A 144,179-nucleotide genomic window follows, 5' to 3' on the forward strand; every position below is an offset into this window, starting at 1 on the left:
TGCTTTTTAAATGTCTTTGGGGTTTTCTCAGGGGAAAAAAAACTAATACGATTCTATAAACTCCATTTTTAGCTTCCTCACAATGTAATCGGAACAAAGGGGATAACTGCAATTAGTGCTGAACGTATAACACAGGAAAAGCCTTTCGGCGCTCCAATAGCCTTAACACGAACTGTTCCATCAACAAACTGACGGAGCCCTCGGCAAACCGCATAGCGCGCTCCAAGAATTCAACTGCTTTTAGTGCATCTGGCACAAACCATCTGTTGTATTCTAAACTAAGTAACCGTATCATCTAAACAGCGCTGCATTAAATCGGCTATTCCACGCTAGGAAGGAATTGGCGCTTGCAGAGGGCTTCACAGCGGAAAAGAGCGCACTCAGTTCAGCCGCTAAGACTGCTGTAGAAGACGTGGCTCCTTTTCCCTGAGGCGCTTTTAATGATATAGCTGATTATTCCTGAGTCCACAACTGTCAGATGTACTCTCTCCAATCCAAGCAACGGCTGCACTGGCACATAAGCAAGGCGGGCCATATGACCTCGGGAATGACACAAAAACATTAACAGGTGCATGAAAAGGCGCAGAAAGAAAAATAACGACTGCGTGAAGGTTTCAGGTCGAAGATGAAGTCTTTCTCTGCGTGCTGAAGTCGGTCACGTTATCCTGGTTTCCTAATTGTTATTGCGGCTACAGGGGCGGATATAACTGGTGTTTTTTAACAGGGAAAGGGAAGGACAGACAGCTTCTCCAGAATCCAACAATCGTTTTGCTTTGGCTTTGATGGGATCCTCACCGTTTTCTCTGCGTTTAAATCGAGCTGGCGGTTTCTCATCCTCGATCAAGAAAGTTTCACAGAACTGCTTTTTGTAAACCGTCTGCTTTTCTTTTATCTCACAGAAACGCGTTTTAGCTCATGGTAAGCGATTCCCCTCACTTGGAATGTTGTTAAATTTGTGCGAAAAAAACTTTCCAAGACGCAAACCAGGTAAGAACAAAGTGTACAGAAATGGATCTGATGATTGCAGTCGTCTTTAAGGGTATGCTGTTCATACCTTTTTAGAATGAATTATAATTTACTATGAGATAAACGTCTCTTTCTATATAACATTTAAGTAATCCAGTCAGGATTATATTCTATTTTTTTCGTCTAATCCAAATCGTAAATATGTGGCATTCTTCATGGCTGTAAATGCATTGTCTCTGTGTTTCGTGCACTGATATGCACGAACAGTCACGTTAAGAATAAGAGTATTGCACAACACAGCGCAAGTGTGTGAAATCACCTTTAAATGCAAAGAAAAACAGAAATGTAACAATAACATGTGGCATTACATATACGATTGTATTATACAATATGCTACAGTCTGAAACAAAATACTTTGAAACAAATAATAGTACACTGTATAAATGCCAAGTGTTAACACACTCACAGGTAACATTTCTACTGTTATCCGTTTTGATTTAGTATATATATATAATGTGAAATTGGTCCACGTACCTAAATGAAATTAATCATTTGCATTAATCGCTTCCCGATTCATCAGTTTCAGTTCTTAGTTTTTCTCAAGATAGTTACACATTTTCGCTAATTGCACCCACTGTAAAAACAAAATACACGCCTAAATATTACTTTGCATCCACAGAATCTACACTGTTTTAGTTCTACTTCCAGTTGTATACAAGGCTCTTCGTTGTTTTTTAAAAATTCAAATAATTTGATTATTTCAGCGTACTTGCAGAATTATTTTCCTCGTGCTTATTATGTAAAATTTGCTTAACTTTTCAGCACCCACGAATAAAGGCGTCTGCTACTAAAATAAATAATAAACATTAGTTTCAGTTTATTGGAAAACAAAATTTTCCTGCTTAGATGCTCAGTTGTGACATATGTGCTGCAGGTCAGTGGTGTTCTGAAATTTTAAACTATATAAAGTCTCCATGATTTGCAGCTGTTAAATTTCATTTAGTCATGTAAAGGATTACAGGAAGAGTTGAAATCAGACCCAGGAACATGCTCTGGACATGTTATTCTAGTAGTAGTGTAGAGAGAAGAGGCAGGAGGTGGGAGCAGTAAGAGCAGAGTTGTTGGGGGAGCAGCAGGCTAGCACTAGTTTTCAATGCATGTGGTTGCAGGAGCCAGTGAAAGGACTGGATTAGCCTTAGAAAAGCACATAAATTGAAAAAAAACCCAACAAGAAGTGGCCAAGAACTACGTGTAAGGATACTCTGAAGAGGAGATATGGATCCTATGCAGACACAGGAGTAGGTGGGAGGCACGGCAACAAACAATCCGAAACAAGGAGCGAGTTCGTAGTCAGAGGGAGAAAGGAAGGTTGAAAACCAGGTCAAACACAGGTGGCAAACAATCCAAGTCGTGAGGCGATATCGTGGTTGAAGGGAGGAAGGTAGGTAGAAATCCGGCAAAGACACCGGTGGCAAACAATCCGAGTAGCAAGGCGAAATCCGAAGACCGAAGGCGAAAAGGGTAGTGGATAATCCAGGTAGTCACAGAGTATAGAAATTACTAGGTAGAGCTCTCAAGGAGTTTACTCAATACCGAGCAGCAAGACCCGGGTTGGAGAGGCTTAAATACTGCAGCCTGCTGCACGGTAGGGCATCTGATGTTGAGTAAACACGTGCGGCGGCGCTTGTAATTATCGCCCTGCTGCCGGTACTGATTAGTTCTCTTGGGGACTGGTCTGGGCAGGTTGGTGGTCGTGACAGTACCCCCGGGTGGCTCCCGACGCCCGAGACGGTCACTGGGGGAAGTCATGGTGAAAGGCGTCGATGAGTGCCGGGTCCAGAATATCTCTCTCCGGGACCCAGGATCTCTCTTCCAAGCCATACCCCTCCCAATCCACAAGATACTGGAGGGTATTATGGTGCCATCTTGAATCAAGGAGCTTGTGGACTGTATACGCTGGACGCCCCTGAATAGTACGCGGAGATGGTGGGCGAGCTTTAGGGGCCACAAGGGGCGAGCAGTGGAACGGTTTCAAAGGATAGACGTGGAAGGATGGGTGGATTCTGAAAGTGGGGGGAAGTGCTAGTCGATAGGTGACCGGGGTGATCCGTGAGAGGATCCGGAAAGGACCTATATATTTAGGGCCTAGCTTCTTGGAGGACAGGCGTAGAGGTAGGTTCTTGGTGGGCAGCCAGATGAACTGACCTTTGCGGAAACGAGGGGCTGGTCTTCGATGTCTGTTGGCGAAAGTGGCCTGGCACTAGGTTGACTTGATGAGAGATGTCCTAGCTACTTTCCAGATACTCCGTAATTTAGAAATGTATTGTCTCGGAGAAGAGATTGTCGTAACCAGAGGGGTGTCGGGAATGAGGGAGGGTTGGTAACCTAAGGAACAAAGGAAGGGAGAGAGTCCTGTGGAGGAGGATGTGAGGGAGTTATGTGCATACTCTACCCAGGGAAGTAGTGACGACCAGTCATCTTGTGAAGATGAGGTGAACGCTCTGAGAAATGAAAGGAGGCTTTGATTAGTTCTTTCCACCTGCCCGTTGGCTTCAGGGTGATATCCCGAAATTAACAAACAGCATTGCCATCTCCTGGGCTGTGGGTAATGCTGGGAGGGGAACAAAGTGGGCCGATTTGGAGAAGCGATTGGAGACCACCATGATTACTGTATGGCCTTGACTGTTGGGGAGATCCGTGTTGAAATCCACTGCTATGTGAGACCAAGGGCGGTAGGAGACCGGGAGTGGGTGAAGGAGACCCGTTTTCCTGGCTCGTGGGGTCTTGGTTCTGGCACAGATGGGACATGCTCGAATATAGTCAGCAACATCAGCTCTCATGGTAGGCCACCAGAAGTCCCTGTTCAGGAGGTCCAGTGTATGTCTGACCCCAGGATGGCCCGCGAACCGGGAGTCATGACCCCACTGCAACACTGCTGAACGTAAATTATCCACAACAGATAATTTGTCCACGGGACAACGGAGAGGGATGGCATTTTTGTCCAGTGTCTGCCTGACTTGATCTTCAATAGAGCAATGAACCACTGCCACAACACAGTTGGTCAAAATTATCGGTTCAGGTCATGGAGTCGGGAAAGTGCGTTCGCCCTCCCATTTTTAGATACAGGCGCATAGGTAATTACGAAATTGAAGCGTGAGAAGAACAGGGACCAGCGAGCCTGACGCGAGTTGAGGCGTTTGGCCGATTGGATGTAGGCCAGGTTCTTGTGGTCCATGATTATAACAAAGGGATGTTGAGCCCCCTCCAGCCAATGTCTCCATTCCTCGAGGGCCAGCTTGATCGCGAGGAGCTTGCGATTACCCACGTCGTAATTCACCTTGGCAGGAGAGAGCTTCTTGGAGAAGAAAACACATGGATCCAGAACATGTCCTTCTTCATGGCGCTGGGAGAGGACTGCACTAAACCCATAGGCAGAGGCGTCAATTTCCACCAAAAAAGGCCGGGAGGGATCCAGGTGACGAAGAACTGGAGCTGTGCTGAAGAGGTGCTTTAGGCGTAGGAATGCCTTGTCCGCCTCAGAGGTCCACTTACCTTGGCTAAGTCAGTTAAGAGTCAAAGCAGTGATGGGCACAACAACGGAGCTAAAGTTCCTAATGCAACACCTGTAAAAATTAGCAAAACCGAAGAAATGTTGGATCTGTTTTAGATTGCGCAGGACTGTCCAGTCGTTAATAGCTGGTACCTTAGACAAGTCCATCTCCATCCCCAGGGGAAGTAGCTGAGGAAGTGTATTTTAGAGACATGAAACGCACACTTCTCAAGCTTAGCGTAGAGCCTATTGTCAATCAATCTGGACAACACCTCCTGGACATGATGGACATGATCCTGGGGGTCGGTGAAAAAAATCAGAATGTCATCCAGATATACCAAAACAAAGTTACCAATAATGTCCCTAAAAATGTCATTCATAAAGGACTGGAAGACAGCCGGAGCATTAACAAGGCCAAAGGGCATGACTTGATATTCGTAATGCCCGTGCGTGGTCATAAAGGCCATCTTCCACTCGTCCCCTTTCCGTATCCTGATTAGGTTATAAGCCCCCCGTAGATCTAATTTTGAAAAGATGGAGGTTCCCTGTAAGGACTCCAAAGCAGCAGGAATTAGTAATAAGAAGGATGGCGCAATAAGCCATCCTTCTTTCCAATGAAAAAGAAACCGGCACAGGCTGGAGAAGAAGAGGGGCGAATAAAGCCTGAGTCTAGAGCTTCCTTAATGTAGTCCTGCAAGGCCCAATTCTCCGTTTGGGTTAGAGGGTAAATGCATTTATTGCCAGGAACCCTTGGGGGGGAGTGTTCCTGGCAATAAATCTATCACGCAGTCACAACTCCGGTGAGGGGGGAGCGAGAGAGCCTGCTGTTCATCAAAGGCCTGCTTCAGGTGAACATATTGTGGTGGGATGGAAGATAGAGCTTCCACGGGGAGTATAGCAGCAGAGACCTTAACTGGGAGGCGACAACAACCGGTACGGCAGGCATGGCTCCAAGCAATGATCTCATTCTTGGCCAGGAGATGTTGAGGTCATGTTTTTTGAGCCAGGGAAGGCCCAGGATTAGTGGGTAGGCAGGCGAGTCCAGGAGCAGAAATTAAATATCCTCTGTGTGCGTGGCCCCAACCTTGAGAGAGAGGGGGATGGTTTGCAGGGTAATCTGAGCAGGGGTGAGCAGAGAACCATCTAGTGCTTGAATGTTGAGCGGGGGTGACACGGAAACCACAGGGATATTCCAACGTTTGGCAAAAGAGGCATCTATGAATGTTCCTTCCGCACCTGAGTCAATGAAAACCGACAGGGGAAGGTGAGTATCAGACCACGAAAGCTCAGCCGGAAACAGAGAGCCAGAAGAGGCTGGAGAAAAGACAGCGCTACTGACCTTAGCTCTAGGCGGCGGGAGAGCTTGAGGTGCAAACGGTGGTCTCGAAGGACAAGTAGCCAGCAAATGGTTCGATGAAGCGCAGTACAGGCATCGTCCCTCTCAGTGGCGCCTTTCCTTTTCTTGAGAGGAAAGAGGAGCATGCGGCAGAGCTTGCAGTGCAGCGAGCGATCCCTTGGGAGGGCCATGTCTGCTTCCAGGGTGTCTCTCTGCTCTCCGAATTCTAATACGGGTGTCTAATTCGAGAACCTGAGAGAATTGCCGCATCAAGGGACTGGGAGTGGATTCGTGTGAACACCAGGTGATCCTTCAACTCCTCTGACAGTCCCTTACAGAAGAGACAAACAAGAGCCTCCGGGTTCCAGGCAGACTCCGTGGCGAGGGATTGAAATTCTTCCACGTAGTCCTGTACTGGTCTGTCGCCCTGTTGAAGCGCTGAGAGCCGAAGGAGAACCAATCTGCTCCTGCGATGTAGGAAAATGCTCAGGATACAAATGAAAGGAGAGAAAGCACTGAGCAATAAAGCCTCTGCAACCAGTAGGATTACCGTCATATTTCTCAGGGAGAACAAACGGTAAGGTTGGGGGAGTGGTGGGCGGGTTCGTGGGGGGCGGGGCAGAGGATTGTGAGGAAGACACTGCAGGAGACGGTGTGGGGCATAGGTGCCCCGGAGGAGATGAAAGCCAGGCGACCTGATTAGTGAGATGCTGAACGAACAGCTGTAGCTGGAAGAGAGCTTGGGAGTGCTGCTGGAGAAGGGAGCGAAGAGCTTTCATGTCCGCGGGATCCATTTTTCAGGCTCGGTGTTCTATAAGGATACTCTGAAGAAGAGATATGGATCCTGTCCAGACACAGGAGTAGGTGGGAGGCACGGCAACAAACAATCCGAAACAAGGAACGAGTTCGTAGTCAGAGGGAGAAAGGAAGGTCAAAAACCAGATCAAACACAGGTGGCAAGCAATCCAAGTCGTGAGGCGATATCGTGGTCGAAGGGAGGAAGGTAGGTAGAAATCTGGCAAAGACACCGGTGGCAAACAATCCGAGTAGCAAGGCGAAATCCGAAGCCCAAAGGCGAAAAGGGTAGTCGATAATCCAGCAAGTCACAGGGTATAGAAATCGCTAGGTAGAGCTCTCAAGGAGTTTACTCAATACCGAGCAGCAAGACCCGGGTTGGAGAGGCTTAAATACTGCAGTCTGCCGCACGGTAGGGCATCTGATGTTGAGTTAACACGTGCGGCGGCGCGTGTAATTATCGCCCTGCTGCTGGTACTGATTAGTTCTCTTGGGGGCTGGTCTGGGCAGGTTGGTGGTCATGACACTATGGATGAGTTGGGTTTTGTCCATGCTAGAGGAGGTTCCAATTGTCTAGGTGAGGCTTGGAGTAGCTGCAGTATGGAACACTTGGTCAGGAAGGGGAGAAACCTACAAACACTCCTCATTCATAAGAGGAAGAGACTGAGCGAGCAAGAGAAGTCATGTTTCAGAAAAAGAAAAGGTAAGGGTAAAGAGTGAGGCCTGGGTTTCTGGCAGGGGCAAAGGGGGAGAGGGTGGTGGAATGAAGAGAAATAGTGAGAGACTCACAAAGGGGGGCATAGGGGAAGGAAGGAAACAGAGGTCGGGGTTCCAGAGGCTAAGCTTAATATGGTGAGAGTGCATCCAGGCAGAGATACTGAACAAGAGGAGATGCGACTATCAAAGGGTGGAAGAGAGGGGGAGATTCGAGCACTGGCAGTACAAAAGGGATATTAAAAGCCATGGGTGATGAGATGAGAGGACTTAGGGTGTGTGTGGAGACTGGAGAGCAGGACCCAGGACTGAGCCCAGAGGGACACCAGCACAGTTAGTAACAGGCAGAGACCGCGTCTCACCAGGAGATTCTGTAGGTGTTATCAGTGGGAGTAAGAGGAGGTCCAGGCGAGAGGAGCACCAGAAATTCTAAAGTCAACAAGTGTGGACAAGAAAACCGAGTGCTCAGTGTCAAAGGCAGCAGAGAGATCAAAAAGCAGTAAGACAGAAGAGGAGGCAGCTTGAGCAGAAAGAAGAGTATCTGTAATAAAGAAGAGGGCAGCCTCAGCTGGGTGTGTTGCAACATAGACTGGAGAGGGTTAAGGACTGTGCACCATGTGCTCAAGGGTTTTGGAGAGGAAGGGAAGAAGGGAGATGGGAAGGGACAATGAAACACATGCAGGTTATTGACGAGCGGCGTAATGGCAGCTTGTTTAAAAGCAGATTGAAAGCCTGAGAACAATGCTGAGAAGGAGGTCAGGGACAGGAGCCTAGAAGAGATGAGTGGAGAGAGGGTAAGTGCAAGTGGTAGTTTGATGCTCCAGGAGCAAGGAGGAGATCTGAGTCACAGAGGGAAGCGAATGAGGAAAAGGAGAGGGGTGAGTATGCTGAGTTTGTGAGGTCATGGGTGAGCAAAGTGATAAAGTGTTGAAGGGGGGGGGGGTTGAGGAGCAAAGACAAGGTGGAAAATTCTGTGACACTGTGTGATCAACTTTGTAACTGTCAATGCTTTCTGACCATGCATGATATCAGGATCTGAAATATAGTTTTGTTAAAAAAAAACTCTTTTCCATTAGAGTCACAGTGTATAGTTGCATTATTATATATTCTTTTATAGAGATCATTATGGTATTTGTAAATATGGACTGTGATTTTATCCTTTAGGGTAATGTGTGTTTCTGACATTTCAATGCACGTGGGTGAAAACACACTGCATATTTAAAAAATGTAACAAAAGCACATTTAAAAGATTTAATGCACACTAGAGCTCAGGGGTACAAAATGGCTATCTGATCTCTCCTTTCATCTTGCTTGCACCTGCAGGTCCTAATTAGCGCCATCCCATGTGGCCAATTTATTATCCAAACTATGCCTTGCAGCTTTCCTTGGCAACTGGACTAGTCCTGGGGGGGTCAAACTGATGGGGGAAGACAGAAATGTTGTCCCCGATGTACGCGCCAGAAATGAATGAGACCCTTCGTGGACACGAGCTCATGATGTTCCTCTATTCCCCGGGTTACCAAGCAAATTCCAGCTGTGACACAAGCTCCATGCTCCTTTGCACCAGGAACGGCACTGGGGAGGTGCTCCAGCTGCCAACGTTCTCCACTGCAGCCAAAGCCAGAGTTATCATCACGTTCATCCTGTGCATCGTGTCTGCCATCTGCAATCTGGCCGTGCTGTGGACCGCCAGCACCAACACCAAGAGAAAATCTCACGTGCGGATCCTCATCATCAACCTGACTGTGGCTGACCTCCTGGTCACCTTCATCGTCATGCCAGTGGACGCCGTCTGGAATATCACAGTCCAGTGGCTGGCGGGGGACGTGTCTTGCAGGCTGCTGATGTTTCTGAAGCTTCTGGCCATGTACTCGTGTGCTTTCGTGACTGTGGTCATCAGCCTGGATCGGCAGTCCGCCATCCTGAACCCTCTGGCAATCAACAAGGCGAAGAAGAAAAACAAGATCATGCTCTCCGTGGCCTGGGCCATGAGTGCATTCCTATCCGTCCCGCAGGTGAGGAACAGACCCCCCAGTGATGGTTTTGTATTGCATTATCCGTCGTTGTCGCCATGTCTGTGCTTTGTACGGGAAAACACCAACCAAAACTGACTGAAGACAATCTACACCTAAAACTAAATCAGAGACCAGATTTTCACCGAGATTCTGAGCACACACACAAGACTAAAATAATTTTGGAAAAGCTAAATAGAAAAATATTCTCTCCAAGAATACAGCGCAGCATGATAAACTTGATAGAATCCTAGAACAAAAGCAAAGAATTATGTTAAAGTACTTAAGGATAAGTAGGAAATAACATCTGCTTATGAGATTAATGCAACAACAAACAGCCTCAGGTGATGACGGACACATAAAATGCAACAGAAACCAACGGGTAATAATGTCTTGAAAGGGGTAGGAAAATAGTTCTTTTAAAGCTTAAGTAAAAGATAACACTGGGAGTTTATCTTGCCCTCAAGTATTCAAATGTTATTAAGCTTTGTGTTTCCATATTAGAATTAATGGCACTAAAATGATACTGTGTCCTACTGTTTCGCTTAAGTTTCAGAAAAAATTATCTACAGTAGGTAAAGCTGTTCATTGATTGTATCCCATGGCACATGTACTTAGTTGAAAATAATGTCATTTATAATATTAAGAAATGTAGCTAGGAGCTTCAGAAACAATACTCATAAAAATGATTTCTCAATCATACATTTCTGCATTTCTAGAAATTCAGAACAACTGCACTACACCAATAGGTAATTCAAATGCCTGTATTTGTTGATCTCTATGATTCCTTGAAGTCACTGACAATTTAAGTTAAAATAAGCTGCTTCACTGCAGCGTGACAGCCTACATCTGCAGCAGATGATAACCAAAAATTGAACAGCATTAATTTAGACCGCGATTGTCCTTTTTTTGACCTAACTGACAATTACAGGAAGCAGCAAAAATATATTGTTTGAATAATACAATTTTAAGCCTCTTACTGCAAATTCCCATAGAAATAAGCCTAGCATTGGAATTAGATGCATAACTATGCAAGTGATATTGTAACTTGGGTTGAAACCAGTGTGTGGTCACTGTCCCTTGTTATCTACTGTATATGACTTTCAGTAAATGTCAAGGAGAAGGAGAAATATAAAAGGGTTTTCAAAGTAAAATCTGCTTAGTTTCTGTAGAAGTTTAAAGGGTGTAAACACAGCAAGAGCCACTGCAGGAGGTAAAAAAAAAATAAGTTTGATTTTTTTCAGCATTTAAGTTTAGCTCACCTTCACAGTTCTGTGAAGGTTTAACATGAAGGCTGCAATTTCCGTGGCACCATTGTACTACACAGGCACCAATAAGAAAAAAACAACATAAAAAGTATTTTTTAAAATCCTGAAGGGTGTTCTAAAATGAAATCTGAGACTAATTTAGTCCGTAACTGTATAGGGTGAACAAATCTGGAGAGCCCAGGATGCCTTGCAGCTCATATATGGTAGTTTGCAATAAAGGCTAAGAGCAGCTTCAGTTGGGTATTCTTCGAGCTGATCTGTGGATTTGTGGTTATTGCCAGACAGTGGCACACATATGGTGGCCAGGGGCTTTACATCAATGAATCCAATTTATTGTCAAACCCTCAGAAAACGTATATGAAAACATTGCAGTGTCCTTGAAAACATCCTATACCTTATTATAGAACTCAGTACAGAACTGCAGTGTGGCAAGCTATCATCAACATGACATTGAGGATGCATTCAAAATCATTCGCAGAGCACAGGATTCAAAATACAAGAATCTAACTTGGCTGTCAGCTCAGATATCATCTTAGTAGGTAAAGTCTGCCAGTCACTTTCATTCTGATTAGCAGGTGTGTTAATTATTCACTTGCATTCTCCTAATTCCCCAAAGTCAGACACTGTATAGCGGATGGTTTTGTAACCTCACTTACAGAGAATGGATAGCGATGTGGACAATGCACATTCTGCGGTATCATACACAAGTTAGTATGTAAGATGGAAACTGGGGTTATTTTTGTTTTAGGGGAAATACAACTAATCTAAATATTTTAAGTGAAATCTTATTTTAAGTTTAAACCATCAGGAGTATCTCTTTGACTTTCATTTCAAGTTGCTCGCAATCCCTACCCCCCCAGTCAAACAGGAATGTATTCCATCAGTGTGCTGAAGAGTGCGTCGAAGGCCTCGTTCAGACTCCCTGTGCTGTCAAGTGTGAAATGCTTCAAAGCAGGTAAAAAAGAACAAGTCTCGGGTCCACCTGCTGTTTGAACCAAGCTGCTTTAACCAGAAGAAAATCTTATACGCGCTGGCCGGGGAAACCAGATTGACTTTGACAGCGAACAGAAGTTTTAAAATCGCCATGAATGAAAAATCAGTTAATTGCTCCAGAGAAAGGATTCTTCAACAAGACTGAACAATCATTTAAAAATAATCACAGGTGTATTCATGAATATACTAGTACCTTACGTTGACATCATTGAGCGAGAGCTGCCTTGCTACTCCTGTATTTAAGTTATTTATGTTCGCAATCGACAGACCTACAGTAGATGGAATGTAAAACACTGGCAAAGGGTTAAAAAATAATCAATAATAATGTAGGTCTTCATAATTTAAAATGGAAAATATTTAATTCAGTTTTTTTTCTCCTGTTCTCTCTGTACCTCGGCACACATTTCAGATACATAAAATCTTTTTTTATAAAAATCCTTAAATGCATGTGTATAGCAACTCTATTTCAGAAGGAACTGTACAATATGCAGTCTAAAGCACATGTAATTCACAGACACATTTTCACATTAAACATTTTATGTTTAATTATGGACAGTAGCAGAAAGAGTTTGAAAACACAAATGTTCCTACCATTAGCTTAGCTCATGAGTCACATTGTGCAGAACCCCAAGAGAAAATACAGTATGTATTTAATGTCAAGCTATAAATGTTAAGGCAGCATGCAAGTGAAAAGTTACAATGATTATTACCTGTTTTCTTTCATGAAAAGGCACTGAGGCTGAAGCACATAAATGTAACTCATTTTCTAGGTAGGGTAGGTAAACACTCACTCCCTTTACAATGTCTCTTTATAACAGGTTCACCACCAAGCAACTTAATCAACACTACAAGAATCTATTAATAATACTGGGATAATGTTGGAATTGTTGTAGTCCAAAAAAATATAACTACTTTTAATGGCCTGTTCTGCCCTGATGTTGTTACAGCTCTAAACAAACCCAGCTAAATTAGAATCTCATCTGCTATAAAGTACACAGTGTATTCATTTAAATACACTGGGGCCAAAGAGTGACCTCTGTAAACATCATCTGACCTTTTCATCAGCATGGCACAATTTTACCTTGTTTACTGATTTACCCCCATTTAATGAAGAGAAAAACGGCGAGTTTCTAGCTACACGAGTCAGTCTCAGGGGATGCCAGGAGCAGACGGGGGTCCCCTACTGCGATTCACCGTGTGGTTGTTGTGTTGCCCTTCTTACCTGCAGATGTTCATATTCCACAACGTTACCATCACCGTTCCTCAAAACTTCACCCAGTGCACCACCAGGGGGAGCTTTAGCAAGCACTGGCAGGAGACGGTCTACAACATGTTCACGTTCGTGTGTCTGTTCCTCTTGCCTCTGGCAATTATGATATTCTGCTACACCAGAATTCTCATGGAAATCTCCAAACGAATGACGAAGGGCAACAGTGAGTAACGTAGAAGCACCCTTCTTAAACTCATTTAAACACCGACAGCTGGTGAAGTGACTAAAAGCAATAATTATGTTTGATAAGATCCGCATGAGTGTTAACATCATTAACACAAAACATTTACCTTAAACGGTGTAGAAATTAAAACGTCTATTAAAAAAAAAGTTTGGAGAAAATAAACTCCGCCTATTTTACTAGTTTTAAATTTTGTATTGTCTTTCGGTAAACCAGCAAATTTCCAATCCTTTGGTTTATTTACTACGCAGTTTTATAAACATTACATCTCCTCTACATTTTTGTCTACAGTATCTTCCAAGGAAGTGCACCTGCGTCGCTCCAAAAACAACATACCGAAGGCACGCATGAAAACTTTGAAAATGAGCATAGTAATCGTGTCTTCCTTCATCGTCTGCTGGACACCTTATTACCTGTTGGGGTTGTGGTATTGGTTCTCCCCAGACGTACTAGAGGAGACCATCTCTCATTCCTTAACGCACATCCTCTTCATTTTCGGGCTCTTCAATGCGTGCCTGGACCCTATAACCTACGGGCTGTTCACCATTCACTTTCGGAAAGGACTGAAGCGTTACTGCCGCAGCGCCACCGTGCTGGTCGAGTCGGAGAACAACACCACCCTGACCGCCTCCTTCAGGTGCTCCTTGTCCTCCTTCCGCATGAAGAGACGGACCCCTCTCGGGCAAGATGCGCCCTCAGCCAACAAGGAGCCGGAGAGGAAGACCTCCTCCCCCTTTAATAATTACCTCACCGTTTACCACGACAGCAAAAGCGCCAGAAACCAAATCGACCCAGTAAATATGATATAATAATAAAAATTTGTCAAACAGACAACGACGGGTAGAGAAAGCTTTAAGAAGAGACGTTTGCCGTCAACCATCTGTGCAATCTTAATGTTCCTTTTGTTGTTATTCAGAATAACCCGCAGAATCTTTTTTTTTTTGAGGCTGTATTTTCTGTAGTGCAAGAATAAATATGTCCCAGATACTGTATTTCTGCCAGGGTGCAATTTAAACTCATCACGAAACCTGGAATTCGTTGTAATAACCAGAGATTGCTCTTGATGTTTTGCTTTTGAAAAGGCAAGGAAATTAACTCGAAAGGAACAAGTAAAGGTTTATTCCATGCTGAAAAGAGAAGAAAAGAAACACAACATTTCGGCTGATGTTAGGCAAAATAAGAAGTTCTTACAGCTGTATGAACTGTATGTTGAACTATTCTTCAAATCCAAATAAAAACAAAGGAGAAATTAAGGGAAAAATTAAAAGTGTGTTGCAGATGATTTCTGTATATGCTAGTGTATTCCCATGTACATGAAAATCATAACTAAAAAGGTGACTGCCTATAAAAAAAATAGTCAGGGGCTTAATCCATGAATAGCTTTTCATAGTGTATTTTTAAGACTGGCTCATGCCTTCAGGTACTTGTCATTTCAGTTCAGCAGTCTTGTTCTGCAGAGTGTAAGGGTTTTTTTGTGCACTGTGATGGTGCTTAAATGAATAAGGTGTACTGTAAGTGGTTCTTCTGAATCTGTGTCAATGGAACAAGAATTCCTTCACTTTTCACTGGAATTCAGGGCATTTTGCTAATCTCATTTGTTCATCCTTATTTAATATCACTCTTTCCTCAGAACTTTCAAATTGATTCACAGGGCCTTGTACAGAAATGCATGCCAGTCAATGGTTTTCTAAATTAAAAATTACTTAGTGAGAACTGTAAAAAATGTCATGTAAAAAATGTCATATGCCTGAGATATTTATCAACTTATTTTTTGCAAGTTCTTGACTATTAAATTAGGGTCTATTTAATCAAAATGCTTAAAGAAATACCTTTTTTTAGTGTCGTATAAGTGTTCAATATTATTTGAACTGATTTGTGGGACGTTCTGAAGTTCTATGCTGCAATTACAACTAACGTCTCAGGGAAACTACTGTACGTAGCTCAAATACAGGTGATCAGGCACCTTTTTGTAATCTGGCTGGAGACAACACAACTGTAAATTGTTATTAACGTGTAATCCATTGGGATCTGTATTCTCATGTGAAGTTCATCGTCTTAAATGTAAAGAGAAACAACACCGAACAAAAACGTTTGCTACATTTTTAAAACGATTTCCACCTGAAAATGAATGCAATTAGATCAATTGTAATTGACAATTATAAATTGTTAGTGACTTGGAACATAAAGCAGTATAGCTCAAAAACATTTGCATCAAAAAACAAAACTGTCTCAGATAGCACACTTTTCATTTTACAAAAGCTTCTGTTATGAGAACTTTTTCAAACTGTACATTCACCCTCTCTGTAACTGACCACAGTGGATGTAGAGTTTGACAATGTGAGAATGGACAACAGCTTACTGAGTGGAAAAGACCAGGGTATGTGTAGTGCCTCATGAAGTGAAATGTTGGGTTCAGATGTATATAAAAATCTCATGCTCAATCTGTCCCGTGTTTAAACTTGTACATTTCTGAATCAGAATCTGAATCCTGAAAAAAATTAGACTACCTTTCAGGTTTTGGCTTGTGAAATTACAATTACAGTCATTGTTCATTGTTCAAGTAAATGAAATACAATTGCCTCGGTCCTCTTATGCGCTGATGACTTGAATAGACTCTCTAATGCAGTCTGGGCTTGTATGTTTCTAAAGAAGATTGAAAAGCAGTTTTTTTATTTTATTCTGTATACCGAATATTAATAGGTGCTCCATGCAGAAGCGAAGTGCATTCAAAACTGATCATGATAAGGGTTCTGGGAGAGGGGAACAAGTTCACCAGCCATGTTGTTGAAGCTGTTACTGTAGCTTCTTTTAAGAAATAGCTGGATGAGATCCTCAGATCAATTAGCTACTACAGTACATACAGTACCAAACAGACTAGATAGACCAACTGGTCTCCTGTCATTTGAGGCAATCATATCAAGGGACAGAGATGGATGTAAGAAACATGTACATGTACACTGTTAACAATGCAATCATTATGTGAGAGATTTAAAACCATATTACGAAATGTATTTAACATCAAAATCAACAAGTATTGGTGTTGTGATAAATGGATAAATGTACCGTGATCAAGTATTTTGTGGTATTGAATATATCAAAAAGCAGACTTGTACTATACTACACGACCCAGGCATTGTTTCTACACACTTCTCAACTGGGAGAGGATTATCTTCAATGTTTTGCATGGTTGTTGGTGTGTCATGTGCTGTAACAGTCAAATCTGTGATAAAGAAACTACCGTCAATACTCAAAAGAAAAAAGTGACAATTGTATGATTTTTCTTAGAGAACTCAATCTCTGTCTGAATTAATATTAAAATCTATAGAGAAAATTAAACTTGTATCTTTTAAAAACAAATGTATTCCTTTTGATTTGTAGGCATGTGTATGTCTTTAATATAATAGTGAAAGTGATGGATTTAAAAGTCAGGATATTGTAAAGTCCTGAGAATATTTTACATGCTGTTACTTATGTCCAAGAATGAATGCTCTTTTGAAATACTACAAAAGACTGCCTGTAGTCAATTTACAATACACAGTACAAGCACATTTCATTCATGCAACTTTTCAGAGGTAATACATTAACATTAAGTCTTGGAATTCTTGAAAATAAAACAATTTCAACCCACACACAATCCAGAATCATATTAACAGATGTGTTTCCTTTGAGAGCTGTGAGGTGGCAGAATCCTTTTTTTTTTACTTTACCCAAGTGAAATGACTTACTGATGTACGTCACCAATAAAGAAATGCAGACATGCTTTTGGTTACATGAAGAGACCCAAATACATCTCTCGCTGTCATTCATTCGTTCCCAGCTGATACAAGCCATGTAGTTTGCTTCAACCTCATTAATCTTTTCACATCTTCACAAGGCTGTCTCATTTTTTTCTATGTGACAGATTGATATGGCAATGTGACCCGTCAGCTGCAAATGAGTGCCGACAGGAGAGGTTTCTACCCTGATTTTATTTCATTTCTTTTTATTCTCTTTTCAGCTTTCTCATGAATAAACACACACAAAGTTGAAAGGAAATGTCCACATAGAAAAGCAGTGCCATTGATCTCCATAATCATTTGCGCCTGTGTTGCATTTATGTCTCTTTGTAAGACTAAAATGTTCAAGTTCTCACACCTGCGGAAATTTCGTAGAAGGGTCTCTTAGCAACAATGTGAGACCAAGGAAAATCAAAACTATTATTTCTACACCACATCTTCAACAATCCAATGCTATAATCCGGTTAAGTGTGGCATAGAAATGTATTGGAAATCTACATGAAAATGTACAACTGCCTTAACTGAAAATGTATCTGGACAATTTGTATCAATCCTGTTAGCAGGCATGGATCAGGCAACAGTGCTTACTGTGAGAAACTTGTACCGACACAGATTTGCGGTACTAAACCTCCACCTCCACCCAACTGGGACGGTGTGGTGGCTCTGTGTGTGGCTAAGGATCTGCACCTGTGGTTGGAAGTTTGCTGGCTTCTACATCAATCATAAGATGTCTACATAACTGAGCTACCTGTATATCAGTGTTTTCTAAAAGCAGGTACTGTAGCTGTGATTGGCCTTCTACACAAAACCAATTCTTTGGGATTCTTAAACAAGCATTCTTTGTGTCTGCAGGCCCCTAGTCTTATCAACAGCAGTTACATTTAATGTTGCAGCTGGTGTTTTGCTGAACATAGTGTACAGAGAGAGACTTTAGCCCTTCAATATTATCCCACTTACTGAGAATTCTGATAAGACATGGGAAAGAAGATTCCTTGGGGTGCACCTGCACCTGCAACAGCTCCTCTTTGGCACCTCTACAGTAGCTTGGATCAGGGTCAATCAGACCGGCCCCAGACCAGAAGGTTCTGAAGGCAACTGTTGAATCAGTTTTCTCAGCACTTCACCTGCTTAATGAATCCAAATTAAACTGTTTGACTTGTTTAAGTTAGTCATGTTGAAAAATCATTTATAACAATGATCTGAATACCAGTCTCTCCTCAAGGGCCGGAAGTCCCTGAATTAAGTGCTGACTGATCAGAAGAACTGAACTGGGGCTCTCATGCACCAGGAATAGAGATTGTGCCTTTAGAGAAAGGGGATTTGGGGTAGAAGCCATGAGAGCATAATCCACGAAGGCAGGTTTTTTCCTTTACTCTTTAGCTCTTGCATCCATGTTTTCTGTCTGTGACCTTCGCATCACAGGTCCAATAAAACATTGTATTCCCACAAAGTTCTCAGCTATAACTCTATCCACCACTTACCATCAAAACAAAATCTTTAGACGATGTCAAGGACTAGGCAAATGTTTTAAACTCTCTCTGCGTGATGGAAATGGAAGTGAGGTTTTTTATCAGGCAAAAAAGAAAAAATGACAGAGCGGACAAAATATCACCTATTTCTTTAAAAAGATGTCTATGCAAGAAGGCAATACCAACAAGAAACAGCTTTGTTTAACAATCTGCTGCATTTAAAACAAGAGATGAAAGATAGCCAGTTCAGACAGAATTCACTACAGTGGATTTAGGAAGAAATTTAAAAAACCAAGCTGGATCCCACCTGTGTGTTATGACATTTGCCCTTCACAATGCTTATTTTAGGTGACGGTATAAAATCAATGCGATAGCACAGATGAAAGGTTAAGGATCTTTTTTATAATTTCACACTTGCAAAATTTTACTGCATCACCACACAGTATTTTCCAAATGAGTCTAACTGAATCAAGAAAAAAGTTCAGTTCCTCAAAATACGTACCGTAAGTCGTTTTACTGTTTAAACAGACTTTTATGTGTCACGATCGCTAACCCTTCTCTAAAGGGCGCTCCAGCCCTTCCTTGTTTTCTCCCATTGTCTGCACCTGTTCCCTATTCCCACTCTCCCTTAAAAGCCAGACGCAGACTTCACTTTGCGTTCCTCATTGAACTCTGCTTCGTGAGAGCTCGGGGTCTTGCTGCGTCTGGCTCCGTTATGGCTTTAGCCTTCTGTTCCTGATTCCCTGCCCCGCCGGTCCCGACCCGGCTCATGCTTTTAACCCTTGGATGGATCTCCTGGCCTTGGACTCTACTCTTCCGTTTGGATTCCCCGTTTGGACTTTGGCTTAGTTTGTTCGCCCGGACTCACTTCCCCAGGACACCTGCTCACCTCGGACACGCCCCCATGTATCCAGACCCTTTCCTGCATGACTTTCTCCCTAGTGTATCTTCACAATTCCGGATCGCGTCGTCTGCATAGGGCCCGGAAAGAACTGCTTTGTGACAGTATGAAGAATAAACAGAAGCACATGTAATAAATCTCTCACACAAGAAAAGAATGCATGAATATAAAATCTCCCATGAAAAGATTCCAATGCAACTGCCCTATCCCACCCCTCCAAGCCCACCTCAGAGCTGCTGTCTGCTCCCTTCCAGGTCAGAAACCCACTTCAATGATACATTACAGGAAAGCACTGACTTCAGACAGGAGTTGGTGGTATTTTTACTGGAGCTTCATTTTGAATGCATGGTATAAGGTACTGGTTCACACACAGAGTCAAGATGTCAAAACAGTGTCAGCATGTAAAAACAGGTTCTGTTCCACATTGAATATACATACATGCATAAAAATTAGAACCAGTACTGTAACAGGCTGCACTGAGAGATACCCACTAAAGGCTCTGTTGCTTCTTTCATATATGGAGCTAAACAGCTCCTTCCTCCCATTGACTTCTTACATTGACTTCACCATCTAAGAATCCAGATATACATCTTCCATAACTCATGATTACTACATCACAGGCAGTACTGATGGGCATGAAGGGTTTGGAGCTGACACAGGGCTGGAAGCTAGACAGAGACCCCCCAGGCTGTGTTAAGGTCTGTGTGGAGCAGAATGCATAACATCTCCCAGTACTTTTTGCCAATCTACAAGACTCAGTATACGGATATGAAACCCATATTAAAAAAAACAGATCTTTTTAGTCCTTTTGTACAAGAGTGGCTGGCTGTAAATTGCTTTCCCCCCGATGAGACACCTAAAACAAACCATGGAAAATTAATTAAATTCCCCATTCATTCAATAGGCTTAACAAACCAACTTTGCATATCTGACCGTTGCAGTGGTATGGTCGAAGAAAACCCATTTACGATTTGTTGTCTACTTCATGCGCTTATTAATGTTTTCAATTGTTTTCGATGCAAATTAATGCGACAAGATTTGATTAAATGACTAAAGGTTTCCTCAGATTCACGCATTCATTCATGCGTTTCAGAGATAGAAAAAGAAAGTAGGGCTGTGTGACTCACGGAATTCAGTTTACATGACCCATGTTCTACATACCCACTGTTTTCCATGGCTGGTAACGGTTTACTAATGAATAAAGACAACAAAGCTAAAAAAATGAAACATACATCAGAACTTTCACAACAGAAAAAAGATATACTAATGTTATCACCTCCTGATCATAGGAGGTGCCAGCCTCTAGATGAGATTTTAAATATCCGAAAGAACAATTTCTCACTTCAGTACGTAATCCAATGTGTGGTGGGACTGCTGGTGCTCCAGCTGTGAATGAGTTGGCTCTCCTCCTGTGTATAAAACGCTTTGGGATCCTTTGGGATAAGAAGTGTTATATAAGTGCAATTTATTATAACTATTACTCTAACATAAGGGTTCAGAGGCAGTGACATTCTTCATAATTCAGTAACCCATTTTGCAGCATGAATAAGATACTGCTTGCTTCATTTATCAGACAGAGCGTCTTACAAAATAAATCATTGAAAGTGAAAAATTGAATATTGCAAACATGAAATTGAAGGGGAAGAAAAGTGTCAGTGATGGCAGAAGCACTAGAAGCTCTTCTCTTCTTCTTATACTTGGGAACAATTATATATAAATGTATAGTCAATATCAAGGTCAGGACGTGGCTGGAATACTTGAATACATTCTGATTTGCTTGGGTAAGTTTTTGTATGTCAACAATGACCTCCTCTTCTTTCAGTAAGCCTGGTGAAGACAAATATATTACTTTTAGAAATCTGTAACTGAAATTTAAAATAAAACATCTGAAACGGCACAGCAGATGCCAAATGTATAGAGACACCATCTGCAGAAATAAATATAAGCCAAATCTCTGCAGGGAAGTAAACTGTCCTTACTCAATCTGTACACATTTCTGTATTTTAATCCACCACAGGTGTTGTCTGTGTGCAACTTTTCTTCAAATACTACCAACATATTTTCAAGAAATGTGAAATATCTTTTCCAGCATATGATGTTTCTTGGCAGGATTGATTCTATGATCTTGTGAACCTCATTTGCATTCCATCACTCTTGATTTCTCAAGCTAAATGACTTGAACACAGGTCAGATGATTTCACTGGTTCTAGTGTCAAGTCCAGTGACTCTTTCAGACTATCAAAGCGAAGAAGGGAATGTCCATCACTGACAGAGTTTAGGACAGAAGTCAGTGATAATTTATTCTATTCTGAGTTGGAAATGAGAAACAAAAACATAGAACACAGAATTTATTGTGGTTGTTTTGACTGAAAGAATTTTAGCTCAGAAGCTCTAAGGAATTTAAATTACAGAACATGAAAATTTGGGGGTATTTTGGGGGAAATTAGGGGAAAAATACAGTTTTGACTGATAAAAAAATTAAAGCAGTCTAGTATAAAACAATTAGTGTAATTAAAATGAATACGTTTTATTAAGAAATCATCCCTTAAGGTATGAATTTTGATTTTCATGTGTAATAGATGTAGGATCGTTGCATTTTTTCTGTTAATGTTACAGACATGTGAAATGTGTTAAATCTAGTTTAAACTACATGCTCTTTAATATAAAGCACTGAGAGAATCCTAAAGACATTACACCAAGGCTCTTCAGGCTGAACTGATACAACAATTTTTTTTTTAATCCAGAGGTTTATAAAGCAATTCAGCAAATACAGCTGGGATGTCCAGTCCTGCTCCTGCAAGGCCAGTACTGTATGTCTTCTAGTTTTCTTTCCAGCTCCGTTCTCAACAAGCTAAACCAGCAGGTTGCCGTCTTAATAGAACTACTTTAACAGCCTATCCCAGCTTTTCGGATGCAGGTGAAAACCTGCAGACGCATTGGGCCCGCAGGACCAGGACTGGACACCTCTGATAATGTTTCCATTTTCTCAGAGATTTTTTGCATCTCCAGGGATGTATGCATCGTTCATAAAAACACACATCTGTCCTTCTTTGGAATTATTTTTCCCTTCCATTTTGTTCAAGATACTTTGTGTGACATTTGTTACATTGTACACATAATGTCACGAGAGCTGATTCTGACTCCTGTGGAATGCGAAGTTAAAGACCCTAATAAACTAATTTATTTGCAGCAAAGACTATGTACTATTCTCACTATGCCTAGTCATGATATTGTATATATTTTTTTTTTAAATAAAAAGTGTTAAATTCTGTTCACATCTTCTGTGATCATAATCTCTATCAACACACCTGAAGAAGGCTCCACAGCCGAAATGTTGTGTTTCTTTTCTTTTCTTTTCAGCCTGGAATAAACCCGTTACCTGTTCCTTTGCATCTCTATCAACTCTGCCTTCATGTTTGGTTTGGCAGTGAATGAGAGCACCTCTATGAACATGTCCACGCTGCTTCTGCATAAAACATGACCTCATGCACAGACTGAAGTCTGCAATCTAGCTGGGAAAATAGCAGCATGAACGCAGTCAGTGTGTTCAATTGTAGTCATCCTTCCACAAAAAAAATATTGTATCCTTAGAAAGAGTTCAAAGAAGAGCAAGATCATTTAGAGATTAGTTAAAGACAGTATATCACTTAGTCAAGTACAAGGGAGTTTAAAAGGAAATGTGTATAAAATTCAAAGTGTATCGACTAGGTCAACCCAGGAGAGTACTTCAAACTCAGTGTGGAAACAGGGACATGGGGCCACAACTAGAAACGAAAAGTGTATTTCATTTAGAACAGAGGATATGAAACACTTCTTCCATATCCAGCTGTGAGTGTCTGAAACAGGCTCCCCAATTGCTGGCTGGGTTCCTTTAAGAAATGACTTGATGAAATTTAAGATTCACCCTGCTACTAAACTTAATAAAAAAGCACCACTGGGCTGAACTGGTTCTTCTCTTCTTATTTACATCCTTCCTTGTAATTCTATATTCAACACCAGTCTTTTTTTCTCAGTGCAGTTTTGTCAAAAGTAACTCTGCCGACATAATTTAAATGCATAACTCCACTCCAAGGGCAGCGCATCGCTAAACAAATGAATATTAACAGGGTGTATCGTACTCTTTGTGAACGGCAGATGACATGCAACATGAGCAGAATGGCTCTTTGAACTTTTGAAATGCAAATCTCTGGTCTCAGCGCAGTGCTGGAGACAACAGGACTGACTGAGAATGTTCATCAACATTAAGGTCATTTAGAGTGGCAGAGTTTGAAGACACCACTGACAGTGACCTACCCAAGTGCAGAAAACAGAAAACACAAGGAGCTAAACGGGTCAGTGAGAAAGCAACAGAAAAAGGCTACAAATGGAAGGAGGCCATTTGGCCCATTTAAGGAAGTCAGTGTATCAGCTACAGAGACATGGCTGGGTAACGTGTCCTCCCATAACCCCTGGCAGAAACAGTATGACCCCTGCTGTCAGTTTCAAAGGCATTTCCCCTTAGTTTTCTTTTGGGCTCTTTAACTTTGTCAATGTCTTGAGAAACTGGAACACTTCAAACGGGTGCCCCAGTGGAGTCGGGTCAGGAGATGGAAAGGGATTCGAGCGGACAGCTAACCAAAACGAGAGGCAAGGTCGAGGCCGAGTGTGATAGCAGGGAGTTAGAAACCGGTAAGGACAAAACCAAGGAAAGGGCTGTCTTCAGGAGAAGGCAGTCGAAGAGCAGCTCGGTGAGGAAACCTCAATAGTGGGTGAGGGGCAAGAGGAGAGTGAGGGTTGAAATAAGGACGAGTGCGGTGGTAATTGGTGCGTGGGTGTTTACAAAGGGTAGTGCTCGTGAGAATGCGGGAGCGCTTGTGTGATTGTGTGTGATCTGTGACACCCCTCATAGTCCAGTCTGTTTAAGACTGCAACTCCTATTTTAAGAGTACGATATTTCTTTAAGCCCTGTCATGTTTTTGGCAACACTTTCTGGACCGATTCAAGAGCAGCAATTTCTTTTTATAGTGTGGTGACCAAAACTGCATTCAATATTCTAAATGAAATCCTGAATGGTTTTACTGTTCTTAACACACTGTTCAACAGTAACATAACATGTCTTGATTTAAATTCTACACTTTTAACTGTAGAAGTTTAATCCTTTAATCCTAACATTTTCTATTGCATTCCTAAAGATGTCAATATTATAAAGATATGACACATGACACTATGAAAAAGTTTCTCCAAGCTCAGTGTTTTCCATCTTACATTTAGAGTTTACATTTCTGCTTCCTGCATACTACACCCTACTGGTCTACAGTAGACATCATCAGCTGGGCATTTCCCCACTTTTGAATTATGTCTAAATCTTTTTGGAATTTCCTTTCCACCTTCTGATCTTTTATGAGGAGCTTTTCCAAAAGCAATCTGAAACTCTTCAGATGCCATGTCCTACTTTCCATTTACATTCATTTCTACAGCACAAGGTGGAGGAAATCCACTTCTTCAAGATATGGAGCTTCATATTCCTACAGCTATTAACATCAGGAGGCTGAGAGAAAATAGTAAGTGATCTCCTGGCACAGCCTGAGAAACAGAGAATGAGCCTCTCAAATCAAAATGTCACTCTCCTCAACGTGTGTAAATGTGTGAGTTTACAAATTGCTCCTGCTCTGGCAGGATGGTAATTCATCTGCCATGCCAATAACGCTCTCTGAATATGAATCTGAAATAGACAGGAAATGAGCCAGAGAATGTGACTGCTGGTAGATGGGATTTCAACCAAAACATACCCTCCACTATTGGGACCGACAGCTGACACGTAGCAGGATCTGACTTTATTTCTGTCAAACCTTTCACACCCCAGTGACCGGAGAGGAAGATATGGGTCTAGTCTAGAAAAAACAGACCTCAGAAATGTATGAAAGACTAATTAAGCAGCAATTCTAAAATCCATAAGAAGGCAGACTGAAAAAATATTCCAGTTTCATTTCTCCAGCGTCATGGTTCATATTACAGTACATCTGAGCATCTGACTTTTTCCAGCTCTCTCTTTTCACATACACACGCCACACAATAACATACATACTGTAATATTGTAACGCATTTGGCCACCATTGCAGGTTGTGCGAGCCGGCTTACCAGCACGATGACGTCACCGCCCTTCCCTGTGAATAGCAGGGACCGCAGCCGTTGGGCTGATGGGAGATTTCCCTTTAACTCAACTGGTTGGGTCCCTGTTGAGTGACGCCAGAGGCTTGGGTTTGAGTCCCCAGTGGTGGGGGGCCAACCTGAGGTCATGAACCCACATGAACCCAAGAACATAAATAGCTCTCAGTGAGGGATTTCTAAACAAGCATAGATGTAAATAGATACTTCACTGATTTTTTTAACTTCATTTTTAAAAACAATGAACACTAGATGAGCACCAGAGTCACAAGTCTCACTTTAAAGATATGCAATTATGAATTAGCCAAAAACTGCGGATGTCTGAATGGTTGAAGTTTACCTTTCAGCGGCAATGTTTAATGTCATCCGTCTGCATCTACTGTATGCCCACAATGACTTCAGTATCTCCTGCTTCCCTGACTCATAATTAAAATCTTCTCGTATTTGTCTGAGTTAAATTACACTTCAGAGATTGTGAATTTGCATTTATTTTTTTTAACCAGAGAAAGCCATTCCTACAGCAATGTTTGTCTAACACCTCTTCCCCCACAAACCAAAAATAATCAAAACAGATGGAATCTCTGTGTTGGGCTTGAAAAAACATCTCTGGCCTGGCTGAATCAAGGAGCTCTTTAGGAAGACCTGGCACTCTGCTATGAGAAAAAACACAGATGCTTTCAGTGGCAAGGAAAATGATGCTGGTCAGCAACTTCAAAATAAACCATAAACAATAAACAAGGAAGGATAAAGCAAAGGAACAACAATTATTAGTAGTAGTAGTATTATTACTGTAAGTGTGACAATCATTAGCAGAAACTTTTCCAGTACAGTGTTTTAAAGCCCTTAATAACCAAATACCAACTGCGCAAAAAGCATGACCTCTTGATTCTGACCATTATATAGTATGCAGGGGTACCTGCTTCTTCTGGTAGTGAATCTATACTGTATTTGTACTGCAGAGCTAAGAAAATTGATTGATATGACTAAACAATGTGACCTATATGATACTGTGAATCATAGTGAAAAACATTGTAACTTCAAGAGTAATATAATAAAAATTACATCATGATGGATAAGTGGAGGGAATCTTAAAAAATATACATACAGTATCTGGCCTCCCAGTGTAGTAATAATGTCTGGAGCCCTTGTATGCCCAGATAGCACATGTTTCCCATTGTATTCATGAGTTAGTTTTATATTTCGTGAGAACAGATAATATATATTATGTAGTTAATTAAGTAAATGTCAGGATAAGTAATTTATGTAGCAATTATGTAGCAAACACAATAATATGTGGTAAGTATGCCTTTTACAATGTATGAAAAGCTGCACAGGTTGCGAGGGTCCTGACAATGGAAGTGCCTGGAACCCTGCCCTTTTCACGGAAAATATGAAAGAGGACAACAATTTGGTATGAAAACCAAAACCCTGAAATAAATTGGACACTGAGTGAGGGAGCAGAACCGGTTTATCTGTAACGTTAATCCGAGAGGTGAAGGCATCACACATGAATCAATAAAGCAAAAATGCCAGCGATGACTCATCCATTATTACTATCATGAAAATTGCCCACTTGAGGAACGTACAAATGGCAAAATGAAAAAAAAATCTGAGTGTGTGGGAGGCCTCTTACTATCCCAAAAGCTCTGTTTTAAAAGCAATCAATATGAACCAGGTTTAAAATCGGATGAGGTTTAATTTTATTCCTTTCAATAAGTTTAAGTGTAAGTATAGGGCTGGGAAAATTCAGAACAAATTTACTGATAAAGTTCCTCTACAGTCCCCTGTAAAGGTCCTCTTATTTCTACATCAAAAAGGATTCCTTGCCTGATATCTTATCACTGATGTGACTTGGCTCTTCTTGCTGTAAGACAGGACATGAATGAATTCTGTCAAGTTTCAGCTGGCAGTATCACCACAGATAGAAGAATACAACCTCTTCATTAAAATGTCAGACCATAGCTTTCAATTTGATTACTTCCAGCCATTCTGATTTGAAAACTGTTAAGTGAAGTATATACATGCATAGTTACTTTTAAAAAGAACTGCCTTTACAATTTACTGTACTAGTGTTAGAGATTACTCTCTTAAAATGAACAGGACTTTAGGTGGAAATAATTTTTAGAAAATAGTCACAGTGATTTATACACCACATTTACTGTGACTAAGTAGTATCACCAGTATCTCTTAAAACCATTTTTTCCAAAAATAAATAGGATGTAACTAATTTACTGTTGTGCAGATGTGTTAGATATTGTATTATTTTATTTTTCTCTCCGTTTTTCCTTCTTTATGCAGAAATAATTCAATTATGATCTTCTATTGAAATTTAAGACTTTTTGTACAGTAGCACAGAAAGAAGCCTTTAAGATTAATGGATATGTACAGGGGAACAATGGCTATTAATAGTCAAAGTCAGCTGATATACTTTATGTCATGAATGGCACTTTGTATTGGTTGCTGATGTATACTACTTTACTTTGAGCTGCTGCGATCAGGTCTTTGAAGATTGTGAACAATGTAAATTAAAGACAATTGCTAAATGGCAAGTTTGACTTTAATGAAGGAAACTTTATGAACAGTCAAAGTTGTTCTAATAATAGAAATATCTAGTTGTGCTCTGAGTAAATTATTAATGCTCATAACAGACATATAACTCCTCATTGTGTCTAAGAGTTTTGTGGAACAGTATTTTTGCAAGCAATTAGATCAACTGTGACAATGCCAGCACTCTTGACACCATACAATCGACACTGCTAATGAGTCAGTTTTGTTTTTCAAATTTGAAGTGGCCTGCCCTTGTCTTTCAGACCCCCTCCGGGATCCTAGATCTGACATCGGTCCCCTCTTAGGCAAGACTGCATGGTCATCTTCCATCTCAGTAGTTTTTTTAATTAGTTCTACTGACAGCCAACACTAGTGCTTTCATACTCAATTTCTAAAACTGAAAGGCATAACTCTTAATCTGTCCTTTTAATAACCAGGCACTGGAAATTTCAACTCAATTAATTCCATGTTGCCCATTTGCAAATTTGACTACAACTCAATGACAAAAAATTAGAGCATTAAACTTTGTTTAGACCTCAACGCCAACTTTTTAATCTTCCTTTTACAAAACACTGACAACTGTTCTATTTCACATTATTTTTTCCATCTCTAACCAGCTGATCCTGTTTGGCCAGGGACACCACTCCATAACTGAGACTTGTGCCCTTGAACCAGCAGCAGCCAGAATGTTTTCTCTCTTGTCACACTCTGATCTGTCTGCGCATGTTAGGATGTGGGGAATATGTAATCTGGACTCCGCTGTCTTTATTGATCATGTGAGGAAAATACGTTACTACACTGACAAGTGATGTCCAGGTACATTAAGTCCTAATGCCTCCCATCTGCCTTGTTTCAGCAGGCAGGTTCAAGCAAACAGCTGTGTTCACAGCCCTCAGTACAGTACAGACCTAAGCTGTAATTTTCTCAATTACTTCTATGCTATATAGGGGAATTCAAAAGGTTGCTGTGCTGCTCAGAAAAATGTTTAAAATGAGTTTTAATTTGTTACAATAAAGGCCATTTCCCAGAGAACATCCAAGGAAACACACAAAGTGCATCCTAATGTTTTGCTTCAAGCACTTTCAGGGATTATTTTGTAATACAAGTACAGTCCCACTTACTAGTTTCTAGTTTTACCGTAAATGGGTGTTTTTAAAAGTGATCATTGAATTTGTCTTAGACCCCGTTGCCTTATCACTCTGCAACTCACAACTGGCAACTCACTGAAGCTAAGCAGGTGTAAGCCTGGTCAGTACCTGGATGGGAGACCTCCTGGGAAAAACTAAGGTTGCTGCTGGAAGAGGTGTTAGTGGGGCCAGCAGGGGACGCTCACCCTACGGTCAATGTGGGTCCTAATGCCACAGTATAGTGATAAGGACATTATACTGTAAACAGGTGCCGCCCTTCGGGTGAGATGTAAAACCGAGGTCCTGACTCTCTGTGGTCATTAAAAATGCCAGGGCGTTTCTCGAAAAGAGTAGGGGTGGAACCCCGGTGTCCTGGCCAAATTACCCATTTCCTTAACCAATCATGATCTCCTAATAATCCCCATCTATGAATTTGGCTTCATTACTCTGTGTGGTGAGCGTTCTGATGCACTATAGCTGCTGTTGCATCATCCAGGTGGATGCTGCACATTAGTGGTGGTGGAGTGGATCCCCATTACCTGTAAAACGCTTTGAGTGGAGTGTCCGATAAAGCGCTATATACTGTAAGTGTAAGCAATTATTATTATTATTATTATTTTTACAAAGATTTCCACTCTAGGGATAGTCTTGCCACCTTTCAGTTTTTCCAAAAGGTCACATACAACAGATGTCTGTCTCCATGTAAAAACTAAATTATTTCACGCAATAGATCAAATTCTAAACCGAACTGGCCTTCTAAGACCGTTTCTAATGAAACCACCCTTCCAGAGCTCTCACTCTCCTTCTTTGCAGCCTGGAGTCTAGGTGCAGCCTGAAGCCCTGCTTCTCCTACGTGATCTTGCAAACCTCCTTATCAGTCCAGAGGAGTGGCTAATTCCAGGCAGAGACTATCACCGCAGCTCGTTCTCCTCAAGTGGAATTTCACTTCCTCCGAGTGCTGATTACTCATTCAGAGCTGCTACTGTATGTCTAATTTTTAGAGGTTCTCCCAATTAACAGATGGCCGCCAACAATAACCGAACAGAAGTGTTTTTGCATGAGAATTCCATTGAAATAAAACAGCGGAGTAGACTACCCCTATAATCACATATGCACTTAATCATTTTTTCTGCAATAAACCCATCTAAGCTCTATTTCATTTACACGGGATTTGTAAAAACCATAACATAAGGCCGGATCCTAAACTCAGCTCTAGCCATAATCCTTTCTAATGTTTCTTAAAATCCAAAGAAATGCCATGACCTTGGCTTTGGTGAATGTTAAGTATTATTAGGAATACATACATACCTGCTGTTCTTTGGAATAATAGTCACAAAAGCGATTCTGAATAAAACATATGAAAGGTTACACACTAGAGGAGCCCCTTTGACCCATTTAGCCCGTTTGGTAGCTAGTTTCATTTGACCTGGGCTGTTTTATGAAGGAAGCCAGGCTATTGGCTGCAACAACATGGCTGGGTAGCTTGTTTTACACTCCCACCTCCCTTTCAGTAAAGAAGTGCTTCCTTTTTCTCAGCTTTAAGAGCGCTTCCCTGTAGTTTCCATTTGCGTCCTCTGGTTTGTGTTTCATTGTTCGTGCTGACGAACTCCAGGCTGCCTTTGTCAGTGCCCCTGAGGAATGTTTTTCGAGTGTGATAGGTACTGTAGCTGCTGTGAAAGTGCTCTGCTGGCGGCTGTTCGAAAGAAGCATGACAAGTGAGAAACCTCTTTACTTCACCCACAGCTATCTGCGCTGCTCTTAAGGGGTTTTGAGCCTCAGCCTCTGAGGGGATTTGAAATGTCAGAAAGCGGCTTTATAGAGTGGAAGCAGAGCAGGTTCAGGTGAAAACCTGCAAGGACTGTGGACACACCAACCTTTCTGCCACAACACATTGTGTCTCAACTGCTGTTTGTCTACCTCTCATTGTACTGCATCAATAACAAAACAAATGGTCACGTTGGAACTACTATGCTTTCTGGATCTCCTATGTACAGTATATGGCAGGTTATATAGCACTTACTTTTTTAATCAAAAAAGAGCAAATACCTATAATTTATTGTCTCTCATTGTAGTGCTTATGGAATGGAAGAATGTTCTGTGTTTGAGTCTGAATAAAAACACTTTTTAATTAACAGGTATTTTTTTTTTATTCAACTGATTGAATCTGATTTAATCACTGCATCTGGGCCTGTTGCATCTGTGAGAGCATATACTGTAGAATGAGTTCCATAATTTAATATTGGAGACTTCTAGTGGGAAACTAAAAGAAAGGACAGAATAGTAAACCTTCTAAACAACTTCAAATGGGAAGACCGCCAGATCACAACAGATCTGACAGATTAAGACAGACTACCATCACTGTTACTGTACAGTACATGCTTTTAATGGCAGCAAACCTTCTTTTAATGTTTTTAAAAGAAAAATTATTGAAAATATTTTTTTTTTCATTTAATTTTGTATTGGATTATCAGACATTGTGAGCCTTCCATGCATATTTTATCAAGTGCATTTGCTATATCAGATTGATATGCTTTTCATTACTTTAGAACTATCTGAAAGTAACAGATGGTTTTTGCTGAGATAAACATTTCTAGAACTTGAAAAAATGCAGAACTAATCTTCTTTCCCCTGCTTTCTCTCTGTCAGTTATTTGGTTAATCTATTTTTTTCTCAAAATTATTTGTAATGTTTGCTGTCAATCATTGGGTATTTTATTTTTTACGATTTTAGAATCTTCTGATGGCAGGTACTTTTCACATTTCAAGTTGAAATGTCAATGTTTATCTACAGATGAAGAGTCTGATTACTACCAGGCACTGTTATGTTAAACGTCTGGGTCTGCTTTTGTAGTCATTGCTGTATAAATGATCAACAATTTAGGTCAGGCAGGTTCGTCTATAAACCCTATATCAATTACAATTAAGTTATTCAAGTAGGTAGCTGCGTCGGCATGTGCAGGCAGCAATGGAACAAGTAAAGGTTTATTCCCTGCTGAAAAGAGAAGAATAGAAACACAACGTTTTGGCTGGGGAGCCTTCTTTGGGTGTGATGACGTTACGCATAGTTTGAGTTGTGGAGGCCTGTCACACACTGGTATGGCTGCTCTTCACTTTGAGCACCTGGTGTGAAGCTGGAGCAGAGGGAGCCCATGGTCGGAGTGTGTGTCTGAGCTACTGGATGCAAGTGTCCTTGAGCCATACAGCAGCCTCTGCTAGCCTTGCTCAAGGCAGCCTTGCATCACTGCTCTCAGTCTCCACTCCAAGAGCGATACAAGCAGGTAGAGGCCAAGAGAAAAAACATAGCAATTAAGAAAATCAGGGATGTCATTGCTATATTTTAGCTCTCCATAAATGTCAGAGTCCTTAGCCTGTGGAGATTATGAATTAGAGGAGCAGTGAAATAGGTGAGGGGAATTTGTAACTATGAGCAAGGAAAGCTGGGTCGGTTACTAATTAGTATGAACCTGCAGTGAATTGTGATATTTAACTTAATCTCTCTTTCTCAAGGGGTCCAGGAGGCATTCAGCTGCACTTTATAAATCTGTCTGTGTCTTGTGTTTTAATGATACTGCTCCATTTCTGCATCTCACTTGTGGGTGAGAGGGCTTGTCTGCTGCAAAAGGCAAGGCAAATCAATTAACCAAATGGCAACTTCAAATCCTGTGAGTGCTGTTTTGTAAGCATCACCTCTCCTTAACCATTTCATTGAAACATCTGCTAATGTCGCAGGTCTGATTCTTTAGAGAGAAATATTATTGTAATGTTACTAAATAATTACAGTTTGTATTTCACACTTGTTTTGTTGACGAAAATGTCGCTAACGAGACACTGAAAGAAAACCACTTTGTGCTTTTCTCGCGTCTTTAGAACCACTTTATTCATTAAAATCATATGTAGAAAATAAACATTGGATGTGCAATCTTTGAGATGCATAGCATATTTATTGATCAGCAAAGTGGCCTGAAAAGTCACACAGAAAGGTCGTGAGCCGGCCATAATATCCACAAAAAAGTTATGGGGTCAATCATATTGATTGGATTTACTTGATTCCATTTTATTGTTACATCAGCTCAACTGGCATCATGTGCTGTATTTCTATATCTAGCTCTATTTATCCATTACAGGGGGTGCCCCCCAGGGAATGGGGTGACCCTGTAGGTGTTACAGACACAGGAGCGAAGGGCCTGGTCAATTCACTTGGAGAGGCAGGCAGAGTGCAGGCACTGGAGTGGACGGGGATGAGCCACCGAACTCCAGAGCTGTGCTTAATCCAAAGATAAGATCATTTATTGGCCATATACAATTTCTGGTGTTAGGAATTTGTCTTTTTACATACCCAACTTGCTCTCCATGAGAAACACAGATAGGGAGAGAGAAGCGTGGGGTCAGAGCACAGGGTCAGATTTATATGGTGCCCCTGGAACAGTTGGGGTTAAGGGCCTTACTCAGGAGCCCAACAGAGGAGGATTTCCCTGCCGGCCGTGGAATTTGAACTGGCAGCCTTCCAGCCACAGGCGCAGATCCTTAGCCACAGAGCCAGTGCTCCGGGCATCGCAGACCAGGGAGATCCAACCTTTCAGGCAGGCAGGGAACTCCAAAGCCGGAGGTGCTCACCCTTAGAGGTGGTCTCCTCTAAAGACCAGGCCAGGCAGCGGGAGTGGCAGTGGTCTCCTGGAAGGCAGTCCTCCAGGGAAGCGCCAGGAAGAGGACGGAACCAATTACCCTGGGGCCTTCTGGACCGGGCAGAGAGAGACATCTGCTGAGGCTGGGTCCCCCCCCCAGCTGCAGGAATCCTCTGGACAGCACAGCTGCGGGCTGAGGAGCCTGAGGGAACCGAAACCAGGAACGAGAAGGGCTCCGCTGGGACGCTGGGTGGTGGCTCAGAAGTGAAGAGACATTAACAGAGCGGGGTCACTGAGGAGATGCTGAGCAGGGTACAAAGACCCTCAGAGCTCTCATGGAAGCCAGGACCTTTGCATCAGCCGTCTCCAAGGCGATCAGGGCGGAGCGGAGGCCTGGCCACCAGGCACTGACACTGAGACATGTCCCTCTGGAGAAAGGCAGGGCAGGGTAAGTACCTACTGTTGAGGAACTAACTAAAGTTCAGTTCAGGGGCTAGGAATGTATGCCTTCTGGTGGGAATGAAAATATTTTTTCTCTACATCGGGCCAATTCCATTGTCATTACACTGAGTTGTGCTGAGTTATGACAAAAGTCTGGTTTCTAAAGCAAATGGAGGTTGTATCTCCTGTAACATTATAATAATCAGTATTTCCCGACTTGCACGTCATCAGTGCAGTACCAACATATTTAGTTTCCAAACTTTCCAATTCAGGGAATAACAAAGCAAAACATCTCTCAGTCCATCAGTAGGTTGCAGCGACAATGGGAACTCTCACAGAAACACACTCAGTTCACTCTCCCTTTTTTGTTTTGTCTGTAAGTGCCTCTTTCAAATATAATTAATTTAATGATAATGAGAAACAGAAAATACTGATTAACTCATTCATGCATTTGGCGGAAACTCAATCGCTCCCGCAGAAACACTTCATTAAAGGTATTTGTCGGGTACTTCTGTGTTCTTGTGAAAAGCACTGCAGTGTATTCCTCCAAGTGGTGTGCTGTAGTCTTGAGCATGCTTCATTAAATGTGCAGCACCGTGCACAGTTCTTGATATACGCTGAGGGCAATAGTACCTGAACACCCTTATCTGTTGTATGCAGGGCACTTGTGGATTGTTTGACTCAAGGAGTACAGCCTGAACCTTCTCTTCATGTTTGTAGTCCAGGGAGATCATGCGCCATTCAACCTGCATTAAAGGCTTTAGAGTCCTGATTTAAACTGCCTTCCTGCGTGCTGTATATAAACTAATATATAATCCATTTAATGCAACCTCTTTGTATCTAAACAGGATGAAAAATCTTATGGTGTACATAAATGAGGTTCAAATCACAGTAAGAGCTTTTTGTACTGTACTTAAACTTGTGAAAGCTGAAGTCTTCATCCAGCAGACTCAAAATGATGTTCATGTCGTTTGGATGTAATGTGTGCGGTGCTAACACCCAAGCTTTCAGGATTGAATCGTACAGTATTCAGATTGTTGTATAAATAAAACAAACAATACATTCCAGAACAAATACATTACCAACTTTTTTAAATGTTTTACGGCACAATTTTGTAGGCAAATTATAAGATGGTTAAATTGCAAACCTGTCTGAAGTAAACAACAGTAAAGATCTTAAGGTGATGAAAGGAATGGTGCAGCAATTTCTGGCTGTATATTCGTTTCAGTCCACAGCTACTCAAATACATTTATGCCTTCTGGGTATTTTGCTATCACCCTTACACAGTTTTCCAATAGGGTATATGGAGCCTAAACCATTCAAATCTTAAATTAAGATGATTATGTAACTGAGAGGAAAACGCCTCCAAGACATACTGATCATAAAACCACCCCCCAGAAAAAATTGAAACCTCTTACACAGTCTTTCAATTTGTCATAAAGTACAAGAAGTGCAGGAGCTGTGATAGCTCAGACGGCAAGGGCATCTAGCTCCTGGGTTCAATCAAGCGCTGTAGCTTGCTCTTATTCCTTCCAGATGGCTCCCAGGTCCACTCAGCCTGCTTTCCAAATGAGTACCGGGGGTTAACCCTTCTGGGGGTAATAGGCCAGGTGAAGCATGATGCTGACTGCATTTCTTCCATGTCCAGTGTCGGATGGTCAAGAAAAATGGTGGCCCTTGCCCCCCATTCCTCCATGGGCCTGAAAAGGTATTGGCCTACAAGAAGCACAAAACAGACATGTTCATTCTGAAAAATCTGTGCAAAAATAATTCCTTCAAAACCACAGAGAATATTATTTTTAAACCAGTAAACTCAGTAAAAGTCTGTGCATTTGTAAATGTTTAAGAGAGCAAGCCAGGAAATTAATGTATTAACACAGCTATATCATACTTATCTTACTTTGAGGTCCATAGTGGAGGTTGAGGAGTCTGATAAAAGATCGATCACGAATTGATTGATGATTACAGAATCATCTGGGGGTGGAGTGGTGGCTAAGGATCTGCACCTGTGGCTGGAATGTTGCTGGTTCAAATCCCACGGCTGACAGAGGAATCCTACTCTGTTGGGCTCCTGAGCAAGGCCCTTAACCCCAACTGCTCCAGGGGCACTGTATAAATAGCTGACCCAGTGCTCTGACCCCAAGCTTCTCTCCCTGTCTGTGTGTCTCATGGAGAGCAAGCTAGGGTAGGTGAAAAGACAAATTCCTAATACAAGAAATTGTATAGGGCTAATAAAGAGATCTTATGATGAGTCACAGACAGTTATCCCCATCAGCACAATTAAATCTAACTCTTTAATTCCTTAACTCCTTAACTCCTTAGTTCCAAGGTTAAAGGTAAGACAACAACCTACACTGAAATCTTTTGTCTTGACCTGTCTTGGCATTTTACAATGTCTCTCTGTGTTTCACAGGGCTGTGCAGTCATGCTAGAAATGTGTTGTGTTCTTTGCTTTACCCAAAGGTGTGGTATTCCAATGCAAGCTACCCTGCCAAGCTGTGGAAGGAGATACCCTCGCTTTTTTCAAGAAATGTATTAATGAGACCTTTCAATTGAGTAGCTAATAAATACAAAACAAGCTAGACAGACTGAAAGTTGTCCTCTTGCTCGTAGACGTTGTTATGGTTTTATGTTCATATGTAAGGCTGTTCACAGGGAACTTTTGTGGCCTTGAAGCCCAGGAGTCTGTTAAGTGTGCATTAACACTTTCTTCATACCTGCTGGCATGACTGTTTTAGAAGCCCAGGTGACATACCTGGTAAGTGATGTGGGTTTGCCTTCAGCAGGCTGAAGTTTTTAATTAAATTCACTTACTGTATACTTATTCGTTTATTACATTTATACACGTTGTCATTTTGGATCTTCTATAGAAAAATAACACGAGTAATTTATGTACTGTACCTGTTTCAGCAAAGTGACCAACATGTTTCAAATATCTGTCAGATATTTTATTTTAAAAAACTAAAAATAAAGCTCTTTCACCACCCGTTTCACATAATTCTGCACTTTTCTGAGGGGCTTCAAGTCTTAGTGTACAGGATTATCAGCATTTGATGAAAGATGGATGTCTGGCAAAATATTTTCTTCTGCTGAGGCTGGCTCCACTATGAGCATTTGCGTTATATATGAATCAAAGCCATGCTGGTGACTGTACATTATCAATCAACTGGTACTTTAAGTGTGAGGAAAGAGGGGACACGAACAGCGAGAACAATATTTATACATACTGTATTTTACTTGTAAATGAGATAAACGCTACATCTCCCTAAAGACACTCATCTGCAGGGAGGTGGCAGTGACATTTCTGCAGAGCACACTAGTTAAACATCTTCCTCCTGTTTTTTTTCCCCTCATCAATTATTTATACCCTCAAGTGGCAGCAACCAGGGAGAATACTACTGAATAAGCAAAACAAAACTATTGGCAAAAGAAAACTTTTATCTTTTTAAATATTTGTGAATATTTATCTTTCTCTGACTTTTAAGTGCTACTTTACCTGAGAAGCTGGTACTTATCAAGAATCATTTATTAGTTACCACAGTCTTCCAGTGCATCTCCACTACAATTCAGTAAAGGGTAGGGGTAAAATATTTTCCACACCTCGTTACCGTGCTTCCTTTTTGTTCCTCCTGGATGTATCTTCTGGATGTTCTTCATGAATTACAAATCAGATGTTTCCAGAAAGCTTTTTTAGATGAAAAAAGGAGAAAGCTTTGTGTAGATGTGGTATAAAGCCCTCTCACCAACTTCACAGAGCTGTGGCATTAAATTGATTTCTTGGAAGCTTTACATTAATTAATGTGGATTTCAAAATAAAAATTCAAATATACCCGATCGTTTTATTGGCTTGAATGCTTCACTGACAACATCAGTGAACTGTTATCTCTCTCCACAACCTACAACATAAGCTGTTCTTCTTTGTGATGGAAAGATTCTGGCTTTCTATCAGATCTCAAAGCAAGGTTCTGACACTCAGGAGACTCTTCTCTCTTTGCCGTTGCTGCAGAGCTGTGGAATGACCTCCGATCCCAGAACACATCTTCCATGTCTGTCAACACCCTTAGATTCTGGCTTTAGCTTCTTGAATCCAGCCTTTAATTCTATTGAATTGCATTGGTGGAATGTGTTATACAGCATAATTTTCTCAAATTTTCGAAGCACTTTGAGATACAGTATCATGAAAAACACAGTGTAAAATAAATATGGTAAAGATAAAATGCATTATTTTTCTGGTATGAGTTTAAATATCTAAGAGAAATGTAGGGGACTACTACCTATGGTCAATATATTGTATGCATGATGCTTGAAGATTAGGACTCACACATCTCTCACAAGTGACTTAAAATACATATAGATTATAATCAGTAAACACAACGTATGAATCCTTATGGAGCCACGGTTCCATTTTATTCCACACTGAAGAACAGAAAGAAGTTGTGACCACTTTTCGTCGTCGTGTTTTTCTTTTTCTGCGTTTCCATTATTTACCCCTTCCTGTTCCCCTGCTGCTCGCTTGCTGACAGCAGCTTCTTGCTCGAGCCTCTTCGTACTACTGACTATGTCACATCTCTACTGCAGGTGCTTGCAGCATTTCTGTGAGCAACAATTAATGATTTGATTCAGATTGGAGAGCATCCTTGTCAGCTGCAATTGTCCAGATCCTCTGTTCACTGAGATTATTGTTCATTTAAAGAACTTTCCAAATTGACAGAGCAAGAGGAAGTGAGTTCAGTCAATTAAAATTTAGTTGTGCTGGATAGAGCCTGTAGCATTACTTTCCAATAAATTTCAAACTTCAAAGCAGAATCTCCAAAGTATCTGTTCAATTTCCAACTTAGCTATATTCCAACCTAAATATGTGTTCAGCTTTTAAATTTGCTGACTTGGTCATTAATTCTTTATTACTAACTGCTTATTACCTCATTGTTGCAGGAACAAAACTCTCCACATAGAAACAAAACAAAATCAAACTGATTAAACATAGTTTCACCCTGATTAATAAAACAATTAATTTAAACATTTAGACATAGGCACTTCTCTACAGATCCATGGAGCGGCTCCTGGACACTTACAGATGCAGCCATTCAAAACGAGTGGGGTACGCTGCGGTACACCGCGGTGGGTGTGTCTCAATTTACCGCAATATACCGTATGCAAATAAGATTTGAATTATAATAATTATAATAGTATCAAGAATCACCTTGTAAAACCAGCAGGTGAAGCTAATAAAGCTTAACCTCTCATGTACAGCATTTGAGTTGTCACCAGAAAACACCCGGTTTCGAATCCCGATCACTGCTGAGGGACAATCTTTATTCAATTAAGAATTTAAGTTATATACTCTTTAGACTTTTAAATTTAAACTGTGTATTACAGTATGTTAATCATTATACATTAAAAAGTTGGTATATTTTATGAAAGCAAGATTGCTTAGTTGGACAAAAGTACACAACCTACCACCTTTATCATAAATTTTTGAATTATGCAGAAATATTTTATCAAAGTCTTTACCGAAGATATTACTAATAGTATTAATAATGAATGACCTTGGACAAGCTGTAAACTAAAAGTATTAATCTGGTCCACATTCTTTGTAACCATCTTTGTAAACGAAAATACTTTATTTTTTCATTGACAAAAAGTAACACCACAGCATTTCGTTGATCCGATCATGCATTTGTTTTCAATCATAGAAGGTATGCCTTTCACATGCTCATAAAATTGGAAAAAAATTGTTTACTCCGATAACGAACGTATTCGCAGAAAAGGTTAAAATGATCAATTTTCATAAAATATATAAATGTACAGTTATATGGTCAGAAGGAGCACGTAAAAATGTTTCCGAAATAACCACATGTAAGAGGGTTAATGAGCGCAGCTGGCCAACCAGAATCGCCCGAGAGAGGTTATTGCCACTGCTACCTGGTTGAGATGCCTACCGGGTATGGAAAGATAAGGTTCTGTCATGAAGTGTTTTTCAGAATCCTATGCAGACGGCAGAATCCGGAGGGGAGTGAGACAAACACGGGGAAAAGACTAGGATCGGGGCTGGAAGAAGAACAGGGGGGCGAGTCGACGTTGCCCTGGTGCTCGGGGGGGGGGGGGGGTCGTGGTCCAAGGCAAACAAGTCCAAAGGGAGTATGTAGGGAAATCCAGAGAATGCAAAAGTCCAGAGCCAGGTAATCCAAACCAAGACAGCCATGACAGAAGTTAAAAGCTAGAGCGGGATCCGGCGAAGGGTCAGGGAAATAAAAAGGGGGGTAACGGGGCCAGGAACTCCAGACGCTCCCAGCCCCGGACCCAGATGCTCAGGACGCCGTTGCGAAGCAGATGCCGTCGGGCCCCTTCTGGACTCGCTGGTAGGAGGGCTTCTGGGTGTCCATCTTCCAAAGCTGAGCCCAGAATGGTGAGAGTGTCTGGCTTTTGTAGGGAACAGCTGGAACAGGAGGCAGGTGTACAAAATCAAAGACAAACAAGGAAGAGCTGGAGCACCCCTAAGAGGAGGGGCTTACGCTCGTGACAGGCTCATGTGGAATCCCCCCCGGCCACACTACCCAATAAAAGGGGGCTTTTCCACAGTGACCTATGTTTAATTTGTCATTCTTTCAGTAAATTGAATATTCTTATTACTTCAGAACTCCAAGATAATAAGATTCTTAGTTAATCCCGCAGAAGATTCGTCTGGATTCTTTGACTCCTACTCACACAAATCAGGGCTCTTCTTTCCTCACTATCTAACTTTGCAAACTCAATTACTGTAAAACTAAGCAGCAAGTACAGGTTAATTCCATGCTGAGAAGAAACAACATTTCAGCTGTGGAGCCTTTATCGGGTGTGAGAAAGAGGAAAGTCAGCAGCTGAGAAAGCAGGGGAGAACAAAAGCTGGGAGAGTGGAGGAGACAGGAGCCGGAGAGAAGCAGAGGGGGCACTCAGGTGGTGTGCAGTCGAGTGAGCTGTGAAGTCGAAACTTGCAAAACTCTTATATAAACTAGTTTATATTTTTGCCATTTACAAATGTACAATCTACAGTGACCTTTTCTGTGTTTAAATCAAGTCACCAAACCCTTACAATAAAAACTAGTTTGACTGTTATTACATTAAGTTACCTGTATAGTGCATTGTTGACTGATATGTTAAAAATCTTGATTTACATACATTGGTTGAAACGGAAATTCCACGGTGACTCTCAGAATCTCTGCATTAAAAACATAACTTATTAATGCCAAGAAAAATGAATAACCACATACTGACATATTAAAATGAGTTAATAAATTAAACATTAATTTCTCTGCACGGTGCTGCGGTTTCATTTTGTAGCACATATCTTTTCCAAACTAGTAATGGATAAACAAGACTTTCTAGCTTCTCTCAGACTGCAAATTTATCTTTATTAAGTATATTTTGAGAGAACAATATTTCATTCGCCATCCTACAGGATGGGCATATCATACACATTTTCCTAATTCTTGCACATTTTCACTTCAATAGAAAATAATGCAGAAAATAAAAAGGGATTCAGAGGCTTTCTTTCAGAAACTGTCAGTCTTTATATTAAGAGCAGACTTGCTGCAGCTCGCCACCATGTGAGATAGCATCATAAATCCCAATCCACAGAATTCTGTTCATGCTCCTACATTTATTTTACATGCCCTTGTCCATTCTTCTTCCCTTCATTTCAAATCAGAGAGGGGGGTGGTACCTTGGTGATCCTTGACCACCCATTTTCAGAAAATGCTCGCGTTGCAATTTAGTTTGGCCATGAACCCTTCCTCATGCTCTTCAGAGTTCTTTTCTTTATCCTGTTTTTTACAGGCCTTCGGGAATCCCAGCAGGAAAGCTCAAAGAGGCAGTGGAGTGTCTTTATCTGTCCGTACAGTATTTACCCTCTACCCTGTTTACACCTTTGTGTGAAAGAGGAAATTCATACAATTAGGATTATGAGTTACATGTTGAATAGCTATGCATTTAAATCTAATTTAAAAATGCAAGAATAAGATATTTGCAGTGAGTCTCAGAGCCTGCATAGTGCTGAACTTCAAACAGAAGTTTCTTAACTGTTTTCACAGCTGAAGGAGAGGGAGATCTCTGGCATGTGCTTCACTACACTTCCACTTTATAACAAAGAGAGAGACAACAGACTTAAGACAGTAATTGCACAATAGCACAGACAGACAGAAACAGAGACAAAGATTTTGTGTCCTTATAATTAAGTGTTGTACAATTTATGATTTGCCATGATATGCTTTTGTGATACGCCAGCAGCCATATCACCCTGCAACTCACAACTGACAACCCACTGAAGCTAAGCAGGTTTGAGCCTGGTCAGTACCTGGATGAGAGACCTCCTGGGAAAAACTAAGGTTGCTGATGGAAGATGTGTTAGTGGGGCCAGCAGAGGGCGCTCACCCTGCGGTCCGTGTGGGTCCTAATGATGGGGACACTATACTGTAAACAGGCGCCGTCCTTCGGATGAAACGTAAAACCAAGGTCCTGACTCTCTGTGGTCATTAAAAATCCCAGGGTGTTTCTCGAAAAGAGTAGGGGTGTAATCCTGGTGTCCTGGCCAAATTTCCCATTGGCCCTTACCAATCATGACCTCCTAATAATCCCCCTCTATGAATTGGCTTCATTACTCTGCTCTCCTCTCCACTGAGAACTGGTGTGTGGTGAGTGTCCTGGTGCACTATGGCTGCTGACGCATCATCCAGGTGGGGCTGCACATTGGTGGTGGTGGAGGGGAGTCCCCATTACCTGTAAAGCGCTTTGAGTGGAGTGTCCAGAAAAGTGCTATATAAGTGTAAGCAATAATTATTATTATTATTTAATTCTAGCAAGCTGACTACTAACTAGACTTACTTTTAGTCCCATTATTTTATTCAAGTCAGTTAGTCTAACTAACCCAAGTTAAAACATAATTACTATGTTTTACCCATAATGTAATCAGTACATTAACCTCTGGCTATTAATCAATGAAGGCTCTGAATATAACTGCCCATCTTTGAAGAAGTTTGATTCTTTTTTTATTCCTATGCAAAGTGGGATCTGACTGATGACTGAATGATGATAGCACTGCTTGGGGTCACACACACGCACTTTGCCCCGTTTCCTCCTTCCAATTGCCTTTTTAATGAATTCTGATTGCAAATGACCTTTTCTGCCAATGGAATACTTTCTGCAGTACTCAAAGCCCAATATTTAAAAAGTGCCTCTAGGTTTCAGTTCTTAATCTCAAGTACAGCCTGTGTCTTTGCCAGATCTCAACTAAGGACAAGAAAGGAGAAGAGTGTTTAAGGGATTGTTTTAAAAGGACTATAGAGAGGAGATAATGGATCCTGCAAACACCCACAGCCTTAAGCAGAGAGAGAAGAAATGCACAATGACCACCAAAAAACCTTTAAGTTAGATAAGATCAGTTAATTAGCAATATACAATTTCTTGTATTAGGAATTTGTCAGTTTGCATACCCCAGCTTTCTCTCCATGAGACACACAGACGGGGAGAGAGATTCTTGGGGTCAGAGCGCAGGGTCAGCCATGTATACGGCGTCCCTGGAGCAGCTGGGGTTAAGGGCCTTGCTCAGGGATCCAACGGAGTAGGATTTCTCTGCCGGCTGCGGGATACAAACTGGCAACCTTCCAGCCGCAGGCACAGATCCTTAGCCACAGAGCCATCGCTTCGCCAGAAATGTAACACCAGCAGAGTACCATATTGCTTGTAATTATAAACTAAATCTAGGTCTGGTCTGGAAAGTGCTGTGGTATGTTTTAAACTTCCTGTTGCCTTGCCAGATTAAAACTAGCTGCAATTGTAACAGGTACACAGTAGGTTTATCAATCTAGAAGAACATCCATCCTGCACAAAGCAGAACAGCAACAGTGGGAGGCTGTCAACATGCAAGCTGCAAATTAGCAGACGGGTTTGTTCAATGCTTAAATCTAGACAAACAGCTTCTTCCTTAATTTCACAGTGAAGCCATGAGAACATAGACAAGAAAATACTGCTTGCTTTCTTACCTGTTCACAATGCCAGATAGCTACACTGCTTTTCTTCTGCAAAGCATACAGTCTAAAAGTACATGTCTAAAAGATCTGATCAGAAAAAATCGATTTCAATACTGCATTATTGCAAGTAACAGATGAGGAACCACAGAGATTCCCTGACATGAAGTTCTATGCTGCGCTTAAAACAGACCTGAGGTTTCCATAGTGTAGCGGTTATCACGTTCGCCTAACACGCGAAAGGTCCCCGGTTTGAGACCGGGTGGAAACAGACTCTTTGGGGCGGAGCGGTGGCTTTGTGGCTAAGGATCTGCGCCTGTGGCTGGAATGTTGCTGGTTCAAATCCCGCAGCCGGCAGAGGAATCCTACTCTGTTGGGCTCCTGAGCAAGGCCCTTAACCCCAACTGCTCCAGGGATGCTGTACAATGGCAGACCCTGTGCTCTGACCCCAAGCTTCTCTCTCCCTGTCTGTGTGTCTCATGGAGAGCAAGCTGGGGTATGCGAAAAGACAATTCCTAATGCAAGAAATTGTAAAGGGTTAATAAAGTGATGTTATAAATGGAAAAGGTGATATGAGAAATACCTGTGTATTCAGATGGAAGCTCTGGTGTGAGTTTAGTAACCATACCCCACTTTTGCCCTCCTTCAACTAACCAACGTCCCAGGTTAAACTGCAGACCTTGCATGTGTTTTGTTACAATGGGTGTTGCACAAATGTGTGTGATTACTGATGATGTATTTCTACTTTTTGTTTTTGGAAGCACACCTTAAAAGCCACAGTTTGTGCCATTTGTATAACAGCCCCTTTTGTATTGCCTGCTAACTTCAATAATAAAAAAAATGTTATTGATTTCTGTTCCCAAACTCACCATGTGTATAATTAAAGACATTGTGTCATGTTTTTTCCGTGGGGGTGAGGTTTGGAAATACAAAGAAAACACTGTTCCTCATGACTGTGTTCTGAGCATCTCATTAGCTTCTGGGTTTAATTGGAAGAGACGTTTTCATGCAGGTTACAGGTTATTTGGTCTGCTAATATACAAAGAAGTAGTCTGTGTTCAAGACACCTTTGTTCCCCATATAAGAACAAAAATGATTACAGCCTGATCCCTCAGTAAAAAAAAGCCAATAAATAGATTCCAGTTAACATCAAAATGAGGCTTAAGTCACTTTTAGGATTTATCTGCTTTAATTTTTTAAGAAATAAAGTACAGTATAGTGTCTTACTGGTCTACCCCATATACAGCCTGGTATACTGAGCATGAGCCTCATTTCATTCTCCAAGTCATAATAAAACCTGCAATGTCTTTGTGTAGATGAAACACAAGCAGAGATGCACTGCATCCACCTTTATTTTTAGCAACATGACCTAATCTAGAAGACAGCTTGTTCAGTAAACTTGCAGCATACTACAGAAATTCCTGCAACTCCGCTTGTTTACAGACTACAGAATTTTCAAATAACATTCAGTCTTTTTAACATTTCTTTGTATATCCTTTCATTAACACTGACCCGTTTCCACCTGAGGCTGTCGTTACGTAATCTCCGTACAGATGACCTGTGAAGATATTGTCATGCCAACGTAATGTCCTCTCGTGCTTGTGATTCTGCAGATCACAGACTGAGCAATTCCTCAACAGTACACACTGAGAGATTCCTAAATGAAACTTTGTGTATATATGTCTGAAACATAGCAGAGGTTTCAAGACTTTTGGAAACTAAAAATAACGTGCCTAGAACTTTGTTTAAAAAGAAATATACTGAATTTCTGAATATAGTGAAAAAATGTCAGTAGTTTGATTACCAGGGTATGCATAATTGTAATACATATTACGTAGAGTGGCCAGATTACTTCCCAGGACTGAAGGAATGTCAAAAACAAACAGATGAAAGGGTCTGAACCTCTTTATTCTGGGAAAGAGAATGTTGTGAGGGACCTTATACTTGTATACAAGTGCACAATTATTCCTGAAAGAGTCCTGAAATATACTGACGGACTTGACCTGTGGACTTCTTCAGGGCCAGCAGTGCACCATGAAACAGATGACACAAAAGGGAGTGCATTGTATGCAAAGGATTGTAGGAGACTGAAACAATTTCCCTTGCCAAATCCACAGAAGTTTATACTGTATGTATATATATCAGTCAGTAAAGTTTCCTAATAATATTTTGAAGTTTCTACCCGCCCGTGGAAAGCCGTAGTCTGATGTACACTTATCTTAACAATGAATGCTCTCCTACACAAAGTGAGAAGTGAGTGAAATGAGTCTTATCTAGACCAGCACAGACTTTCTTGTCAACTGTGTGTCAACAAATCATGGCAATAGTCATCTGCTCTTTCTGTCCTTGGAGAGGTATATTCTCCTGTAGGGGGTCAAAGGCATCTCAGACCTACAAATCACATTTGTAATAAGTCAGCCTGAATTCCCTTTGGTGGTGATTCTCTTCAATACACTTCTCTCCGCAGTGTTAATCCCCTGTCCAGACTGATGTAGGTTCATCTTGAGCTTCATACTTTAAAATAAATCTCAACCTAAGCAACATGAACCATAATTTCTTTATTCCCTGTAGTATTTGTTGCCCAAAATTACATTTTCTCCATTTTCTTATCACATACAGTACAGAATTTGTGCGAAGAAAGACTATCATTAACCTCCTCACATTTAGCGAGACAAAAACAAAACATGATGCTTAGGAGATAAAACATGTAGTATAGAAAAAGAAGTGGCAGGCTTGTCAATATTTAAGCTCAATTCTTTAATCCCCTTTCTTCATATATAGTCCAGCACTGACAATAAATTCCTACCGTTATAATGAAATATTAATGACAAACTAATTTTTCACATCTTACCCCACAAATGTTTATGTGAACAGCATAAGACAAAAACCTACATTAAAATATAATGAATTAAATATGTTTTTAAACAATTTACAGCTTTACAGTTTTCTTTTCATCCATAACATTTCAGTTGAATTGGATTAGCTCTTTTGAAAAATTATTGTGTTTGCAGGTCTTGATTTATAACTAAATTATCAAGCAATGGGTTTATGATGTATTGCTCACAAATGAATATTAGGATGAAATTAACATAGGATTATTCTTAAGGATTAGAAGACCAGATAAGAAAAAGCAAAAGTAACAGGACACCTGAAAACTGTGTTTTTTGGACTGCAGTTGGTAGCCATTGGCATAAAAATAAATATTTCGTCACACCAGCTGTCTAGAATAGATCCTATTTTAAATTAATCAGCCCTAATGTAATTCTAATTGTAGAAGCAATACAGCAGTAATTTCAGACATACAGTATTTCTTGCTGATGACACCACTAAACTAAATCATTCATTTGATCTGTTTCCATCTCTATGATTTAACTTAAAATGCATTTCCTAGTAGCATTAGAAAGAACAATTTAAAATCATCTATGGTTGTATTTTTGGTGACTGTAATGAACACAGTAGCGAGAAAGAGAAATAAGAAGAGGTTTGATGATAATTCTTGTTATTAATTACCTAGCGACTTGTTTCAGCATCAGAGTATCTGCATGCTTGTCCATTGGCCTTCAGGCATGATTAAAATCAAACACCCACGCTGCAAGAATACGTCTGTGAATCCTTTAATGTAAGATAAAACCCACATGATCTTTTATTTAGCAACTTCTTGATGGTCTGCAAAACAGAAGACTCCTTTCCCTGCATGTATGACAAGCTCAAAAAAGGCAGATAACACTACAGATTCGGCTGAGTCAATACTTGAGGGACAGCTACCTCCAGGGATTAGCACTTGCAAATTCCCGCGTCCTTTCCTCACACGGAACAAGTTTTCTTCACTCAACTGACTTGCCTGCACCTGCACAGAGCAGCGGGGTTCCCCAGTTATTCAAAATTTAACTTCAGTTATGTTTTCCAACATCGGATACCTCGTAGACCAAACCTCTGATATTCCTTTGTTCATTTTAAAACAGTTCCCCTTAATTATCACAGATTCAGAGAATTCTTTAGTTTTGAAAAATTACAGTATATACAGTATAAGATATTGAACACCAGAGAGACATACATTCCATACTAAGCAAATTTAAAACTTTGAATGGAGCAACTGGACAAAGTCCTTACAGATTGGTCTTCTACAAAACACCAATAATAAGGTTCTACCTGGTTTATATTAAAAGGCAGTCTATTTCCCAATTTCTAGGAATCCAAGATAATGTGTTGACCCTTAAAGTGCTCTTGCAAGCAAGTTTTCCACTCTTCTCCCTCTTTCCCCACAAACTGGGAAGTGTGCACTGTAATTGATTTCATTATGCTCTTCTGTCTTCATGGATTGTCTGCAATTGGCAGCAGCTTAAGTAAGACCAGAGGCTCAGGAAGATCAGTGTAACACTTCATTACAGGTCTTGATCTGTTGGTGATTTAATGAGACCTCACAAAGCTGCTGGAATGTGGACCTCACTTGGCTGTTTTCTGGTGGTGTTCTTGATTGTGTTCTGATTACAGGCAAGAAACACAGTTTAATGAATAAGGAATTTTGATGTTCAGATCGCTAAATTACTTCTGTCCTGAGAGGTACCAGAGCACTGAAATAGCTGCACTTGCATGCATTCAAAATCTGTGTATATTTTCGTGATAGGCACCAAATCAATCAGTGAATTTTATCAATAAAAAACAATAGATGTACTTTTTTCCATAACTCATTGGTTAAAGCCGCCCATAATGAAGACGAAGAAGAGGCGTGATTCAAATAGTGAGCTTTATCGGCCATAACTCACCTGGCTGAGGAGAATGTCAACCAGCCGGTCTGTTAGAACCCCCCCCTTGAAAAGCAAGCTGCGGCAAAGCTGGAGATGGGGTGGAGAGAGGGGTGCGAGCATGTGGAAATGGAAGAGGGCAAGATTAGGTTGGATCTCCTCCACAACATTTGTTTCAAATTCCATCCTACAGTTAGATTAGACGCAGCCCAGAGGAATTAGTCATAGAAAGTCTCAAAAAGTCAATATGTCTATTTGCCTGGATCTACAGCAGCTATCTTAAATGAATGTACAGTATATATGCCAACCTCATATTCTCTTTGTGTCACATTAATAAATATAGTTCTGTACTTTCCTCCCATTTACCTGGCTGTTCCATTATTCTTGAGCAGCTACATTCTTTTCAGTAATAGGGCTGCATGTTTTTTTCCTACACAAAACGAAGCAGAATAATATTCAGCATGATCTAAACCTTTTTCCCCAGATAAAATTTAATTTTATTTCAATTGAAACACAATTGTTTGTTATAATGCACTGACGTCTAGGGCAATTAATCACTGTAATCACGTACATATCATTTTCGGTGAATGTCATTCAAAATACAACGTGAAATGACTTATTGTATTAAGGACATTATTTATTAAAGTTGCTTAAAAGTAAGACATGTATTACCACCATGCCATAACATGCACATTGTAACTATGAATAAAGTGATATACACTAAGGTGAATGCCCCTTATTACGATTATGGAAAGTATTAGCATAGATAAGCATGACTAAATGTGCAAATGATTGCTGAGGCAGTGATGTTTTGAATGGGACAGTTTAACAACTGATCTGCTACTAGAAGTCCTATGTTAATTGTAAATAGACACACTGGGTGATTAGGTAATGAGCTTCACTGTTGATTGTAAATAGACACACTGGGTGAGTAGGTAATGAGCTTTATTATTGATGCTGAATAATTCCACCTTGCCACAGGTGGGCCATTTAGTGTGGGTATATACACACAAAGGACCTTATGCTATTGAAGGAGGGTTGGGGGAGTAGATACTAACCTGGAGAAGCAGCTTAGTAGGATGTTGTTGTATTATCTGCAAGTTCTCTGCAATCAAGAGTCTCCAGTACCATCCAGGATTGATCATTTTTATGTTGTATTTACAACCCTTGAGCTTTATGAACCAGGCCCAGGCTAAGGCTCAGGAATGAGCCAGCAAGCAAATGCAGCAACAGTGAAGCTGGGGCGGAGGGAGGGGCACTAGAGAGATATGTGTAGTGTAGTGTGCTGGGAAGAGGAAGTGCGAGAACTGAGTCTGACTTCCACCCAAACTTCTGGTCAAGAACACCATGAGTATCCGGCCCTGTGGAGAATTCTGATCATTTCAGATTTTTATTGTGTCCACCTGTTCCTGTGGATTAAGTTACAGCAGAATATTCTCAAATTTGCAGCCTGTAATATAATAACTATTTGATGTTATCAAAGTGTAAAATGTTATCAGCCTTCTGGCATGTGTTGAGCATAACAAAAATATCGCATTTGCTTGAATACATCTAGCTCTTGTGTCCGGGTCTCCGGCATTTTTATTTTAGATGTCAGGATTAAATGGCACAATGTTCAATCTTCAGCTTTTAATGCAGTATGAAGAAAATACATATATCTCCCCCTCTCCAAGATTGTGCACCTGCCTATACACATTGAATGTAACTGCAGGAGATTTACAGGCTTATGTAAAAAAAACATGATTTTAAAAAATCAAGATGAATATGATCATTTTTTACATTTTTTTCAGAAGAAAACCTGCTCAGAGAAAAAAACAATCTCTACACGTATTGCTTTTTAAGAGAACTGATTCATTCACCCATTTTTTATTATTAATTTGTTGTCTAAAATGGAAAGTAAGAAAAGCTTACTTGCAAGCATACAGTATGGAGTATAAGATAAAGAGATAAAATATTACCCTATGTTTTTTTTATATTATTTATGTGAACATGTCTTGTGTCAATGTAGTGGTGCAGCTGATAGCAACTTTGCTTTTGATTTGTGTACGTTAATTGTATAAAGTTTCAATTACAAATACAGTTGCTTGTGGCAAAGGACGTTATTTTATTTTTATGTAATCCTTAGTCATACAATACAGTTAAAATAAATATGGGGCAATGAAAGAACTAATCATCTCCTCTCGATATTCTGTATTTCTGGCTATGGTAATCCCATGCCTGGAAATCTGGTCCTGTAAGTGGCTCAATACCAGTCCATCACAGGGCTCCCTCTTACACGCAGGGGTGCAGAAATACAGATGCCAAAGGGGAACTGCAACACTATTTTTATATTTCGGGGTTAGAAAGAATCAACATTGATGAGTGCATTTCAAACTACAATGAAAGTAAAATGTACATGGTAATATGTAAAACCACCAATTGACATCACAAAATAGATTAAATTTCCAGGTATGTGCCGGGACATATTCCACGTTTCAGAACAAGGCAGCAGAACAATCGGGTGACGTGTGCTGCCCTATGACATTGTGAACAGGCAGGCTTGTGAATACATATCTTTTATCTCCAGTAGAAATACTGCTCTCGACTTCGAGGTGGTTTTGCCGACAATTACAACTTACTCGTTACCTCTGATTGCACATCATGTGGGAACATTCCTGCAATGAAATGTCAGCTGCACAGCCTGTACTTATTTGCTTGAACATCGCATTAGTCATTGCAGTAACTAGTGAGCAGGAAGGGCCGTTTCACATCGCAATGTCTGGGAACTCTCTCTCTCGCCCGTGGTGAGACCAGGGGTTTGCAACAGGTGCTTAGAGTACTTTTACAAAGTTCACGATTTGGGGCTTAACTCGAAATATGTACAATTTTTCTATACTGTCAACTGTACCTGTTAAAATGGTATTTTGGACATTATACCTTCCTGACAAATTCTTTACGCTCATGGAAAAGAGATCCTTTCAGAAAATGAAATTGAAAGGTGGCTGATGAGAATCCTCTCCTGGCAGAGCAGATGGAACCCAGGATGTTATTCCAGCACTCGGCTTCAGTCAGTCACTGCACACGTCAGCTCCTGTTTGCCATCCTCCGGTGATTGAAATGGAGGTCACATTGACCAAAAAATAATAAAAAAAACACAAAGAAATAAATAAAGACTACCGCAAGGTATCAAACAGAAACTAGTCTGCAGTCTAGAAATCCTGCTGCTCTTAACTGAACTCAATGCTTTGCAAACAGGCCAGCCAGAAGACCAGACAAAAATGTTCTCGACATGAAAAATTACCTTTGGTTCATGAATACTGTGGGGCACAATTGAATTGTTTGTTTGTTTTGTAGAATTATATAGCACCTCTATACTTCCACCAAAAGAAGGAAGGTTATAACTTGTGGAATATGATCTCTGGAGTTATGGTATAAAAAGAAACCATATATGTGAAATTAATTATGGGCTCTAGCAGAATTGATACACTCCAGGTATTGAGAATAATTATCTTTCTGAGTACTGATATGAAAACCATAGCACTCATAAGAGGCAGTCAATCAATGGGATGAATATAGTTAACTAGAAATCCTGAGCCAGTGCACTTGCTGAGGATGAAGAGAATAAAAAGAAATCCCACTGAAATGAAAGACCTCCTGTGAAATACCTAGGTGATCAAACCAGGGCATCAATGCACAGACACACAACCACAAAGGTCACAAAAAGCTCCAGCAGTGTTCCTGGAGTACACTGTCAAAGGCTTGCACTGTCTGCAAGACTTGTTAATCAATAAAAATAAAAGCAGATAAGACAATACAACAGACATATACAGTATATATACTGTACATGTACTGTGTATTTATGCAGTATATGTGAAAAATATACCCCAAAACAAAACTGAAATACCAGAGTGAAAGATTCTCACTAAATTAATATTCTAACAACTTAACCAAAAGGACACACGAGAAAGCTCAATGTAGCCAAAGCTGTGTCATTTCAGATTCCAGCTGTCCATTTCAAGTGATCTTATACTATTCTAAGAACTGGATAATATTTTACGACTGAGTAGTTTAAATCCTTATGAAATGCGCATCTCAGTAACAGCTGACATAAACAGATTCACATTACACCCCAAGGTACCCATCCCACTGTGAGTGCTCCTTACAACTCATTTTTCAATTCATTCAGATGGTGCATTATCAACTTGCTAACAGTAATCCAGTTTAAAATGAGCTATGCAGCTGTTTCTGTACCCCAGTGAAAAGCCATTCTTTAACACTGATACTGCTGCATTGTATCTGTGAACATACTATAATTGTTGGTCTTTGATTTGAGGGTGGGGGGTGGGACAGGGAGTGATTATTTCATGTGCAAGGTCATGATTTTGAATGCAAATTACTGTATTTCAGGTTAGTATTGACTTTATTTTATGCTGATTATAATTAACATTCATGCTTAGAGCTTTCTTCTAGTTTAATTCCTTGCAGGGCTACTATGATTAAAACTGCATTTATTTGAACTCTTTTGTTCTTGCTGTAGAGCAGGTAGCATACTTTCTGTGTCATAATGAGTGCATTTATAGCCAGATAATTAGACTGTATTATGTTTTAAACCACAGTAGCATCAGTATGCCTTAATGGTGTATTAAGCTGTCATGTACAAGAAAGTACTTGCTTTATCACCAACTCACAACAATTACCCAAGAGTCCAAATAAATCTGTACTATAATGAAACGTGTGCAGCTCATTTCATTTTTACTCATTTTCTCTGCGCTCCAAATCAGATATTGCAACAAGTTTGTCTTGTGGATGGTTCTTTTTTTCCACTCAAAGTGTTCAAGGCACAGCAGAACATTCCAGGACCCAGTTTAATATGTAAACCCTAGCTTTGAAAAAGACACATAAAGATTGGGAGTTGAAATGCTTACAAATTAAAGTGCTTTCTTTAGCTTGATTCATCAATGAAGGAGAATTTATTTCAAACAATAATGAATAAAAAATGTCAAAATCCACATCTCGATTTCAATTCATAGTGTTAAATTTACACTGGCTGTTACAGCAACGTGACTGTATGAGTCCAATGGCAATTCAAAGGTCACAAACTACCTTCAGTTTAATTTCTTTAAGACATGTGCTGATCAGTGCCACACTATATACAGTATTCAAAACAGAATTGCTATCCTGTACGAGCAGGTGAAAGTCTTTGTTGTTTTCATTTGAAAAGGGACTCAAGCAATGATTATTACTTCTGCAAACGAAACTGACATCAGCCTTGTACCAGCCTTGTACCAAAAAGAAAAACAGTGATAACTTCAGACAAACCAGACAGTACATTTCCCAAGGTCAGTGTAGGCCAAACGCACAGGCAGATATTCAAAGAGCTTAAAGACACATAGCTGAGAAAAAAAGGAACAAAACACACAGACCTGAAACTAACCTTGAGCAATCAAACCCAATTAGACTGTACCACTGAAAAGACATCCTCTTTTTCCCTGTTGTAACAGACAAATAAGTTCTGGATCCCGAGATGAAGTTTAAACAGATGAGTTTTATTGCATGCAAGGAACAAATAACCGAAGTATTGTTCGATGTACCGGTACAAAACTTCCAGTTTATATAGCCCTTTTCTGCCGCTTCTGACATAGCTCGTTACCATGGTTATGGGGGAAGGTCATGGTGTTCGGCCAGTTCTCAGACTTTGGTCACTCTTAATGGTCAGTGTTAGGTTTCTGCCCTGGGGGTTTCCTAGCTGGCATCTGGAATCCTTATCAGTTATCCCCCTTCCCTGCCATAACTCTAAGCCTGTTACTTAGAAGTCCAGTCCTCATGAAGAAAGAACTCAGTTAACCCCTTCTTCACATCTTATATCTTTTTTCAACCCTAACTAGGCCGGCTGGAATAAAATGTTTACTGTTTGTGTCTTTTGAAGATGTATCTGGTGAGTGTTTTGTTCCCGTTCCCCTCCCGGCCGGTTCCAGTTTTTATCCTTTGTTTTGGATGGATCACCTGGCCATGGACTTTTGCGCTGTTCTGGATTCTCCTTTGGACTCCTTCTTTGGATTGTTTGCCCCGGACTCACCCCCCTGGACACCTGGGCACTCTGGACACGCCCCCCCCGTATTTATTCCCGATTCCTGCACGACTTTTCTCCCCAGTGTTTCCTCACTTCCCTGGATTGTGTCGTCCACATAGGGTCTGGAAAGAACTGTTCCGTTACAAAGTCCTTTTCCAAGAGGGGGAAGAGGACAAGGGTGACAGATGTGTTGTGACATGTGCCATCATATAAAATTATTGACTGTTAAGGTTGGTCTCTTTTAGCATAATTAGGGTAAAAATGTAAAGCCTGCCATGAACCTCCTGATTTCTAAATTAATCCCAATAGATTAGCTGTGAACATGATACACTTTTAATTAGAAACCCATGATTATTTGTTATGTTCTGTACTATAATTAAATAAGATTAAAGTGGTTTAATTTCTCCAATGTATCTGTGTTTGAAGCATTTTGCATCAGGTCTTTCATTCAAATGGTAGTGTGTGTCTTTACCGTAAGGAAACAGAAGACTCTCTGAAATAATGAGTTTAATAATGAGTTTATTAGAGCTAGTATGGCCTTTGGCAAATTCACGTGTTGAAACATGTTGATGTTTACTTTTTACAGTTCTAGGCCTTTTTCAGGTGTAAATCACAGCTGTTCTAATATAAATATGTTTGAATATTGCATGTATTTATTACTTTATTACATAAAAGTGATGTAATATGTTCCTGGTAACTCATCCCTTTAAACCAATTTAATGAATAACATTAATATCCATTTTTATTTTTACTTTTTATTATCCACTTAACCTATATTTTATTCATATACAGTAGATGTATGTGCATATGCATATGCACTATATATGCATATAATAAAATAACATGACATCTGTAAAATGTTATATGAACATACTGATGTTCATCTGAAGTGTATAAACCAACAGAGCTACAGTACTAATTATCACATTTAAGAGGATAACATACTGAAGATTATTTTTCTACAAAGAAGAATCCTCTTTTACTTCTTTCTATCATTTTTGTAGAATGCACAATAAGACCTAACAATTTTATGTAGTACAGTATGGGTATTTATTTAAATTATATTCAGCATTTATGAAGTATGGATAAAGACCATAAGAAAGGAATATATTTCCTTCACTATTATAACTATCAGAGTCTGGTTCCAGCCTCTATTCCTGGGACACAATTCCCAGTGAATGACTTAAAAACTGGTGAGATTCATAGAAATAAAACTTTAATAAGCCAAACAGTCAGCAGGTAATTTGCATATTGCACTTATGAGAACAACAAATAGAAAAGCTTGATTTGGAGTATAGAAAGAAAGTCAGTGAAAGAAAATGCAAACATAGGTGGACTGGCCTTAAAATATCTTGCATAATATAATGCTGTCTGCGCAGATGTATTTTGTTCCTGAGTCTCAGTATAGACATTTCGCATGTTCTATGGAACAGAAGAAATTTCTTATTCCTCACATCTTTCTAAAATCATGTTCCACTTTGTGCAAAGGCATAAAATTAATGAGTTGGTCTGCTACAGTTCCACATAAGAAACAATTTGCACTCATGATAAAAAAAACATTTACTTATAAATGACCGTTTTGAGCTAAAAAATTGTAAAATCAGGTTTAAAATGATATTTTTTTCACTGGGAAGCAGTGATAAGAAAAGAAGCTTATATTATATATATATACTGTATATAGTGTCTGCATATGCTTTTTTCATTTGTCATGTATTTGAAAAGTGAGCTGTTGTAAATCTCTATAAAGGTAAACTATTTAAAAATTTAACCACTTTAAGAATTAAGAACTAAAATATTGAATATAAATAAACATTTCAAGGAAAAGTAAAAGATGAAGGTCTGTTTGAAACAGTATATTTGCTGTCAATATTGTATATTTGGCCTTGATTTTAATTTACTAACAAATGCTTATGAGAAAATGCTATATTTTTCACATTGGCCTTCTTAAACGTTTTAACTACACCACTCTTGAATGTTAGGAATACAGCTGACTCAACACTCGACCATTTAAATTCACACGCAGTGTGTCATTCTAGCCGAAATAATAAACCTCTAAATTGATCATCAGGGTATTCTGGTGTAGCGGCAAGGCTTATAAATTACAGGAATTAAGTTTGCTGCTCCCTTGCCAGTCCCTCTCTCCTTCATCTCAGTGGTGCTGGATACAGAGAGGCCATTCCATTTGGTTCACAATTAAGGTGTTTTTCTAGCTGATAGAGTGTCCTGATAAGGAACAACTCCCAAAGCTGAGACACATCAGCCACCCTAATGAATGGTCATATCTGGTGCCTTACTGTCTGGGAGATTCCAAGGGAGAGTCTCATCCCAAGTTGTTTACAACCCTAAGGTCAGAGTGCATTTTTACTCATCCTCAGCCAATCAGGAACTGGTAGGGCAGGTTAACCCCACGTGAGTCTCGGATGCCCATGAAACTTTCAACCAATGAACAACCGTAGTTCCTCCAGGTAAAACAGGCAGCACAGGCCTCCCTCGGGGCTCCTCCTGAAAATTCTCCGACTCAGCTCGGACAATAACGTAACGGCCAGTGTGTCCGAGTGCAGGACTTTTCTTTGTTCTAAGAGTCGAGAACCGAGGTCGCCAGCGCGTAACCAAAGGATCCACCCGAGGTTAGCCCAGCAGCAAGCCTCGTGAACCCACCGCGAATGCTCACCTGATCAACAAGTGAACTACGGTCGGAACTGTGGACAGCTGAATCTCAGGATTCAGGACTAGCGCTACATCGAGAAACGAACCGGTCTTCTTCCTGTCTAAAGAGTGTGACCTGCTTGGACCCGCAGTCACTTTTCTCATGTGCACAAACTGCTAGTTTCAGCCAACACTAACTAGCCGGTCTTCAGAGAGCATCAGCAGTGCACCGCAGCAGAAATCTCTCCCTCCTTCTCCCATGTCGCACGTCGAATCAGCACTGCCTGGCAACGGGCCAGAGAGCACTGATTGGACACAGCAACAGCCTGACACTGCATCTTTGTGTCCGCGGGAGATCTGAATCCACCCAGATTGGATGATTATTCAACATTCTGCATTACAGCTCGAGAATTCAATTGTTACCTCAACCCCAGTTGATATCAATTTAATTCCTATGAGTGACATACTTGCTTTTGAGTATCTAGTGTAGAAGTTGTAATCCAAGTTTATTTACGAAACGGTATAAATGAGTGGTATACTGAATGTATGTCCCTCTTGGTTTGTAACTCTTCGTGATTGTATACCCTTTTGTATTCTGCTAACCCTCACGATAAGATCTGTTATGTTTATATGCACATTTTATGTATTAATAAATGTATTCTCGTGTATTAGTACCCGTGTGTGTGCGTTGCTGAGTATCCCACTGGGTCGGTCTTCTAATAGCCATCAAAGAATCATTTTGTGACTTACTGCTACAATAAATAACTGTCCCAGTAAATGCACAAAACATTTATTGGTCCCTCGTGAGAGGATGCCTACACTGGACAATTAGGATGAGAAACGTTTAATCATTTAGGATATTATATTATTTATAGATTATGTATCTGTTTAAATTACGAGCATTCCATGCACTTGTACTGCACACACAGTGATCTACCTTGAAGATAAGTGGAGTATCATTTCAGGAGAGTAGAAAACTAGCTCAACCCAGCTGTGCCTGAAAACAAGACTATAGCAAGGTCTCGGTCTACATATACAGCATGTTTGGATATCAGGTGCAGGAGGACGACCTGTACAGGTTTTAAAAGGATCAATATCACCATTTTGTGTTCTGTCACGGTCACCTGGATGGCAACTGAACGCCCGTGATATGGTCACTGAAAAGTAAACACCCACTTCTGTACAGCACGCATGCAAACACAATAACTACAAAGGTTACACAGCTTGTGTAACGTGACTTGACACCAAAGTAACAAAAGGGGCTTTATCAAACAGACCAAATAGAAATATAAAGGCAAATTGGAGCATATTGGCTGCTTGGGTCAACAGGGGTTACAGTAATACATTGTGCTATAATAATAAAGCTGTAGGACCTGCCCATACTGCAGATTAATCTTGATGCGACAGCATTCCAGGACCTCAACACCATCCTCAGGCTGATAGTTTAACAGCCCCATTGATCAACTGTGGGACAAGCAGAGATGGCATCCAGGGTTCAGCGACCAGTGAAAAGACACATGCTTGTCCAGGCCATGATCTTTCCAGGGCAAATTCAACAAGACAGCATCTGTAACTTGATGCAAAGCATTGAAGATTTCATGCATTTTTCCATTGCTTCCAACAATGGTGATGCATGTTACTAGCCTGTAAATTCACAGTACACACCCAGTTGAATCACACTTGTTGACTGCAAATGTTAATCTCTATAATGAATTTACCTAAAGCTTATCTGTTCAATGAAATGTCAGTGTTCCTGCTAAAAAAAGACATTTTACTGATAAAAGCCTTGTGAATTTCTTATATATTGAAGGAATATGTTTCTTTTGACAATCAGGAGTAATTCTTTTGATAGGAAAGGTACCATAAATGTATATGTTTGTATATATACAGCTTCTAAATGAAACACATTTTCTGTCATAAATGATGAACATTTACAGCATTTCCCTGCCACAACAGTGCAAAAGACAGCACTCTTTTGGGCTATTCATAGCATGAATGGTTTTGAAGATTACATTTTATGCCATGGCTTAATTTATGGTCACAGAAGATGAAAAGACAACAGGAGCTCTACAGCTTGTTAGAAGTTGGATATATATATATATGAATAGTACATCACTTTATTGTAGAACTTTAGAATGTTAATGTGATCAGAAGAAAACATGAGAAAATCAAGACACAATTATCTTATTGTTTTATTTTGGCTTGAGTAATGAAACATAACACAGGCAAGACAACACTAAGGTGAAAACCATCCACAAAATATCTAAAGAAGCATGCATTTGTTCTTTTATCATTTGCATTTCCTTTATTACTTTCACAACTGGAAGAGGATTCTTTGTTCAATGCTATAATTGTATTCAAGATGAGATCAAACACTTACCATACCATCAGCAAAATTAATCAGTTATAGTTCTTGAGCGCTGAATTTTAGAACATGAGAAAAACTAAGCTAATGGCTTCTTTCAGAAACCTGATTTTAAAGCCTTTGTTTGATGATGTTTACAGTTAATTGCTATATTTTTTCTTATGCAACATTTGAACAAGAGACAGTGTAGAAGTTTGAGGCTCTTTTGATTTGTAACTACTAAGTTGTAGGTCCACAGCTGTTGTAGCTTTGTGCAAGGTCAGACCGCTCCAGTAAAATACTCAGGTGTATACATGTACATTGGATGGGTATAAAGGCAAGTCCCTTTGAATAAAAACAAATCTAGTCAAATAATTAACATTGAATAAATCTGGATAATTCTTACAAAAGTGATTAAATTTTCTGAAATCTCAACAGTCATAATAAAAATGAAATTATTTAAGGAAATCGCGATATGTAGCTGTGTCACAAAATTATCTGGTTAGTCCCCATAAGTATATCTTAAAAAGTATAGTAGGCAAAAGATTTGCCTGCCATCTGGAAATATTGCTGAAAACGATCTGAACCCATCTGTAAATCCATACTGTTACATTCAATTATAGAAATGATTAATGCTTATTTTCAGTGTTTCTCTGTAAAAGCAAAGAAAAGGCCTCCTGCATACTGCATTCTGCATTCCTCATCACAATTTCTTTCCCTCAAGAATCTTTTCAGTTCTCATTACATGAATGCCATAACAGTAACATGCTTCATGTTTTATACATTTCTGTGTAAAAATAATAAGAGGCATTAAAAATTGAATAGATGCTACGAGTTTCAATGCTCATCTTGTTGTGAATTTAATGCCTCTCAGTGTGTATACAGTACATACAATTAGAATGATTTTATGAACCTGCTTTTTGACAGTAAAAATTCATTCACATACAGCTTGTCAAAATTAGTGGTGTTTTGGTAGATGATCACAAAGCTATCCCACAGCAGCTGTAGAGAATTTGAAAGGAGGGAAACACCAGAGTATCAGCATCCTATCCATTGGCAAAAGCTGTTAGGAACCTGCACATCAATATTCAGTTCTGCACATGTACTGCAAAACTATGGCAAGAAAAGGAGAACCTGTCAAATATACAACATTAAACTGCCACTCCTTGCTGCTTTCTTCGAGTTTGAATCTAGAACAGAAAGAAAACAACACTCTTGTATTATTTTTTAAGAATAAAAATGAAAACTCCCTTTTGAAGTAGGCTTGAGGTGGAGCCTTGCTGTGTCAACGATTACTGGTGCATCCTGTGTCTTGATTTAACAAACGAGAGTTTTTATACAGGTTTTTAAAAGCTTTTTTTCTACCTTTTGTCAAAGTGAGCTTGTTCAAATGATTGATCCTTCCTGTCAAAATCCCATCCCTGTCAAATCTCCAAAGGGACTGCCTCAAGAATAAAGGAAACTGCAGGTGCCTCAGGCATTTTTCAGACTAGCATGTTCAATTCAGTAAAGGTATCATTACCTGATTTCTTATTGTTAACATCTGGGATCACATTAAGGGAAAAAACTAAAACTGAAACCTGTTGACCCCTGGAAGATGGGTCCTCACTCTCAGGGATATGTTTCTAGCCTTCCTCCACAGAAATGAGCATGTACACATAAGCACACACACTCTCATGCATGCAATTAAACAACACATCAATACTTGGCTTCATAGAAAGTCACCATAAAACATATCTGTGAAAGAGCATGCAGGGGAGCTTTGGAGTTCTTGGTATTCTCAGGCAAATTCCCACCCATTACCCAAACCGGCCAGCTCTGCCAGAGTAAAATCTGTGTAGCCTGAGTAATCCTTCAATTTTCCTGCATCACAACCACCATGATGAAACAGAGTTTACACGTACACACTCTCACTGCAGGATTACAGAGCTCTTCAGAGGTCTGATGTTCTAAATGCTATTTAATAAGTTTGTTGCTAAGCTCCTAAAGCTTCACACCAGGGTGAAATCTAAGCTACAAGCATAGTCTAATAAATGTGATTCCAAGCAAGATCTATTAAAAATGCTAAACGGCGTGTTTTAAAAAAATATTTTATTGTATGCCTATTTTTTTAATGTGTTCTTTGTTTTAAAATGTGATTCTATTACATAATGCTATTTTAGAATATTACATCTATTCATTTAAATTAATTTTTCTGCTTGTGGCTCTCAGCCAAATAGTACTGAAGACTCAATTACACTTTACAATTCCACTCTTGGTGCAATTTTACATTATGAACTTACCACCCACACGGCAGGAATACACCTGTCTGAAGCATATCAAGGAATAATAAAATCAGGAGTGTGTACAGGTGCTACACATATGTATATATTTATATACTGTACCTGTTTGTATAATAATCTGTATATACAAACATAGGTACAGATGTAAAAGCATAATAAAACATATGTAACCTGGTCTGGTGTTTTCACTCTTGTTAATGAATGAGATTACTGTTTTGAATTTGTTCCAGCAGATTTCCTTCCTCCATATACTGTATATAAATACTGAAAAATGTAGAAATATCCAAAAAGTCTGCACAAGGTTTTAATTTTTCATGAAGCATTAACTTCTGACAGCAGGTCACACATTTTTGCACATTATCCAGCATGATGGATCTTAATCTAAACACAGAAAATTCCCAAGGACACTCATTTCAAGAGTCAAAAGGTTTCTTGAAGTTAGATTTCTTGCTGCTGAACAGTAGCGTTGTCTTCCCTTATTTTGCCTTTCTGTGTTAATAAAAATAAAAATAACAACAATAATAGTAATAATTCTTACAGTTATATAGCGTGTTACACTCAAAGCACTTTACAGGTAATGGGGATCCCCTCCACCACCACAAGTGTGCAGCCTCATCTGCATGATGCAATGGCAGTGATAGTGCACACTCATAGCTAACAGTGGGGAGAAGAGCAGAGTGATGAAGCCAATGATCATTGGGAGGCCCTGACTGGTAAGGGCTAATGGGAAATATGGCCAGGATGCTGGGGTAACACCCCTATTGTTTTCGAGAAACCGCCCTGGGATTGTTAATGACCACAGAGAGTCAGGACCTCGGTTTTACATCTCATCTGAAGGACAGAGCCTTTTTACAGTATAGTGTTCCCGTCATTATATTTGGGCCTTAGGATGCACACAGGCTGCAGGGTGAGCGCCCCCTGCTGGCCCCACTAACACCTCTTCCAGCAGCAACCTTAGTTTTTCCCAGGAGGTCTCCCATCCAGGTACTGACCAGGCTCACACCTGCTTGGCTTCAGTGGGCTGCCAGTTGTGAGTTGCAGAGTGATATGCCTGCTCACCGATTGTTGTATTGTGATTTCAGAAGCACCCAAACCAAAGTGCTGCTTCTTACCTGGGACCTGTGGGTAACAGCCGCCTGACTTATTTTTTTCTGTTTCATCATCTGAAGCGAAGCTGCGTGCTGCTGCAGCTGGCTCCAGCTCCTCGTCAGGGCTTTGTTTCTGTCCTGCAAAGAAAGCAACCTGCGCACAGAGCAGATGAAAGCTTTTAATGGCTCCAGTTGGTACAGAAACCGGTCACCCATACACGGAAACACTTGAAACTCAGCTGGCAGAAACGACATTTCATCTCAAAGAGATATATGGCTGCAAAACCTCTGTGATGAAAAGATGAAACCCATGTTAACTTAGAGCAACTGCAGAACATTTCTTAAAATGTTGTTTTAATGTTGTCAATAGTAAATATAGGGCTATATTTGCAGTATACTCACCTTCCAAACACATTATTTTTATTAACTTGGAATATACAATGCCAGTTTCATGATTTTGGCATGGTTTGTACTAATTTTATGAGGATGTGTTAGTGGTACACAGTAATTCACCTAAGAGGTAACAAATATACTGTATTAGTCAAGTCAACTGTTAATAATTGGTATTACTATTATTGGTATTAATATTAATTGTTCTCCCATGCGAGATCTGTTGAACTCCCTTAAGGAAGATTTTAAATTTGTTAAAGGGAACATCTAATGCAAAATAAAAATCAAACATAAACTATACCTAACTGCAGTTCAGGATGTACAGTACCAGACCATTATATTATGACAACTGGACACTAGCAACTGCAACACATGTCTTCTGAATGCCACATACTGATGACTGTTACAGCACTTGCATTGACATCACTGGCACAAACAGCATCTTTAGGGCAAGAACAGCCTCATACTTCACTAATTAGCAATATTCCTCATTCAGTCCGCTGTGCAGGATTGTTAAAACGTGTACAGCTGCTTGTTCCGTGCTAGCCTCGCCTCAACCCTTATGAGGATAATGAGCAAATAAAGAAAAAATAAAGAAGAACATTCAATGTCTGAATAACAAAGCAGAGAGGAAAAAAATACTGGAAGGATGAACAAGAGGGTTACAAAAACTGGAAGGTCCTAATGGAAGGCATCTTCATATGGTTAAAAAAGCTGCACGAGAGGAACAAATTTGGTGGCATTATGGAGAACGTTTGGAGCTTGTAGTTAAGATACAATGACAATGATCCTATACATCTCACCTGCACAATACAGCTTGGTATAGTTTTGTTTAGTTTTTGTTTCACATTGGATATCCCATTTAAAGAAATAAGAAAATGACTTTAAGCCAATAAAGTCAGTGGATGAAAACAATTTAATGTCTTTTTTATAAAACAATATCTGGTGCAGAAGGAAGAACAGGGCTTTCCTTAACTTCAGGGATGGTTTTCTGCTTCAAATATTTCATTAAAATCCTATTTTTTTCCCCAACATGAAATAAATTCCACTACCAAATGTCAGACTCGCTAACCTTGCTTGCAAGTACATCTCACATCTCTCCTCCAGGCTTGTAGAGCTTTTTGTAATTGAGGGACTAGGGAGAGCTTCTTTGTATGGCTCAATTAATACACACTCATGGAAGCTGAAAACAAACAGCATGCTTTCCAATTCTTTCCTTTCCGGTATTTCATCTGGAGAGGTTTTCTTGTCCCCTAAGCAAAAAAAAGAAGAATGTGTTATTTATATCACTCCATTCATTTCTACTCTGAGTAGATTCTAAAAAGGAATACTGCACTCATACATAACATTTTCAATGATAATGAAATTAAGAGCTTGGACCTTACTACGTCTGTAGTATTTTGTGATTAACAGTGATTTTCTTCCTAAGCAAAAATTATTTCAGCTATGACCATAAATGACATATGAAGTGTCACTAGCGTTTCTGTTTACAATGACATAAAATAAAACTGTAGTGTTAAATAATACACACGTACATCTTTATTCCAACCACATACACATTCAATACATCGCATCAATTTCATTATGAACAAATGGAAATATGAAAGCATTAAGAAGTTATTTTTAAGCTTAGTGTATTTGAAACAAAAATAAAACCAGATATGTCTAAATGGTGATTACTTGGATAATAAATTAAGTAAGCAATTAATTTTGTAACATCTAATGAACTAAATTTAGACTAAGCAGCTTAAATTATTGTCAAACAACTGTCAACAGCAATGTTAATACAAAGTGCTTCAACCAGTGTTAAGCATTTTTAAAACACTTTATTATATTTATTTTATATTCCTATTTTACCAGTAATCAATTGGTTCAATATATAGTCATAGAATATAAAAAGATCAACATGGAAATGTAAAACAGAATAATTGAATCAAACTACATTGAAAATAAGTCTAAAAAATTAAGAAAAGGGTGGTCATTATCAAATTGTATTTCAAGATGTTCTACCGTTGTAACTGTTTTTGTCATACTGGTAAGTACACAACACCTCATATTTGAAAGTTTTGTTTTTTCCTCTGTCAATCCTGAATATTGAACAGTGACTTTTTTCTGTTTTTGCATCTTCGATAGTTTGTGTAATTGATCAAATATTTTCAAATAACAGAGATACATATAGAGATATCTGCATATACAGTATCTGTATTAATTTCAGGATATAAACCCTGGGAAATACTCAAGTGGCTTTACTTTTCTCTGCAAAAAACAGAAATAATGTTGAAGCCCCCAGAAGCAGATAACAGCTGCCACCTCATGGTAATGCATGGTGTAGCACCTATTTTAATATTTTGCTGATGAAATTTGAAGTGTGCGGACTCCACAAAGGCATCAAGAACAGACTTCAGTAAAATGGGTAAATGGTTAGTGTGCCTCACACTTTCAGTTAAAAGATGTCTCACGGCCCGTGAGGTGCTTGGGAAGCAAGGCTTTCTGGAGGAAAATAATTCTTAGCACAATCCTTACAAACACTTGGTAAAGCTCAGAAGAATTAAGGCATGGACTTGAGTCTCATTGCAGTTTTATTAGCATGCTAGTGTTTCAGTTCCTCTCAGTGGCAGTTCACACAGTCCACAGGAAACTCTAATCCCCCCTTACTTGCACGCTCCCACAGTGCTCCCAGTGGTCTCTCCCCACTCCTGGAGGTACAGACTCCCCTTGCAAGCCACTGTCTTCACTGCACAACGGGGAGGATCAAAGACAGGTACATAACTGGACAGATAGTTACGGTCATGACATGAGCAGACAGCTCATAAATAACCTATAGAAAATGAATACCCACATTCTAGTCAAACAGAGCCCCCATTCCACAGTCCAAAGCAAGAAGCATAGCCACTACAATATGAGCAACTACAAAGAACCAGAGACAGAATTACACTATATAATGCTACAATATATTTAAATAAAACCAGGCACTCCAATCCCTGAATACTGTTACGATAAAATTGCAGCACTTATCTAGAGGAGGAAATATTTTAGTACCTCTAAGAAACAGAGTGTGGCTTTCTGAATCCAGCAGGTATACTGGGTCCCAGGGTGATGCGAAGTTGTAAAACGCTGGGAGGCCTAAGCTGCAGATGATCGTCCCAGTAGTGATATCCTGCAGGACAGTCGTGCTATTTCTAAGGATTTGAAGAGCCTGGCAGCAGAATCAGAAGAACATTATTATCCATCAGTGCTCATTCTGATTCAGTTCATCAACACACAGTAAGAAATGACTCTCCCCTGGCACAACAGGACTTACCACATTCTGCAGAAATGGTACGATAACCATTGCAGTAGTCAGGCAGTCCTGATTTTCTGGTCTATTAAAAACAAATTATAGAATGAATAGGCACACTCACATCTCATTAATAACATCTGCTGACACTAAATTTTTCTTTGCTTTATGCAATGAGGATAAAAAAAGAACCATACACGTACCCGTAAAATATACAAATTAAAGTCTCAGATTATACATTATTTAGGATAATGTATTATAATTTGCCTTTCCAACATGTATAATTATACAGTATCACAAAAGATTAAAATTAAACAGCATATGATCTAAATGCATTGAACAAAGTATTTAAAACTGCGATGACTTTAGTCCACGGAACATATCACCTTTCTGTTAACTTTGTCACAGTGATCTCTTTTCCTCTCCCAGCTGTAACTATGTGAGAAGTCCCATCCTTGCACACCACGAGGAGCTGAATATTCAGATGAAAAGAGGTCACACTAGGGAAATCCCCTGTACAAGCAGGCCGGCAGTACATGAACCGCATGCTGCTGAAATCACTGTCCCCTGGAACTGTAAGAACGGACAGTGGAAGTCCTGTGGAGCAAAACAAGTCATTATTAAGGATATCAGAACTAACACACAGAGGAAATTAACACAAACTAGTAGACTACTGGACTCCAAACTAGTAGACCAAAACTAGAGGATTTTGCATGTGAGCATTTATCTAGTATTTATTCTACAATGGATTGTGTTCACATGCCTCTCTGGGGCCAGTTGCAGTTTCTCCCAACATTTTCAAACTGCTTCACTAGTAAAAGCCTGGCTGTATCTTGTAATGATTTTCCTCAATTATAAAGAATTTCAACAAACTTAGATTTTTACAGCAACAGAACTTCAAATATTGAAGTCAAAGATCAAAGACTTTATGCAGGATATATATAGAAGTAAAAATGTCACAAAATAATTTCACATAATAATGTATATGAAAATGAGATTAAAAAAGGGACTACAAAAACAAACAATTATATCCACCCAGGGTTTTTCTTTGTACTAAATTAACCACTGCACGTAAGAAATATTTCTCACATTAAAATTAAGATCAAAGCTAAGGACTTAAATAGCTCAGCTGGCTACAGAATAAATTAATCTTTTAATATGAGAAATTAAACATATTTTATATTGATATACAATATCAATAGGTTTTAAATCTACTGTATAGTTCTCTGGGCACATACATGATGTTATTTGCATTTTATATATTTAGCTTGGATTCCACCATTTTAAGATCAATAGTTTGTTGATTTTCATAGTAGTTTTTTTTTTAGGATAACTAAATCTACCAGGTGTTAAGTTCTTGATATAGAATTTAAAATAGCAAAAATGTGTTCGGTATGTATCTGTATAGTCATTCAAAAAGGCATGATTTTAATTAACACAAAACAATAAAAAATACAGCCACACTCTGCCTGAGTAGTGAAGCCTCATTACCAATGACATGATTGAAGATAGTGTGCTGTGAGAGAAGCAGCCAGGGGAATGAGATGATATTCTTCAGAAAGCAGCAAACTAGTCAAAGAAACCTGGAAACCAGCTCTGTGTGGGACAGGCCAGTCAACAAAACCTGTCCAGGCACTCATCTGATCCATCTGTGTAACCTTTTCCAGACTATGGTGGGTACAGCATGCGAGTCTTCCAGCAAGCCAATCTGGAAGAGTCTATTTTCCAACAGGAAATTGCATAACTACGTACACAGGGCTAGGATTACAATGGCACAACTTCAATGTTGCAGACTTGCCTTGCCTGTTTTTTTTCTACTGTCCTGAGTTGTATTTCTTCTAGTATTTTTGTTCACTCTAAGTGTTTTTATATTCGTAGTTAATCTTTAAAATCCAATAGATCAGAGTGTTGCATTTATTCTGTTCAGCTGCAGTAACTCCTATAGAAACATAACAAAAAGATGACGAAAAACAGGTGAAACTATTTAGAATGACAGGGCAGGGAGGCACTAATAGGGGATTTGACTTCTGTTTCCTTGAGATTTTAATGAACAGAACATGCTCTTCCAAGTACAGTCAATACTCACCTAAATACTGGTTCCATACTGCGAGCAGGCCACCAGTAAACCCCAGAGCAATGCACTGAGTGCATCTGCTGATCGTTGAGCAGACAATTGGGCGGGCGTTCGGCCAAACAACATCCGGTTTCGGCTCATTATCTAGTTTATAAAAATTACAACTAATTCATTACATTCACTCACATTATCTACAGATTTGAATACAATAGTGCAAGACAAAAAATCAAGATAGTGCAAGACAAAAAAAGTTTATTTTCAAGGAATAGAAAATGTAAAACAAACACAAAGAACAGCTACATTAAAATGTCAGGAGATTCTATCCTTCTCTCCTTCAGTTTATTGTATTACAATTGTCATACAAAAGAAGACTGCCACCTACTGCTAAAAAAGTATCACTACACTATTGTTTCAATGTAGTACCATATGTCAACTGTCAACTGTAGTATGCCTAGCGTTGCACATCATGTTTGCTATGAATTTATAAATCCATTCCTTCTAAAGCACAATTATTCCTACTGCAAGTTAATAAAATCATACTCATAAGGCAGGGACTCTCTGTATGGTTTGGTATATAATGGTTTCTGTCTAACTAAGAGCGGTGTTTACATTTGACTCATTATCACATTACAGGATCAAAACGTAGTACACTTTCTTCCCAAAAATAAGGACCATATAATGTATGTATAGAACTGTAATATTGAATAGGTTGGGAATAATTATTAAAAAGATTAATGAAATAACAAAACCTTTAACAGTCTGCTACCTGCTTTGTCCTTTGAGGGTCTCAGGAGCAGATATTGAAAAAGATTATGATTTCCACTCCACCACACACTGATACCTACAGGCAGCCCTAGGAATAAAAAAGCATGACTATGACTGTTATAATCTGTAAGAAAATCTTCACAATACTCAAAACATTGCATAGAAAATCAGTTCTATGCAAATTCAATTCATTGTTTTTAGATCACATTTTTAAGTTTTAAGAATACTTTCAGAGATTATCACTCCCATAAACAAAAACACTCAACTGGCTTGCTTTCAGATTGTGAACATGGGAAATTAGTGTCAATTAATGTTGTTGCGTGACTTCACTGAAATGTGTAATGGTATTAAATATGACGAAGTCCAAGAGACAACATACTGTATATAAGTATGACATGCTAAAGAAATTAGTACCTAAAAATGTGAAATACTCCCCAATTATCAAAGTATTACATTGCAACTTTATTCGCCCAATCTTCTGGTCAAACTTCTGGCTCTAAAACAAATCATATCAATCAGTCCAGTTCAGTTTATTGTCATATGCACTAGTGCAATAGTTGCTTATAGTTTGCTCACAAGGAAAACTGGTTTAATTGGTTAAAACTGGTTAAATTGGTTTAAGCGACTTGTAAAAAACATAATAACATACCTCTCTGATGACCTTTTGATTCTCCAAAAATTGGAGACAATCCACCAGGTAGGTGAAAGTGAAAGGTGCATTGACTACAAAATAATGTAAAACACATGAGCAATTGTACAACCTGCTGTATTTGTTATAGATCTTCAAGGGTGAATAAAAATAGCTTGTTAGAAAGTAGAAAGTAAAAAAGGTATCAGAAAAGTATTTTTATCCATATTTATGCTCAAACAGTAAAGCCCTTTTTTCTCTTTTCATTATCAGAAATTTAAATCAAATATAACAATAAACATTCTAATTCAAAGGAGAAATTGGCCATTTATTTATTCCAGAGAGATCAGATTTAATTTATTCTTCTCTTTCCCAGATGTCCTTTAATTTAATATTTTGGGGGAATTTTTAAATTCAGTACAAATATAGAATTGCCCAATGCAATATTACAAAGCACATGTAACTCTGTCGAAGGATGTAAATCAATTGACCCATTAACGCAATTAGGAAATGACATAAAACAAATAAGCAGAGGTCTGAAAAATGTGCAGGACTAATTTGACCACATCAGCATTGTATTGTTGTATAGACTTGTATGGTATTTAAACTGTACCACTATATAACTATTACACTTGCCTGTATTGAATTATTGTAACCCGAACCTCCACCCTGAACAGTGGAGTCTGATAAACAACTACTGTATATGGAACAAGTAAAGGTTTATTCCATGCTGAAAAGAGAAGAAAGGAAACACATTTCGGCTGTGGAGCCTTCTTCAGGATATAACTACTGTATATGCCTTCCTTTTCTTGTTCACCTTGGTCTTTCTTCGTCTCTCTTGGGTTCAGCTGTTTCTAGGTATTTTTTGTATACAGAATTAAATGCTGCCTCTTGTTTTTCCCACTGTTGCAAGCTGATCATGTGGTTTTGGCCAGAACCAATTACAGAACCATCTTCCGTCTTCTGTAGAACTTCAAAGGGGCTTTTCAGTGATGTCCCTAAAAAATGAAGATAGTTTTTTACTCCACAGGAATTAGAACATTCTGTATGGATGCAGAGCAACAGATTAACACAAGCAAAACATTTTGTGAGCACCAAAACACAATTCAAAGATTAAGCTGTAATGTAAGCCATTTGTTATATTAATAGGTTGATGGCTTCTAAATATCTCAAACCTGTCACTAATTTTAAAATCTTACATTCCATACCATAGCATTATATCACTCACACTCGATTTCTATGCTTATACATTAAAATTATCATCATACCCACCTGACTGATAAAAAAATATTATATTTGCAACCTTAAATAACTTTTTAATGCAATATACATCAAATTCATTTTATGCTACATCTTTATTTCTAATAAACTAGAGGTTTAAGCTGTGAACAGACCAACTACATTAAAATACAAAGGAACAAGTAAAGGTTTATTCCCTGCTGGAAAGAGAAGAAAAGAAAAACAATGTCTCAGCTCAGCAGCCAAAACACTGTGTTTCTTTTCTTCTCTTTTCAGCATGGAATAAACCTTTACTTGTTCCTTTACAGTGTATGCATGCTGATGTACTGTAGCTACCTATGTGAACTACATTATAATGTTTTACTCGGTATTAAAAGAAACATCTGATAAGCATTCCATAACTTTAAACATATTACCTGAAAGTACTTTTGGAGGCTTGATTTTCATTATCATTGTGAAAGAAGAAAGCTTTACATCTGCACGACTAGTCATGTGAGTTGCCTATAAAGACAGAGCCATACAGTACTGTATGTACTTCATTGTTCATTCAAACTGCATGTACTTACTGAATGTTTATCATAACATGCTCAAAACATTTACATTGTTAAAATGTCCTTTGATAAAACGTCTAATCACATTGTTTCACACACAGCACTCAACAATACAGAACTATAAGTTGTCAGTACCCTTGTTATTGTTGCAAAAATAAATCCCAAATATTTTCAGTGAAAACACGTTTATCCTGAAACTATTATAAAATGTTATAAGTTTCATAAGATAGCACCACAATCCAAAGACATACGTGTAGGTTAATGGGCTTCTGGGAAAACTGGCCCTTGTGTGAGTGTGTGAGTGTGTGTGTCTGTGTCTGAGCCCCGTGATGGACTGGCATCCTATCCTGGGTGTATCCTGCTTTGTCCCTGTTGATTGCTGGGACGACCCTGAATGAAGCAGTTAGAAAATGAATGGATGGATAAAATGGCGTAATTAATTTAAAGGCTGCTGGAATTATATTAGAGATTTTTATGATTTTACATTAAACAGGAACTACTTACAACTGAAGGTAGCTGTAATATTTTTAAAAATGGGTAAACACAATAAATGGAATTTCTTAACTTTGTGGTTAACAGAAACAGGGTGTGGATATGGGTAAGACACTTTATTCTACCTGTGTTACAAACAAACCTCCATGTGATTTTGAGAGGAAAATGAGTCTGTGAAAGGCCCCAGTGCAGGCAAGGGTTCAGTGCTTGTAATTGTGTGAAAAAGCATGGTATTGGAATGCCAGCACAGACGTCACTGCCACCTGCTTCTGTGTTGCAGCCTGCGTGATCTCCAGCTCCCTCAGCCAGGAATCTTTTGGAAATCGATAGACCTCCAGCCAGGAGTCTCCATTGCCTGCAAGAGGAGAAAACATCCTAACAGTCACGTTGAGCAACTGAGCAATTGAAATTAGGGGAAATGTGTTTCAGAGAAATGCCCAAAGATATTGTATGAGCCAGACACTGTGATTCATCTGGAGCAAGGAAAACTAGAAGTGAGTCATTGACATTTTGATTGCAGTACCATTACGCAGTCTAGTCTTTGTGTACTGCAGAAACACCCTTGACCTTTATTAAACTCCATTCCCTGCAGTAAACATCTATAAAATTCACAGATCCAAAACTTAAAAGGCTGAACTTCTGCAGGTATGGTATCAGGCTGGCTTAAATGTGAATATGTACAATCTGTTCATGGAACTCATGCTTTAAATATTGTAGATCAATGGTATTCTATTGTGAAATTTACTGATATGTACAAATAAACAAAATAATAAACAAAAACTTACATTCTAACACTATCCCAGCAAAATCACCCCCTTCGGACAGTTCAAATTTTGTACAGATGTTCCTTCTGCTGACATCATCCTGTATTTTAATAAAGTTTAAAAAACAATGCAAAATGTTGCACAAATCAGTAAGAGGAGAAAAACATCTATACAGTCTACATTGTAGTACACATGATTTCCTATGGAGCTAAAATATTTGCATGCTTTTTAAATTTCATTCTTGTTGATTTCAATTTAAAACAAAGGGAAGAATCAATGTTACCATTATGTACGTTAGTGTCCTGTGAGGTTTAAAACAACTGCTGTTACACATAGAGCTCTAGATAAAACTTACAGTTTCATTGATGACTTTGATTAACAGGATGCAGTCAGCAAAACAGACAAAGAGCCGTGAAAGACCTAGAAAAAGCAAAACTGCAATTTACTAAAGGTAAGCAATTTATTTATTGACGAAGAGGCAGAAAAGCCATACACAAGAATAAGAAAATGTGTATAATATCCAGATCCGCTGTGAAAAAAGGATGTTCCAGCTTCTAAATACCCTCACTCTTTCCGAGAGAAGAAATCTCCAGTATCTTAATAAGTTTTTACTTTTAGGGGTCGAAAACTATACTAATAACTTTTATTAACACACACGAGCATAACCAATAGTTTACCCATGTCATCCACAGTCCCAAGGAGATACACCTGTTCCCCAAGGACTGTAGCGCAGACAGACGTTATCTCCACCTCCTCCTCCTCCCAGGCTGAGACAGTGGAGAAAGTGGAAACGCTGATGACAGAAAGCCCCTTGGAATGGCCGAGGAAGACATACTTCCCATCCCCAGAGCTCACAAGACAGTTGACTCTTGTAGAAAGCTGTGTAAAAAAAGCAAACACACAAGCGCTGGCAGTCTGCAGTACACACGATGCTTTCTTGAAGACAGTATGATCTTCAATACATGTGGTAGTACACAAGAAAAGGAGAAGGTGAGTTCTGTGTTTACTGTTGTAAATACTGAGATATATTTGTCAGAGCAAGCCACAGCACAATATGAATCAGATTTTGGTAAATGATAACCGTAGATAATGGTACATGTATAATTCACTGCTTTAATACACGGAATACCATGTTTCAGTTCTACTATTATCACGGCGAGCCACACACACACTGTATTAAGGATCTTTGCACAGTAAACCCCGATATATTACGATATAACTGTTCACCAGATTATTGTAGATATGTTGTACAGGGATGAGTATCCGAGTTCTTTTTCAGAAAAGAAGAGGAGTTGGGCGGTGTTAACGTTTACCTTAATTTCTCCACTTGCTTCCCACACGGGAACATTTTTCTTTGCCTGCTCAGCAGCTCTGAGCGCCTCTCTCTCGGAAATGCGGTCCCACGCTTGGTCGATCAGGCTGTTCAAGACTTTATCGATCATGCGAAAGGGCTGGGGCAGCGCATCCTTCAGTTGGTCCGGGTCCTTCAAGTACATCTCCTCCTCATCCTCACTGCCGCCTCGCTCTGAAGGAGCTGGGATCTCTGCTGGGTTCTTTCTAATGTACACAGGCATCCTCGCGGCTTTTCATCGCCCAGGAGAAACACAGTCCTGTATGTCTGGTGTTATAAATAATTGGAAAAATCCATTCAAACATTAGGTTATGGGCGGGAGGGGTCGACAGAAATCCAAGATGTTATTATTATCTAACATGTAACAGCTTAAATGGAAAGGAAGCAAATGTGCCTACCACGTTTTCCATGTATTAAAGCATAATAATGCATGTAAAACCCCACATAAGGGCCTACATGCGGCGACGGTCTCGCAGTTCACAGGCAAAGAAAACGGGACTAAGCCACGATTGCCATCGATATTCATGTGAAATTACAATAACCTACAAAAAGTTTTAAGAACTAACGAGTGCCGCTCACCAGTTCTCTTCGTCCGCTTCAGCAGTTGTATCTGGTTGCCATGGTACCGCCTACAGGAAGTACCGGCACCTGTCCGCCTAGAAAAATGCTCCCTGTGGCATCTGGGACTTGTTATTTCACACGTAACAGGCTGTTCACATTTGCATTTGGTCCTCAATATAGTGTTGCATTATGTATGTATTTACACATCTCTTTAAAGTATAGTTCCTAAACCCTTAACTATAGAAAGCAGAACAAAGTGAAACCTTTATGCTCCAAACTAGAAAAGAAAGGGCTACTAAAGATTAGCTGAACGTCTGGCTTTGAATGCGAAGCAACTGCAACCAAATTAATTGCACTAAAAGATCGATCTCTCAGCATAAATGGAGAACTCGTTTCGGGGTTATCTGGTACCACAGCTCATCGCGCTGCTGTGCTCTGTATTATTACACGAGCCGTGTTTGCGGACGAGCGTGGCTGATGCACAATGACCTTTGTTTCCCACGGGTCTGTGTGAAAGGGAGCCTAGGATCTCCTCACGTCAGTGGGGCTCCATAAATAAAGGTCTGGCAGCGCTTACCTCAGCTGTGTAACTTCTTCAGTTTTGTATAAGAGAAAAAAAAGCATTTAAAAAAACGGGCTCCTTCGTTAAACCCGGCAGGCGTTAAATAATAGTTACCGCTGCCGTCCGTTTTCCTGGACTTGCAGGCTCTGCTGAATGTTACATCACACGACCATATTGTAAAACAAAAGTACCTCGTTCCATTAGCGGTGCCTTACAGGTTCAATTTATTAATCTTGAGAAACATTTATAATGGAACATTTCATAAACTTCACTAACCAAAGCCAGGGAAGGGACCGGATTTTCAGGTAAGTTGTTCGATTATAGTATTACTACCTGTAGTTGTATTACAACCTGCAGTGTCTTGTTGAGGAACTGAAGTCACATATGTCCCCAAACAGACACTCAAAGTAGTAAGATCGCATCTTAATTATAATGTAGAATTAAAGCGTGCGTTTCATAAACGGTGAACAGAATGTCTTTTTGCCTGGCTGTTATTAAAAGACGTGTTTAATATCATATTTAAGTGGAAGGAGTTGGTATGACACCTGTTGTCGAACTGAATAAAGCAAAATCAAATCAAATAAGAGCGTGCAAAATAAAAAAAAATGGGATCTTTGTCAAAGATTCTTTCGCTTAAGGGATTGGTGAAATAGTTTTTAAGTTACGTAGTCGATTTAAATCATGTACAGAAATGCGATCTCGCCCGACTTTCCCACTAGGAGTAGGATGATCTAGAATTCTTATTCGTTCAAATTAAAACGGAGAGAGATGATCGACAATCGGCGTGCTCCACAATATTATCACCATGTTTTGGTTTATTTTTAATCACTGTGTGTATTGCTGGTTGACCAATTCAGCGTTTATTTTTTCCCGCATGAACGCAGGTACATAAAGATGTAGTTTCTTTCTCTTTTTTACTAAGAAATCTAGCAGTGGATACAAGTTTTCTTTTTCCAGAATCCCCAATAAAAATGCTGGTGTAGCAATATCAAGAACAGGATGATGTTACTTGGAGGTTTAAATTTGTATTGTATTTTCATTTCTCATCTTATAGAGCACATTTTGCCGCTTGTTGTAAATTTCAGCTCATAAAGAATTAATATCTACACGATCAAAGCCTGTTTCAATACTTTTAAACAATATATTTAAACATCAGAAATACAAAAAAGGAGACAATATTGAAACGGTTACAGAAATAGACGCTTCACAGCCAGGGGAATTCACAAGGATAAAAGCTGAAAATTAAGGTTTTTACACATTTCCAGTATATGTCTTGCCTTTTGATTCTTTAAATTTCTAATAGAATTTAAATTAAAAAAAAGGAATTCTACCTTATAAGCATTAATAGAGGGAGCAGTATTAGACCATTTACTTTTGTGGATGAAGTATTTTGCCAAAATAATGAGCAGCTTAATAATAAAAACAAATCCTTTATCCCAATCAGGTCTAACAAAATAGAAAATAATATCAAACTCTGTTTCAGTACTCCTGCTGGAAGACACTCTTGAAAGTGCAGTATGTGCTTCCTTTCAGAGCTACGCAGTACGCATGCGCCTTGCTGAAGTATTTGATACGAAATAAGGCCGCGAGGGCAGAATTGGCAAGAAAGCTGGACAACCTGGAAACGAACATGAGCGCAGGGAGGAAATGTAAGTACCTGCTCCTGTGACAAACACACCCAGCAGTCAAGTGCTTCTGAATAAAGCAGCTATAAATTACAAATGGGGGTTGCAGGTTCTGACTGATTTACTTTGCATGTGGATCATATATTTCCATTGTGTTGGGGTGCTGTGTGCTCTTCCATTGTGTGCTTCTCAAAGGAGTTGCACATACAGCACCGGGGATTGGAGTCTTCCTGTCGCCCCACATACCAGGCAGTGCTCAAAGACTACCGCGATAAAGGATACCCCTAATCTTGGAGGGGTGGAGGGGGGTTTGTCTTTAATCTGTCTTTGAGCAGTGTGTTCCTTCTGGTTTCTTGAACCTTCACATCTCTGCATAATAAAGGAACCTCCACCAGTAGCAGGTGGCTGGTGTTTCAGAGCTGTGACTCGCTGTCCACGCGGGCGGACCAATTTCGAACTGCTTCTCCCAGTCCAGCATGGCGGGGGAGCCCCAGTCTGTCCCGGCAAGCAGCAGGGCATGGTATTGTATACCCTTGACGAGCTGCCCTTCGATCACAGACACAGACATGACCCCACTCACACCAGGTTCAGTTCTTCCAGAGGCCAGTTAAACTACCAGCGTGTTTGTGGGGGGGGGGATTGCAAACACTGGCAGAACATGCAAACTCCATGCAGATAGTGCCCCAAGTCCAGAATTGAACCCAGCACCCCAGAGCTGCAAGGCAGCAATGCTGACCACTGCAACGCTGCATAGCTCGGACGCACGACTGTCTTGTGTCATAACTGAAAAAGTGAACGTTCCATTTTAATCGGGGTTCGCCGCCTTTTCCTGAGCAAGACAACGGGAAAGAAGCCGTTTCTCACAGAACCCTCAGAGTTGTGCCTGCGCCTGCTTCCTCCTGCAGTGTTCAGGCTGGGGAACACCGTGAGCTCTGTGCATGCAGCCAGGCGGACTCTGCAGCTCTCCGATCCCGTCCTGCGCGCCTGCCTGGCCGTGGCCCACCTGAGCCGCGCGCTGTACTTCATCTGCGATAACCTGCTGTGGGCCAGGAGCCTCGGGTTCCTCCAGCACCTCGACAAGGAGCGCTGGGGCCTGCTCGCCTCGCGCTTCTACCTCGTCTCCCTGCTCCTGAACCTGGCGCGGGACCTGTACCAGATCTCCCGCATCATGGGACGCAGAGCCCGGGATAAGCAGGTCCAGGAGAAAATCAGCCGGCACCTCGGCAGCAACGGGGACGTGGCGTGCATCGTGGTCCCGAAGCTCGACGCCTTTCTGCTGCTCCTCTGCGAGAGCCTCCGGAGCCACCCCCCCCTGCTCCTGGACACGGTGAAGAACGTCTGCGACCTCTTCATCCCAATGGACAGCCTCCGCATATACAAGACCAACCCGGGGGTGGTGGGGTTTTGCGGGCTGGCCTCCTCGGTTTTGGGAATACTCTCAGTCCTGCAGCCGAGCTTGAAAGTGAAACCGTAGCTGAGCGCCGGCGGAGGGGACAAGGTGGCTGATGGTACGAGAGAGATTGCCGAGCGCTTTGGTGCTGCGGCTTGAGCTGCAGAGGTTTATGGGTAGTGATCACTAACAATCCTAATGCTGTGTGCTGACTTTCTGTAGTCGGGGGGTGCTGATCTTGCTCCATAGGGGGTATTACTCCTTCACTGGCAGGGAGCAAATTAGCACCTGTTCGCAAGAGGAAACTGTGCTGCCAGTGCAAGTGTGGGGTTTTCCCTTATATAAAGGAGGTTAAGCATAAAAAGAGAGGATTACGAATTCGATCTGGAAAAGAATACTAATGTCAAACTAATTTCAGTTTCTGATTATTTATAATTTTTGAAAGGGATGCACGTCTGGGAGATTGTAATGAGAGGACCACAGGGCGACAGAACACTTCACTTAGTATGAGGAGAAGAACTATCTACTCTGTGCTGTTGAAAATTCTGCTGTCTGCTTAATTGAAACAACATCACATTCATAAGTGAAAGAAAGAATTCAAAGATTAAGTTTAATGACAATATTTTCTTGAAAATATGATTATTCCATAAAGCAAATATCTTTCAATCCACTACCTGGTATGATGTTGGCTAAATCAAGGAAGCACTGTATTTTTTCTACCTACTTACAGAGACTTGTCTGTGTTAATGAGGTAGATATTGAATGCACACACCTGCTTCTACTGCCAGCTGTTAGTACTATTCCTACCTCACACCCATTTGGTACCAGAACTTGTTCTCTAGTTAAATTATTTCTTTCTAGTCATTCCTACAAATTATGTTAACCAATAGAAAAACTGTTCTTGATTAATAATATTGTAGCGCTTTCGGGTTCACGTGGGTATGCATCCACGCCGCTGACACCTCAAGTCAGCCCCCCACCGCTGGGGGCTCGAACCTGGGCCTCTGGAGTCAATCAACAGGGACCCAGCCAGCTGAGCTAAAGGGAGATCTCCCCTCAGCTCAGCGGCTGAGGTCCCTGCTATTCACAGGGAAGGGCGGTGACATCACTGCACTGGCAACCGGCTCGCACAACCTGTAATGTTGGCCATATGTGTTACAATATATAGAGTATGTTCAACTAAATTATATTGAGATCTAGCAAGCAGATACCATTGATTTGTATATGGTTGTGTTTAACAAAATTAACATTGAGAATGAAAAAGATTTACCTTCAAAATAACATATAAAGCCTTCCTTTTTATTGTAACAGTTGAGATTTTGTAGTTCTGAGAACTTTTTGTAAGTTCTCTGCAAACAGTCTTGAAGCTCTTGTTTTTGAAAAATTTAGAGTCGAGGCATCCCTTAAAACAAGGAAGTGTTAGAATCAACCCTTAGCCTTTATAAAAATTATAAAGTATAATTATGTGTATTGGGAAGTGCTGTAAGTCATACGATGACAAAAATAAACTGCACACTCACATGTAATAAATACATACTGTAGGGCTACAAATGTATTAAATGTTCATGATGGCACTTGTTTCTATGCTGTTTTTGATCTTTCTATATTAATAGAAATGGTACACTTTAATTCTACTGTACAACAGACCCTTTTGAAATAAACAATTACTTTTTTAATTTCACCAGGTTGAACATATTTAAATGTTTCTTTAATCAGAATAGAGCAAGATATTTGCCAAATGAAAATGGATGGATCAACAATTCTGTTTTGTTCTATTTCTGTTTAAACAGCTGTGACCCTTAGCAGAGATTAGCTTTGGTTTAAAGACAGCAGATCCTCATTTTAAAAGCTACTATATACTCTGTGATATTGTATCATCTTTATCTAGCATATCTTTTTCGAGTTTTAGAATTTTAGCTATAAAATAAGAAATAGCTGCTTTATGGATACATTTACAAAGCAACATTGACATCTTTTGAAACCGATGCCGTGGAGGATGCAAATAAAGGAGGAGAGCAGTTTCAAAGTCAGTTCCACTTGATTGAAGTCCAGACGCAGAAAGAATAAGCTGTTTATTGTAGATACTGTACCCGGCTTCGTTGTTAGGGGACTGGTCAATCCCGAGTTGCAGACAGAATGTCCTCTGTGACACCGAGCTTGTACGAATGTTTGACTCGGATTCAGGATTTCAAAATGATCCTTCAGGATTGCACAAAAAATCACCTTTCACCCAGATTGTTAGGATTTGCTCACAGACTACATGAGTAAAGAGAAATCTGGGGCTTATTGAAGAACAAAGACTAACACTGTAATTTGACATAGTTGTAACTGCACTGGTCATGAACCTAATGTTTTTCTGCCAACATACATTAATTGGCCAAAATGCTATGAATCCTTATTAAAATGGAGAGACTATAACAGGCAATCCACAGCTGGCTTGAGGAGCATGAAAAATATTTCCATAATCTTGGAAAGCCTGAAGAATCCCTCCATCTCAATTAAATTGAAAATAGTTCAAGTAGGTGGCTGCATCAGCTTGCGTAAGCTGCAAAGGAACAGGTAACAGGTTTATTCCATGCTGAAAAGAAGGGTGAGCCACACCTGAAGAAGGCTCCGAAGCCGAAACGTTGTTTCCTTTTCTTTTCTTTTCAGCATGGAATAAACCCGTTACAAAGTGAAAAATGGTGGAGCAATGCAGTTCGAACCCAAACATAGGAATTTCCCACACTGGATGGTGGTCTCTTTTTGTTGAGAAATCACTCTTGGTAAGAGCTATTTTAGCCCGAAGGTGAGAAGTCTCCCTTTGCTTCCGAGAACACCTGAACAGTCTCTGGAGATCTCTGGAGGTCCACAAACTCCTGCTGTAGGCCATTGCCTTCGTGAAGAGGATCCAGATAGACAAAGTGATAGGTTTGGATAACAGTGGCTCAAACCATTATTGGGTGGGAATTGCTAATATTTTGGCCAGTGGGTTAAGTTCTTGTTAGACTAACAAAACCTGCTTCAAATACATTAAGTCTTTATCATTCTGTTATGCTAAATTTAATTAATTTGTTACTACTATTGTAATCATTTTCTCTTAATTTATTACCCAACAATAACCCAACATACACTCTGCTTGAACAGGTAGGTCTGATAGCCAATTCTCCCCTGACTTCGAGCACTCACTATTTACTAAATTTACTATACACTATTGACTAAACTGAGACGTAGTAGAGCCAACGCGAAAAACAACATTGTTTGTCCCTAATTCATACCTTGTGTGTAGCAAAAAGTCTTACTTGGACCTAAACTACATCATAAAACACTTGCAAAAACCTTACCGAAAACTTTAGTCGTAGCCCAAATGTTAGATTGTAGAGCCACTCCGAACACTAGGCTCTTCTAAACGCGTAATCGGGAATGTGCAATTATGTTTTAATTAGAAAGCACAGTGCACTATCAGTTCTTCACAAACTGAGTATACCATGTCAAATCTGAATAGTATTTTCGCGGTTTTCCTATGGTTTCTATTATACCATTAATTAACTGTATTTACGTTTTCCCGGGTTTCCCACTTGTCGTAGTGAGCATTAACCATAACTCTGGGTTTTAGGTGTTTAATCCTGGTATCGCTGCGATTTGCCGTCGTATGTATATATAATAAAAACTTTAATCACTATTTAGAAATGACATTCCGAGTTGTACAGTTTTGGCATCATAGCCACTGAATTGTAGACAGAGACACTGTCCCAATTCCTAAGTAAGCTAAGGGTTTTAGGAAAATGTTCTAGAGAAGAGAAAAAAAAACGTGATGTCCTTAATGCATGAGTTATTTGAGCATCACACATTAAGTCATTACATCTCTACGAGCCTTTAAAAACCCCTGCTTTCCAGCGCGGAGGAAGTGCTGGACAGGTCTGGACCGATGTGGGCGGGGAATGACAGCTGGTACAGTATCTGTTTGCCCGAGGCACGTCCGCTCAGTCCTTTCCCCATAGGAGCCAAGTGGCGGACGCAGTGAGCGCTGCGCCTTCAGGCTAGAGTGAGTATTACTACAGCACCGGCCGGGGAGCATCAGGGCTGCACCGCTGTATTGACAGATAACGTTTTCGGGATTCCGAGGGCACAAATGAAGCTGATGCCAAGCCCTTCCATGTGCCACCAAGTTCGCCACTTAAAAATGCGTAGTTGTGGTGCTTGATTTCGCAAGTGTTTACTGCGGGTTTGGCTTAGAAGTTTTACGTAGTTGCAACACCAGTGAAACTGGTCGAAATTCGGAGCCACGCAAAACGGCATTTTTACAGCACTCAGCAGGAGGGGTACAATGAAGAAAAATATCTTAATTGTACCATGTTTATACGTTTTTTTCGACTACGGACTGAAACAAAATCTGTTAATGCAAGCCGTGTGTATCATACGGGTATTTTAGCTTCATGAGCGGTGCAGTGTTAGTATGAGATTATTTGCTTTTTGTAATTCTTCTTTTCATTCATGATATTAGATGTGGCACGGCTCTGTTTTCCAAATTAAAGTCTTCTTTCAGTTGTTTACTTTTCTTGACCCTCTTGCCTGGAATATGACTGATACGAAGTTGTTGGTTGCGAGTGTTAGTTTGTGGGCTAATCTATTTGAAACGGTTAATCTGGGAAACTTCACTCTGGGAGCTCATTTTCGGAGACGATCTGGCAGATACCTTGATTGTTACCCTGACAGTTTATCTCTTGACTGTTCACTGGAGAATCCAGCTTCTGTTTCTATTGACAGGCTGAACTTCCACAATGGCTACAGAGAAGACAGTCCCTGCTCCACCTGAGAGCACAGAGGTACAGAAAAGCATTCTGAAAAAATCGTTTTTTGTTTTCACTGAATACACCAAAAATACTAAAACAATGACTGCCTTTGGAATGATGACTGAATGCAAATACTTTACAAATACAGCAAGTACAAATACTGCCAGATCTTCCTAACTTCTCCTTCACAAAAGTAATAGTCCGTTTGTGAAAAGTTAGGGTTGCTCGTTAGCTTCCTATGAAGTCCTTTAAGGAGCACTGCTGCCTGTTAAAAAGCACACATGAAATTAAAATGTTTAAAGGAGAAATTGATTTTCGTGTGCCAAGGAGGTAACTTCTAAATTATTCTGCTTCGATGATGAAAACAATACGAAAGGAAAAGGGGAAAAGGGAAACTGTTCAGGGCAGTGACTGCTGGCTCTGACCCCCCCCGCAGGAGAGCGTGCTGGCCCGGCTCCTGGCCCTGCCGGTGGTCGACGGCACGTTCGCTGTCATCGAGAGGGCCTACAGCAGCACCAAGCACGTGCACCCTGTCGTCTGCTCCGTCTGCGAAGTGTACGAGACAGGCGCCAAGGTGGCCACCAGCCTGGCCGTGCTGAGCATCCAGCCTGCCATCCACAGACTGGAGCCACAGAGTGAGTACGCCTTCACCCCGTGGATCTCCAGTTTCCACTGTGCGCCCGCTACGCTAGACTACGATAAGTGCAATGGAACAAGTAAAGGTTTATTCCAAGATGAAAAGAGAGGAAAAGAAACACAACGTTTCAGGTGTGGAGCCTTCTTCGGGTGTAGAAGAAGCACCCCTGAAGAAGGCTCCACAGTTGAACCTTTGTTTCTTTCCTTCTCTTTTCAGCATGGAATAAACCTTTACTTGTTCCATTGCAGCCTACGCCTGCTGAGGCAGCTGCCCACTTGAGCTACGGTAAATGCAGTTTATAATGAACGTTCAGGATGGAGGACACAGCCGAGTTCGATCAGCCTCAGCTGTCAGTAATTTGCCATCAGTTCTGATGTAACTTCTTCACTTAAACATTAAAAATGATGTAATCCCCTTCTCTCCCTCGCATAACTCTATCGCATCCCTCCTTCAGCTCGTCGCCACCTCTGCAACTGCCCCTTGGTCTCTCCTCTCGCTCCCAGCCTCCTCGTCAGGCCAGGAGGTCAGCCCTCAGCCAAGGGGTTAAGTCAAATTTTATTGTGACCGGTGCACTCCATAAACCTTTCAGTATGCTGAATTCCTGGCTGCTGTTATTCCTAGTGAATTAGTTGCAGGGCAGTAGTCTGTATTGATAAGGGCAGTACCTTTCTTCCTTGTTTTTGTTGCCATGTGAAACAATTGTAGAGATGTGAAGTGTGTATTCAAGGCTACAAGCACACAGTCAGACAGCCACTGGCAGGTTATTGGTCTGTGCTGGGATTCCAGAGAGTTAATTCAAACTTTATTAATGACACCAGGGGAGATTTGTCCAACACAACATGACCATCACCACCAAAAAAAGAGGTCAGGACAAAACAAAATGTCAGGAACATGTCCTGTGAAAGCTGTGATTAAAATTCATATTTTTATACATTATTTTAAAGTGTAATTGCAGAGGGGAGCAACAATTACGCAGATGCAGTACCAGCTGAAAATGTTAACAGCCCTGCTTTCAGAGCTCCAGTTCTGTTGATTTTAGAAATTTTAGAAAGCTGAAAGGTAAAGCTAAGTTATTTTAGAAAGCTGAAAAACACGCTCTGAAAGAAATGAATTAAAAAATAAACTTAGAATGAGTTTCTCAACATGATATTTACACTTTTTTAAGTTTGAAAGCAGTATAAGTTTTTTTTGTTTTCAGTAAAAATTTTGTTTTGGAAGTTTCCATGTCAGCAACGGCCCACGCAGTAGTCTGTTGACTTGTGCTGCCGTCTCACAGCTCTTGGATCATGCTATTTCTGAGTTATCTCTCTTTGTTGTGTGGATTATTAATAGGTCCTCAAATTTCCTTCCACTTGATTAGTTGTGATTGGCTGTTATTACTGGTCCCTCACCCTCTGGTCCTGTGATCAGAGGACCAGAGGAGACGGGGGGAGACTATCCACCTGTCTGGAGAATGCCTCTTGTCCACTCAGTTCTGCCTTGTGCCCTTGTGTTTGTGGGATAAGCTCTGCCTGGCCTGAGCTTCTCTAGCATTACCGACTTTGTGATCGTGGAATAACATGTGCTCCTGCCAGTGTGCTAATAAACCTACCATTCATAGAGCAGCAGCAGCTCTGCGCAGGAATGGGTTAAATGTCAGTGTTATTACTCATTTGTGGATGCAAAAGACCCCCACTTTAGAAAAAAATAAAGTTTCAGTTGGTTACAGACCAACACTCCCAAACTGTTAAACGGCCAAACATTTACAATGCTTTTCATATTTAAAGTTTTACAGCTCTTCTTTTTACATATCACCCAACTTTTTGTTTAAATGTACCCGGGCACAGCTCTGTGTACACCATTTTGGCATTACAATTGACTTTGAATGACACATTGATCTAAACATGTGCGTAAGCATTTATTAATTTTCCATTCTGTCTTGCTTAAGTAAAATCCCAGACTGGTTACACTATTACTCAATAAAAGTGCATTGTTTTCTTTTCCATTTTTTTTGCCTTGGCTGATCATTGCCAATGTCTAGACAGAACCGCCCAGGCTACCCAAGACTTACTGCAACTGCGTGTGACAGTAAATACATGAGATGCACTTCTCTCAGGATTCAGTTCCAGGCAGCAGGGCACTAAGACTCAAGGTCAGGGCAAGCCTAGGGGAGAGACGGGCGTTGTCTGAGAGCCTGTGATGATGTGGAAGGTTGTGGATAGAGAGCTTTGATTACTAAAGGAAATTGAAAATAATTGGTTATTTTGCCCTAACCTAACCCTTGATTGGACCACATCAGAACTGATCAGATAGACAGAACAGCGGAAATCTGTTATTTCAGTTTATCTTCAGATCTATGTACAAAAGAGAATCTGGAAACAGGCTACCAACCTGGACTGATTTCAACCGGTCCAAGCTGACACACAAATAGACCTGATCACCTGTCAAATAAACGGGACAAACCAGAAAGACACGAGAATAGGACAAATCTGTAGTTTCAAAATGGTTTGGTCTATGTTCAAGCTTTGCAACTTACAGAAGGTTGAAAAGTTTGTACAGATATATGAAACTTATTTTTACCGGACCTGCTCAGAAATTGTTAAAGGTAAAAATGTATTATTTTTTTAAGAGGTTTATTTGCATACAATTTACATTTTAGAATTCCTCAAATTATTTTTGCACCTCAGATTTTAATATTGTTTTTTAATATCCTATTTTAATATTGTAAAACATTACAATAATAACACATAAGGACACATCCAAATGCTTTCAGAACTGATCAAGCATATAGTTGCAACATGAAAATTAAATTTTCTTTGCTTGTTTTGCAAAATAAGAAGTTAATATTTAGCAAGCTGTGTGGTGATGTGCTTTTTCTCCCCCTGTGTCCTTTTTGTGCTGCTTCCCTGATTCCCTGATTTCAATAAGTCTTTGCCAGCTTGTACAAACGTGCCTCTGGAAGCTGTTGAAAGAAAAGAACAGAGAAAGAGAGATTTAGGCACTAAGAACTTTCAGCTTCTCCTTAATGGCCCTGAATAAAAGACATCAGAGCAAATTTGTTCCATTTTAATGGTAATTTAAGTTTTCTTAAAACTCCATGTCTATATATTTTTGTAGCACATAGTGTAACCAACAACTTACTGTAGGAAGAACTTTAAGAACATCAGGAGCATAATGTACGTGATGTTGTATACAGGGGCAGTTTCAGGTTGAGTAATTTTACCTAAGATCTAAAGTCCACATTGAACAGCTGAATTTTACACTTATGCTTCTTATATTGTTGCATCAAACATCTTGTGACATTTGCTGTGATCAACAGAGCTACAGATGGCAAAGTAGTTTATAGAAGCTGGATCTGCCTCATTGTGATACTTCAGATGTGAGTGGATGATATTCTAAGGTTCATTAGTTACCAGAAAAAAATAAGCGGGATAACTCATCTGGCATCCTTTTGTGTACAACACTTCTGAGGCTCTTATTGTCCTACTTACAGTATGTGACCCTTTTAAAATAAAAGACTGTCAACATTAGCTTCTTACACCTAAAGACATGGATCCTGACCTACTTGGCTTATCAGATGTGATATATCCAGTTTATGAATGGAGTTTCTAACAGAAGTTCAGGAGGAAGGTTAGATCCCAATCTCGCACACTTCCACTTACCTACGTATATAAGTTTTCATGTATCTGACTCAAAAGCCCCCCCCCCTCCCCATTCTACACCCTTGCAGCTGCTCCCTGGCTCTTTCCTCACAATATTGAGGGGGATTTGGGCAGCCTGTCCTTATTAGGATCTAATCTACTGAACTGCTGAAATTCTACTTAAGTAAAAAATATGCAAATAACTCATGAAGCCATAACTTGGGACTGCAGTATAAGGTTTGGTGTTATGGTATATTTTCATGTTGTTTTCAGAATTTTCCTATAGCTTCATAATGTTTGTTCTATGCTTTAATTCCCAGTGGATAATAGTGTGCCTTTCCACACCTCTGTGCTTTACTGAGCTTCGACTGCAGTTCACTCTGACTTAAATAAAGTGGACCACTATAATGTTTCCCAGGCTGAATGCTGTCTGGTGACGTGGTTTTCTGGTTTTAGTTGTAGCTGTAAACAAACTGGCCTGTAAGGGATTGGATCGGCTGGAAGAGAACATCCCTGCCCTGCAGTATCCCCCAGACAAGGTAAGGATGCAGCCGTGCATTATTGTATTTGTTGACTTTTCCATCAGAGTGAAGACGGTCCTTCAGAGCTGAGGTGCAATTAATGGGTTGTAAATTAAATATCAATTTACATTTCCTGCTGTGCTAGGTTTTGGCTTTGTGTTCATCATTTATGAACTTTGCTCAGACCATTCCAAGGCGCGTGCACTTTAAAGTCTTCTGTCCAGATATAAATGAAAAGGCAAACTTTGATTAAAGCCAGGGATTTCACAATGTCGCTGTGATCCGAGACACTCCTCTCATTACAGCTGCTCTGCGTAAGTCTATGAAATTGGTGAAAGTAGGCCGAGGGGTGGTATTGCATGGTCTGAGGTTATTTGTGTGGTGTAATCTTCTAAAAGATGTGTCCCTCAGGCTTTGCCCTGGGTTCAGAGCACAAGCCTTGCTGTTCCCCTGCAAACAGCCCACCTTTCCCGGCCTCTCCCACAGCTCGCGTCCAGCATCGCGGAAGTGATCTCATCCACAGTAACGGTGGCAAAGGACAGCATCACCAGCCCCATCGCCCGCACCTCGGACCGGGTGCTCAGCGTGGCGCTGGACAGCTACCAGCTGACCAGGAGCGCCCTGGGCGACACTGTGGACTACCTCCTCAGCAGCAGGCCCGCCCGGCTGGCCGCGGAAGGCGTGGACGTGTTCATAAGCGTGACGGAGAACCTGGTCGACTACATCCTCCCCCCGGCGCAGGACGAGAAAGGTCAGCAGTGATGCTACGCGGCGTCTTTGATGGAGCAGGGCTGTGGTATAGCTTGCGTCCAGTGCATGAGTTCGTAGCCAGTCTTTCTGTTATAGAGAGTAGCCATGGTAGAAATCCTCTTTCTTTCTGCATGAGCAGTGTCAGCCCTCGCTGAGGGTCAGTGCTGAGAAGCACATTTTGCGCTTGATGTAGCCTCCAAATTATACCTGTCGCCCTGCCTTTTGTGTTAAGGTAGCACAGCTCTGTGTGTACACTGTTTTGGCATTACTGTTGACTTTCTGTTTTTCTTTAATATTGAGTCTCTTGCAAAGAGTTTCCAAGGCAAATCATTTGGCTCCTCTCCCTTGGCAATGAAAGATGCCCCTTTGATCAGCAAAGTGGTGTTCTGGGAAGGGCATGTAGAGCAGAAGAATGTTTCAAGCGTGTTAAAACAAAACTCATTGCACGCTTTTAGGTATGCTGGATGGTAGTGTTGTTTTAGATGATAAAGGTTTTACAAAGACATTTCTAAAGCGGTGCCAAGGAGGGAAGCCAATCACAGGCTTTTTCTAAAAAAATCTAAAATCAATTTAAAGTCTGTGTGAAGATCAATACAAATATATTTTTACAGAGGTAGATATTCCCAAAAGTCACTGTGCTCTCAGCTTGGCAAAAGTAGGTGCATGGATCACAGAACCAGTCCATTAACAGAAAATAGACTAGCCAAACCTGAAAATGACAAAAACGTAAAATTCAGGTTGTTCATCACACATCAATGTTCAAAGCATAAACAGAAAAAATGCCAACACGTCAGTCACTTCAGTTCCTACAGTGCTACAAATCCATTTATAAGGTTTTTCATAGCATGTAAAAGAAAATTTGATATTAGTGATTGTACAGTATAAAACTTCCTTTCTTTAGTATATGCCTATTAGCTTGTCTTAAACACTGTTATAATGCCAGGTTCATCACTAGAGGGCAGTCTGGCCCTATTATTTCCATGTACAATAGACTTGCTAAATTTAAACTCAACCTGTTAAATTAGTTTTAGGTTAAATAAACTGAAACCTCCACTAGATGTGGCTGTCGTACAATAAAATGTACTGCATTTAACAATTCAGTGTTCTGCTTAGAGTAAAACAAATATTCTAAAGACAAATCCTGTTGTTTTTGTAAGATGAAAATGGGGAACACCGTTTACAGTATTGTGACCACGATTATAAAGTTTTACAAGGAATAATGAGATTATGCACAATCTAGTTTCTCCAAAATTCTGGCTTAATTCTACTGCTGAAGTAACGTCTTACTTCTCCACTTGCTGTGTAAGCATGTGGGGGCTGAACTTCAAAAGCAGGTCCTCTTCCATCTGTGAAGCGCTTTGGGATCCAACAGGATGTAAATTACACTTACAAATTCAATTATTAATTCACTTATAATGCACCTGAAACTATAAAACGCAACATCAGTGAGTTTCAGTTTTAGGCCCTATGAAAATGCAAGGAATTGAACTAAGCCCTGGTTTCATTTTGTATCAATTGTTTTACATCAAGCTGATCATGGGTCCTAGCTGTTAGATTATATAGCTTGATCCACTGATGCAACCATTCCAAGACTTTCTCCTCTGCTTTTTTCTAACAAGTGTGACTCATAAAGACAAGGCACATAGACTCTGCCCGCAGAATCTGACTACACCGACACAATTATTATTCCTGTGGCCTCTCCCCCCCCACCCCAGCATAATTAATAAGCAACAGTGGTGAGGATATAAACACACAAAGACGGAGCTTCTGAATAAACATGAATTATTCTGAGCAATCTCTTTAGAACTGCCAAAAAATGAAAATACTCCTGGCATTCCTTTCATTAGACTGACGTATTTATTTTTATTAAATTTTTAAAAATGAGTCCGCTTTGATGGCAGCTTCGGAAAAGCAAGTTATTGCAGGAGCTGCAGCATCCATCTCCTTCAGCTGGCACGCTTCCTGTCATCTCGCTGGCTGATGTGATTCTTTCTGGAAAAAAAGTGCGAGGTACTTGGAAATTTTCTCAGAGATTGAGAAAGCTAAAGCAGCTATTTCACTTGGCCTTTGTGGCAGTCGGGCTGTTTTATGTGTTGTGCTGGAGAAGAACGTCTGCTGTGTTGCAGTCAAGAGGAGAATCGAGGTTGACTCTCTGTCTCTCAGCAGCCAGACCTGTCTGAAGGCTGGCCTCAATATTTCAGATCTCAGAGGCTCAGGGAGCTTGTGCCTGGTTCGTGTCTGGATGGAGGGAAGCAACTGAACTAGTATCAGATGAAAATACTAGATCAGCCAGAACAGTAGGCTGCAATATTCCTTCTCGATCAGAAGTTCCCGGTGTTAACTTTCTCAAGTGAACAGAATTGAACAAAATAGTTAACCATGGCCAAAATAAAAAAACAACACTTTGATCTCCCTGAAGCTGCCTGTCTTATTGTACGTTACAAGTTTGTACCTGCACTCCTCTCTGATTTCTCTGTAGCTCAGTACCTGAGACTGTCTCACTGGTCTGATTTCTAGAGACTAATCACACTTCATGATGGGCTTCAGAGTGCTGCCTTTGACCACCCTGGTTGTTGACTTTTATTCTGAATGTTCACATCCTTTCACATGCAACAGTGCCTCCTATTTTTCAGTTCTAATTGCAGCTTGTCTCTAATTGTGAGCTTGTCTCCAGCTATGAGCCTGGCCAGTACCTGGATGAGAGACCTCCTGGGAAAGCTAAGGTTGCTGCAGGAAGAGCTGTTAATGAGACCGGTAGGGGGTGCTCACACTGTTGTCTTTGTGGGTCCTGATGCCACTTGTACTGTAAAAAAAGGTGCAGTTCTCCTGAGAGGTCATGTGTGGAGAGCTTTCTGGTACACTTTGGCTGCTGTCGCATCATCTAGGTGGATGCAGCACATTGGTGGTGGAGGGGAGTCCCCATTACCTGTAAAGTGCTTTGAGTGGTGTGTCCAGGGAAGGTCTATATAACTGTTAGGAATTATTAATTAACACTTGCTGTTCCAGGTCTGTGTTCAATTGTTTAACTATTCCTGCCTCAGTTATCCTGTCTCATTCTTATGAATACAGGACGCCAGACCTTCCTTTCTGTCTTCTCAAGCCATCCAAAATGATCAGCTCCCTACCCCCACCTTGTACATTTTATCTTGTTTTAAAAGGGTGTCCCATATATCTCATCCACATGACCAGGCTAATGTACTGTACTATATATAAAGGAAGCAAGTAGTAATAGTTTCTTTTTTATTTTTCTCATTGTGTACTTGATCTTATTAAGAAATATCGCAAGGGACATATTTATAAGTGTTATAACACTATAACATGATTCTGGAAATATTGACAATACCTGAACAACAAAGGCATTTTGCAGTAAATGGTTGAAGATTCTGGACATACAGTATGAGCCACTTTCATAGCTCTTTATTCCTTGGTGTGCTTTACAGTGGTTCATAAAAAAATTGTTGTTTCAGTGCTCTGTGTTGCCATAGCTGAGAGGCTTAGATTATAGTGATAACAAACGTATTTTGTCTAAAAGGTAAGAAGCTATAGCAACATGCTTTGAATAAAACAATGAGTAGATAATGTGGCCATGAACTAGTATACACAATGATAATACCTTGTAAAGCTTAACACGATTTTAAGGGTGAAAGGTTTAAATAAATGATATTTTTTCCATCTTAAATGATACTGTATTTAATGATACAATGAAAGGCTAGAAACATCCACTGTCATGGTCTTTCACAATCAACAGCTGTTCACTGTCTCATTATTTTATTTTTTTCAGTGCATGTTCCCTTTGCATTTGTTACATCATATTGGTTTGGAATCTGGTAAACCTAGAAAAAAGTAAGACCTTCTGATATGTTTTTGTTTTGTATCTCTCCCTTTACAGTGAGCTAAACATGTCCTCTAAAAATACTCCCAATTAAAAATAGCATTTTTGAAAAAAAAACAACAACCTTTCTTTTCACAGGAAAAACAGCTCTCATGTGTGGGGGGAAAAATATTTTCTCCAAAAGGAAAGAGAAATTTCCTGTGATAATGAAATAATGTGGTTGGCAATGAGACATTTATGAATGAATACAGCTAGAATTCTCTAGAGGGGTTTGGATAATTTATCTCCTTTCTTGCAGCAGAGCATGCAGAAGACTTACTGTAGATCTACTAATCAGAAGCCTTTTTCTTCCTTATTGATCAGACTTAATAAAAATTTATGAAATGTTTTGCTAAGGGCAGAGAGAAGAAAAAAAAACTAGCCTTTATGGATGGTGGGTGTTTTGGTAATGCTTTATTCAAATGCCCTGTATGAAATGCATTACGTCCTTACTAAGAACAACTTATTGATGGGAGTTTGTATTTGCTGCTTACAACGTCTACGCTAGGCACCTATAATGAGCTAAAGGTAGCAAGCGATCCATCACGTGCTAAGTGTATGTCACTCATAAAGAACTAACAGATACATTATTATCTAAAATAAGGTGTTGGCAGTGTTTGCAGATTTGTTAAAGCCATGTAAAAAAATAGTTAAGATGAACCCTTCAGCCCAGCAAGGGAACAAATGCTTTGCTGTTTATTATATGATGTTAGGGGTCAACAACATCGGACAAGGAAACACCCCCCCTCATTGATCACTTCCAGCTTTCTCTGCTACAGGACATCTCCACTTTGGCAAAGGACAAAACAACTGTTCTGAAAGGCCCAGAAGGAGGTTAATCCACACCATAACCCTAACCAGATGCTGCATATAAGGCATCCATGTACTGAACCAGGCAGGCTGCTGTGGAAAAGAACACTGTGTTTCCAAAGGGGATGAACAGATAAATAGCAGCAAGTGGTGTTTACACAGAACCCGGCTGGGTTGCGCAAAAGATGTGGTCACTAAAAAGCAAAAACTAAAACTTGCGCACGTCTTTGAAAGCCTTGGTGTAAAGAAAAAGGTGTTTAGTGGGTTGTAAGGTGTTTTGAGGAGATATCTATCATTTTAAGATGAGTGTTATGGGGGGGGCAAGGGTTATATTAAATCTCATCCAAAAATACCAACGTCCTCTCCGTTCTCAGATCTAGCAAACAATCTTGCTAAAAGACTGAAATAAAAATCCCATTACAGCCTATCTAATTGGTTATATAACACGCACAATGTCTTTTCTGCAGGGAGCTCCGCTGATCCCCAAACTCCCATCAATCAAAAGCTGTAACAGTGGATTCATGGGGTAATTCTGTTCATCATACGACTGATGGGGATATTCTTAAACTCCCACTTACAGTATTTACAGTGTTCCATTCCATGCCTAGTTTCCAAATTTACAAAGCTCTTTCATGTATCAGCAAATATTTATATACTCATTCCTGTGCTAACATGCCTCTAGTTTGTACTTTTAAAACTTACTTTCAGAAAAGGGGAGGGAATTTGCCCGTGAAGAGGAAAATCACCCTATTTTGTAAAACTCATTCTTTCAGTTCGTTCCTCTGCCTTTTCCCTACACCATACCACCTGCATTACAACTCGCATAGTGTGCATTGTCATTACTGAACAAGTGTCTAACAGCCCCATTGCATGTTTAAATAGAAAATGGACAGGCAATAACAGAGGTTCTTATGTATTGGCTCACAAATCAAATTGAAATCATCAATGTGGCCTTACGCTGAAATTTCATTTGAAGCCCAGGCATTAGAATAAATGGATAGCTCTCCAGGAAACAAGCAATAAGATCGATTGAAGTCATTTGTCTTTATTACATTTCCTGTGAATGAATTTGTGCTCTCCTTCCATCATAGAGCAATCGATACTGGTGCCTGGTTAAATGAGCTATTCCTTAATGTGTCCAAGCAGAGCAGTCTAGTAGCGATCTCATTGCCTGTCACTGGGAAATGTTCCGGACATCCAGGATTGTAGATGTTTTTAATCAGCTCCCTTTTGTCTGCTTTTGAGCCTCTGAGATCCTTGAATGAAGCCCTGAGATGTAGCACAGAGAATGTTTCGGCTGTCTTGGCCTGGGAGCATGGCAGAGTACTGGGAGAGAGCAAGATAGGAAGTTAAATGGTGTAAATGTGAATGTCAATTTTGTGAATTCATGTTGAGAGCTGACTGATAGTTGCACTTAGAGATCTTTCATCACTCCGGCCCTAGCTATCATACGGGTGTTGCAGGCATTTTCAGTCACTGATGCAGGATTGCTTTAGTCCTACCTAATTAAGCCAATGTTGGGCTCCATCTGGATGCCTGCAAACAGATGTGGGAAGAAACCCAGAGCCCCAGAGGGCGGACACATACGTGAAGCAAGTGGCCTGCAGAGCACAATGGGTCATTTTCCCATCGCTCCAGAAATCATTGTCTTCTTTTTGTCCAGACAAAGACGTGTTGCAGAGCCAAGGAGCTGATGTCTCTCCCCCTGGTCAGCAGCCAGGCAGCTACAGGAGGTTAGAAGCCCTGGCCAGCACCGTCTGGAGACGTGCCTACGATCAGACAGCCACCCAGCTGCAGCGCACCAAGAGCCAAGGGCAGGAGCTGGTCATGTGGGTGCCTGGAGTAGCCCCATTGGTAGGGTTTCTTCTGTTTGTTTGTGTTGGGTTTCCTATTTGCAATTATGCAGAATGTTAAAATGGGACAAGCACAGCTCCTATTTATACTAAAATGTTTGTGGTCGCATTTATCCCCCAGCACAGCACGTAGGAGCTGCACCATCATTCTTATGAGTGCATCATTTGAAGACGTGGAACATATAAGCAAATGGAAGCTGAGAGGATTTCAAAGCATCAACAAGCATGTCACATGCATAACTAATTAAAACAACGCTAATCTGGGACAAATGCACAGTTTTGCATGTAGGGGGCAAATTTGATATTCAAATATACTAGAAGAAACGACTTCAGAAATCATACATTTTGTTTGATCTGACGAATGCTTGGGCGTGTAAAATTTTGCAAGATTTGTTTCTTATCAGTCTCTTGCCTTATCTGCATAGTAATTTGCAGTCTGGGAGCCTTTTATTTCTTGTCTTCTCTGTAGTCTTGCTGTGACTGAGTTTATCATCATTTTTCACAAAGCCGCTGATGGGGAGCAGATACTTTCGATTTAGAAGTGTACGGGGGATGGACAAAATAATGGAAACACAAAGCAATATGTGAATATGTATTAACTGATAAGGAGTCAGGCCACCCTGTGCCTTCAGAACAGCTTCAGTTCTCCTTAGAATACTGTTATACAACTATTCCTAGTGCGATATTGGACCACTGTTCAAGAAGGACGGCCTCCAGTCCTTTGAGAGATGAAGGAGGTGGAAGTCTACTCCCCAGTCTCCTTTCCAGTGCTTCTCTTAAAGGTTCAATGATGTTGAGATCCAGTGGTTGGAAGAGGCCATGCAAGGTGTTTGAAATCGGGGGGGTTCATGAGGCCACTCTTGAATCTTTTGAGCCGCGTGCATGGGGACATCATCAGGTTCGCAAATGAGCACAATGAGCCAATGAGCCAATGTTTGCACCATACATGCGCCTGCTTGCCTCAGCCACGCAGAGTAGAAATCGGACTCAATGGCGAGATGCTGTGTTTAACAGTTGGGAACAGCCAGTATGTGTTAAGGCTTTCTCCAAAGATAAATCCTTTCAGATGTAGGAAAAAGATTAAATTACTACTTATCAGATCATATTACTTTCTTCCACTGTTCAATAGTCCAAGATTTGTGCTTACCACACCAGGTTATGCATTGCTGTGCATTGGCCTTGGTTACTGGAGGTATCCGAATGGCAGCTGTACCATAAATAATCAGCTCTATGAAACTTACAAAGTAAAAGTTTTTGTTCAGACTGCATCACGGAGGTCAGGTGGGAATTTCTGAGGCTCTTTTTTTGTGGGTTTTAATAACTATCTTGCTGTCTGTCTATGCCTTTGACTTGCAACCACAGTTTCCGTTTACTGGTGCTCTTTTCCCTTGTTTGGCGTAGGGGACACTGTTCACCTTGACATGTCAAATCATTTGGCCATTTCTGTGACTGAAGAACCAGCTAGCTGACTTCTTTCAATATCTGTTAGATCTCATATGTTTCTTTAGAAGCTCACATATTAAAAGTATGATTTTAAACATCTTTTATAGATGAAACATAGTATTGAAATTCATATGAAACACAAGTGTAGAATCCTTTTATCTTGTGTTTTAGTTACTTCACAAGTCCCTCTTGGTTGGGTGTTTCCATTAGTTTGTCAAACCCCTGTAAATTTGGTTCTGAGATCATTTTGCTTGGGGCACAACTGATGCTGTCTTATCTCTATCTCTGTGCTGAGCTTATGTATCGTCTACATCATTTATGTACCCCGCTAAAATAAATCCGAGCAACAAATATATCCCCCTTCACTTGTTTCTTTTAGGTTTGTTTGACTTGATAATTAAACCAAAATAGAGTAGTTGGCGCACTTTTAGGAACAAGGAACTGGCATAGTCCCCAAGTCAACCTGACCTCCAGGACATGCTTTCCTTAACCAGCACAGAAAAATCACTGTTTTTCAATTCAGGAAAAAGGTGGCCTGCTTCCCACATTTAAGAAAAATATATCTCCTGTATGCATTTTTTTTTGCCGTTTTGTCTCAGTGTGTGCAGTGAGAGAGACATAGTGTAGCAGTTTATATTCCAGAATGGTAAAGTCACAGCTTGACTATGACCTCAGTGAGTGTGGAGAGCTGACAAAGGCAATACTGTGCTGCGACTCTTTGCTATATAAACACAAGGATGTGGTTTTAGCTGTGTCCGACAACAAATGCTGAGGTCTTTTGGCAAACGTTTCCACACAAGAAACCCTCATGAACATTTTCTTTGGACTTCCGTCACATGTTGTCAGTATTCTAGATTTTACAATATTAGTAGATGGGTCACAATGTTGGTTCTATATATAAATTTATATATGTTTTTATGTACCTACTAGTACAGTATGTAGTTGTGAATTAGTATTTGAAAAGAAAACCTACACCCCAGACGGGGTGTCAGTCCATCACAGACATGTGCACATAAGCCTGCAGAGATGATTTTGACACCAGTCAACATAGTTGGCAGGTCTTTAGAAATCGTTCTAAAAACAGAGCCCCCGCTAAAACACGCTCAGGTATAGGAGAAACATGCAAACACCCCTCAGAAGGCACCCCAATGGAATTGAACCCAGGACTCAAGAGCTGTAAGGCAGAAGTGTGATCTGCATGATCCACACCCACATGCCAACCCCCAGAGCTTAGCATCAGTTAAATTCCCCATTTTATATAAGGATACTGTAGGTGCCACGTACTGGGCTGGCATGGTTTCATAGTGGCTGACATTGCTGCCTCTCAGTGCTGGGGTCCTATGTTCTATTCCTGGGGTGCTGTCTGCGTGGAGTTTGTATGTTCTCCCCATGTTCACGAGGGTTACCTCTAGATGCTCTGGTTTCTTTCAACAGTCCAAATACATAGAGAGGTGAACTGGCTTCTGGGATTTGGCCCTGGTGAATTTGTGTGCATCTGTGTTTGTTCCCATGTGTGTCCTGCAATGGACTGGTGCCCCGTCCAGGGTGTACTCTGCCTTGTACCTGTTGCTTGATGGGATAGGCTGTGGCTCCCCCAGGGCCCTGTACTTGATAAAGCAGTTAGAAAACGGATGGATAGGTGTGGCACTGTCCCACTCCTACCTTACACAATGAGGAAGTAAGGGTCGCGACCAATCAGAGTGAGCAGATTCCAGGGTGTGCTGTGAGTTGTTACCATGCTTTGTGAAGGGCTCTCCACTTCAAAGCATTTATACAGGGGTCTGAATGTCTTCTTCTCATCACCGTCACGGGGGACAAGCTGTTAAGACAAATTAGCGGGAAATCAAAGGGGGAGTGGGGCTGTTCAGTGTCTTCTTTTGCTGGGCATGGAAACGCATCAAAAGATTCCAGGCTGATCAGAGCGTATTTCTCTGGCGTCTTAGAAACCAAGCAAGGACACTGGGGGGTTCTTTTACCATTTGTAAAGCAAATGTTGAAAATCGAACGGCTATCTTCCGCCGTGTTCAGCGTGTCGTCTCTGTTGGAGATGGCTGACTTTTTCAGCTCTCCTGAGGTCAGCAGTGGGCCATCACTGCAAGCTGTTACAGAAGCCGTGTCCCTCTACTTTTCACCTCATCCTGCCCACACTGACATCTGACCCGCAGCTGTTTGGGGTGTTTGTTAAAGGTCATGTTAGGAGGCAACGGAGGATAAAAACAAATAATCCTTCTTGCTTTAGTTCGGTACTGGTTTAATGGCATGCTTTTTATTTGCACCTGTATTCTCTCTTATCACTGCTCTCTCATTATCACACATTTCGCTGAGTTTTACTCATTTTCAGGTTTAGGAAACACTCTCCTCATGTGCTGGGAGCACACCAGAAGGTTACATGGAATTATATGTGCAAAAACCTCAGGCCACCCCCTACGAGTCTCTTAATAGGACAGCAGCATTGCACTGCAAACCTCAGAATGTGAAAGTGTTACATTTCACATGTAGGTGTGCTGCAAATAATTCACTAAGATAAAATGATATAAACCTGTGCACTGGACATCTGTTATATAAAAAGGACATGATTCAGCGTCCTGCACTGAAGTAGTTTGTTTTTATATTTAGTGAATTGTTTTACATGTTTAATTCTGATCAGTTTAAAGTTTGACAACTCATAATTGTTATACTGTTTACAAAATTTCAATTTTTTCTTAGCCTAAAAATATGAATTAATTAATGAAAAATTATATAGAATTTATCAATATTCTAAGATTCGTGATTATGCATATAGAAGTCTTAACCCAATGATATAATTTCCTGAATTACAATATAACTGGTCCAGTTGTTTGCTTTAAGGTGTTAGAGAGTGACAAATGCCTCATTCTTAGCTTCAAAATTATATCCCTGACCTAAGTCATATTTTCAATATTAGCACAAAGTAATATTGTATCAGTAATATTGTATCCAATATAACTGGCCCAGTTGTTTGCTTTAAGGTGTTAGAGAGTGACAAATGCCTCATTCTTAGCTTCAAAATTATATCCCTGACCTAAGTCATATTTTCAATATTAGCACAAAGTAATATTGTATCAGTGTATGAACAACTGTTTGTCATTTGCATTTATTTATAGAGGTTCTTCCATCACCAAGGCATGGAAATATTGTTACTGCTCATAATAGAAACAGAGCTGGAGGTTGTTTGAGTGTCTCAGTGTCCTTGGCACGGATAAGATTTGACGTCAGCTAATGAATACAAAGTCTTACCGACTTGAGTGAAGATAACTTCTGGTTACTTTGTGGGAGCCTTGCACCCAACAGATGCAGAGCTATATTCCACTATTGTCTGCGAGAGTGGATCTGTGGATACTATGTGCTCACAAATTGTTAGAGACCGCATCCCAAACTGAGAGGTGAACATGGCACAGTCGTGTATTAAGGTTGTGTAAAGCTTGCGACAACGGCATTGTGGAGAAAGTTTTTATATTACATTGGGCAAACATCCCCTGGAATCTACAAATTTGCAATGACCCATTGTTAATGTACTATGATGTAAAGGTTTCGGAATGTTGCCACAACAGTATTTGGTCAGCTGTGATGTCACCTCTGAATCTTTATAGCCTCTCTTCCAGTCTGCTGCTGTTTGCTGTGAAAAGGTTGGCACTGAAAGTGGTGTAAAGATGTTTAATACACAGCCTCAGCGTTACTGCCTTAGGACATGTAGAATCGAGGAGTGAGAAAGTTAATCATTACAGTAGCTGTGCTTGTGGATCTTCTCAATTTGAAGAGTAATAGCAACAAGAAAGAAAGCAGCACAAGTAATGAAAAAGAAATCTGTTTTAAAGAAAAACAATTCAACTTCTTCTAAGCTTACTGCCTGGGAGAATGGTAAAATTAATCCAATTAAGGTTTAACTGGATCAGTTTAGCTCTTCTGTATGACCTTAAGCTGTTGATGTAGAATTTGACATCCCGCTTTTTTCTGGGCCACAAGAACTTGGGAAATCTTGCGTGTAACCACTTTCGTAAGTAACAATATGAGCTGTTGGAAAGCAGTTAAATTAGTATATATTCTAATTAATGCTCTTACAGGCATTGAGTCTCTGAGGAGGATAGGATATGTCTCATTGCGCTCTGCTCAGCTTTCACAATACAACCTGCAATCTGATTTTAACAGACCAGTTTGGCCAAAAAGAACTTGGAGTTTGCGGGTGGAGTTCTCCTGGCTGTCCCAAGCTCCGTGTCAGGGCTGCTGTTTGGTGGGACGGAGGAGCAGAAAGACAAAGAGAAGAAAAAGAAGAAGGAAGGAGAGCTGCTACAGGTAAGGAATGTCCACACAGAGCTGGACTCTAAGATCACCTTATTGGCCATATACAATTTCTTGTATTAGGAATTTGTCTTTTCACATACCCCAACTGGCTCTCCATGAGACACACAGACAGGGAGATAAACTTAGGGTCAGAGTGCAGGGTCCACCATTTATATGGCACCCCTGGAGCAGTTGGGATTAAGGGCCTTGCTCAGGGGCCCAACGGAGTAGGATTCCTCTGCAGGCCGCGGGATACGAACCGGCAGCCTTCCAGCCACAGGGCGCAGATCCTAAGCCACAGACCGCCCCACAAACTCTTCACATCTAAGAGTTTTGTGTTATTTACATGTATAGTTGACAGCCTAAAAAGTGCTGATGACTCAAGATAAATACTGTTCTGGGGCTAGAGGAGACCTTTGAAGTTCGTCCAGCTAATTAGGTGAATAAGTCTGAGCAGTGTGGCCTCCTGGGACCACATTTAAAAGATCTTATGTTGTTGTTGTCAGTTTTTGCTCTTTATTTTTTATTTTATGAATTTATTTTATTGTATAAATGTGCGTCCAGTATGTTGCTCAGCAACCTGAGTTAAGTAGCTTTGAAGCTGCAGTTTTTAGTGTTCAAAAGTATTGGTGTGGTTCAAAGAAACACCAGCGGGTCATTAAAAATGCTTGCCACATGCTTGTATGGCTATAAGAGTATGCTATCTAAAAACAGTGAAATATTTTGTAGACATCTACCCGTGCTTTTATGAAAAAGAAAAATGGCCAGTTTTTCTATAAAACGGAACTTTTTAGCCATTTGTATCACTTCAATACAACACATGGAACTAGGGGACAGCTATTACTTAGTTCTCCATAATAAATTCATGAACCAGGAATTAAATTACTTTTTTATGGTGCACATTCAATGCCTTATGCCAAAGGGTTATTAGCCATCTGCTGCAGAGAATAAATGTTGTTAGTTATGAAGACTTGCTGAGCTAGTCCAGATTGAGCAATATTCCAGAGAGGAGAAATTACAACCTTCTGAAGCTATAGTTTACCAATAACAGGGCCCACGGTGGTGACTGGTGTCAGTTCAGCAGTTTATGAATTTGCTTGACATTGCTGGCATGGCCATGAGACAGTTCCTGTTCACTGGTCAAGGGATGGCTGTATAATTCCTTGACTTTCATTGTTGACCCCCATTTGACATAATCAAGCGTGCATTTAAAGCATTTGGACCTGAGGTGTTGATCAGCCAGAGGCCAGTCTTTATTTGCCTTTTGACGGCATTTAAGAAAATGTAATTAGCTACATTCCTGGCATTCAGAACATTCTCCTCCACCCCCCACAGCTCCAGCATCCATGCAGGGTTTGAGGAATAATGGGAATGTGTCAGCTGCTCAAAACTGGCGACTGTTTCCTTACCTTGTCAAAAAATGCAAAGTACCTGGGTGGAGTGTGTCAGCTTGTGTATCTGTGGAAAGTGAAGTCAGACATTCTGGCTGGCTGGATGTTAATGCTTTAGCCCTCTATTACTGTATATCTGAAGCCTGTAGAAAACGCAGTGCATCATGGGGTGGCCAGTAAGCTCCTGTGATTCCTATCGTATACACACTGGTGTTTAGGTTAGCTGACCTACACAAACTGCACTGTGACAAGTGCACACTGTAGAGGAATTAACTTTGGTATATGTTTGTAATTTTGGAATTCATGCCCATGTTTTTTCATGTGGAATGCATCCCCATGTTCTTCCATGCATACAAGATTCCATGGATATGACTGGTGGTGAGATTGAGTCGCCGTGTGTGTAAGGCTGTTGGCCATTGGATTGTGTTCCCACTGGTCCCATATGTATGTGTGCTACGTTACATTGCTCTGCTGGGCACAGTTTCCATGACGGAATTGACTGACAGTCTTTAGACACACCCGGTCTGTATAGCAAACCATTACAATATGACCCTGTGTATTTTGTAGAGTGACGAAGTTCAGGGCCTTGTCTCCAGTCTGGGACATCAGCTGCAGAATGCCTACACGTCAGTGGTGTCCAGTGTGAGGAGTGCACCAGAAGTCACTGTGGCCCTGGCCAAAGACACAGCCGGTGCTCTGATAGAAACCTGGAGTTCAGTGCTGAAAAATGTCTCTCACTACATCCCGGTGAGTCACTTCCAGAGGCCCCCTGCTGCCTTTGATAATTCCATTATTTTGGATTAAAGGCATTGATCTGTCTGGCATCCTGTTTATACAGGATCTGGGTGGCTGTGTTCGCTCCTCACGTGCTGAATCATACCTCTCTCTCTCTCTCGACCTTTTGCCAGCTTCCTCGCTGGCTCATCTTGGATAATCTGATATCTGTGTTTTGACTTTAAAAAAGGTAATTTAAAGGCCTTTACACTAAATGGCTGAGCAATTTGCAGCAGCAGCAAAGTTTGCTATCAACTATGGACTGCTGAAGCTCTTTCTGACCTATGTGTTAGGATGGTAGGATGGCAGTCTTGGTTGTTGTGTAGAAACAGCCTGAGAAAAGGCCCAAGTCTGCAGCATATGTTTCTGCTCTGGGATTTTTGTTATAACTCTCTTGGTGAGATGTAGGGGTACAGTACATCAGCTTGAAGAGCTCCTGTAGTGGATCTTTTGATTTACGCAATGGTAGTGGTATAAAGTAATGTATGTGCTTTAATGTGTGTATGTAGCCACATTGCTCTTGTAAATTTTAAAAGAACCATTTTCAAAGCAGTCAAATTTCCTCAGCTTTTGTTGGACATGACAAAATCGCAAGCCATTGGCATTTAGTGTTCTGGTACTGTTATTCCTGATAAAAGCACGCAAAACTGTGTGTGTGGGACTTGGAAAGTCAGAGTGTTCTGTTACTTTTCCTTGTGTTTCAAAGGCACAAGCCTTTGGCTGTAACCTAGTGAAAGAGGTTTCAGTGGCCCAGAAAGTCAATGGGTACCATATGTCTGACAGGGAATAGTGCTGCTGCGTGAGTGATCCTTCCCACTGACATCATGTCTAGGACGTGCACTCAGGAGAAACAGCCAAATCTCCAGATATTTTTCTTGAATGAATTTGCTTTGAATTGTCTGAGTGGAATATAAAAATAAACCATTTAGAACCCATAAACACTTCATTTTCATTCCAGCACTCCAGGGCAGAGACATTAGAATTTTACTTTTTTTTACCTAATTTAAAATACAGCCATGTAAATTGCTTTGCTTTAGAAGTTAGCAGCTGCCAAATGCTGTACACGGTCGCTTTTACCTTATGGGAATTTAAGCAAATACTGTATATTAGGCTGATGTTGGGCTGCATGCAATTTTTTTGGTACGCATTGTACTTTTAATTTTTCATAGCATACAAGAAACTGACTAACAAGCATTGTTAAGAGATGTCTGTATATAACTTGCTACAGTACTTTCTACAGCTGGGGACACACTTATTATATTGCTTCATAATTTGGTTCTATTTAGTAGCTTTTATATAGTTTAAAAGACTCCTAGCAATATTAAAATCTCAGGGAATATAAAAAAATGCAGTACAGCAGGAATCCAGCAATACGAGCTATTAAATGTTCTGTTCCAAACACAGGACAGTTCCTCTGCTGTGGATGTGCCTGCAGAACAAAAAGAGCCTGGAGGCTTCAAATTCATTCTTTACGGTTTCAGAGAGAGGCAGTATACTTTCCCCTTATGTTATATTTGCTGCAATATTACCATGAATATTGGCATTAGTTGAAACCAAGGATATTCAATGCTAGTGCTGGAGGACTCTGCAGATTCTCTAAAGATTCTTCTTAAAGAAGCAGCGTTTGAGGTTCTGGAAGAGGTGGTTAAATTCATTCAATTAAGCTAATAACAAGCTGATTAAGGTCATTTAGAGCTCTGTAAGAACAAAAACCTGCAGACACGCCAGCCCCTCAGAAACAATATTTCTATGAGAAAGTTTTGCAAAAAGTGGAGAAGATACCACAGCAAATTCTTAACAGTAAAGAGAGATACTGTATGTGGATGCTTGCAATAGCAGTTAGAATTATTTTTGCTTTGTGCCAAACACAGACCAGGAATGGAAACAAAAATATTTTATGAACCCTGCCCAGGCTTTCTTCCTTGAGAGTTTTCCGTTGTGCTGCCACAATCCACTAAGAGCCTGCCTAGCATTTCCAATTATCAACACAAGAGGCTGACATTTTGGCAGAATATCATTGATGGGGGAAAAAGACAAATACAAACCAAACAGTGTTTGACATGTTCCTCTTGATTTCTGAGGGCTACATTTAATCCTGCTGGATTTTCTGACAGAAGCAGAGCACCGACCTCACTGTATTTACTGTTGTCTCAATAACAGCCCTCATTATAGAACTGACCGTAAGAGGAAGCCTATGGATTTATCATTTACAGTGCTCATACACTGCGTTGACAAAGAATTTAACAGGGGATGATGGTCTTTGAAATCGGGCTGGATTCCAGAGCTAATTTAAAAAAGGGCTTCAGATTACACAGGCTCAGTGTAATTGACTTTTTCTTTCATTGTAAAAATGAGTAGTGAATACACACTATTTTGCTCCGTAGTGATGTTACATTCCTCAGGGTTTGTTGAAAAGCTTGACTTATGTCTGTCAAAAAAAGCATATTAAAGGATCAAGAAAATGTTGAATGTGTAGGCCATCCCCCTCCCAGGAAATATGTTTGTAATTAACCAATTTCAAAATCAAAGCACTGAAATTACTGTCAAAGTTGAGGAAAAATGGAAAAACATTTCAAAGACCAACAGCCACAGAAGCAGACATTGTTTGCCAGTGGTATTCGTCATAGAATAAATAAAGCAAAACAAAGGTAACCTGTTTTAACTGTCATAAATAATAATTCACCACTGTGGTGAATGATGTAGAAATCCCACTATGCACAGCTGAGAGCTTGAGTAATGACTTACTGCTGTTACTCATTAACCAGGAAAACAAGCAAGCTGCTGTTGTCCTGTTGTGGTGGGGTTATTAGAAGAACTTTAGTCTAAGAAATGACAGCATCGAAATGACCTGTAAGGTCCTTCAGTCCTTTAAGAAAGAGTGTAAAATGCTTCATATTGAAATAAAGTAACATGTTAATATAAATAATGTATTAAAGTATAGGAAAATTAAATATGTTTTACCTCTTAAATCTTTTTTGGATTTCTTAAAGTAAAAACAATGTATTTAATCTAATTCTAAACCACAGTAAACAAATGAATCCTGCAGCTAATTTCCCAGAAGTCTTCATCCCTGGGAGAGTGTATCTGTTGATTCAGGTAGGAGCATGTCTCTGGGTGCAGTTCACTGAGCAACGCTGTGATAACACCTGGTTACATGCAGGTATCCATGGTTGGCTTAGGCAAGTTTGCGTGCGGAGAGCTGTTTACGGTTATGTTGTGTTAAAAGAAATCGCTCAAAGTGGATTTTAATTGGAGACACTGTCTGAAGGTGTGACATTTGCCTTTTCAAGCTGATTTCAGTTTTTTTTATGTGAAGGACATATGGTATAACTGCTCCAGTATGTGTAAAATATTGTGTTTTTGACATTTACAGTATGTTTCTGGGTCTATGCAGTGTTGATTTTAATTTAGCTTTTTCCATTTCCGGCTCACACGCTCAGTTTCCTTTTATAAGTTGTCTTGTTCTTTAATACTCTGACACCTTTCCTAGATATGCTTGCAGGATACCTTACCACAGAAAACATGAACAACTTAGTTCATTTCTCAACCACACTGATAAAAGCCGATAGTACCCTTGGCAAATCACCTGCACAAAAGGGTATAAATTCGGGATGTCAGACTTTCCTACCCAGATCTTTGCTTAAACACCTCTGCATCAGTCCCTTCGCCAATACAGCAGCACCTCGGGCTTGTTTTACAGGGAGGCTCTGAATGCCTTGTCCACAAAGTCAAGCTGAAGTCTGTCGGCCCAAGAGGGTTAAGGTCAGGCATTCGTTGAACGGTGGCAAGTGGTCTTCATTTCATCAAAGCAGATGCATTGCTTGCTGGGGAATAGCCTGTATCTTCTGAAACAAGACATTAGCTGTGATTCTAGTGAGCTCAATCCCTTGGTTGTGTAAAATGAATGACGCATACAACAAATGTTTTTCTCAAGAGGGCTATATACAAAGTTTGCACATAGTGAAACAGTCACTCATGTGTCTGTGTTCATTATGAGTAAAGGTCTGAATGACTGCCGAGCGCTACTGTGATAGCTCTTAGGAGCAGTTTTTTTCCTTTCCCACAGCGGCTAACCACCACTGTACCCAGACATTAACTGTACCTCCACAGGTCAGCTGGTCACTCTGAAGACTCACTGTGCAGCGTCATGCACCTTGTACTCGGCTCAAAAAGGCCTTTCCCGAAGTGACCTCTTTCATAAGCAACTGTTTCAGTGAGCTAAATTAGGAGATACAGTAACTATGCAGAAGCAGGCGATTAATCAAGTTCATTAGCAGTGGGGGCTCATGCCAAGAATCCGGTCTGCGTTCGGAGGGAGGGAGCAAGGTGGCTCCGAGGAGTGCGCTCACCGAGTGGGAGCAGAGGGCACTTGCTCTGCGGGGGGCCAGGACAGGGGGAGGGCTTTGGGCTACTGGGGAGGAAAAGGAATTGGAAAGGAGAGAAGGATATTAAATGACTGGAATTTCTAATTGTTTTTTTTTCTATTTGGTTATTTGTCAAAAAGTACATTTTGTCCAGTGGTTTTACAGTTTCTGCATTCCAGCCCCCCTGCGGACCATGGCAAATCCTTTACTTCAAGGCTGAAAGTCCCTTTCGAGAGGGTCGGTTTCGGGGAGCCTTTCATTGTTTTAATGTTGGACGTCAGGGGCAGACGGGGAATGGTTTAACGAATTTCATGCATTCTGAGCGAATATGCATTGGAGGGGGCTTTCATTTAGTTAATTACACGTTAATACCTGAGGCCTTCGCGTGACTTACCCCCGCGTTGTGGGGCATCACTACTGTGTTCCAGTGGGTTTTTTAAAATGATCTACTGAGTTCCAAGAAGGCAAAGATTTTTAAATAAACCATTTATTGCATTTGTGACTGTGGAATCCATCATGCCAAGGTGTACTAAAGGGAGCAGAGAAGGAATTTAACCGGAAGAGAAATTCCCAAGGTCTTGTGTTGCCATGGCAACCCATCGAACGGGACACACAACCTTTTGGGGCACCATGGTCAGTGACTGATGGACAGTGGTTTTATGTTAAAACTGAAGATACTCGAGAACATGAAATATGTTGCCTCAAATGCCTACGACATGTTAGTTAGTTCTAAAGTTTATTTTAAATCAGTGATAACAACATTTCAAAATAGTTAGAAATACAAGTCAAGCATAAAAACTTAATGGCCAAAGCGATAAAAAATAAAGCAGGCACACAGGGACCAATGCTGTAAAATGCAGTGCTTTTTAAAATTGTGCTCTGCAAATTTGACATGATAATAATAATAATAATAATAATAATTGCTTACACTTATATAGCGCTTTTCTGGACACTCCACTCAAAGTGCTTTACAGGTAATGGGGACTCCCCTCCACCACCACCAATGTGCAGCATCCACCTGGATGATGCGACGGCAGCCATAGTGCGCCAGAACGCTCACCACACATCAGCTATCAGTGGGGAGGAGAGCAGAGTAATGTAGCCAATTCATAGAGGGGGATTATTAGGAGGCCATGATTAGTAAGGGCCAATTGGAAATTTGGCCAGGACACCGGGGTTACACCCCTACTCTTTTCGAGAAGCGCCCTGGGATTTTTTATGACCACAGAGAGTCAGGACCTCGGTTTTACATCTCTTCCGAAGGACGGCGCCTGTTTACAGTATAGTGTCCCCGTCACTATACTGGGGCATTAGGACCCACATGGACCGCAGGGTGAGCGCCCCCCGCTGGCCCCACTAACACCTCTTCCAGCAGCAACCTTAGTTTTTCCCAGGCGGTCTCCCATCCAGGTACTGACCAGGCTCACACCTGCTTAGCTTTAGTGGGTTGCCAGTTGTGAGTTGCAGGGTGATATGGCTGCTGTGATATGATGACAATAATGGCAATATTGCGAAAGAAAACATGTCCCAAGACTCGGACTGACAGAATCTATAGGACATCTGGGTTTGTGACACTTGCTTGTGTTAAACTCCTGCTCCCCACCCCCCCATAGAACAATTTTTCACACAGTATAATTACATCAAATAGTTGTTTCAAAGTAACCAAATTAGGGCTGCTTAAATTGAATAAGGAAGAGGAAATAACCGTCCCAGCGGGAATCAGTCAGCTGAGGCCACAATGTAAACAAGTAAACAGCTGTCTTCGGGACACGTGGCTCATACTCCGTGCACAGTGACCTGCCAGCGCTCTTCGCCAGGACAGACTAAAAACCCTGAGGTTACAGCGTCGGTGGAATAAGGACAGCTAAACATGTGGCCCCTGAAACAGCGCTTTGGCAGAATGTGCTTGCAAGGACATTGCATCGTAATAGGATAAACTCTCAGTTTAATAGAATAATGGGGTGGAAGGGGTGTCTGTTATAGCTGAATTATGTTTCTTCAGCCCAGAAACACTATTTCATGAGAAAGATGTACATGCATACATACTGCATATTGACTCAATCCTCTGACTTATATTTCAACAATTGCGATCAACACAGTCAATGAAAATTGTACCTGTGCCTTTTATCATAAATATACAAGCTCTTTATTTCAAGTCTCATAAAAATACTGTATAAAATTCTCATTGTTTTATTGTTTTCATCGTTCTTGCCGGGAAAGCTCAGTATTATGTCTGATTTTACAGATTTTGTCCATTAAATTCGAATCCTGTTGAAGCGAAGTCTGTGAAGCGGCTTGTTTACTTTGCCTTGTTTCCCCGCCAGCGCTGATTTAGAGCTGGTCTGAAGCAGGGCTTCCTGAGCTTGGTGGAAGAACTGTTACAAGACAGAAATAAGATAAATTGACAATGACATGTAATTCTATTTTGCCGTCTTGTTTCTGTTTTCATTCCGGTGTCATATTTATAGGTGCTTCCTCAGTTTTAACATGGAATGTGTTGTTACATTCTTAATTCTTCTATTAATAATCATGTCTTGTTACGTTTCATTCTTGAATGTAAGAAGTTGTTTGACGGGTGTTTGTAAAATAGAGCAGGTATGCCGAGGGATTGTAGATTGGTTTTCCGACCTTCATGCAAAACCCTGAACTTGTCAACATTATACCTCAACTGGCATGTTTTCCTAGTCTTGAATATTATTTTGATCTTTCTGAATTTGATTTGCTTCTTCTACGGTTTGCTAAGCCTCATGCACTTTTTATCATCTGCAAACTCGGTTTACTAACAGTACCAGGATTTAGTTCATTTATATAAATTTGGAAGAGCAGTGGCCCTAGTACAGATCCCTGTTGTACTCCGCTGACTACATTACCCCACATTGAATATCTTTGTTCTGTTTATAAACGAGGTATCAATCCTTAAAACCAATTTGCATATTGATTTATCTTCTTGTTTGTTAAAAAAAATCCTAACAAACTGGTTAAACAGGACCTCCTTCTTTCTAAATCCATGTTGACTGTACTTTAGTAGCTGATTTCCATAAGTTCATCTAATTTATATCTAATAATTGTTTCTAACCTGTAATAGAAATCATACTCTTTGGTTTATAATTATTGGTTCAATTTTTCACTTATTTATGAGCACCACATTAACAGTACCCCATTTGGAGTGACTTTTGTGACAGTGAATTACTGTATGTATTGCATCTCTTGTTTGCTTGAGTGCAATTGGTAGGATACAGTACCATCAGGTCCTGGGGATTTTTTTATGTTGAATGTTTCTAGTGCCTTAAACATTTCTTGCCTCTTCTAAATAATACTATTTAATACTAGACTTTAGCCTTCTTCTGCCTGAGACAGGTTGCTGATTTTCTTCTGTGTTGAAAGAAGACATTACATGAAGTTCAGTGTGTGTGAACTCTAAATAATACTATTTAATACTAGACTTTAGCCTTCTTCTGCCTGAGACAGGTTGCTGATTTTCTTCTGTGTTGAAAGAAGACATTACATGAAGTTCAGTGTGTGTGAACTTACAAATTGGGATTCAGCAAAATTACATGTTTACCTCCAGCCTCAGAAAACAGTTGTCTCAGTGTCACCACACCCCCTGTTTCATCCAGCCCTTTGAGGTGTATCATGCTACTTTTTTCTGTCAGTACCTCTCCATTTGTTTGGACTGAAGCGTAACCAGGATCTGTGATGCAAACAGTCCAGACTAGCACCTAAAAATAAAGTTATTGCATGTTGTCATGTGTTTTCCTTGGATCTTAGTCATCTTGGAGGTATTTGCTTTTGTAACAAGAAAGGTAATACTCTGTTGTATGTGTTTGTATTACTGAGCAAGAGTGGTTAAAGAAACACTTAAGGTTTATAGTTTCTAATGAGAGGTTATAATTTTGATCATAAAAACTTGTTTTCTTGTGTTATGTAAGTTTTATTGCACTTAAATTTTATTCAACTGGCTGAGAAGGTTCCTATCAGTTAGGAAATGCTGAAGTATTATTTTGTTTATATACAGTACCTGCTGATTGTAAAACAGGTTAAGCTTTGTTTTTGAATCTTTGAACACCTTAAGGAAAAGCAGTATGAAGTCTTGGGGAATTGTATTCACTTGTTTTGCATTTTAATATTTTTATTACTGCATTTTGTCAGACAGGATCCACACATCTTAAATCTTTGTCCATGAGGGAATGATGCTTACTTAAGTGTTCTAGAACTGTATGTTCAAAAAACTGAAAACTGTGGCAGTGAGTTTAATGTTTTTTTCCTCTCCACAACTTTTTGAAGTTGGTAAAAAAAGTGATCTAGTGCTAAAAAAGGTGGTCTAGTGTGGTGATACACAGGTATGGTAGAGCAGTAGAAAAGTGTTATGCACGCGGGGTAATGCAATTAGTGAAAACTACAGAGGACAAAATGCACTAAGTTACCATCCAAACTTTCTCCAATTAACTTTTAGGTTCAAGGTATTTCAAGGTATAATGCAAGAATTCCAGTCTTTTGTGCTCCACAGGAGGTGATATAGTATGATCACAGTCTCTTATAAGGTGGGAAATGTCTATTTCAAAGCAGAATCCCCAGTTATGATGGATCTTAACTTTGTGACCTACATCTTTTGTTTTGACTTGAAACTCTGTTTCTCCTCGATCCAAGAAGGGATTCTGTATCTTTGCAATGGCGCACAGCCGATTAAGGTCCCAGTGGCAGAAGAGCTTGTAAAAGCCTGCATGCATTGAAACAACAAAGGGCTCCAGAGAAGCAGTGATGTGGAACGGGAGATCAGTGAAATCTCTTTGTGTGCTGCTACTTGCAGGTGTAAACTCTGACGAAGCACAAAGCTTACTTTCCTTTACACGAACATGGTGAAAGTTACCTACAGATAAGAATGGTCAGGCTGCAAATTGGGAGTTTAACTGCTTTATGAGTCCTCATTCGCCTTACTGCCTTTTTTTTACTTTACAGTATTTCTGGAAAAATACTGAAAATGTGTGAGCCTGATTTTGCAATGTTTCATTCACCTGCATTGCTTAATGTAACTGTGCAGAATGCTATCGTCAGATTTTGAAATTGAGATTTGAAAATGTAAAAGGTAGCTTTAAGTATCACGATAGTTTGCGCCAATCTTAATCTTCCATTACCTTTTTTGAAATGTACTTCATTTTATTTTAATAAGGATATATCATAATACTTAATAAACATTGAAATAGAGCATCTGTTATGGATGTTGAAGGTTTTTTGTTCTGGATAAAGTTAGGCAGTTATTAATACAGAAATCAGATAATATTTCTGTCTGAATGTAGCCAGTGGTTTTGCAGAAGCACCGCTGCCTTATCAATTTGTGTTCTTTAGATCCAATGTCTTTTTACATAGAAGCTTTTTAAACCCACTGACTTCCACTTGCAGACCACTTAAATTGACCCATGCTTGATCATTGCTGTCAAACTTTGAGAATGATCTTTGGAGCTACAGCTCTACAGCTGCAGTGTTAATGCTGACAACAGCCTGAAAGTGAAGGACACTGTAATTGGCCATGGAGACATGTAATAAATGGTAAGAGATTTACGGTTAGATTTCTGGGAGAAGAAAGCACAGTATCACCCCTTGCTCGTAAGGCGTGGAGGTGTGTGGCAGGAAAAGCGTTGCGGTCAGATTGGTGTGCAGTGCCGGAGCCCTGCTGTGGAATGGCCAGCGGCTGGCCTGCTTGTCCTTCAGGGGAGGTCAGGGATTCTGACAAAGAGCCGTTTGGGCTGCAGGCTGACTGGGCTCTTTTTATCGCCCTGCCCCTCCTTCTTCATTAACCCCTGGCTTGTTCCCGTTGAGATCCTCGAAAGCATCCAGACAGATAGTTTGTCTCCAAGAGGTCTGGCACCAGCCAACCTGCGAAGATCCCAGTCTGGTGTCTACCAGTCTGGACATTCCAGAATGACACATTGAGGGAAGCACAAGGCTACGAGTGAACAAAACAGGATCAAGCCCTTGGACGTTCTTGGGTTTCTGAAGGTCAGCCCAAGTTCAGAAACACATCGGCATGTCTCCGGCAGATTGCAGAGATTTTTCAGGAGCGCCGTCTCTTGGCTGCATCTTGGAATTTGCCTTTTCTGAGAAACTGGAACTCTAATAATTCTTCTTAACCTCGCCATTGACGCAACAAAAGCCAGCTCACTAGCCTGGAAATAATGAGTTTGAAATGTACTGAAACTACAGAAGCTGCCTTTTTGGGGGGGAGTATATATCTGATGGTAAAAAAAGTCCAACATCTGGAATAAGAATGAGCAAAAAAATGCAAGGTGTGGCAACTGGAGAGTGCTGTGTCTAAAAACACGCACAAGGTGCACAGAATGTAGGCATTATTAATGAGATTGTCTGTTGAAATTCTTATCTTTGCTTATCAAGCAATATGGGTCTGATGTGCATGCAGAGCTCAGGCTTTTTCCTCGTGTTTGCTGAACATTTCTGTTGGCGGGACTGTGCTCATGTGTGATGTCCTTCACAGCTGTCCGGAGTAGGGGGGAAGGAGGACGCGCAGCCCAGCCGTGTGAGCGGAGACAGCGGCAAGGAGCAGAGCAGAGCAGAGCCCGCGCAGGGTGAGGACCAGACGAAGAGCAGCCCACCCGCTGGCGGGTCACCCCAGACCCCGGCGGCCCCGGGGCGGGGAGAGGGAGCCCAGCGCCCCAGCGACACCGTGGCAGCCCAGCTGCTGCAACAGAAGGTCCTGGAGCAGATCCCAGTCCAGCAGAGGATCCTTCTGGGGGGGCCGGGGACCAGGTACTCGTCCCACAGTGAGAGCAGGAGGGGAGAGAGTGCCCCCAAGTCTCCCAGTCCCACCTACCCACGCGCAGTGCACACCAGCACACACCCCACCACCAAGAAGGACTGACTGTCTATGTGCAGGAGGTTCAGTCCTCTGAAGGAGCAGCCTGTCTTAGAGAGAGTTAGCTGCGTTTTCTCTGATCTATCCCCAAGGCTTATCCAGCTAAGAGCGCCCACGTCTATGTTCAATCTGTCCATGTCCTGCTTCTTGCAGCTCAATGTTTTTAGCTTCATTTTGGATACCAGGTGCCTGTGTGATCTGTCGTACTGTGAGTAGGGACAGAGACTCTGCGAAAACGAAAGGTCTGTGTTTAGAAGAGCGCGTACCGTATGTGTCACAGTTTATAGTGCAGCTGTAGGTTTTCAGTCATCTGTATGTCGTCTGATGGCAATGGTTATGTTATCATAAGCCTTCAAAACAGGATAGCAAAAGCCATGGGAAGTGGGAGTGGGTATAAAGAGTGGCAGGGAGCAGGAGAAACAATATTTAGAAGGCTTTAGAAATATGAGGACAGAGCCACCTTGTCATGATTTACTGGAGTATAGGGGAAAGCTGAATTCTTTGGAGTATGGAAAAGAGAGTGGGGATAAATAGAAGAGCTTTAAAAATCAGTAGAAATATATTTAAATAGCTATAGGTTCTATGGATTGTTGTCAGTTTGACATCTCTTTAGGGTAGTCTGTCCTAGATATTTTTGTAGATTAAAAATGTATGCTGAGAGTAGCACTTTACAGGATATATTATACGTCTTTACACTTCTACTTTTCTGAGTATGAATAACAAAAAAGAAAAAGAAATTCTGTGAACTCTGTGCTTAACATTAATATTTAAATGTCATTGTTAGTAATACCATCACTGCTAGTGTTTACATTAATATCCAGTTTTCTTTAGAATTCGTGGTGTTTTTCAGACTTTCAAGTGTGAGCTTTCCAGATATTAGCATGTTTGCGTTTACTGCAGGTACAGAAGAACTGTGCACCATTAGTGTACAGTACAACAACATGACAGTGTGTCCCATACCCACTTCCCCTGACGCGATCAGTCTTACAAAAACGGATATTCTCTGTTTAAAAACCTTCGTGGATGGCTCAGTGCTGAGAGGAGACATAATTAAATAGACTCAAGTGAGTTTATCTTTGCAAGAAAGAGTTTGTAGCAAACCTATCATATACAGTGTAGAAACTCTTGCCTTGCAAGAACAGTGTGAATTGGGTCAATAACTTAAAACGCCAGGCAACCTCTCGCATGGACAGACGGTGTCTCCAGGAGAATCCTGATAATCTTGATTATAACATTCCTTCACAGAACACTGACAGTGACAGTCCTGGGGCTCACATTACATCCCATACCAAGAGATCCAGGGCTTCACAACTCCAGCATGACCTTACCTTGCGTGCCCACAGGTTGAGCAGGTGTGGGAGAGTTCCCTATGGAATTGTCACAATAACACCACTTCCCATGACTCTGTTAGAGGGTTTTGTGTTGGGAATAGGCCACAATCTCACAGATCAGCACTGTGTCTTCAAGTTGCTGCCTTGCATCAGGTCATGTATGGCATCAGGCAGTATTGACCATCCTCTTAGTTTCTCCAGTCTGGTGTGTGTTCACTGGAAAGTACTTTTGCCAAATTGATTTGCTGTGTCCAGTCTCTGTATTTTTAAATGAAATGTATTTCATAACATGCAGTTAATTTAATGTAATAAGCAGTGTTGTGAAATAAGAGTGTTTTTCAGCACATTAATTGCTACAGATGGTCTTTTTTGTTGTTTTTGTTACAAGCCACAATTAAATGTATTTTCCCTACAAAGTGAAAATGTTATGAACAGATATCTAATCAAAGATTAAATGTATGTTTTCTCCAGCACTGTACTTGTGGTACTGCTTTAAAGTTCAACTTTTACTCAGAAAACATGATAAAATATTGAATGTAATATACATACACTAAGCATTTTCAGTACTGAATATTTGTGAATCAGATCCTTTCCTTTTCTGCTCATTCTTATTGCTTTGCTTTATGAGAATGAATATGCTCAATGCAATTAATTATATTTTAAAGCAACATTCCTCTTTAATCATTCAATCTACGCTTAATCCATCCATGGTCTCTACTGCTGACTTTGTGTAAGAACTCGGTAATAAGATGTTGGAAAATTGTCAGCTTTTTTCTGCAAGTCCTGATTATTTTCACATGTCCAACTCGCCCTGTGTGCTGATGGAGATCCCACCCACCCATCTTTTTTTAACTGTGTAACAGTTGTCAGAGGAAAACCACCCAAGGACAGCAAGAAATTAGGACACCAGAAACATTTTTAGAACACTCTTTCTGGAACAGGTGGTGAGTGCAATTCTTAATAACAAGAATAAAATAAAAATATTTAACATTTATTACTTGATTCACAATGTTTCTTGACAATTGTAAGCTAAAAAGTCGAGTCTGGGAAATTGTGTGCTTTTGAACACAATTTTGTGTATAAGAAGCATTGTACTGGCAAAATTGTACCATACACAAGGTTTAATTTCCGAAGGATTATATATCCAGCGTTCATTACAGAGGTGTACTTGTAAATGTCTCCTTATGACAAATTTAGAGGTGTTCAGAATGTTTTATTTGCATTCTGAAAGTATAGTTCATATTCAGTTTTATGTGAAAGTCAATTACTTAGTGTCTTAATTCGATTTGCAGTTTAATTTTAGTGTAATAAACCTTTGTTCAAAATAAGCCCATTCTTTTATTTTGTGAAATCATATATTTCTTATGCAAGATTCCGATTATTTTAAGATCAGCTTTGCTACTACCAAACTGAGATATGCTATTCAGCTATGGTGTTTAAAAAAAGTCAAGTAATAATTCTTATAATTATCACAGCCTTTGAATTTAGAACTTTTCTAAACAGACTGAGATCTTAAAGCAGATTTGGAAATTGAAAGGGATATTATGTTTAAACATGAATTGGTTCTTTCATCTAGAACGTGATTATTAGCCCCACGGTAACTTTATTGCAGTATTAAAACCTTTATTTTGCATTTCCTGTAACAGAATTTACAAAGCTTCTCAGTGTTAATGTTCCTTTTATGTTCTGATGTGTAGCCTAAGGAAATACTCCTTACATTATATCTAAACTCCCGCAATAAACCTATAGAAAGCCTCTCCATTTCAAGCGTGCTTTATTTTTTAAACTACTGGCAATTGGGGTGGGAGGGGATAGAGTGTCAGCAGTCTGTTTTCTTAAGATTTCCAGCATGTGCAGACAAAATAAACTACCCATTTAGGAAGAAATTAAAAAAAAATAAAAATCACATCCAGAAAAGTTGCCCAGAGCACCACTGACTGGATGATTCATCCAGAGTTTTTCTGGGGAAGGAACACAGGGCTGCTTGTTTCCGTGCCAACCAGGCTGTGCTCATTATGGAGACCTGGCATTAAAAAAGGACAAAATCTGCTTTCCGTTTTGGGGAATGAAGGAAAAACATTAACCGATTAAACCTGTGCATATAAGCAACACTAGTAGGTCAGTTTTATTGTTTAACAGTGTTTATGGTTGACTTTCTCCACTTTTCTCTAGACTAGTATGTTGTTTTTTTCCGTATCCAAGCCAAGACAAAAATATCAATTCAGACTCTCCACAACGCATAATGTCTTGAATGTATGTGAACATTCAACATGCATTTGGGGAAACATTTTTCTCCCAGAATTTCCGAATTGATGAGTCAATCTAGCTCTGTAAAATAGTTTTAGAAGGCTAGCTTCCCACCTCTCTACTTTTTAATGACCTAGTCCTGAAGAGGCTGAGAGCTCTCTGCATACTGGTGTGTGAGGTTTCTTTCTGTTGGCAGGCAGGTTTTATCACCACCGCAGTGGCAGCCCTAGCTTTAGAAAAGCACTGAAGGAAATAACCTCTCTGTCTGAAGCACCTGAAACTGCCCCCACAGGACCCCGCAGTCACACCCCTTTGGAAACAGCAACGCAGAGGAGGCTATCCTGCACTCTTCTGGAATGGGCCTTTGAACTGCAGGGAGATAAATATTAGTCATTTCTTCCTACTGGGGGTTTCAAAGAGCAGCTAGATGTCGGCTCGTCCTGGTCAGGCTGCAGTCCCCGAGGGGCCCGACATGCTCTGGGATCAGGTGTGCTGCTCCACGTGTGGTTTCACGGTTTTGTGGGGGGAAGAATCCCCAACGTCTTCTGCACATAATGTGAACTTTGTCAAACCAGTGGAGCAGGTGACACAGCAGCACAAGGTGCCTGTTTGTGCTGGTCAGGAGCAGGGAGCTGTGGAAACCCTAGTAAATGTCTGAAGAGGGGTTTTGCTTGTAAATATTGTAAACGTGTCAGAAAGACATGGGGGAAAAAAGGCATACAATACAATATAAAAGCAAGATTATCATTTTTTATTTTGTAGTTGATCACCTGCACAAAATAGAATTATATTCAATTGTTTAATTTGTTCATATTTACATATTTTCACATTATTTCACAACTGATCAAAATGTTCATACAATTTTGACAAACTGCACATCAAGAATTAAATCTCAGATGAAGTCCTTTAACCTCCTTTACTGAACAAATCCACAAGAGAAAGTGCTTACTTTCAATATTACTTTGCAAAACATTCAGCAGACTTATTGGCCTATATTTTATTTAGAGTTTCTACTTCAAGGATCTTGATGGTTTACAGTGCATCATTATAGTTAATTTAAGCTGAAAACTGAGAATGACTCTTTTTAAAAAAAGAAGTACTTCAAACGTACAAAGCGCAATGCAGACATCAGAAGATTCTTTGCAAACATCTCACTGGATGCAAATCCCAGATCTTCCAGGTATTGCGAAACAGACATGAACCGATACGCTAGCAAGCCATTATAAAATTTATTTCAGGAAAGCACAGAGGGCTCTTAGTACCACTGGTGTAGACAAACGGGAGCAGATTGTGAATACAAATATAACCTCACCGGAGGTTATAAAAAAAGGACAAGCAGATGTGAACTGGCAGGTGGAACAGTAGCATGACAGTTGTTGCTATCGGTTCTGCTCTTGGGTCCCGGGTTTGATTCTACACTGGCGCACTATCTCTGTGGAGTTTCCTTGTTCCCCACACATTTGCCTTGCTTGTTGTTGAGACATGCAGAAGAGGGTTAGGTGATGAGTGTGTGCGTGTGTACCCCCTGTGAGGGACTGCCACCCTTTCAGGGTGAAATCCCGACTGGCTCTCTGTGCTTCCTGGAAAGGCTACAGGTTAAATGGCAGTCTCCCGATAAGGGAGGGAATTCAACCCAGAAAGAAAAAAATGAGTAGCCATTAGCCATAAAGAAGAAAATGTTGTCACAAGCCGTACTATTTCAGAAAAGAACACATTGAAATGATTATATATAATGACAAAATAGTTTGGGGCATTTTTGCACAAGTGATGTCAGTCATACACCCAGCATTGATGCTTTGCACTGTAAATCATAAATAGTGGCAAAAGTAATCTTCCCTTATCTGCACCACACCGCTCTCCAGCTGTGTGTTAGCCTTTCTGGGTCACTCAAATACAGGACAGCTCCACCTGGATTAGCCAGTTGCTAATTCTTCTCTCAATCTCAGACCTCTTCCCTACAGCTCTCCAGGAGTCCAAGTCCTGACCTGAACTTTGATGTCGTTCGCGCTTCACAGCATCTGCTTGCACGTGACAGAAGTGCAGCTCCTCGGGATACATACAAGCTTTGCAATTTAAGCATTTAAAAACCAATCAGCTGGAGTGATTCAAATCTAACGTTTCGAAGTTAAATGCCGCTTTTTGTATTTGCTCTGCAGATTACAGTAGAAATGGTTTTCGAAGCTGAAACGTGTGCTCTGGCCCCCTTTTCCGATGCAGTCAGTCTGCTGCTGCTGCTGCGCTTTAAGCCACTCGACAACTGCCAAGGGAGTCCGGGCTCCCTGGGAAATCCTTAAAGGATTACTCTTGATTAAAACCCACTTTCCCACTGAGCTGGTGCAAGCCCAGGAATCCCAGCAAGCCTGCCTTTTAAATATTTCCTCCCAGCACTCCATAACGTGAACTGGAGAGCCTTCCCGTCTCGTACCGAGGCCGGAGGAGTAACTTGGGCCCCGTGTGTCGTCTGGGTATCTTCCATTTCCTCACCGTGCACCGCGGCTCTCAGAGGGAGTCGGTCCGTTTCCTGGCGAACACCGCAGACATGCTCTTGACGATGCTCTTGATCCCGGCCGGCTTCTTCAAGGACGTCTTGGCCTCGCGGATCCGCTCCACGAGCCCGTGGAACACCAGCAGCACGCTGTGGTAGTTCTCGGCGGCAGACACCTCGTAGAAGGCGCAGTCTGTGGACAGCGCCAGCAGCCGGCCCTCCTCGCTGGACACCGTCCTGCGGTGGTGCAGGTCTCTCTTGTTGCCCACGATCACGATGGGCACCTTCTCCACCCCCAAGTAATCCTTCTGCGCCTTGATGCTCTGCACCTGCTTGGAGACGCTGTTGAAGCTGGCCCTGTCGCAGATGCTGTAGACCAGCACAAACCCGTCCGCCCAGTGAATTCTCTTCTCACACGCGGAGCTCTCGCTCAGGAGTTCCTAGTGTGGCAGGAGGGGGGGGGGAGGACACAGAGGTTTCAGTCTGGTTTCAGAGCCAAGTTTCCAGAATGAATATCTTCCACTATGAAATGCAATCAGTTTTCTTAAGCGAAGAGCTGGAAGTGTTTTAAAGACTGGGGATTTATTAGACTTAAGAGCACTTAGGATCACTCTGGGATTCAATGATATGAGCTGGTTATGGTTCTGTCTCTAATGACTGACTAAATGGGGTTTAAATAAATACTGGAAAAAGAAACTCTGAAACACCCAGCAAAACACACTCTTTATACAGCCCAGGACACACAAAGTTCCCATTACCAATCTCAAAAGTAGACTGTTTCTAACTTGGTACTCCGAGAGTTCTAGTCAATTCAGAAAACAACCACCTCAGCTTCAGGCTGATCAATACGTTTGCACACGGACTGATTTTGGAGCAACTCATTTTTAAGCAGTAAACCACAGACCCAGTTTTACACTGCAGCAGGAACAATAGCTATATGAAAGCACACAGCTACTGTATATGGCACATCTGATAAACATAAGTACGTACATTTTCTATTGAGCTATGTTTTTTGTTTATTTAATGTTCTTCACGTATTTTAATGTATGTATAAAAACAAAACAGTGAAAATAAAATTCAAAATTCCAGTGATGTATTTTTACAGTTATTTTTCCGTCAGAAATACATGTACAGTAGAAGATCTTTACAAATGTTTTAATCATTTTTTTCCCTTACACATACAGTACCTGTGAATAAGGAGAATCCCAGATATTGAAAGAAATCTCTCTGCCGTCTACGATAACATTATGGCTGTAAATTGATTCTGGGGGAAAAAAAAGAGATAAAGATTCTTGTTTAAAGACTACAGTAACAACACCATTTCATGCCAATGCAGTATAAAAAGTAACTCCGATCTTTCCAAAACAATCGCATCTATTCTGCGTCAAAACAATTCTGTTTCGCAACGTGACTACTGGCTCACTGCGGTTGTACTGGACCTCAAAACCGGGACTACACTTAGAGGTGCAGCCACGAAAGTAAAAATTCATTACATACAGTATAGAGGCTTTGCATCCTAAAAATATAGACTATGAAGCCTAGCCTATGGAAACAAAGCCTATAAGAAACTATAAGAGGTACTGTATAAGCCTCTTTAATTTAGAGCAAAGCATTTTTTATGCAAGGCACTGTATCAGATAAAGGCGAAATTACCGATATCTCCGTACTCCCCGATGAATCTGCGCGTTAGAAAGCGGACTGTCAGAGCTGCAACGGGACAAAAAAAAGAGCTTAATTATTTACCAGACATTACTTAATGATAAACCAACAGTACTAGTAGGTAACGTGGATCAGCTAACCCAGAGGTGGCAATTAGGTTCCTATTGTTTTTAGACCTGCAACCACACACTAAGGGATAAAGATTATATTTCTTGAACTGCCTACAAATAAGTGCACATGATTAATTCATTATTTTGATTATCTTAACTTACCAGATTTCCCAACGTTATCTGTCCCTAAAACCACTACGTTCGTATCCATCTTTAAAGCATGAAGTCCGGTCATGTCTGGTGTGAGCCTAGATCCCGAAAAGTTTGCTTTGGAGGGAGACAGGCTTAGAACCATTTGCAAACTTAAGTTTTTACTACCCGATAAACTTAATCAATTACAGCCCACGCTGTCACTTCTGAGACCGACTGCAGCGACTGGTGTATAAGAGCACCCTTAGGAATGTGCCACTATCGGGTACAGACGGGGGGTGAGTTTCTAAGTATAGCTCCAAACCGCTAGAGAAATTCAAGAAAAGGCAAAATTATTAAAACCTATATATCTATAATTAAGATATTGATATTATACATCAAAGCTGAATGGCACCGTTCTATTTTTTCAGCATGTTTTAAACACAGAATGGTATCTCCCAAAGGCCTGAGAACACTTGCCCCATGTGCTCCGTATATGCAGATACAGAAGGTGAGGACGAGGGAGGTGTTGACAGAAACTGGCAAAACAGAAAAACATTCATCTCATTTCTGGAACTCCGTGTGCTGTGAAGGGAATTTGAACCCCTAATATACAATAACGCGCACACAAAAACCAAATAATAATGATAATTAAATTCAACTATTGCATTTTTTTTAATTTTAGGATTATACGAGCTGCTTACCAGAATTATTTCCATCAGATCCTAATTCCACTCAGTGAAGATATTAATACACAAGAATTGAATTCGAGAATACTACTATTCTAATACGATAAGGCAGTTCTATCTAAATAACGTTTACTCGCAAACACCTATTTATAGGCCCTCGTGTTTTCGAGTAAGGTTATCATGCTTTCGCTTCAGAAAAACGAAGGAAAATGGTGAGTTTCGTCCTGTTCAGGTGCAAAATAAACATACCACTAGGCGGCAATATGAGCATAAGAACCGTACCAAGAAAACCGATCTTAAAACGTATTTGTGGGTCCTGAAGTCATCTATAAATTATTGCTTGATACTGTGATAAACGGAAAATAAAATGTAGCAAAACGGTGAAATGGTGATTCGCTAATGCACTACTGTGAATCATCAAACAAATCACAGAGAAGTCTAGTACGTAAAGAAAGTCGGAAAACAGTCAAAATTAGAAACAAAAATTAGTCTATGATACAATTATGGAAAAACTAGGAAAACTGGATACAATTTCCAAAAACTACACAATTTGCCAGCATTTGAAGAAAGATGTTTACTTACTGCACAAAGCTAATTACAGCAATGAGAGTGAGAAGTAATTTTCTTTTCAAGGAAGTGTAGTGAAAACGCCAGAGAGAATCTATTGCGTTATTTTATGTACAACATCATCCACCCGTTTTTGAAGCTGCTTTATCCAGTACAGAAATGTGGGGGGTAATCAGAGCCTAACCTGGCCAGAAACAGGCACAAGTCAGGGTATTGCCCTGGACAGGACAGCAGTCATCGCACGGAAAAACACTCACTCACTCACGCCAGAGACGGTTGTTACACATGCCAATTAACCTACCAGCATGTTTTTGGACTGTGGACTCAGAATATGAAGATTAACATAGTGTGTAGATGGAGACAAAGTATTTACTGTATACTTTATTTGAGCAACTTACTATACATTTCTCCTCTCACATGGTACAAGACAATGGAAAGAGAAGCACTTGAAAACCTTGGAAAAGTTGGTTTTATAGATAGATAAGACTTTATTGATCCCGAAGGGAAATTGATGTGTTACAGCAGCCCAAGACAAGCAAAAAAACAGACATTAGAATAGATGAAAAATTAAAATACGTACAGTAATACAAGATAAATATAAAATAAATAAAAATAAATACACAGGTGTGTGCAAAATATGATCATAGTCACTGTAAAAGCAATAAAATATGTGCAAAATGTGCATAGATATATACAGATTGAGTGTCCAAAAAAAGTACAATGGAGCAACATTCTGTCCATAGACGAGCAAATGAAGGGCTAACAGTCCTAGCCTTGGGCAGCGTTATACACCCTGATAGCCGCCGGGAGGAAAGACCTGCGGAAACATTCCCTTGAACACTGATTCATAAAAAATGTGTAGCAGTGTTCCACACACACCAAAGGACCTGAGCCTTCTAAGAAAATAGAGTAGAGTCGGCTCTGACCTTTCTTGTACAGGGCGTCAGTGTTACCAGACCACTCCATCTTATCATCCAGGTGTACCTCTAAGTACTTGTAGGACTGCATCCCTTCTTTGTCCTCACCCTGGATGGAAACAGGGTTCAGCGGAGACTTATTCCTTCGAAAGTCCATGACCATTTCTTTGGTCTTGCTGCTGTTTAGTTGGAGATTGTTAAGATGACACCACTCCACAAAGTTGGTAATCAAGCTCCTATATTCCTCCTCCCTCCCCTCTCTAATACACCCCACAGTTGCAGAGTCATCCAAAAACTTCTGCAGGTGACATGCCTCAGAGTTGTACCTGAAGTCAGAGGTGTAAAAGGTGAACAGGAATGGAGTAAGGACAGTCCCCTGTGGAGCCCCAGTACTGCTAACAACCTGTTGGACACACAGCTCTGTAGTCGTACATACTGTGGCCTGCAGGTCAGATAGTCTATAGTCCAGGACACCAGGGGAGTGTCCACCTGCGCTGCCCTTAGCTTATCTCTCAGTAAAGGTGGATGGATGGTGTTAAAGGCACTGGAGATGTCAAAGAACATAACTCTCACAATGCTCAATGCACAATTTATGGTCTGGCCAAGCTAAAAATATGCTGATTTAGGATATTAAGTGTCTTTCCAGGACCAGAATTTGAGACCTCCAGTATGTGTACCAGGGTTGAGCACCTCTGATTTAATTAAACCAAATGAGACACATTGCTGACAAATGCCAAATAATGCATTACTTCTGGCAACCTGCCAGAGCAATCACAGTTTCAAATTATTTCACGTATCAAAATTAAATTAAACACTTTCATTTTAAAATAATTAAAAAAGCGATAGTCACTATGTTCATTTTACAGCCCATCTAGCTCATTTTGTTATTAATAAGTAATCGATTCAAATAACTCATCCATCCCTTTCTTTAAAGAAGCCAGAATAAATTCAAGATGTTCTTGAGTATCACCTTCAAGAACATTGCTGGTTAGCTTGTTCGAAACCCCCACATCCTTTAATGTCTTATCCCGTATTTCAGTGCTGCATCGATGCTTATCTTTGTGGTGTTGGAACAGGATTTCTGAAGAAGGGTTTTGGAGCAGTAAGGAAAGCTGCAGTTAGGAGGCGAGCTCACTTCCAAAAATGAAATGATGTGGAAATTGTAGGTCTGAAACAAGTTGTATTATATAACCTTTCTGCACTCGGATACTGATATGATCACTTCACAGTACTGGGATCCCAAGATGAAAGAAGGGAGCCAGTCATGCACTTATTCTGCTTTTGGTAGCTTGGTGGAAGCCTGTTTAGTGTCCCTTTTACTGCAGGCAGTCCCTCCCAGACTCCAGTTTTACAGCAGATGGTGTGGATTGAGCCCATTAGGTATCCAAGCTCAGGAGTTTTCAGCTTCCCTGTCTGCTTCTCTGGGAGGACAGGAGCCGGCTGGAGACAAACATGGCCTCCCAGGAGGAGCCCAGCCTCCTCTCTCAGGCCGTCCTCACCATTGTGCCAGACCTGTGAAAGACAGGGGTAGGCCCTCTTTAAGTCACCTAACGCAGGCCATGTGGCCTTTACAAAGAGGCAGCAAAAAGTAGATATTTTCTGTTTGATCCCGTAGAAAGGATGAGGGTTAATAGAGCTATCAGTGGATGCAATAAATACTCTCATCTCGGTTATTATTGCTCAAGCATGTCTCCCTAGAGAAATGCCATTTTAGCATATATTAGACCTTTTTATTTAATTTTTAAAGAACTTCACCTGTGGGATATTTTCATATATAGGGAAAATCCTATCCTTCCGACATCTCAGAATTGCAGCTCCAAATTAAATCATACAAAGTGTATTAAGTCTCTATAGGGAGCTTGATGTGTTTAATCAGCCTTGAAAAGCGAGACCTGAGTGGAGTTTCTGCCACACGTAGTCCTGGGAAATCCTTGTACATGGTAGGTGGGCTTGTGTTCAGCAGCATGAGAGCGCTGGGGATGCCAGGAGGAAGGGCAACAGATGGGAAAGGCACAGAAGGGTGGATTTTATCGTCATGCAACGACTGCTAAAATACTCAAGGGTTGTGCATTCCAGGAACGAACACCTGTTTGTTTGGGAAATCTCAAATCCTCATTCGGTGGCCTTTGCAGAGACACAGCCAGCCACAGAATTTGACAACAAAGCCTATATTCTGTCATTTCATATATCAATTACTTACAATGGGTGTGACCAACATGACACCAGTGGGTTTTGCACAGATGATCTCAAATGTTAAAAGTCTTAAGTCTTGTAGTCTTGTATTGTGGATTGTGTTAATCTTACTGTATTTTACTGGGTGTTAATTTTACTGTAATCCAGCAAGGATTAACACCCATTTAAAAACAATTACACAAGGATGATTTGTTGTCTTTTCACTTACATTCATTGCATAAAAGAATTATCCATCCAGAATGGGGAGAACCTTTCTGTCTCATCAGGAGTGGCGAAGGCAGGGACAGCACTACTGGGACAGCAGAGATATGCATGACACTGTCTCAAGACCAAGTGAGGACACGGCCCCTTATAATTTGCAGAATCTTTGAGGTGAAGCAAGTTTAGATCAAGGGCTCCATTTTCACATTTATATTGAGTTTTGTCTGAGTTTATTTTATTCAGTTTCTATTGCACTATTATCTATTATTGTGTAACCTCATTTTGTCACATTAATTTTGCGATTGTTATCGCCCCGCATTGAGCTCGTAGAAAAGACATTTCATTGCCAGCAACTACTGCTGCACACTGTATTGTTGTGTATTTGATAAATAAACTTTGATTGATTGATTGACATGTTTTCTGCAAATAAAAAGTAAAATAACACTCTCAGACAAAACAGCAAACACATGCTGTGTTTCTCCCCCAAAACTCTGTCTCCCTTCACTTCCACTCTGGCTGTTCTGCTGTCTCCCCTCCTTCCATGCGGTGCGATCAATAGGCTATGCTGCCACCCAGACAAAACCAAAAACCGACGCACAGCTACGAATGTCAGGAGAAAGAGAGCCTAGCACTCTTTTGCTTTTTATATAACTGATAAGCTTACTTTGGAGGGAGGACACACAAGATAACCAAATGTTTGACAACTTGGAGTGGAAAAACCAATCAAAGAAAAGGTATCAGCCATATCAAAATATGAATTCTTTGATCACATTACGCCTGCAATTCTTTATGCTATCGGTTCTTTGGGACATTCCTCAAGCTGGTGTTTTTAGCTGTGCTGGCTGAGCTGGGTGCACAGAGACTCCCCCTGCTGCCCTAATGCAAAAACATGTCAGCAAACTTTTTTCAAGGACAAATGCAGACAGAGGGAATGCCTGTGGCCTAGTGGCATTGCTATCAATTTTTTAGAGACATGTGCTTTATGATGCACTTCGGATGGAAGGAACATTTTGAACAAACATTTCATAACAAAATGTCTTCAAAATAATTATGTGGGATTCCTATCAAGATGTTCCCTGAGGCAAAGTTGGATGCAGCAAGCATAAGAGAAATAAGGGACACTCAGCTGCTCAGAGGGTTTGGCAATTTTTAATTTTTAAACTAATGCACATTTCCCTATTGAAGATTCAGAAAATCTGTTTTTGTTCAGAATCCGCAGGAGAGACGAGGGTAGTGCCGTCATTTACAAGTCAGCCACAAGAGGGCGCACCATTCAAATGTGAACATTAAAGATTACTTATTAAATAGTCCTTGCTTATTTGCAAGGGACAAAAGACTAGTTTTGAAATTTAGAGAAATTGGGGAAACTAGTAATGTATTTATGCTTGCATGAACATTATAATGAATCCTGACTTTTTAAACATTAATAAAGCTCAATAATTCCAAATTTCAGGAGTTGCACTGGATTAAAGAATGGAAATGGTCACTGGTATGTTCTCTAGCAATCCATTTGCTTTAACCTCAATTAAGACAACTGACTGCAAGTTGGAATGAAAGATTGTGAGGTTTATGGGTTTGTATCCCAACAGCCTGTGGGGTGTTCTCCTTTAAAGCGGAACCTAACAAAGACAGTAGTGAGCATGGGAAAGGGTTTAAAAATTGTTCATTTTTTATTATCGATGTAACATTCTCACCCTCTCTTCTGTACAGGCAGGTATATCTATAATCATGATAAAACGTCCCCCCCATTTTGTTCTACCTGCATGTTCCGTTGGATCCCTGAGCAAGGCCCTTAACCCCAGCTGCTCCAGGGGTGCTGTATAAACGGCTGACCCTGCGCTCTGACCCCAAGCTTCTCTCCCTGTCTGTGTGTCTCATGGAGAGCAAACTGGGGTATGCGAAAAGACAAATTCCTAATACAAGAAACTGTATATGACCAATAAAATGATCTTATCTTATATACTTTAATTACACAAATGAACCTTTCAAACTAAATAAGAAGAGAATGAAGCTGGCTTCTTCCCTGAATAGTTAAAATATGTTCAGTAGATGTTGTGGTGAAACTGATCTATTTTGTGGTAATATACCTGTACATATACACTGCATCAGCAGTGGTCAAACCTTATCTGGGTGAGCAAAGACCCAGCAGATATAAAGTTCAGGCTTTAAACAGAAATTTCCAAACACTCAGAACAATTTTATTTTGTCCACTTAGGCACGTGATTTGTGCCATTAAGCAGAAATATATAGCTCTTAAGGACCTTAGCTGGTCATTCCCGAATTAAAGGTATGACATCAAACAAAACACATGCATTCTAAGTCTTTACACCAACCTGATGATTACAGGGTAAACTGGAAGGAAATGCTGGACTGTGTATCCTCAGGACCAGGTATTCAGGAAGATGTTTGCACATTAACCCCTCTAACACTGAATTAGACACAGAGCCTAGAGATAGCTACACACCAGCACCCTCTCATCTAAAAACCAAGCTTTTAACAAGCAGGCACCATCCACGCACCCTGTGAAGTCGACACACCTTTGTAGACACCGAAGTTCACGTGAACATGCTGACAACCCTTTGCAATCAACATTCATCCCCTTTTCAAAATCGGTGAACTACTTAGAGCTGTTTTTGTCGCCCTCTGGTGGAGTCCAATAGATCGCGCAGCGTCCTGCCCCCCCCCATCTCATCCAGGACACCCTATCGCCAGCATTGTCATCTTCTCCGAGACGAGCACTTACAAAAAGGACGAGGAAGCCACAGTGTCACCTCGTCGTCAGGAGAACAATAGCAATTTCAAATAGAAAAAAAAAATCTATGCAATTGAAAAGTATGCCAAGATAGTTTCCGCCCTGATTCAGGGCCATGTGATGTCTTTGCCGTGGATATTTACTCAGTCAGAGAAGGCCTTTCTAACACGGGCCAAGGATGAACTCATTAATGCCGGATTATGAAGTTAACGACCTGAAATCGACCAGTGCCCCCGAAAGGTGAAAGGAGTAGTGAGCAAAACGCTGGCTGGTCAGCTTGTATCGTCCCGTTTCCGGAGTTTAAACAGAATAATTCACACCGACAAAAAAAGCAGCTTCCCCCCAACTCATATGAAACATTTCGAAAAAGCTTCTTCTTTTCGAAAACACGTTATTTTGGTCATTATTGGTAAATATTAAGAAATCTTTAATTCATCCATTTGGTCGTTACATTTGGATTTTTTTTTTTGGCTTGAACGCACAGTATGCTGTTCTATAAATCCATGATCTATTGTCCTACACCTTTAAATGTAGTCACTTCAGCAGTAGTAGGACGATTATGAGTACAATGTGTGGTTCTTTATGTGTGTGAGTGACGTGTATAAATCACTTGGATTTCAGCTGTTCTCGTTTTTAAGAGAAAATCGTGTGGGTGAAGCATGACAAAACACTGTTAAACAGTTGCCCTTTAACACTGTTAAACATTATTGACCTTTAAGTCATTAAAAAAGAGGAAAAATAATAGCAACTAAAACATTTCTGCATTTCCCTCCTGGAAGTTTATAGCTTTCCCTGGTAATGACACTGGAGTGATGAACATGACTAATTAGTCTGATATTGAGAGGTCACACAGAAGGGCAGTGCTAAAAACCGCAGTTCATGCAATTTGCTTCCGAAACAGTACCGATAACCTGACAATTTCATGGTATTTGTCCCTGATAATAGGTTCTATTAAAAATGCACACACTGCTATTTTGCTGAAAAAGAAAAATGCGGTTTTAATGCCGGGCAATTTGAGGTTTCCAACTCATAACAGCTAATACGCTTAAGAGACTCGCACAAAGGAAAATGCTTTTTGCATTATAATATAATAACTCCATCCCCATAGAACGGCAGTCTAGGAAATGGGAGAGGAGCGCTCGGATAGCTCTACTTTCCTATACTACCCTGTGCCTCGATGCGCTTTTAATGTAATCCCACTGGGCTCTCAATTTTGTACACAAGCACATTCTGTCATATTCGACATTGGAGGAGGACCATGAGGAAACGCCGATGACCTCATATCTAAAGTGGGGTTTATTTGCATCTTTAATGATTTTTATAATTATTTGATCAGTGTTGTACTAACTTTGTAAGCCTCCACGCAAGATTATTTGCATGTAAATTCAACAAACACCTAAAAGAAAACAAAAAGTCATAAATTGAAAACGCAACAAATGACTATTGGAATGAATACATTGGTTGCGATTTTAATTCCCCTCACTATATATCCTGTTGGTGCATGCTTTAGAGAAGATAGATGCCTTTGGATAATAATTGAAAGCCCCGGATTGCAGCAGGGAAGTCGCAGGACTGCCGTTCGAAGCCCATTCTCCGTCCTTTGAAGGGGCTCTCGGGACCTCCCAGGCAGCGCTTACGAGAGTGCAAGACCTGGAGCCGCACGCAGTTACCGGACAATCGCGTGAGCAGACCGCCTCCCAGCGGTGAAACTATAAACAGGTTAAAAGCGTCAGCACTGGCTCAGGCTGGAAACGGTCGCATTGTCCGTTTAAGAGACATGCCCCCAAACTATAATCAGCATTCGTACATGCATCTTGTCTTTCTCTTGACGAAGGTGATAATCTAACCACACCCCCACCCCCACGAAAAAGAACAACTTTAGAACTAAATGTAAGAAAAGTGGTAAAATGTGGAAATGCCTCATTTGAAACAATAAAAAAACAATGCCCGAGGTAATGCGTTACAAATTACAGTACATTAAAAAGGAAGGTGTTTTTAATTTGTTCTTAAAAAGCTATTAATCTTGTAAAATGCTAATTGCAGTTGTACTGAATATTGAGCTGGAAAATGAAAGTGAACTGCAGATCTTAAATCCTAATATATTTGTGTAACCCGTGTGCTGCTCCAAGCACACAGTGCGACTGAGAGGAAGCAGAGTGTCTCTCAACCGGGCAGAGAGATTCAGAGAGGCGCCAGGCTCCCTTCTTCATGGGAACCGCGGAGGGACAACGTGAAGCAGCTCATGAAAACCAGAGGTGTGTGGCTGAGGAACCAGCAGTACCTGCATAGACCCAGGAGCAACATGCAGACTGCACACAGACAGACACTGACAGCTGGGGTTCAAGCTGTGGCCCTGGATCTGTGAAAATGCAGCACGAGCCAGCACACCACCTTGCTGCCCTACTGTATATTATTAATAGAATAAGAATAAGAATGGCAGAATACCTTAAACTGGCCATTAATTTCAAAAGATGTTAAATAACATCATCAGCTCCCACAGTGCTGTTATTTTATATATATTACTCGCTTTAATATTCTCTGTGGGAGGAAAAATGTCTGAGAAGCAGATTTTAGTGTGAATGGGCCAGATCAAGAGGGTGTTTTGCAACTGAAATTGCTTTATTTGTTTTCAGCGCTTTCATATGTACAGGGGAAATACTGTAAAAAGACACATTTTCCCATTATTTCTTCCCCTGTGGCCATGACCCTAGCAAAGACAGCAAGACCAGTCTACCATACCCTTCTGCAGGATCTCCCTCTCTTCCTCATGCTGAAATAAGCTGTACAAACTGGCCCTTGGTCTACAAGCCTGGGTAGTTTCCAAGGGGATAAAACACGAATTCTGTTTTAAACAAGCAATTACTATAATAAAACCCGTATATCACTGAATGTTCTAATTTGGATGGGGTTTTTATTTCAAGACCATTAAATATGCAGGTACGCAGATGGTTGGGAAAGTTTAAGGTCTGAGGTCAGTGCAGTTTTCCACAGGAAACCTTATTGGTGAAACTTTGGAAAAATAGTGATATCACTTTATAACATACATGACTGGCTTTGTATTTAATGGTGATAGCAGAAGTTGAGGAGGAAGGTTAGATCCTAATCTCTCACACTTCTGCTTGCCTGTGTACACTGTATATAAGTCTCTCACCCAGGACTTCCCTTCACGTCTCTCTCACCACCACCCCTCCTCCCCATCTAAACCCTTGGAGCTGCACCCTGGCTCATTCCTCACAATAGTGAGGGGGGTCTGGGCAGCCTGTCCTTGGATATCCTACAGCCAGGCTGCCTTTCCCTCAGGTAGGCAAATCAGGCCAAACACTTCATACAGTACATGTTCTGTCTCTCTATCGCATTATTAGTTAAATACCAAATGACTGAATGACGGCATTATACAGAATGTTTATGGCCACCCAGTGAATTTCAGCTAGCAAAATACGCTATCAAGACATGCGACCAAATCTGCTTCAGATACTGACACAGAGAAAAGAGAGTTCAAGTCCTGTGTATGAAATACATTAATGGCGTCTTCAGTCCTGGTCCCTAATGATTACTGTGTTCCATGATTTTGTGCACATGCTGCTGATCTACTGGTGCTGGAAGGTGAAGTATACAGCACTTGATTATTTTTTTTTGTTCGGCTTGGGCTTTTTCACGTCAGAAATGTATCATTTTCTCATTCGCTCCCTCAGTTCCCTTCCTGAAAAAGAACATTTTTTTGCCGACGTTCATTCATTGCACGACAAAACTGCTGAATGGAAGGAAATCAAAGTATAACAAAAAGAACAAATCACATGCATGTAGAAGAGATTTGCTTTACCAGCGCATCAGAAATACATTCATAAGCAGGAGAAAGCAATTATTGATTAGTTTACCTATCTGCCATACCTGAGTCGGCACTTTGCTTGGCCAGCATGGAAATTCCAGCCACTGTTATTCCTGCAAAACAGCTCTGAGCGTAGGCTTATTGTAATAAAATAGACTTGTGATTTAGTAGATAGCATTGCTTTAGAAAGCAATCCCCATCAGGATTTGGCAGCATTTAATCAAATTAAAATTTAATTTATATTTCAATTGATTTTTCTTTCAAGTGCTCTGCCTTTACAGAAATGCATTATGGCTCAGATGAGGTCCCATACAACTTGCCTCCTCTAATTTAATGGAAGTTTTTGTAGATCAATGGATGTCTAATTCTGAGGTTTACTCCATATTGTTCACTTGTTTCCCAGCTGCTGGTTGTTTTACAATGCTTCCCACTTCAGCTAAAAAATGAAAGACTATCTTGATTTCTGTGTGTATATAGAACTAAGAGCATGCCCTCCCTAGCTTGATTACATAATGATCCAGGCCAGATATTAGCTCAGTTTCCAATGACAGCCTCATTCATTTGAAGTGCTTTACTACAGTTTACTACAGTTCTGACACAGGTCATCGGGAAGGTCCTTCTTCTATGGTGACTTTCAAGGTATTTGCAGGAAATGCAGGATAATGTTTCCATCAGTGCAAAAAAGGCATTGCAATGAACTAACCATGTTTATCCTGTATTGCACAGGGTTATCCTCAGATGGATTTGCTTAAATATTTCACTCTGAATACACACATTCTGCAGGATCTGTAGGAAACTTCAGACTCTGTGGAAGAAGCAGTGCCAGAACAAGGCCTGGGAACCTGGAAGAAAATCCTGATGGAAATGCAAAAGATTATACATCTTCTACCTCTTGTCCGTCTGCCCCGTTTAATAACTACTGATAAAGACATCAATGAGAGTCACCAAATAGAGTATGATGACTGATGCTATCATCCAAGACGAAAGTGATTTAGATTCAAGACACATGTATCCACCATGCCTTTGACCTTTCACTTTCCTTTCAGATTACACATTTGCTCTAAGAGGATTAGTCTGACATTCAAGTTGCTTGCCATGGAAGGAAAAATATTAACATAGGGTTTGATTTTTAACGTTTGTCATATTTTGCTAGAGCCTCAATAAAGATTAAATAAATGTCTCCCTTTTTTCCATTTCCCCTAGATTAGTTGCCTTCCTCTGAACAGCTAATGCTGTTCCCTTGGACAGACGATCATTCATCAGATGTCTAGTCTGATAAATAATTTGCCCATGCATTTTTCCATCACAGTGTACAATCTTTCAAGAAGAAATTACAGATTGTCATTTATTGTCATACCTTGTTTATTAGACACTGCACTACCAGTGTAAATGCCCACATCAAATTGGACTCTTAAGATCTCGTAAATTAAACCATTTTTTTTACTGGAGAGTTGATTCCCTGGCAGTATGAATGCGACATTTTTGCTGTTTATTTTAGCTTAAAAGATAAGTCAAAATTTCATATATTTAGTTTCTTCTTTCTCTTTTGTTGCGTGAAAATCACAGGTCTTTTACCATACATCATTAAATGAACAGAGATGCATCTTTATCAGGTTTGCCTGATGCTCCATTTAAAACAAGTGAAAACAAAACCTCTGCTTTCCTCATAAATCACATTGCTTGAGTTCTTTGGACTCTGGACTGTTGTGACATTATTTTCGGTTTTGTGATGTGAAATGTGGGGAAGCAATAGAAAAGCAAACAGGATGACAGGATACAGAGCTTAAAGTGTAATATTAAAACAGGGCAATGTTAGGTTAAAACTGTGCAATGCACTAGTTAGACCTCACTTGGGTTGTTTTATGCAGTTTTTGCCACCAAGATACAACAAAGAATCACCTGGAAGCAATCCAGAGAAGAGAATTCCCTGTCTCAGGGGAATATGATTTTGTTCTGTTGCTTCATGGCTGTGCAACGCAACAGAACAATATAAAATAACATTCCCTTGAATATCAGCCCTTTCCAGATCTTGCACTTTTCAATCATGTCTTAAAATTAGTTTTTTAATCTTTTCTACAGCTTTTAATTTGGTATAATTGATTGTGTTAAATTGTACATTCCTGTTTGTGCTGATTTAACTTTTGCTTTATTGTAACGTAGCTAGAGGTGCCTTATCATGAAGGGAGCTATATAAAATTTATGACAATTAAATAATAATTCTTTTCATTCATATTGTGTTTTCTTCATCACAACATAATTCAATCTTTGTAACACAGAGGCCCAATTTATATGTTTCTTGTTTGCAAGCCATGGCAATCTTAGTGACGTTCGGAGACCTGTCTTGAACTTTCGACACTTCCCTTTCGTGGCTGGGACGAGCCGCACACTGAAACTGCTGGATGTTGGCTCAGTTCCTCTGTAATCCACTTTGCTTTAAGCTTCACGTGGACCAGCGTCTCGCCATGGAGACTGATGTTGCCTCGCAGTAAATTCTTCCCCATTGTCCTCCGCCTTCGGGATTGTGCGCACTCCAGCAATGACAGAATTAAACTGAGCCGGGCAAGAGCTGTAAGTTAGTATTACAAACAATCAATTTTTACTCAGTTCGTGTCTCCCAGAAAATGATCCCATTGGGGATGAAGGTTTTGAATTGAACTGAACAGCTGTGAGGTGAGAAGAAGCTCCTGAAGATCCATTTCTGCTTTGTGTATAATGAAGTATAGGATAGAGGGAAGGCTTTTGCACATGGGCTGTGTGTTTGTGACAACACATTTATTTAGCAGTCACACTAATTGCTAATTAATTATAGGGCCTGGTGAAGGTTTAAGAGTGTTTCATGGGAATTGTGTATGTCTTCCTTGTAAGGTAATACCTAAATCTTGGAACCAAAAGCCTTTTTCTCACATTATTGCCTCTCCTCTGTGCCTCTGGCTCAGGCTGCCCCATCAGACAGCATCTTCCCAAGTCACTATAAAAATATTCTACTGCAAATGCATTGAAAAATATTCATGTTGATTGTAGTTAAACAAGAATTAAAATGGGATGTTTGCACTTCCTTCCAAAATGCCTTTGGAATGACTTTTCTGACACTGTTTTGCACTTTTACTATTTGTTAAGGGACAAGTTAACGTTAAATCTACACTGAAACGTAGAGGAAAAACACTCAACGTTGCTGAGTCTTTTGTGGGTGTGGGTGTGGGAGTATACTGGAACTGCCTGGAGTGGATGGCTGTAGTTGGTTAAGTGGACAAGAAGGCCATGGATATATATTAGGTGGTTGGCGGTACAAGACAAGATTACTGCGTGTTTATTTATTTATAGAAATGCCTCCAAAAACCCGAAATAGGTAATTTAAGGCTATTTATAGTATGAGTGCCCCAGAGAATCAGCTGAAAGACCCAGGAACTGTGAGAAAAAATAATAGGGTCACAGTAATAGGGTCCCTGTGGACAGTTAAGGATTCCTGGCATGTTGTATCAACAGTACAGAAGATCATGGGATTGTATTAAGAATATTGGAGCACTGGGGACTGTACCAATTGTACAAGGTTCCCAGAGGCTTTATAGACTATACAAGAGCTCTAGCAGCCATATTCTCACAAGCTCTGCAAATAGCAAAAGGTGTCCATTCTACACAGGATATGCAACCCTGTCAGTTGAACCTCCTGGGGGATACTTTAGCAACAGATACAAGCAAAGCAGTTGTTCTTAATGATGACATTACACTGTGTGCTGATTACTCTTCTAATACTGGAATGTCACAAGTTTTGAAGAGGTTTTAGGAAGGAATTTTCAGTTTCACAGCAATTTAGAAGAAGAATAGAGCAGATGCAATTTCAAGATGCTTAGGCAACATGACAGAATATAATAATCATTCTTTGATAAACTAAACAATTTTCCAGATGTAAATATAGTATGGACTGGCTGTAAAATGTAGTAAACAAGTTTTTATATGGTTATAATAGAGTTACGTGCTGTTGAGCTTTTATTTCTTTTTGCCAAGCCTGTTGCGGTGCACTGCACAATGACATTCTTAGGGAAAGTTTTACATTTTTGACAATTCAGTTAGATTAATTAGAGGTTCAAAGAAGAAACCAAAATACGAAGGATCAGCAAACACTGTATGAGCTGCAAAGCACATTCGAAAAGACATGGCATCCATGTCGACAAAAAAACTATAAATATAAGATGAGAAACACTGACCTTGAAGAAACCTGTGGAAATGACTTGGGTGTTTATGTCAATGCATGAAGTAATGAAAACAAGAAAAAGTAAACAAGGTTGTAACAGTAGTGCTTTAATCAAGGGATAATATGTTAAAATGATACAATCCACTACTAAGATCTCATTTAGAATACTGGGTTCAGTTTTGGTCACCACATACAGTACTAAAATAATGCTGTTCCATTCCACTTGGAGGTGTTTATGGAACAAGCCACCAAGCCATATGGTTGAAGCTGCTGTCCTGGTCTCTTGTAAAAAATGACTGAATAAGATGTAAAAGTGTCTGGACGGTGGAGTCAATGGAAGCAGAAATTTAAAGGAATACAGCACACAGGCGACAGCAGATATATCTAAAGCTGTTCTCAATAAACTTTCTTTCAGTTTTTCTTATAAACTGCTCTGGGGGAAGACTTTGTATGGGTAAGATCATACCAGAACCAGGCTGGACAAACTTGTCAGTGCTGCTATGCAGACCAACAAGACACATTCCTGTGTACTTTGTACTGTATCTTTGCTATGTTTGAATTCCAGACGTAGCCCAACAGTTATAGCCCAACGTAGAGACCAAAAAGTAGTGAAGCACAACGCATTCACATAATAAAACTCCTGCTGAACATTAATGTCCAGGGCAGGACACTCTGCAGAAAGGAAAAGTACAAAGTCAATAAATTGATCTCGACCCTTTAATCATGAAAATCCTCCTACAAGATTCTTAGATCAATTGGCTACTAGAGATGAATAGGCCACTTCACCTTTCTCACCTTTCTTATTTTGTACCTCTTCTTTCTCCAGCTTCCCCAAGCTGCACTTTGCCTCTCCACTCCCACAGCAGCTGTCCTGCTTCTCTTCCCTTGCGTTGTGCAACGCCTGCTTCGTGGTGCCGGATGAAATTTTCTGAAACGTGTGGTCAGCGCAACCACATTTCCACTTCTGGTCTCCGGCCCGATCGAGTTCCTCATTTGTTTGGTTTCCCTTGGCTCCCTCTCTCACTTGTAGATGATAAACAGAAACTTATTTATGAGTGCAGATACAACAGTGCACATCGTGCTCTCTGTAACTGCATACAGTAAGTGCTTCATCTGACCTATTGTAAAAGAAAACAAACCATCTCAGAAGGCTCTCATAATAGCTAGTGCATCTCATACTTTGAAAAGGTATTTATTATGCTCAATGATGTCAAATTAATTAGGCAGCTATGTTAGCCTTTCGCCTCTTGCTTCAGTGACCTTCCAGTGGCAACCTTTTCTGTGTTTCTAAAAAGTCACGCAGAAATTGCTTCTGAAAGGTGCCTTTGGTGGCAAAAGTTGAACTGCCATTGCACTAATTAATTACAGTGGCTGTAATTCATGCTAACATCATAATTGCTCAACAAAGGAGAAAGAAGCAGAAATGTTCCAGGCTTTTTGTCTCCGAAACACTGAAGATCAAACACCATGTCATGCTATTAAATTGGGGGCAAATAATTAGATATGGTGCTTAGAAAATATGAATAAAATTAATTGGAGGCTTTTTGTCTTTAGTCTTTATTTATTCATTTTTGGTTTTATAATCTTCTTGTAAAAAACTGTGTGGATTTTAAAATTTTGTCAATTTCCCCCAAATCCATGCCTCTCTGAAACTCCCCACTATAGGCCACTAAAAACATAAAAATGCAAATGCCAGCGTCAGCTGACAGTACTGTAAGTGGTTGACCACCCTCTGAAAAAAATATATAAACAAAAGAAAATAGAAATGATTGCAGCCTGAGTTGTTGGGCAGAATGAATGAAAAATTAAGGCCATGCATTACAGAAGTGGCAGAGTGGAAAATGAGGAGTGCACGTATGTGTTTAACTTTATTGAATTTATGCTTATAAATAATGCTTTAAATCCAAACAAAAGCCAAGTTAACAGGTTTCTGGGCTCCCTCAGGAACTGGAGAAGGAAAATAATTTGACTCAGTAATAGACAATAATACATCAGCAAGTCAGATTACGGGGACGTCAGCAGGAATGTGAAGGGATACAAACTGCAGGCTGCAGAGGAGCAAGACTTGATCATGGTTTATCAGGTGCCATGATAAAGCTGATGATCTTGTTAGCTTCATTAACTAAACCAGCTTCAGAGGTAGATACTGTATTCCATGACAGAGGAAAAAATGTTTCATTATTGTCATTTATATAGAACAAGTCAAACATGTCTGACAATGTCTGAGTCCAGTTTCATTGTATCTTTAAATTAATCATTGCTTTGCCCTTTTTAAAATCTTGAGGTTCAAAACAGAAATACAGTACCTCATGCTGTTTGAGATTAGACAGGTTAGATAGATGCTTGTCTGTATGCATGCAATTTTAGCAATGCTCCTGAACTGCTAGAACATAATAACTTCAAGAAAGTTTACAATCGAGAGGAAGCCATATAGGGCTAGATTGTCTTCTCTTTTGTTATTTGACATGGGTAAGTAACTGAGCTATCTGTCTTAAAACATCTAGCCCACTTGGCAGGTAGTAGCTAATTTATCCAAGGATTTTATCTAGCTATTTTTGGAAAGAACCCAGGATATCGACTTAAGCAACAAGGCTGAGTTGTTACATACTCCCACAACCCTTTGTGTAATGAAGTGCCTCCTTTTCTTGGTTGTTAACAAATTTCCTTGCAGTTTTCACCTGTGCCTTCTGGTTTGTGTTTCACTGTTCACTCATATTTCACTGTTCAATGTTTTGCAAAACACATTACTGAGCTGTCTGCAATTCTTTTCTAGGCTGCTGTATTTCAGTTTCAAAACGCTAAAATTGTTCTCATGCTTCTCATGCTTCTGCTATCTCCCAAACCATAATCTTTCAGATTGTCTGTCCAGCTATAGTATTACCCTGTGTGCGTACCTTCAGCACTGCTGATTAAACAGACGTGCAAAGGCAGTAATATAACTGAACAGGGTTAGATTATGAATATTTGCTCTGACTTCTCAAAAAATAAAACTGCATAATATAAGTAATATGTGTGGAAGTGCACCAATCCCTTCTTAGTATCTAGTTGCTAGTAACAGGATTTCAAAGCTTTACCTGAAGCCTGATCAGGATGAAACACCCATGTTTACTGCAGGGCAATTTAAAAGAATTGACCTTGCTTTAAATGAAAGAAATAGACAGGGAGACGATAGACACACTGGTGTCTAACTGTGCAATTTCAAATATGTGACCCTCTTTGAATAGTAATATGCCAGCCCAAAAACTGACTATTGTATTTTCCCAGTGTAAACTGTGTTTAAAATAACACATAAAAAGGTAATATAATATCACTAGAGCCCTGTAGGTCTGACTAGGCCTTCACAGGATGTCTGAACAGGGAGCACTTTCCTTGTCGCTTGGTTAGCTGGTGTACTATACTGTATGTAGCAAAGGAAAGAACAGTTTACTAGAAAGCTATAAGGCCTGCACTACAGGACTCTGAAACAAGTGGTACTGAAGCACAGTTTGCCAACTATTTTCTGTAAAACACTGCAAACAAAAGCATCAGTTCAATGGTTAAATAAATAATGATAATTAGTTATTTTATCAACGCTGTCAATTGAAAAGACAAAACTGCTGGCTGTAAATGAAAATGTTTGACCTCTTAATTTCTACTTTTGCTTTTACAGCTGGTAATATATTATTTCCTAATGTAAATGTTTGTAATCATACAGCACGTTCTGTACAAATACAGTATGTGCATATACAAGTCTAGGGGAGGTCAATGAACAGTAGAAAACATTTTTCATACCTTAATAAAGCAATTACTTTGGCATAAAGATGATTTCTCATCTTCTGTGGAAGAACTTCATTTATCACTAACGATTTAGTCATGCAAAGTATTTCTTCCCAAAATAAGTCATTTTTTGATGTTTCATTAGCTTGCTAAGTTTTTGCAGTATCAATACACATTACATTATTTGCTACTTATGGTACTTGAGCCCAATGTAGCACATTCAATCAGAAAACGTTCTAGAGAAGTGCTGGGTTTTAATTTTGTTTCCCCACTAACCAAAAACCCAGTCATTTTCTTTGTAAACAAATATTAACACAACACAACATTTAAGATTGTGAAACACCATTAACTGTTATATGAAGACTGTGTGCCACTTTCACTGCATTAAGTAGTAGTGACTTGTGGAGAAGATGAATGTTATCAAATGAGGTGCAAATCAAGCTTTCCTACAGCAGACCGAATCCACATGTATCATGGATTCACACATACTGTAGACTGTATAAACAAACATATTCTTGAACACCATCTGCTTGCTTGCCCATATAATAATATAGTATAGTGAAGGTAAAGGTGGATGCTGCACATTGGTGGTGGTGGAGGGGAGACCCCATTACCTGTAAAGCGCTTTGAGTGGAGTGTCCAGAAAAGCGCTATATAAGTGTAAGTAATTATTAATTATTATTATTAAAGAAGTCAGCTACAGTGCTGAGAAAAGGTTGGGGTTGAGTTTGGAGGGTCCCACCTTATATAGTAAAGATAAAAAATGTTGTGAGTTTGGTCGTCACCAGGTGTGTGGAATCGAGTCATGCCACGATCTCTGGAAATCTCTGTGGACCTCAAGAAACGAGTCCCTGGTATTCATCAGTCTGGAAACGGTTACAGATTATTCTCTGGACATGATCTGTCAATGGTAGAACTCTTTGGCTTCAATGAGAGACACTATGTTTGGAGAAAACTCAACACAAGAGCCTCACCACAGCTGTCAAGCTGTTTGATGGTTCAGGGCTGCTTTAATGCCTCAGGACCTGGAAGGTCTGCCATTATTCACACAAACAGGAATACTTCACTGTGTCAGGAAGTTCTGGAAGGGAACGTTAGGCCAACCATCACTGACCTGAAGTTGAATTGAAAGTGGGTCTCGCAGTGAGACAATGATCCTAAACACACAGTGCAAGCAGATCTACAACAAAATGGCCACATAAGAAGAAAGTCCTTGTTTTCACTGGTCAAAGCCCAGACCTAAAGCCCATCGAGATGTTGTTGCAGGACACGAAGCGCGCTGTCCCTGCAAGGCAGCCCTTAAATCTCAAAGAGCTGAAGGAGATCTGTGAGGAGGAAAGGGAAGAATTCTTCAAGACCGCTGTGAGATTCTGATCTGAGGTTACAGGAAATGATTAGCCTCAGTCATTGCTGCTCAAGAGGAGCCAACAGTTACTGAATCAAAGGTTCACATGCTTTGTTACACATGGGTATTGAATGTTGTATCCTTTCAGGATAAATAGATGTATACATAAGGTTCATTTAATATATTCAATTAAGATCTAATGACATTTTTTAGGTTTCAAATATGTGAAAGTCTTAAGGGGTGAAAAACTGCACTGGACTTGTTTCAGTTAAGTTATTCTTATCTCGGAAAAATGTCTGCCATTTTTGACATTGCAAATGACAGCATAAATTAATCTAGTGCACAAATACATTAGCACAGAAAATACAGCTGTGGCCTCAAATGTATTGTCCTCAGCTGTCTGTGTATGATTGAGGGGAACCTCTCTGAGTGTCCTTGATAAGTCAAACCGAACATTTCCCTGCTTAATGAACTTCTTTCCCCAATTAACCACACACAAATGTTCCTTTTTTCAAAATGATGTTGCTATATTCTCTTCATTTTTTGCCTGATTAGCTAACTTTAAAGCTGTAATCAACTGCTTTTAAGTAGTCTATAGCACACTCCATATCAAAGGCGGTAATTTCTTTTAAGAGAGTTAAAACTGAAGTGTTTGAGATGTAGCTTAAACGTAATACTTTTATTCTCTTTGTGGCTTTTGAGTGATAAAAGACCGTGCAGTTATTTACTTAAATCAATAATATTATTGATTAAATTAATCTTAAAAAATAATTAAAAATAAATAGAGTGTAAAAAATTGAGGGTCCGAGTTACCTGCATGCTTTTGATTAAAAAAGGGAACATTATTAACATCTGAATAGCATTTTTCATCTGTGTATAACCATTAC

General features: G+C 40.3%; 5 protein-coding genes, 1 long non-coding RNA gene and 1 other non-coding gene across 12 annotated transcripts; 4 read left to right on the plus strand and 3 right to left on the minus strand.

Moving 5' to 3' along the window:
- Positions 1–8,598: 8,598 nt before the first annotated feature.
- Positions 8,599–13,637, minus strand: LOC148659275 (uncharacterized). The gene is made up of 2 exons (XR_015940391.1): positions 13,499–13,637; positions 8,599–9,292 (listed from the first exon to the last, which is right to left on the minus strand). It is a non-coding gene; the product is annotated as an uncharacterized LOC148659275 (long non-coding RNA).
- Positions 8,798–16,564, plus strand: gnrhr4 (gonadotropin releasing hormone receptor 4). The gene is made up of 3 exons (XM_088641345.1): positions 8,798–9,376; positions 12,863–13,067; positions 13,377–16,564. The coding sequence occupies exons 1-3, from the start codon at positions 8,798–8,800 to the stop codon at positions 13,892–13,894; spliced, it is 1,302 nt and encodes a 433-aa protein (XP_088497471.1). The 3' UTR covers positions 13,895–16,564.
- Positions 16,565–44,307: 27,743 nt separating this feature from the next.
- trnav-aac (transfer RNA valine (anticodon AAC)) lies at positions 44,308–44,380 on the plus strand. Its single transcript has one exon. It is a non-coding gene; the product is annotated as a tRNA-Val (tRNA).
- Positions 44,381–59,720: 15,340 nt separating this feature from the next.
- wdr93 (WD repeat domain 93) lies at positions 59,721–75,470 on the minus strand. Of its 2 annotated transcripts, none has more exons than XM_088641347.1 (17): positions 75,371–75,470; positions 74,754–75,058; positions 74,118–74,319; positions 73,796–73,860; positions 73,462–73,540; positions 72,940–73,031; positions 72,050–72,134; positions 71,212–71,392; positions 70,416–70,489; positions 69,768–69,854; positions 69,014–69,145; positions 67,314–67,524; positions 66,952–67,012; positions 66,690–66,846; positions 64,723–64,903; positions 63,285–63,414; positions 59,721–61,080 (listed from the first exon to the last, which is right to left on the minus strand). In XM_088641347.1, the coding sequence occupies exons 2-17, from the start codon at positions 75,012–75,014 to the stop codon at positions 61,042–61,044; spliced, it is 2,037 nt and encodes a 678-aa protein (XP_088497473.1). In that variant the 5' UTR covers positions 75,015–75,058; positions 75,371–75,470; the 3' UTR covers positions 59,721–61,041. The 2 variants fall into 2 exon arrangements, with proteins under 2 accessions (XP_088497473.1, XP_088497472.1); XM_088641346.1 differs by lacking the exon at positions 59,721–61,080 and adding an exon at positions 62,459–62,661 and having other exon boundaries at positions 75,371–75,469.
- A 390-nt stretch (positions 75,471–75,860) lies between these two features.
- Positions 75,861–80,610, plus strand: pex11a (peroxisomal biogenesis factor 11 alpha). Its single transcript, XM_088641352.1, has 3 exons — positions 75,861–76,219; positions 77,448–77,563; positions 78,445–80,610. Exons 1-3 carry the CDS (start codon positions 76,164–76,166, stop codon positions 79,011–79,013), a joined length of 741 nt encoding a protein of 246 aa, XP_088497478.1. The 5' UTR covers positions 75,861–76,163; the 3' UTR covers positions 79,014–80,610.
- Positions 80,611–82,799: 2,189 nt separating this feature from the next.
- On the plus strand, positions 82,800–117,982 carry plin1 (perilipin 1). Of its 5 annotated transcripts, XR_015940393.1 has the most exons (11): positions 82,800–82,953; positions 83,676–83,734; positions 84,138–84,336; positions 84,555–84,623; positions 88,415–88,497; positions 88,966–89,230; positions 95,574–95,764; positions 101,371–101,514; positions 103,461–103,640; positions 114,519–115,492; positions 115,558–117,982. XR_015940393.1 is itself a non-coding variant. In XM_088641348.1 (10 exons), exons 2-10 carry the CDS (start codon positions 83,690–83,692, stop codon positions 114,900–114,902), a joined length of 1,560 nt encoding a protein of 519 aa, XP_088497474.1. In that variant the 5' UTR covers positions 82,800–82,953; positions 83,676–83,689; the 3' UTR covers positions 114,903–117,982. The 5 variants fall into 5 exon arrangements, 4 of the variants coding, with proteins under 4 accessions (XP_088497474.1, XP_088497476.1, XP_088497475.1 ...); XM_088641348.1 differs by having other exon boundaries at positions 114,519–117,982; XM_088641350.1 differs by lacking the exon at positions 103,461–103,640 and having other exon boundaries at positions 114,519–117,982.
- Positions 117,983–119,204: 1,222 nt separating this feature from the next.
- Positions 119,205–123,098, minus strand: LOC148659281 (ras-related and estrogen-regulated growth inhibitor-like protein A). The gene is made up of 4 exons (XM_088641353.1): positions 122,891–123,098; positions 122,613–122,666; positions 122,147–122,223; positions 119,205–121,399 (listed from the first exon to the last, which is right to left on the minus strand). The coding sequence occupies exons 1-4, from the start codon at positions 123,021–123,023 to the stop codon at positions 120,974–120,976; spliced, it is 690 nt and encodes a 229-aa protein (XP_088497479.1). The 5' UTR covers positions 123,024–123,098; the 3' UTR covers positions 119,205–120,973.
- Positions 123,099–144,179: the final 21,081 nt, after the last annotated feature.

The sequence above is a fragment of the Lepisosteus platostomus genome, chromosome 7 (genome assembly GCF_059453375.1).
Source record: "Lepisosteus platostomus isolate fLepPlt1 chromosome 7, fLepPlt1.hap1, whole genome shotgun sequence".
NCBI classification, from domain to species: domain Eukaryota; kingdom Metazoa; phylum Chordata; class Actinopteri; order Semionotiformes; family Lepisosteidae; genus Lepisosteus; species Lepisosteus platostomus.

Coding starts and splice junctions, on each gene's coding strand:
- gnrhr4 (XM_088641345.1), top strand. CDS start 8,798: ATGTTGTCCCCGATGTACGCGCCAGAAATGAATGAGACCCTTCGTGGA. Junction 9,377..12,862: donor CATTCCTATCCGTCCCGCAG/GTGAGGAACAGA, acceptor TCTTACCTGCAG/ATGTTCATATTCCACAACGT. Junction 13,068..13,376: donor ACGAATGACGAAGGGCAACA/GTGAGTAACGTA, acceptor TTTTGTCTACAG/TATCTTCCAAGGAAGTGCAC.
- wdr93 (XM_088641346.1), bottom strand. CDS start 75,014: ATGCCTGTGTACATTAGAAAGAACCCAGCAGAGATCCCAGCTCCTTCA. Junction 73,861..74,117: donor TGGGACTGTGGATGACATGG/GTAAACTATTGG, acceptor TGCTTTTTCTAG/GTCTTTCACGGCTCTTTGTC. Junction 72,135..72,939: donor AGGCTGCAACACAGAAGCAG/GTGGCAGTGACG, acceptor CTGTCTTTATAG/GCAACTCACATGACTAGTCG.
- pex11a (XM_088641352.1), top strand. CDS start 76,164: ATGGAACATTTCATAAACTTCACTAACCAAAGCCAGGGAAGGGACCGG. Junction 76,220..77,447: donor GGAAGGGACCGGATTTTCAG/GTAAGTTGTTCG, acceptor GCTTCCTTTCAG/AGCTACGCAGTACGCATGCG. Junction 77,564..78,444: donor CATGAGCGCAGGGAGGAAAT/GTAAGTACCTGC, acceptor TTCCTCCTGCAG/TGTTCAGGCTGGGGAACACC.
- plin1 (XM_088641348.1), top strand. CDS start 83,690: ATGGCTACAGAGAAGACAGTCCCTGCTCCACCTGAGAGCACAGAG. Junction 83,735..84,137: donor CTCCACCTGAGAGCACAGAG/GTACAGAAAAGC, acceptor CCCCCCCCGCAG/GAGAGCGTGCTGGCCCGGCT. Junction 103,641..114,518: donor ATGTCTCTCACTACATCCCG/GTGAGTCACTTC, acceptor TGTCCTTCACAG/CTGTCCGGAGTAGGGGGGAA.
- LOC148659281 (XM_088641353.1), bottom strand. CDS start 123,023: ATGGTTCTAAGCCTGTCTCCCTCCAAAGCAAACTTTTCGGGATCTAGG. Junction 122,224..122,612: donor CGGGGAGTACGGAGATATCG/GTAATTTCGCCT, acceptor TTTTTCCCCCAG/AATCAATTTACAGCCATAAT. Junction 121,400..122,146: donor GGGATTCTCCTTATTCACAG/GTACTGTATGTG, acceptor CTGCCACACTAG/GAACTCCTGAGCGAGAGCTC.